The sequence below is a fragment of the Hemitrygon akajei genome, chromosome 12, assembly GCF_048418815.1.
Source record: "Hemitrygon akajei chromosome 12, sHemAka1.3, whole genome shotgun sequence".
Classification (NCBI taxonomy): domain Eukaryota; kingdom Metazoa; phylum Chordata; class Chondrichthyes; order Myliobatiformes; family Dasyatidae; genus Hemitrygon; species Hemitrygon akajei.
Genome location: NC_133135.1, coordinates 2,663,438 through 2,807,616, shown reverse-complemented (window position 1 = coordinate 2,807,616; position 144,179 = coordinate 2,663,438). Strand labels below are relative to the sequence as shown.

The 144,179-nt window shown below is 47.1% G+C and overlaps 1 protein-coding gene across 1 annotated transcript; it reads left to right on the top strand.

The window, feature by feature from the left end:
* Positions 1–31,851: 31,851 nt before the first annotated feature.
* On the top strand, positions 31,852–140,472 carry LOC140737420 (uncharacterized). Its single transcript, XM_073063907.1, has 10 exons — positions 31,852–32,001; positions 43,866–44,141; positions 46,789–47,109; positions 58,669–58,805; positions 62,889–62,896; positions 72,397–72,479; positions 87,698–87,781; positions 103,899–104,037; positions 129,939–130,653; positions 139,879–140,472. The coding sequence occupies exons 1-10, from the start codon at positions 31,852–31,854 to the stop codon at positions 140,087–140,089; spliced, it is 2,124 nt and encodes a 707-aa protein (XP_072920008.1). The 3' UTR covers positions 140,090–140,472.
* The last annotated feature ends 3,707 nt before the right edge of the window (positions 140,473–144,179 follow it).

The window sequence follows — 144,179 nt, the reverse complement described above, 5'->3', positions numbered from 1 at the left end:
GCACATTGTGCATAGGGTCACACTCGGTTGGGTCATGTTTAGGGTACGTTGTGTGTAGGGTCACACTCGGTTGGGTCATGTTTGGAGCACATTGTGCTCAGGGTCACACTCGGTTGGGTCATGTTTAGGGTAAGTTGTGTGTAGGGTCACACTCGGTTGGGTCATGTTTGGGGGCACATTGTGCGTAGGGTCACACTGTCGGTTGGGTCATGTTTGGTGGCACAATGTGTGTAGGGTCACACTGTCGGTTGGGTCATGTTTGGGAGCACATTGTGCGTAGGGTCACACTCGGTTGGGTCATGTTTAGGGTACGTTGTGTGTAGGGTCACACTGTCGGTTGGGTCATGTTTGGGAGCACATTGTGCGTAGGGTCACACTCGGTTGGGTCATGTTTAGGGTATGTTGTGTGTAGGGTCATACTGTCGGTTGGGTCATGTTTAGGGTATGTTGTGTGTAGGGTCACACTGTCGGTTGGGTCATGTTTGGGAGTACATTGTGTGTAGGGTCACACTGTCGGTTGGGTCATGTTTGGGAGCACATTGTGTGTAGGGTCGCACTGTCGGTTGGGTCATGTTTGGGGGCACATTGTGTGTAGGGTCACACTGTCGGTTGGGTCATGTTTGGGAGCACATTGTGCGGAGGGTCACACTGTTGGTTGGGTCATGTTTGGGGGCACATTGTGTGTAGGGTCGCACTGTCGGTTGGGTCATGTTTGGGGGCACATTGTGCGCAGGGTCGCACTGTCGGTTGGGTCATGTTTGGGGGCATATTGTGTGTAGGGTCACACTGTCGGTTGGGTCATGTTTAGGGCACATTGTGCGTAGGGTCACACTCGGTTGGGTCATCTTTAGGGTACATTGTGCGTAGTGTCGCACTGTCGGTTGGGTCATGTTTGGGGGCACATTGTGCATAGGGCACACTCGGTTTAGGGTCATGTTTGGGTGCACATTGTGCGTAGGGTCACACAGTCGGTTGGGTCATGTTTGGGGCACATTGTGTGTAGGGTCGCACTGTCGGTTGGGTCATGTTTGGGGGCACATTGTGCGTAGGGTCGCACTGTCGGTTGGGTCATGTTTGGGCGCACATTGTGCGTAGGGTCGCACTGTAGGTTGGGTCATGTTTGGGGGCACATTGTGCATAGGGTCACACTGTTGGTTGGGTCATGTTTGGGGGCACATTGTGCGTAGGGTCACACTGTTGGTTGGGTCATGTTTGGGGGCACATTGTGTATAGGGTCACACTGTTGGTTGGGTCATGTTTGGGGGCACATTGTGCATAGGGTCACACTGTTGGTTGGGTCATGTTTGGGGGCACATTGTGCATAGGGTCACACTGTTGGTTGGGTCATGTTTGGGGGCACATTGTGCATAGGGTCACACTGTTGGTTGGGTCATGTTTGGGGCACATCGTGCGCAGGGTCACACTGTCGGTTGGGTCATGTTTGGGGGCACATTGTGCGCAGGGTCGCACTGTCGGTTGGGTCATGTTTGGGGGCACATTGTGCATAGGGTCACACTGTCGGTTGGGTTATGTTTGGGGGCACATTGTGCGTAGGGTCACACTGTTGGTTGGGTCATGTTTGGGGGCACATTGTGCGTAGGGTCACACTGTTGGTTGGGTCATGTTTGGGGGCACATTGTGCATAGGGTCACACTGTTGGTTGGGTCATGTTTGGGGGCACATTGTGCGTAGGGTCACACTGTCGGTTGGGTCATGTTTGGGGGCACATTGTGCGTAGGGTCACACTGTCGGTTGGGTCATGTTTGGGGGCACATTGTGCGTAGGGTCACACTGTCGGTTGGGTCATGTTTGGGGGCACATTGTGCGTAGGGTCACACTGTTGGTTGGGTCATGTTTGGGGGCACATTGTGCATAGGGTCACACTGTCGGTTGGGTCATGTTTGGGGGCACATTGTGCATAGGGTCACACTGTCGGTTGGGTCATGTTTGGGGGCACATTGTGCGTAGGGTCACACTGTTGGTTGGGTCATGTTTGGGGGCACATTGTGCATAGGGTCACACTGTTGGTTGGGTCATGTTTGGGGGCACATTGTGCATAGGGTCGCACTGTTGGTTGGGTCATGTTTGGGGGCACATTGTGCGTAGGGTCACACTGTTGGTTGGGTCATGTTTGGGGGCACATTGTGCGTAGGGTCGCACTGTAGGTTGGGTCATGTTTGGGGGCACATCGTGCGCAGGGTCACACTGTCGGTTGGGTTATGTTTGGGGCACATTGTGTGTAGGGTCACACTCGGTTGGATCATGTTTGGGAGCACATTGTGTGTAGGGTCACACTCGGTTGGGTCATGTTTAGGGTACGTTGTGTGTAGGGTCACACTCGGTTGTGTCATGTTTGGTGGCACAATGTGTGTAGGGTCACACTCGGTTGGATCATGTTTGGGAGCACATTGTGTGTAGGGTCACACTCGGTTGGGTCATGTTTAGGGTACGTTGTGTGTAGGGTCACACTCGGTTGGGTCATGTTTGGAGCACATTGTGCTCAGGGTCACACTCGGTTGGGTCATGTTTAGGGTACGTTGTGTGTAGGGTCACACTCGGTTGGGTCATGTTTGGGGGCACATTGTGCGTAGGGTCACACTGTCGGTTGGGTCATGTTTGGTGGCACAATGTGTGTAGGGTCACACTGTCGGTTGGGTCATGTTTGGGAGCACATTGTGCGTAGGGTCACACTCGGTTGGGTCATGTTTAGGGTACGTTGTGTGTAGGGTCACACTGTCGGTTGGGTCATGTTTGGGAGAACATTGTGCGTAGGGTCACACTCGGTTGGGTCATGTTTAGGGTATGTTGTGTGTAGGGTCATACTGTCGGTTGGGTCATGTTTAGGGTATGTTGTGTGTAGGGTCACACTGTCGGTTGGGTCATGTTTGGGAGTACATTGTGTGTAGGGTCACACTGTCGGTTGGGTCATGTTTGGGAGCACATTGTGTGTAGGGTCGCACTGTCGGTTGGGTCATGTTTGGGGGCACATTGTGTGTAGGGTCACACTGTCGGTTGGGTCATGTTTGGGAGCACATTGTGCGTAGGGTCACACTGTTGGTTGGGTCATGTTTGGGGGCACATTGTGTGTAATGTCGCACTGTCGGTTGGGTCATGTTTGGGGGCACATTGTGCGCAGGGTCGCACTGTCGGTTGGGTCATGTTTGGGGGCATATTGTGTGTAGGGTCACACTGTCGGTTGGGTCATGTTTAGGGCACATTGTGCGTAGGGTCACACTCGGTTGGGTCATCTTTAGGGTACATTGTGCGTAGTGTCGCACTGTCGGTTGGGTCATGTTTGGGGGCACATTGTGCATAGGGCACACTCGGTTTAGGGTCATGTTTGGGTGCACATTGTGCGTAGGGTCACACAGTCGGTTGGGTCATGTTTGGGGCACATTGTGTGTAGGGTCGCACTGTCGGTTGGGTCATGTTTGGGGGCACATTGTGCGTAGGGTCGCACTGTCGGTTGGGTCATGTTTGGGCGCACATTGTGCGTAGGGTCGCACTGTAGGTTGGGTCATGTTTGGGGGCACATTGTGCATAGGGTCACACTGTTGGTTGGGTCATGTTTGGGGGCACATTGTGCGTAGGGTCACACTGTTGGTTGGGTCATGTTTGGGGGCACATTGTGTATAGGGTCACACTGTTGGTTGGGTCATGTTTGGGGGCACATTGTGCATAGGGTCACACTGTTGGTTGGGTCATGTTTGGGGGCACATTGTGCATAGGGTCACACTGTTGGTTGGGTCATGTTTGGGGCACATCGTGCGCAGGGTCACACTGTCGGTTGGGTCATGTTTGGGGGCACATTGTGCGCAGGGTCGCACTGTCGGTTGGGTCATGTTTGGGGGCACATTGTGCATAGGGTCACACTGTCGGTTGGGTCATGTTTGGGGGCACATTGTGCGTAGGGTCACACTGTCGGTTGGGTCATGTTTGGGGGCACATTGTGCGTAGGGTCACACTGTTGGTTGGGTCATGTTTGGGGGCACATTGTGCATAGGGTCACACTGTTGGTTGGGTCATGTTTGGGGGCACATTGTGCGTAGGGTCACACTGTCGGTTGGGTCATGTTTGGGGGCACATTGTGCATAGGGTCACACTGTCGGTTGGGTCATGTTTGGGGGCACATTGTGCGTAGGGTCACACTGTCGGTTGGGTCATGTTTGGGGGCACATTGTGCGTAGGGTCACACTGTCGGTTGGGTCATGTTTGGGGGCACATTGTGCATAGGGTCACACTGTCGGTTGGGTCATGTTTGGGGGCACATTGTGCATAGGGTCACACTGTCGGTTGGGTCATGTTTGGGGGCACATTGTGCATAGGGTCACACTGTCGGTTGGGTCATGTTTGGGGGCACATTGTGCGTAGGGTCACACTGTCGGTTGGGTCATGTTTGGGGGCACATTGTGCATAGGGTCACACTGTCGGTTGGGTCATGTTTGGGGGCACATTGTGCGTAGGGTCACACTGTTGGTTGGGTCATGTTTGGGGGCACATTGTGCGTAGGGTCGCACTGTAGGTTGGGTCATGTTTGGGGGCACATTGTGCGTAGGGTCGCACTGTAGGTTGGGTCATGTTTGGGGGCACATCGTGCGCAGGGTCACACTGTCGGTTGGGTTATGTTTGGGGGCACATTGTGCGTAGGGTCACACTGTTGGTTGGGTCATGTTTGGGGGCACATCGTGCGCAGGGTCACACTGTCGGTTGGGTTATGTTTGGGGGCACATTGTGCGTAGGGTCACACTGTCGGTTGGGTCATGTTTGGGGCACATTGTGCGTAGGGTCACACTGTTGGTTGGGTCATGTTTGGGGCACATTGTGTGTAGGGTCACACTCGGTTGGGTCATGTTTAGGGTACATTGTGCGTAGGGTCGCACTGTCGGTTGGGTCATGTTTGGGGGCACATTGTGCGTAGGGTCGCACTGTTGGTTGGGTCATGTTTGGGGGCACATTGTGCGCAGGGTCGCACTGTCGGTTGGGTCATGTTTGGGGGCACATTGTGCGCAGGGTCGCACTGTTGGTTGGGTCATGTTTGGGGGCACATTGTGCGTAGGGTCACACTCGGTTGGGTAATGTTTAGGGTATGTTGTGTGTAGGGTCACACTGTCGGTTGGGTCATGTTTGGGGGCACATTGTGCGCAGGGTCGCACTGTCGGTTGGGTCATGTTTGGGGGCATATTGTGTGTAGGGTCACACTGTCGGTTGGGTCATGTTTAGGGCACATTGTGCGTAGGGTCACACTCGGTTGGGTCATGTTTAGGGTACATTGTGCGTAGGGTCGCACTGTCGGTTGGGTCATGTTTGGGGCACATTGTGTGTAGGGTCACACTCGGTTGGGTCATGTTTGGGGCACATTGTGTGTAGGGACACACTCGGTTGGGTCATGTTTGGGAGCACATTGTGTGTAGGGTCACACTCGGTTGTGTCATGTTTGGGGGCACAATGTGCGTAGGGTCACACTCGGTTGGGTCATGTTTAGGGTATGTTGTGTGTAGGGTCACACTGTCGGTTGGGTCATGTTTGGGAGCACATTGTGCGTAGGGTCACACTCGGTTGGGTCATGTTTAGGGTACGTTGTGTGTAGGGTCTCACTGTCGGTTGGGTCATGTTTGGGAGCACATTGTGCGTAGGGTCACACTCGGTTGGGTCATGTTTGAGGCACATTGTGTGTAGGGTCGCACTCGGTTGGGTCATGTTTGAGGCACATTGTGTGTAGGGTCACACTCGGTTGGGTCATGTTTGAGGCACATTGTGTGTAGGGTCACACTCGGTTGGGTCATGTTTGGGGGCACATTGTGTATAGGGTCACACTCGGTTGGGTCATGTTTGGGAGCACATTGTGTGTAGGGTCACACTCGGTTGGGTCATGTTTGGGAGCACATTGTGTGTAGGGTCACACTCGGTTGTGTCATGTTTGGGGGCACAATGTGCGTAGGGTCACACTCGGTTGGGTCATGTTTGAGGCACATTGTGTGTAGGGTCACACTCGGTTGGGTCATGTTTGGGAGCACATTGTGTGTAGGGTCACACTCGGTTGGGTCATGTTTGGGGCACATTGTGTGTAGGGTCACACTCGGTTGGGTCATGTTTGGGAGCACATTGTGCGTAGGGTCACATTCGGTTGGGTCATGTTTGGGGCACTTTGTGCGTAGGGTCACACTCGGTTGGGTCATGTTTGAGGCACATTGTGCGTAGGGTCACACTCGGTTGTGTCATGTTTGGGGGCACAATGTGCGTAGGGTCACACTCGGTTGGGTCATGTTTGGGGCACATTGTGTGTAGGGTCACACTCGGTTGGATCATGTTTGGGAGCACATTGTGTGTAGGGTCACACTCGGTTGTGTCATGTTTGGGGGCACAATGTGCGTAGGGTCACACTCGGTTTGGTCATGTTTAGGGTATGTTGTGTGTAGGGTCACACTGTCGGTTGGGTCATGTTTGGGAGCACATTGTGCGTAGGGTCACACTCGGTTGGGTCATGTTTAGGGTATGTTGTGTGTAGGGTCACACTGTCGGTTGGGTCATGTTTGGGAGCACATTGTGTGTAGGGTCACACTCGGTTGGGTCATGTTTAGGGTACGTTGTGTGTAGGGTCACACTGTCGGTTGGGTCATGTTTGGGGGCACATTGTGTGTAGGGTCACACTCGGTTGGGTCATGTTTAGGGTACGTTGTGTGTAGGGTCACACTGTCGGTTGGGTCATGTTTGGGAGCACATTGTGTGTAGGGTCACACTCGGTTGGGTCATGTTTGGGGCACATTGTGTGTAGGGTCACACTCGGTTGGGTCATGTTTGGGAGCACATTGTGCGTAGGGTCACATTCGGTTGGGTCATGTTTGGGGCACTTTGTGCGTAGGGTCACACTCGGTTGGGTCATGTTTGAGGCACATTGTGCGTAGGGTCACACTCGGTTGTGTCATGTTTGGGGGCACAATGTGCGTAGGGTCACACTCGGTTGGGTCATGTTTGGGGCACATTGTGTGTAGGGTCACACTCGGTTGGATCATGTTTGGGAGCACATTGTGTGTAGGGTCACACTCGGTTGTGTCATGTTTGGGGGCACAATGTGCGTAGGGTCACACTCGGTTTGGTCATGTTTAGGGTATGTTGTGTGTAGGGTCACACTGTCGGTTGGGTCATGTTTGGGAGCACATTGTGCGTAGGGTCACACTCGGTTGGGTCATGTTTAGGGTATGTTGTGTGTAGGGTCACACTGTCGGTTGGGTCATGTTTGGGAGCACATTGTGTGTAGGGTCACACTTGGTTGGGTCATGTTTAGGGTACGTTGTGTGTAGGGTCACACTGTCGGTTGGGTCATGTTTGGGGGCACATTGTGTGTAGGGTCACACTCGGTTGGGTCATGTTTAGGGTACGTTGTGTGTAGGGTCACACTGTCGGTTGGGTCATGTTTGGGAGCACATTGTGTGTAGGGTCACACTGTCGGTTGGGTCATGTTTGGGAGCACATTGTGCGTAGGGTCACTCTCGGTTGGGTCATGTTTAGGGTATGTTGTGTGTAGGGTCATACTGTCGGTTGGGTCATGTTTAGGGTATGTTGTGTGTAGGGTCACACTGTCGGTTGGGTCATGTTTGGGAGCACATTGTGTGTAGGGTCGCACTGTAGGTTGGGTCATGTTTGGGGGCACATTGTGCGTAGGGTCGCACTGTAGGTTGGGTCATGTTTGGGGGCACATCGTGCGCAGGGTCACACTGTCGGTTGGGTTATGTTTGGGGGCACATTGTGCGTAGGGTCACACTGTTGGTTGGGTCATGTTTGGGGGCACATCGTGCGCAGGGTCACACTGTCGGTTGGGTTATGTTTGGGGGCACATTGTGCGTAGGGTCACACTGTCGGTTGGGTCATGTTTGGGGCACATTGTGCGTAGGGTCACACTGTTGGTTGGGTCATGTTTGGGGCACATTGTGTGTAGGGTCACACTCGGTTGGGTCATGTTTAGGGTACATTGTGCGTAGGGTCGCACTGTCGGTTGGGTCATGTTTGGGGGCACATTGTGCGTAGGGTCGCACTGTTGGTTGGGTCATGTTTGGGGGCACATTGTGCGCAGGGTCGCACTGTCGGTTGGGTCATGTTTGGGGGCACATTGTGCGCAGGGTCGCACTGTTGGTTGGGTCATGTTTGGGGGCACATTGTGCGTAGGGTCACACTCGGTTGGGTAATGTTTAGGGTATGTTGTGTGTAGGGTCACACTGTCGGTTGGGTCATGTTTGGGGGCACATTGTGCGCAGGGTCGCACTGTCGGTTGGGTCATGTTTGGGGGCATATTGTGTGTAGGGTCACACTGTCGGTTGGGTCATGTTTAGGGCACATTGTGCGTAGGGTCACACTCGGTTGGGTCATGTTTAGGGTACATTGTGCGTAGGGTCGCACTGTCGGTTGGGTCATGTTTGGGGCACATTGTGTGTAGGGTCACACTCGGTTGGGTCATGTTTGGGGCACATTGTGTGTAGGGACACACTCGGTTGGGTCATGTTTGGGAGCACATTGTGTGTAGGGTCACACTCGGTTGTGTCATGTTTGGGGGCACAATGTGCGTAGGGTCACACTCGGTTGGGTCATGTTTAGGGTATGTTGTGTGTAGGGTCACACTGTCGGTTGGGTCATGTTTGGGAGCACATTGTGCGTAGGGTCACACTGTTGGTTGGGTCATGTTTGGGGCACATCGTGCGCAGGGTCACACTGTCGGTTGGGTCATGTTTGGGGGCACATTGTGCGCAGGGTCGCACTGTCGGTTGGGTCATGTTTGGGGGCACATTGTGCATAGGGTCACACTGTCGGTTGGGTCATGTTTGGGGGCACATTGTGCGTAGGGTCACACTGTCGGTTGGGTCATGTTTGGGGGCACATTGTGCGTAGGGTCACACTGTTGGTTGGGTCATGTTTGGGGGCACATTGTGCATAGGGTCACACTGTTGGTTGGGTCATGTTTGGGGGCACATTGTGCGTAGGGTCACACTGTCGGTTGGGTCATGTTTGGGGGCACATTGTGCATAGGGTCACACTGTCGGTTGGGTCATGTTTGGGGGCACATTGTGCGTAGGGTCACACTGTCGGTTGGGTCATGTTTGGGGGCACATTGTGCGTAGGGTCACACTGTCGGTTGGGTCATGTTTGGGGGCACATTGTGCATAGGGTCACACTGTCGGTTGGGTCATGTTTGGGGGCACATTGTGCATAGGGTCACACTGTCGGTTGGGTCATGTTTGGGGGCACATTGTGCATAGGGTCACACTGTCGGTTGGGTCATGTTTGGGGGCACATTGTGCGTAGGGTCACACTGTCGGTTGGGTCATGTTTGGGGGCACATTGTGCATAGGGTCACACTGTCGGTTGGGTCATGTTTGGGGGCACATTGTGCGTAGGGTCACACTGTTGGTTGGGTCATGTTTGGGGGCACATTGTGCGTAGGGTCGCACTGTAGGTTGGGTCATGTTTGGGGGCACATTGTGCGTAGGGTCGCACTGTAGGTTGGGTCATGTTTGGGGGCACATCGTGCGCAGGGTCACACTGTCGGTTGGGTTATGTTTGGGGGCACATTGTGCGTAGGGTCACACTGTTGGTTGGGTCATGTTTGGGGGCACATCGTGCGCAGGGTCACACTGTCGGTTGGGTTATGTTTGGGGGCACATTGTGCGTAGGGTCACACTGTCGGTTGGGTCATGTTTGGGGCACATTGTGCGTAGGGTCACACTGTTGGTTGGGTCATGTTTGGGGCACATTGTGTGTAGGGTCACACTCGGTTGGGTCATGTTTAGGGTACATTGTGCGTAGGGTCGCACTGTCGGTTGGGTCATGTTTGGGGGCACATTGTGCGTAGGGTCGCACTGTTGGTTGGGTCATGTTTGGGGGCACATTGTGCGCAGGGTCGCACTGTCGGTTGGGTCATGTTTGGGGGCACATTGTGCGCAGGGTCGCACTGTTGGTTGGGTCATGTTTGGGGGCACATTGTGCGTAGGGTCACACTCGGTTGGGTAATGTTTAGGGTATGTTGTGTGTAGGGTCACACTGTCGGTTGGGTCATGTTTGGGGGCACATTGTGCGCAGGGTCGCACTGTCGGTTGGGTCATGTTTGGGGGCATATTGTGTGTAGGGTCACACTGTCGGTTGGGTCATGTTTAGGGCACATTGTGCGTAGGGTCACACTCGGTTGGGTCATGTTTAGGGTACATTGTGCGTAGGGTCGCACTGTCGGTTGGGTCATGTTTGGGGCACATTGTGTGTAGGGTCACACTCGGTTGGGTCATGTTTGGGGCACATTGTGTGTAGGGACACACTCGGTTGGGTCATGTTTGGGAGCACATTGTGTGTAGGGTCACACTCGGTTGTGTCATGTTTGGGGGCACAATGTGCGTAGGGTCACACTCGGTTGGGTCATGTTTAGGGTATGTTGTGTGTAGGGTCACACTGTCGGTTGGGTCATGTTTGGGAGCACATTGTGCGTAGGGTCACACTCGGTTGGGTCATGTTTAGGGTACGTTGTGTGTAGGGTCTCACTGTCGGTTGGGTCATGTTTGGGAGCACATTGTGCGTAGGGTCACACTCGGTTGGGTCATGTTTGAGGCACATTGTGTGTAGGGTCACACTCGGTTGGGTCATGTTTGAGGCACATTGTGTGTAGGGTCACACTCGGTTGGGTCATGTTTGAGGCACATTGTGTGTAGGGTCACACTCGGTTGGGTCATGTTTGGGGGCACATTGTGTATAGGGTCACACTCGGTTGGGTCATGTTTGGGAGCACATTGTGTGTAGGGTCACACTCGGTTGGGTCATGTTTGGGAGCACATTGTGTGTAGGGTCACACTCGGTTGTGTCATGTTTGGGGGCACAATGTGCGTAGGGTCACACTCGGTTGGGTCATGTTTGAGGCACATTGTGTGTAGGGTCACACTCGGTTGGGTCATGTTTGGGAGCACATTGTGTGTAGGGTCACACTCGGTTGGGTCATGTTTGGGGCACATTGTGTGTAGGGTCACACTCGGTTGGGTCATGTTTGGGAGCACATTGTGCGTAGGGTCACATTCGGTTGGGTCATGTTTGGGGCACTTTGTGCGTAGGGTCACACTCGGTTGGGTCATGTTTGAGGCACATTGTGCGTAGGGTCACACTCGGTTGTGTCATGTTTGGGGGCACAATGTGCGTAGGGTCACACTCGGTTGGGTCATGTTTGGGGCACATTGTGTGTAGGGTCACACTCGGTTGGATCATGTTTGGGAGCACATTGTGTGTAGGGTCACACTCGGTTGTGTCATGTTTGGGGGCACAATGTGCGTAGGGTCACACTCGGTTTGGTCATGTTTAGGGTATGTTGTGTGTAGGGTCACACTGTCGGTTGGGTCATGTTTGGGAGCACATTGTGCGTAGGGTCACACTCGGTTGGGTCATGTTTAGGGTATGTTGTGTGTAGGGTCACACTGTCGGTTGGGTCATGTTTGGGAGCACATTGTGTGTAGGGTCACACTCGGTTGGGTCATGTTTAGGGTACGTTGTGTGTAGGGTCACACTGTCGGTTGGGTCATGTTTGGGGGCACATTGTGTGTAGGGTCACACTCGGTTGGGTCATGTTTAGGGTACGTTGTGTGTAGGGTCACACTGTCGGTTGGGTCATGTTTGGGAGCACATTGTGTGTAGGGTCACACTCGGTTGGGTCATGTTTGGGGCACATTGTGTGTAGGGTCACACTCGGTTGGGTCATGTTTGGGAGCACATTGTGCGTAGGGTCACATTCGGTTGGGTCATGTTTGGGGCACTTTGTGCGTAGGGTCACACTCGGTTGGGTCATGTTTGAGGCACATTGTGCGTAGGGTCACACTCGGTTGTGTCATGTTTGGGGGCACAATGTGCGTAGGGTCACACTCGGTTGGGTCATGTTTGGGGCACATTGTGTGTAGGGTCACACTCGGTTGGATCATGTTTGGGAGCACATTGTGTGTAGGGTCACACTCGGTTGTGTCATGTTTGGGGGCACAATGTGCGTAGGGTCACACTCGGTTTGGTCATGTTTAGGGTATGTTGTGTGTAGGGTCACACTGTCGGTTGGGTCATGTTTGGGAGCACATTGTGCGTAGGGTCACACTCGGTTGGGTCATGTTTAGGGTATGTTGTGTGTAGGGTCACACTGTCGGTTGGGTCATGTTTGGGAGCACATTGTGTGTAGGGTCACACTTGGTTGGGTCATGTTTAGGGTACGTTGTGTGTAGGGTCACACTGTCGGTTGGGTCATGTTTGGGGGCACATTGTGTGTAGGGTCACACTCGGTTGGGTCATGTTTAGGGTACGTTGTGTGTAGGGTCACACTGTCGGTTGGGTCATGTTTGGGAGCACATTGTGTGTAGGGTCACACTGTCGGTTGGGTCATGTTTGGGAGCACATTGTGCGTAGGGTCACTCTCGGTTGGGTCATGTTTAGGGTATGTTGTGTGTAGGGTCATACTGTCGGTTGGGTCATGTTTAGGGTATGTTGTGTGTAGGGTCACACTGTCGGTTGGGTCATGTTTGGGAGCACATTGTGTGTAGGGTCGCACTGTAGGTTGGGTCATGTTTGGGGGCACATTGTGCGTAGGGTCGCACTGTAGGTTGGGTCATGTTTGGGGGCACATCGTGCGCAGGGTCACACTGTCGGTTGGGTTATGTTTGGGGGCACATTGTGCGTAGGGTCACACTGTTGGTTGGGTCATGTTTGGGGGCACATCGTGCGCAGGGTCACACTGTCGGTTGGGTTATGTTTGGGGGCACATTGTGCGTAGGGTCACACTGTCGGTTGGGTCATGTTTGGGGCACATTGTGCGTAGGGTCACACTGTTGGTTGGGTCATGTTTGGGGCACATTGTGTGTAGGGTCACACTCGGTTGGGTCATGTTTAGGGTACATTGTGCGTAGGGTCGCACTGTCGGTTGGGTCATGTTTGGGGGCACATTGTGCGTAGGGTCGCACTGTTGGTTGGGTCATGTTTGGGGGCACATTGTGCGCAGGGTCGCACTGTCGGTTGGGTCATGTTTGGGGGCACATTGTGCGCAGGGTCGCACTGTTGGTTGGGTCATGTTTGGGGGCACATTGTGCGTAGGGTCACACTCGGTTGGGTAATGTTTAGGGTATGTTGTGTGTAGGGTCACACTGTCGGTTGGGTCATGTTTGGGGGCACATTGTGCGCAGGGTCGCACTGTCGGTTGGGTCATGTTTGGGGGCATATTGTGTGTAGGGTCACACTGTCGGTTGGGTCATGTTTAGGGCACATTGTGCGTAGGGTCACACTCGGTTGGGTCATGTTTAGGGTACATTGTGCGTAGGGTCGCACTGTCGGTTGGGTCATGTTTGGGGCACATTGTGTGTAGGGTCACACTCGGTTGGGTCATGTTTGGGGCACATTGTGTGTAGGGACACACTCGGTTGGGTCATGTTTGGGAGCACATTGTGTGTAGGGTCACACTCGGTTGTGTCATGTTTGGGGGCACAATGTGCGTAGGGTCACACTCGGTTGGGTCATGTTTAGGGTATGTTGTGTGTAGGGTCACACTGTCGGTTGGGTCATGTTTGGGAGCACATTGTGCGTAGGGTCACACTCGGTTGGGTCATGTTTAGGGTACGTTGTGTGTAGGGTCTCACTGTCGGTTGGGTCATGTTTGGGAGCACATTGTGCGTAGGGTCACACTCGGTTGGGTCATGTTTGAGGCACATTGTGTGTAGGGTCACACTCGGTTGGGTCATGTTTGAGGCACATTGTGTGTAGGGTCACACTCGGTTGGGTCATGTTTGAGGCACATTGTGTGTAGGGTCACACTCGGTTGGGTCATGTTTGGGGGCACATTGTGTATAGGGTCACACTCGGTTGGGTCATGTTTGGGAGCACATTGTGTGTAGGGTCACACTCGGTTGGGTCATGTTTGGGAGCACATTGTGTGTAGGGTCACACTCGGTTGTGTCATGTTTGGGGGCACAATGTGCGTAGGGTCACACTCGGTTGGGTCATGTTTGAGGCACATTGTGTGTAGGGTCACACTCGGTTGGGTCATGTTTGGGAGCACATTGTGTGTAGGGTCACACTCGGTTGGGTCATGTTTGGGGCACATTGTGTGTAGGGTCACACTCGGTTGGGTCATGTTTGGGAGCACATTGTGCGTAGGGTCACATTCGGTTGGGTCATGTTTGGGGCACTTTGTGCGTAGGGTCACACTCGGTTGGGTCATGTTTGAGGCACATTGTGCGTAGGGTCACACTCGGTTGTGTCATGTTTGGGGGCACAATGTGCGTAGGGTCACACTCGGTTGGGTCATGTTTGGGGCACATTGTGTGTAGGGTCACACTCGGTTGGATCATGTTTGGGAGCACATTGTGTGTAGGGTCACACTCGGTTGTGTCATGTTTGGGGGCACAATGTGCGTAGGGTCACACTCGGTTTGGTCATGTTTAGGGTATGTTGTGCGTAGGGTCACACTCGGTTGGGTCATGTTTAGGGTATGTTGTGTGTAGGGTCACACTGTCGGTTGGGTCATGTTTGGGAGCACATTGTGTGTAGGGTCACACTCGGTTGGGTCATGTTTAGGGTACGTTGTGTGTAGGGTCACACTGTCGGTTGGGTCATGTTTGGGGGCACATTGTGTGTAGGGTCACACTCGGTTGGGTCATGTTTAGGGTACGTTGTGTGTAGGGTCACACTGTCGGTTGGGTCATGTTTGGGAGCACATTGTGTGTAGGGTCACACTGTCGGTTGGGTCATGTTTGGGAGCACATTGTGCGTAGGGTCACTCTCGGTTGGGTCATGTTTAGGGTATGTTGTGTGTAGGGTCATACTGTCGGTTGGGTCATGTTTAGGGTATGTTGTGTGTAGGGTCACACTGTCGGTTGGGTCATGTTTGGGAGCACATTGTGTGTAGGGTCACACTGTCGGTTGGGTCATGTTTGGGGCACATCGTGCGTAGGGTCGCACTGTTGGTTGGGTCATGTTTGGGGCACATTGTGCGCAGGGTCGCACTGTTGGTTGGGTCATTTTTGGGGCACATTGTGCGCAGGGTCACACTGTCGGTTGGGTCATGTTTGGGGCACATTGTGCGTAGGGTCACACTGTTGGTTGGGTCATGTTTGGGGGCACATTGTGTGTAGGGTCACACTCGGTTGGGTCATGTTTAGGGTACGTTGTGTGTAGGGTCACACTGTCGGTTGGGTCATGTTTGGGAGCACATTGTGTGTAGGGTCACACTGTCGGTTGGGTCATGTTTGGGAGCACATTGTGCGTAGGGTCACTCTCGGTTGGGTCATGTTTAGGGTATGTTGTGTGTAGGGTCATACTGTCGGTTGGGTCATGTTTAGGGTATGTTGTGTGTAGGGTCACACTGTCGGTTGGGTCATGTTTGGGAGCACATTGTGTGTAGGGTCGCACTGTAGGTTGGGTCATGTTTGGGGGCACATTGTGCGTAGGGTCGCACTGTAGGTTGGGTCATGTTTGGGGGCACATCGTGCGCAGGGTCACACTGTCGGTTGGGTTATGTTTGGGGGCACATTGTGCGTAGGGTCACACTGTTGGTTGGGTCATGTTTGGGGGCACATCGTGCGCAGGGTCACACTGTCGGTTGGGTTATGTTTGGGGGCACATTGTGCGTAGGGTCACACTGTCGGTTGGGTCATGTTTGGGGCACATTGTGCGTAGGGTCACACTGTTGGTTGGGTCATGTTTGGGGCACATTGTGTGTAGGGTCACACTCGGTTGGGTCATGTTTAGGGTACATTGTGCGTAGGGTCGCACTGTCGGTTGGGTCATGTTTGGGGGCACATTGTGCGTAGGGTCGCACTGTTGGTTGGGTCATGTTTGGGGGCACATTGTGCGCAGGGTCGCACTGTCGGTTGGGTCATGTTTGGGGGCACATTGTGCGCAGGGTCGCACTGTTGGTTGGGTCATGTTTGGGGGCACATTGTGCGTAGGGTCACACTCGGTTGGGTAATGTTTAGGGTATGTTGTGTGTAGGGTCACACTGTCGGTTGGGTCATGTTTGGGGGCACATTGTGCGCAGGGTCGCACTGTCGGTTGGGTCATGTTTGGGGGCATATTGTGTGTAGGGTCACACTGTCGGTTGGGTCATGTTTAGGGCACATTGTGCGTAGGGTCACACTCGGTTGGGTCATGTTTAGGGTACATTGTGCGTAGGGTCGCACTGTCGGTTGGGTCATGTTTGGGGCACATTGTGTGTAGGGTCACACTCGGTTGGGTCATGTTTGGGGCACATTGTGTGTAGGGACACACTCGGTTGGGTCATGTTTGGGAGCACATTGTGTGTAGGGTCACACTCGGTTGTGTCATGTTTGGGGGCACAATGTGCGTAGGGTCACACTCGGTTGGGTCATGTTTAGGGTATGTTGTGTGTAGGGTCACACTGTCGGTTGGGTCATGTTTGGGAGCACATTGTGCGTAGGGTCACACTCGGTTGGGTCATGTTTAGGGTACGTTGTGTGTAGGGTCTCACTGTCGGTTGGGTCATGTTTGGGAGCACATTGTGCGTAGGGTCACACTCGGTTGGGTCATGTTTGAGGCACATTGTGTGTAGGGTCACACTCGGTTGGGTCATGTTTGAGGCACATTGTGTGTAGGGTCACACTCGGTTGGGTCATGTTTGAGGCACATTGTGTGTAGGGTCACACTCGGTTGGGTCATGTTTGGGGGCACATTGTGTATAGGGTCACACTCGGTTGGGTCATGTTTGGGAGCACATTGTGTGTAGGGTCACACTCGGTTGGGTCATGTTTGGGAGCACATTGTGTGTAGGGTCACACTCGGTTGTGTCATGTTTGGGGGCACAATGTGCGTAGGGTCACACTCGGTTGGGTCATGTTTGAGGCACATTGTGTGTAGGGTCACACTCGGTTGGGTCATGTTTGGGAGCACATTGTGTGTAGGGTCACACTCGGTTGGGTCATGTTTGGGGCACATTGTGTGTAGGGTCACACTCGGTTGGGTCATGTTTGGGAGCACATTGTGCGTAGGGTCACATTCGGTTGGGTCATGTTTGGGGCACTTTGTGCGTAGGGTCACACTCGGTTGGGTCATGTTTGAGGCACATTGTGCGTAGGGTCACACTCGGTTGTGTCATGTTTGGGGGCACAATGTGCGTAGGGTCACACTCGGTTGGGTCATGTTTGGGGCACATTGTGTGTAGGGTCACACTCGGTTGGATCATGTTTGGGAGCACATTGTGTGTAGGGTCACACTCGGTTGTGTCATGTTTGGGGGCACAATGTGCGTAGGGTCACACTCGGTTTGGTCATGTTTAGGGTATGTTGTGCGTAGGGTCACACTCGGTTGGGTCATGTTTAGGGTATGTTGTGTGTAGGGTCACACTGTCGGTTGGGTCATGTTTGGGAGCACATTGTGTGTAGGGTCACACTCGGTTGGGTCATGTTTAGGGTACGTTGTGTGTAGGGTCACACTGTCGGTTGGGTCATGTTTGGGGGCACATTGTGTGTAGGGTCACACTCGGTTGGGTCATGTTTAGGGTACGTTGTGTGTAGGGTCACACTGTCGGTTGGGTCATGTTTGGGAGCACATTGTGTGTAGGGTCACACTGTCGGTTGGGTCATGTTTGGGAGCACATTGTGCGTAGGGTCACTCTCGGTTGGGTCATGTTTAGGGTATGTTGTGTGTAGGGTCATACTGTCGGTTGGGTCATGTTTAGGGTATGTTGTGTGTAGGGTCACACTGTCGGTTGGGTCATGTTTGGGAGCACATTGTGTGTAGGGTCACACTGTCGGTTGGGTCATGTTTGGGGCACATCGTGCGTAGGGTCGCACTGTTGGTTGGGTCATGTTTGGGGCACATTGTGCGCAGGGTCGCACTGTTGGTTGGGTCATTCTTGGGGCACATTGTGCGCAGGGTCACACTGTCGGTTGGGTCATGTTTGGGGCACATTGTGCGTAGGGTCACACTGTTGGTTGGGTCATGTTTGGGGCACATTGTGTGTAGGGTCACACTCGGTTGGGTCATGTTTGGGAGCACATTGTGTGTAGGGACACACTCGGTTGGGTCATGTTTGTGAGCACATTGTGTGTAGGGTCACACTCGGTTGTGTCATGTTTGGGGGCACAATGTGCGTAGGGTCACACTCGGTTGGGTCATGTTTAGGGTATGTTGTGTGTAGGGTCACACTGTCGGTTGGGTCATGTTTGGGAGCACATTGTGCGTAGGGTCACACTCGGTTGGGTCATGTTTAGGGTACGTTGTGTGTAGGGTCTCACTGTCGGTTGGGTCATGTTTGGGAGCACATTGTGCGTAGGGTCACACTCGGTTGGGTCATGTTTGAGGCACATTGTGTGTAGGGTCACACTCGGTTGGGTCATGTTTGAGGCACATTGTGTGTAGGGTCACACTCGGTTGGGTCATGTTTGAGGCACATTGTGTGTAGGGTCACACTCGGTTGGGTCATGTTTGGGGGCACATTGTGTATAGGGTCACACTCGGTTGGGTCATGTTTGGGAGCACATTGTGTGTAGGGTCACACTCGGTTGGGTCATGTTTGGGAGCACATTGTGTGTAGGGTCACACTCGGTTGTGTCATGTTTGGGGGCACAATGTGCGTAGGGTCACACTCGGTTGGGTCATGTTTGAGGCACATTGTGTGTAGGGTCACACTCGGTTGGGTCATGTTTGGGAGCACATTGTGTGTAGGGTCACACTCGGTTGGGTCATGTTTGGGGCACATTGTGTGTAGGGTCACACTCGGTTGGGTCATGTTTGGGAGCACATTGTGCGTAGGGTCACATTCGGTTGGGTCATGTTTGGGGCACTTTGTGCGTAGGGTCACACTCGGTTGGGTCATGTTTGAGGCACATTGTGCGTAGGGTCACACTCGGTTGTGTCATGTTTGGGGGCACAATGTGCGTAGGGTCACACTCGGTTGGGTCATGTTTGGGGCACATTGTGTGTAGGGTCACACTCGGTTGGATCATGTTTGGGAGCACATTGTGTGTAGGGTCACACTCGGTTGTGTCATGTTTGGGGGCACAATGTGCGTAGGGTCACACTCGGTTTGGTCATGTTTAGGGTATGTTGTGTGTAGGGTCACACTGTCGGTTGGGTCATGTTTGGGAGCACATTGTGCGTAGGGTCACACTCGGTTGGGTCATGTTTAGGGTATGTTGTGTGTAGGGTCACACTGTCGGTTGGGTCATGTTTGGGAGCACATTGTGTGTAGGGTCACACTTGGTTGGGTCATGTTTAGGGTACGTTGTGTGTAGGGTCACACTGTCGGTTGGGTCATGTTTGGGGGCACATTGTGTGTAGGGTCACACTCGGTTGGGTCATGTTTAGGGTACGTTGTGTGTAGGGTCACACTGTCGGTTGGGTCATGTTTGGGAGCACATTGTGTGTAGGGTCACACTGTCGGTTGGGTCATGTTTGGGAGCACATTGTGCGTAGGGTCACTCTCGGTTGGGTCATGTTTAGGGTATGTTGTGTGTAGGGTCATACTGTCGGTTGGGTCATGTTTAGGGTATGTTGTGTGTAGGGTCACACTGTCGGTTGGGTCATGTTTGGGAGCACATTGTGTGTAGGGTCGCACTGTAGGTTGGGTCATGTTTGGGGGCACATTGTGCGTAGGGTCGCACTGTAGGTTGGGTCATGTTTGGGGGCACATCGTGCGCAGGGTCACACTGTCGGTTGGGTTATGTTTGGGGGCACATTGTGCGTAGGGTCACACTGTTGGTTGGGTCATGTTTGGGGGCACATCGTGCGCAGGGTCACACTGTCGGTTGGGTTATGTTTGGGGGCACATTGTGCGTAGGGTCACACTGTCGGTTGGGTCATGTTTGGGGCACATTGTGCGTAGGGTCACACTGTTGGTTGGGTCATGTTTGGGGCACATTGTGTGTAGGGTCACACTCGGTTGGGTCATGTTTAGGGTACATTGTGCGTAGGGTCGCACTGTCGGTTGGGTCATGTTTGGGGGCACATTGTGCGTAGGGTCGCACTGTTGGTTGGGTCATGTTTGGGGGCACATTGTGCGCAGGGTCGCACTGTCGGTTGGGTCATGTTTGGGGGCACATTGTGCGCAGGGTCGCACTGTTGGTTGGGTCATGTTTGGGGGCACATTGTGCGTAGGGTCACACTCGGTTGGGTAATGTTTAGGGTATGTTGTGTGTAGGGTCACACTGTCGGTTGGGTCATGTTTGGGGGCACATTGTGCGCAGGGTCGCACTGTCGGTTGGGTCATGTTTGGGGGCATATTGTGTGTAGGGTCACACTGTCGGTTGGGTCATGTTTAGGGCACATTGTGCGTAGGGTCACACTCGGTTGGGTCATGTTTAGGGTACATTGTGCGTAGGGTCGCACTGTCGGTTGGGTCATGTTTGGGGCACATTGTGTGTAGGGTCACACTCGGTTGGGTCATGTTTGGGGCACATTGTGTGTAGGGACACACTCGGTTGGGTCATGTTTGGGAGCACATTGTGTGTAGGGTCACACTCGGTTGTGTCATGTTTGGGGGCACAATGTGCGTAGGGTCACACTCGGTTGGGTCATGTTTAGGGTATGTTGTGTGTAGGGTCACACTGTCGGTTGGGTCATGTTTGGGAGCACATTGTGCGTAGGGTCACACTCGGTTGGGTCATGTTTAGGGTACGTTGTGTGTAGGGTCTCACTGTCGGTTGGGTCATGTTTGGGAGCACATTGTGCGTAGGGTCACACTCGGTTGGGTCATGTTTGAGGCACATTGTGTGTAGGGTCACACTCGGTTGGGTCATGTTTGAGGCACATTGTGTGTAGGGTCACACTCGGTTGGGTCATGTTTGAGGCACATTGTGTGTAGGGTCACACTCGGTTGGGTCATGTTTGGGGGCACATTGTGTATAGGGTCACACTCGGTTGGGTCATGTTTGGGAGCACATTGTGTGTAGGGTCACACTCGGTTGGGTCATGTTTGGGAGCACATTGTGTGTAGGGTCACACTCGGTTGTGTCATGTTTGGGGGCACAATGTGCGTAGGGTCACACTCGGTTGGGTCATGTTTGAGGCACATTGTGTGTAGGGTCACACTCGGTTGGGTCATGTTTGGGAGCACATTGTGTGTAGGGTCACACTCGGTTGGGTCATGTTTGGGGCACATTGTGTGTAGGGTCACACTCGGTTGGGTCATGTTTGGGAGCACATTGTGCGTAGGGTCACATTCGGTTGGGTCATGTTTGGGGCACTTTGTGCGTAGGGTCACACTCGGTTGGGTCATGTTTGAGGCACATTGTGCGTAGGGTCACACTCGGTTGTGTCATGTTTGGGGGCACAATGTGCGTAGGGTCACACTCGGTTGGGTCATGTTTGGGGCACATTGTGTGTAGGGTCACACTCGGTTGGATCATGTTTGGGAGCACATTGTGTGTAGGGTCACACTCGGTTGTGTCATGTTTGGGGGCACAATGTGCGTAGGGTCACACTCGGTTTGGTCATGTTTAGGGTATGTTGTGTGTAGGGTCACACTGTCGGTTGGGTCATGTTTGGGAGCACATTGTGCGTAGGGTCACACTCGGTTGGGTCATGTTTAGGGTATGTTGTGTGTAGGGTCACACTGTCGGTTGGGTCATGTTTGGGAGCACATTGTGTGTAGGGTCACACTCGGTTGGGTCATGTTTAGGGTACGTTGTGTGTAGGGTCACACTGTCGGTTGGGTCATGTTTGGGGGCACATTGTGTGTAGGGTCACACTCGGTTGGGTCATGTTTAGGGTACGTTGTGTGTAGGGTCACACTGTCGGTTGGGTCATGTTTGGGAGCACATTGTGTGTAGGGTCACACTGTCGGTTGGGTCATGTTTGGGAGCACATTGTGCGTAGGGTCACTCTCGGTTGGGTCATGTTTAGGGTATGTTGTGTGTAGGGTCATACTGTCGGTTGGGTCATGTTTAGGGTATGTTGTGTGTAGGGTCACACTGTCGGTTGGGTCATGTTTGGGAGCACATTGTGTGTAGGGTCACACTGTCGGTTGGGTCATGTTTGGGGCACATCGTGCGTAGGGTCGCACTGTTGGTTGGGTCATGTTTGGGGCACATTGTGCGCAGGGTCGCACTGTTGGTTGGGTCATTTTTGGGGCACATTGTGCGCAGGGTCACACTGTCGGTTGGGTCATGTTTGGGGCACATTGTGCGTAGGGTCACACTGTTGGTTGGGTCATGTTTGGGGCACATTGTGTGTAGGGTCACACTCGGTTGGGTCATGTTTGGGAGCACATTGTGTGTAGGGACACACTCGGTTGGGTCATGTTTGTGAGCACATTGTGTGTAGGGTCACACTCGGTTGTGTCATGTTTGGGGGCACAATGTGCGTAGGGTCACACTCGGTTGGGTCATGTTTAGGGTATGTTGTGTGTAGGGTCACACTGTCGGTTGGGTCATGTTTGGGAGCACATTGTGCGTAGGGTCACACTCGGTTGGGTCATGTTTAGGGTACGTTGTGTGTAGGGTCTCACTGTCGGTTGGGTCATGTTTGGGAGCACATTGTGCGTAGGGTCACACTCGGTTGGGTCATGTTTGAGGCACATTGTGTGTAGGGTCACACTCGGTTGGGTCATGTTTGAGGCACATTGTGTGTAGGGTCACACTCGGTTGGGTCATGTTTGAGGCACATTGTGTGTAGGGTCACACTCGGTTGGGTCATGTTTGGGGGCACATTGTGTATAGGGTCACACTCGGTTGGGTCATGTTTGGGAGCACATTGTGTGTAGGGTCACACTCGGTTGGGTCATGTTTGGGAGCACATTGTGTGTAGGGTCACACTCGGTTGTGTCATGTTTGGGGGCACAATGTGCGTAGGGTCACACTCGGTTGGGTCATGTTTGAGGCACATTGTGTGTAGGGTCACACTCGGTTGGGTCATGTTTGGGGCACTTTGTGCGTAGGGTCACACTCGGTTGGGTCATGTTTGAGGCACATTGTGCGTAGGGTCACACTCGGTTGTGTCATGTTTGGGGGCACAATGTGCGTAGGGTCACACTCGGTTGGGTCATGTTTGGGGCACATTGTGTGTAGGGTCACACTCGGTTGGATCATGTTTGGGAGCACATTGTGTGTAGGGTCACACTCGGTTGTGTCATGTTTGGGGGCACAATGTGCGTAGGGTCACACTCGGTTTGGTCATGTTTAGGGTATGTTGTGTGTAGGGTCACACTGTCGGTTGGGTCATGTTTGGGAGCACATTGTGCGTAGGGTCACACTCGGTTGGGTCATGTTTAGGGTATGTTGTGTGTAGGGTCACACTGTCGGTTGGGTCATGTTTGGGAGCACATTGTGTGTAGGGTCACACTTGGTTGGGTCATGTTTAGGGTACGTTGTGTGTAGGGTCACACTGTCGGTTGGGTCATGTTTGGGGGCACATTGTGTGTAGGGTCACACTCGGTTGGGTCATGTTTAGGGTACGTTGTGTGTAGGGTCACACTGTCGGTTGGGTCATGTTTGGGAGCACATTGTGTGTAGGGTCACACTGTCGGTTGGGTCATGTTTGGGAGCACATTGTGCGTAGGGTCACTCTCGGTTGGGTCATGTTTAGGGTATGTTGTGTGTAGGGTCATACTGTCGGTTGGGTCATGTTTAGGGTATGTTGTGTGTAGGGTCACACTGTCGGTTGGGTCATGTTTGGGAGCACATTGTGTGTAGGGTCACACTGTCGGTTGGGTCATGTTTGGGAGCACATTGTGTGTAGGGTTGCACTGTCGGTTGGGTCATGTTTGGGGGCACATTGTGCGCAGTGTCGCACTGTCGGTTGGGTCATGTTTGGGGGCATATTGTGTGTAGGGTCACACTGTCGGTTGGGTCATGTTTAGGGCACATTGTGCGTAGGGTCACACTCGGTTGGGTCATCTTTAGGGTACATTGTGCGTAGGGTCGCACTGTCGGTTGGGTCATGTTTGGGGGCACATTGTGCGTAGGGTCACACAGTCGGTTGGGTCATGTTTGGGGCACATTGTGTGTAGGGTCGCACTGTCGGTTGGGTCATGTTTGGGGGCACATTGTGCGTAGGGTCGCACTGTCGGTTGGGTCATGTTTGGGGGCACATTGTGCATAGGGTCAGACTGTTGGTTGGGTCATGTTTGGGGGCACATTGTTCGTAGGGTCACACTGTAGGTTGGGTCATGTTTGGGGGCACATTGTGTGTAGGGTCGCACTGTCGGTTGGGTCATGTTTGGGGGCACATTGTGCGTAGGGTCGCACTGTAGGTTGGGTCATGTTTGGGGGCACATCGTGCGCAGGGTCGCACTGTCAGTTGGGTCATGTTTGGGGGCACATCGTGCGCAGGGTCACACTGTCGGTTGGGTTATGTTTGGGGGCACATTGTGCGTAGGGTCACACTCGGTTGGGTCATGTTTAGGGTACATTGTGCGTAGGGTCGCACTGTCGGTTGGGTCATGTTTGGGGGCACATTGTGCATAGGGCACACTCGGTTTAGGGTCATGTTTGGGGGCACATTGTGCGCAGGGTCACCCTGTCGGTTGGGTCATGTTTGGGGCACATTGTGTGTAGGGTCGCACTGTCGGTTGGGTCATGTTTGGGCGCACATTGTGCGTAGGGTCGCACTGTAGGTTGGGTCATGTTTGGGGGCACATTGTGCATAGGGTCACACTGTCGGTTGGGTCATGTTTGGGGGCACATTGTGCGTAGGGTCGCACTGTTGGTTGGGTCATGTTTGGGGCACATTGTGCGCAGGGTCACACTGTCGGTTGGGTCATGTTTGGGGCACATTGTGCGTAGGGTCACACTGTTGGTTGGGTCATGTTTGGGGCACATTGTGTGTAGGGTCACACTCGGTTGGGTCATGTTTGGGAGCACATTGTGTGTAGGGACACACTCGGTTGGGTCATGTTTGGGAGCACATTGTGTGTAGGGTCACACTCGGTTGTGTCATGTTTGGGGGCACAATGTGCGTAGGGTCACACTCGGTTGGGTCATGTTTAGGGTATGTTGTGTGTAGGGTCACACTGTCGGTTGGGTCATGTTTGGGAGCACATTGTGCGTAGGGTCACACTCGGTTGGGTCATGTTTAGGGTACGTTGTGTGTAGGGTCTCACTGTCGGTTGGGTCATGTTTGGGAGCACATTGTGCGTAGGGTCACACTCGGTTGGGTCATGTTTGAGGCACATTGTGTGTAGGGTCACACTCGGTTGGGTCATGTTTGAGGCACATTGTGTGTAGGGTCACACTCGGTTGGGTCATGTTTGGGGCACTTTGTGCGTAGGGTCACACTCGGTTGGGTCATGTTTGAGGCACATTGTGCGTAGGGTCACACTCGGTTGTGTCATGTTTAGGGTATGTTGTGTGTAGGGTCACACTGTCGGTTGGGTCATGTTTGGGAGCACATTGTGCGTAGGGTCACACTCGGTTGGGTCATGTTTAGGGTATGTTGTGTGTAGGGTCACACTGTCGGTTGGGTCATGTTTGGGAGCACATTGTGTGTAGGGTCACACTCGGTTTGGTCATGTTTAGGGTATGTTGTGTGTAGGGTCACACTGTCGGTTGGGTCATGTTTGGGAGCACATTGTGCGTAGGGTCACACTCGGTTGGGTCATGTTTAGGGTATGTTGTGTGTAGGGTCACACTGTCGGTTGGGTCATGTTTGGGAGCACATTGTGTGTAGGGTCACACTTGGTTGGGTCATGTTTAGGGTACGTTGTGTGTAGGGTCACACTGTCGGTTGGGTCATGTTTGGGGGCACATTGTGTGTAGGGTCACACTCGGTTGGGTCATGTTTAGGGTACGTTGTGTGTAGGGTCACACTGTCGGTTGGGTCATGTTTGGGAGCACATTGTGTGTAGGGTCACACTGTCGGTTGGGTCATGTTTGGGAGCACATTGTGCGTAGGGTCACTCTCGGTTGGGTCATGTTTAGGGTATGTTGTGTGTAGGGTCATACTGTCGGTTGGGTCATGTTTAGGGTATGTTGTGTGTAGGGTCACACTGTCGGTTGGGTCATGTTTGGGAGCACATTGTGTGTAGGGTCACACTGTCGGTTGGGTCATGTTTGGGAGCACATTGTGCGCAGGGTCGCACTGTCGGTTGGGTCATGTTTGGGGGCATATTGTGTGTAGGGTCACACTGTCGGTTGGGTCATGTTTAGGGCACATTGTGCGTAGGGTCACACTCGGTTGGGTCATCTTTAGGGTACATTGTGCGTAGGGTCGCACTGTCGGTTGGGTCATGTTTGGGGGCACATTGTGCGTAGGGTCACACAGTCGGTTGGGTCATGTTTGGGGCACATTGTGTGTAGGGTCGCACTGTCGGTTGGGTCATGTTTGGGGGCACATTGTGCGTAGGGTCGCACTGTCGGTTGGGTCATGTTTGGGGGCACATTGTGCATAGGGTCAGACTGTTGGTTGGGTCATGTTTGGGGGCACATTGTTCGTAGGGTCACACTGTAGGTTGGGTCATGTTTGGGGGCACATTGTGTGTAGGGTCGCACTGTCGGTTGGGTCATGTTTGGGGGCACATTGTGCGTAGGGTCGCACTGTAGGTTGGGTCATGTTTGGGGGCACATTGTGTGTAGGGTCACACTCGGTTGTGTCATGTTTGGGGGCACAATGTGCGTAGGGTCACACTCGGTTGGGTCATGTTTGAGGCACATTGTGTGTAGGGTCACACTCGGTTGGGTCATGTTTGGGAGCACATTGTGTGTAGGGTCACACTCGGTTGGGTCATGTTTGGGGCACATTGTGTGTAGGGTCACACTCGGTTGGGTCATGTTTGGGAGCACATTGTGCGTAGGGTCACATTCGGTTGGGTCATGTTTGGGGCACTTTGTGCGTAGGGTCACACTCGGTTGGGTCATGTTTGAGGCACATTGTGCGTAGGGTCACACTCGGTTGTGTCATGTTTGGGGGCACAATGTGCGTAGGGTCACACTCGGTTGGGTCATGTTTGGGGCACATTGTGTGTAGGGTCACACTCGGTTGGGTCATGTTTGGGAGCACATTGTGTGTAGGGTCACACTCGGTTGGGTCATGTTTGGGGCACATTGTGTGTAGGGTCACACTCGGTTGGGTCATGTTTGGGAGCACATTGTGCGTAGGGTCACATTCGGTTGGGTCATGTTTGGGGCACTTTGTGCGTAGGGTCACACTCGGTTGGGTCATGTTTGAGGCACATTGTGCGTAGGGTCACACTCGGTTGGGTCATGTTTGGGGCACATTGTGTGTAGGGTCACACTCGGTTGGGTCATGTTTGGGAGCACATTGTGCGTAGGGTCACATTCGGTTGGGTCATGTTTGGGGCACTTTGTGCGTAGGGTCACACTCGGTTGGGTCATGTTTGAGGCACATTGTGCGTAGGGTCACACTCGGTTGTGTCATGTTTGGGGGCACAATGTGCGTAGGGTCACACTCGGTTGGGTCATGTTTGGGGCACATTGTGTGTAGGGTCACACTCGGTTGGATCATGTTTGGGAGCACATTGTGTGTAGGGTCACACTCGGTTGTGTCATGTTTGGGGGCACAATGTGCGTAGGGTCACACTCGGTTTGGTCATGTTTAGGGTATGTTGTGTGTAGGGTCACACTGTCGGTTGGGTCATGTTTGGGAGCACATTGTGCGTAGGGTCACATTCGGTTGGGTCATGTTTGGGGCACTTTGTGCGTAGGGTCACACTCGGTTGGGTCATGTTTGAGGCACATTGTGCGTAGGGTCACACTCGGTTGTGTCATGTTTGGGGGCACAATGTGCGTAGGGTCACACTCGGTTGGGTCATGTTTGGGGCACATTGTGTGTAGGGTCACACTCGGTTGGATCATGTTTGGGAGCACATTGTGTGTAGGGTCACACTCGGTTGTGTCATGTTTGGGGGCACAATGTGCGTAGGGTCACACTCGGTTTGGTCATGTTTAGGGTATGTTGTGTGTAGGGTCACACTGTCGGTTGGGTCATGTTTGGGAGCACATTGTGCGTAGGGTCACACTCGGTTGGGTCATGTTTAGGGTATGTTGTGTGTAGGGTCACACTGTCGGTTGGGTCATGTTTGGGAGCACATTGTGTGTAGGGTCACACTTGGTTGGGTCATGTTTAGGGTACGTTGTGTGTAGGGTCACACTGTCGGTTGGGTCATGTTTGGGGGCACATTGTGTGTAGGGTCACACTCGGTTGGGTCATGTTTAGGGTACGTTGTGTGTAGGGTCACACTGTCGGTTGGGTCATGTTTGGGAGCACATTGTGTGTAGGGTCACACTGTCGGTTGGGTCATGTTTGGGAGCACATTGTGCGTAGGGTCACTCTCGGTTGGGTCATGTTTAGGGTATGTTGTGTGTAGGGTCATACTGTCGGTTGGGTCATGTTTAGGGTATGTTGTGTGTAGGGTCACACTGTCGGTTGGGTCATGTTTGGGAGCACATTGTGTGTAGGGTCACACTGTCGGTTGGGTCATGTTTGGGAGCACATTGTGTGTAGGGTTGCACTGTCGGTTGGGTCATGTTTGGGGGCACATTGTGCGCAGGGTCGCACTGTCGGTTGGGTCATGTTTGGGGGCATATTGTGTGTAGGGTCACCCTGTCGGTTGGGTCATGTTTAGGGCACATTGTGCGTAGGGTCACACTCGGTTGGGTCATCTTTAGGGTACATTGTGCGTAGGGTCGCACTGTCGGTTGGGTCATGTTTGGGGGCACATTGTGCGTAGGGTCACACAGTCGGTTGGGTCATGTTTGGGGCACATTGTGTGTAGGGTCGCACTGTCGGTTGGGTCATGTTTGGGGGCACATTGTGCGTAGGGTCGCACTGTCGGTTGGGTCATGTTTGGGGGCACATTGTGCATAGGGTCAGACTGTTGGTTGGGTCATGTTTGGGGGCACATTGTTCGTAGGGTCACACTGTAGGTTGGGTCATGTTTGGGGGCACATTGTGTGTAGGGTCGCACTGTCGGTTGGGTCATGTTTGGGGGCACATTGTGCGTAGGGTCGCACTGTAGGTTGGGTCATGTTTGGGGGCACATCGTGCGCAGGGTCGCACTGTCAGTTGGGTCATGTTTGGGGGCACATCGTGCGCAGGGTCACACTGTCGGTTGGGTTATGTTTGGGGGCACATTGTGCGTAGGGTCACACTCGGTTGGGTCATGTTTAGGGTACATTGTGCGTAGGGTCGCACTGTCGGTTGGGTCATGTTTGGGGGCACATTGTGCATAGGGCACACTCGGTTTAGGGTCATGTTTGGGGGCACATTGTGCGCAGGGTCACCCTGTCGGTTGGGTCATGTTTGGGGCACATTGTGTGTAGGGTCGCACTGTCGGTTGGGTCATGTTTGGGCGCACATTGTGCGTAGGGTCGCACTGTAGGTTGGGTCATGTTTGGGGGCACATTGTGCATAGCGTCACACTGTCGGTTGGGTCATGTTTGGGGGCACATTGTGCGTAGGGTCACACTGTTGGTTGGGTCATGTTTGGGGGCACATTGTGCATAGGGTCACACTGTTGGTTGGTTCATGTTTGGGGGCACATTGTGCATAGGGTCGCACTGTCGGTTGGGTCATGTTTGGGGGCACATTGTGCGTAGGGTCGCACTGTAGGTTGGGTCATGTTTGGGGGCACATCGTGCGCAGGGTCGCACTGTCAGTTGGGTCATGTTTGGGGGCACATCGTGCGCAGGGTCACACTGTCGGTTGGGTTATGTTTGGGGGCACATTGTGCGTAGGGTCACACTCGGTTGGGTCATGTTTAGGGTACATTGTGCGTAGGGTCGCACTGTCGGTTGGGTCATGTTTGGGGGCACATTGTGCATAGGGCACACTCGGTTTAGGGTCATGTTTGGGGGCACATTGTGCGCAGGGTCACCCTGTCGGTTGGGTCATGTTTGGGGCACATTGTGTGTAGGGTCGCACTGTCGGTTGGGTCATGTTTGGGCGCACATTGTGCGTAGGGTCGCACTGTAGGTTGGGTCATGTTTGGGGGCACATTGTGCATAGGGTCACACTGTCGGTTGGGTCATGTTTGGGGGCACATTGTGCGTAGGGTCACACTGTTGGTTGGGTCATGTTTGGGGGCACATTGTGCATAGGGTCACACTGTTGGTTGGTTCATGTTTGGGGGCACATTGTGCATAGGGTCACACTGTCGGTTGGGTCATGTTTGGGGGCACATCGTGCGCAGGGTCACACTGTCGGTTGGGTTATGTTTGGGGGCACATTGTGCGTAGGGTCACACTGTCGGTTGGGTCATGTTTGGGGCACATCGTGCGTAGGGTCGCACTGTTGGTTGGGTCATGTTTGGGGCACATTGTGCGCAGGGTCGCACTGTTGGTTGGGTCATGTTTGGGGCACATTGTGCGCAGGGTCACACTGTCGGTTGGGTCATGTTTGGGGCACATTGTGCGTAGGGTCACACTGTTGGTTGGGTCATGTTTGGGGCACATTGTGTGTAGGGTCACACTCGGTTGGGTCATGTTTAGGGTACATTGTGTGTAGGGTCACACTCGGTTGGGTCATGTTTAGGGTACATTGTGCGTAGGGTCGCACTGTCGGTTGGGTCATGTTTGGGGGCACATTGTGCGTAGGGTCGCACTGTTGGTTGGGTCATGTTTGGGGGCACATTGTGCGCAGGGTCGCACTGTCGGTTGGGTCATGTTTGGGGGCACATTGTGCGCAGGGTCGCACTGTTGGTTGGTTCATGTTTGGGGGCACATTGTGCACAGGGTCGCACTGTCGGTTATGTCATGTTTGGGATGGCGGGGGGGGGGCCACAGTACACATGGTGTCACATATCGATGGACACTATAGACGGTGTTAGAGAAGAGTCACAGAACATTATAGTTCAGAATCGGGCTCTTTGGCTCATCTAGTCAGTGCTGAACCCTTAATCCACCTGGTCCCATCAAGCCGCACCTAGAACATAGCCTTCCCATCTGTGTACCTATCCAAATTTCTCTTGTATTTTGAAATGGAACCACAACTGGTACTTCAGCAGCAGCTTCTCCATTGGTGCACCACCCTCTGATTGAACTGGTGGAATTTCTAGGATGCCAAACAGGTGGCTTTTGAGAGTAGCTTGTGCCTGAGCACATCAGGGGTCTAGCTATTCTGGAGAGTGTGTTGTGCAATGAACCGGAATTGATTAGAGAGCTTAAGATAAAAGAACGGTTAGAGGCAAATGATCATAATATGATTGAATTTGCCCTGAAATTTGAGAAGGAGAAGCTAAAGTCAATTATATCAGTGTTATAGCATTCTTTAGCCAGAGAGTGATGAAACTGTGGAATTCTTTCCCAAAAACAGCTGTGGAGGCCAAGTCTTTATGCATATTTATGGCAGAGGTTGATAGATTCTTGATTGGTCAGGGCATGAAGGGAAACTAGGGAGAAGGCAGGAGATTGGGGATGAGAAGATATTTGGATCAGCCATGATGAAATGGCAGAGCAGACTCAGTGGTCAAAATGGCCTAAATCTGCTCCTGTACCTTATGGTCTGACAGTGGAATAAAGGGAATTACAGAGACGTGAGAGGAGTTGGCCAGAATCAATTGGAAAAGACCACTGGCAGGGATGACAGCAGTTCAGCAATGGTGGGAATTTCTGAAAGCAATTCGGAAGGCACAGGATATGTATATCCCAAAGAGAAAAAGTATTCTAAGGGAAAGATGACACAACTATGGCTAACAAGAGAAGTCAAGGCCAACATAAAAGCCAAAGGGAGGGCATATGATAGAGCAAAATTAGTGGGAAGTTAGAGGATTGAGAAGCTGGCCATTGGGAAGGGAACTGAAAGGTCATTAGGTGGTAAAGATGGAATACGAAAGCAAGCTGGCCAGTAATATTGAAGAGAATACCAGAAGTTTCTTCAGCTATATAAAGAATAAAAGAGGTGAGGGTAGATATTGGAGCACTAGCACATGATGCTGGAGAGCTAGTAAAAGGGGACAAGGACATGGCAAAGAAACTGAATAAATATTTTGCTCTCGTCTTCACTGTGGTGGGCCCGAACCATATGGTGGAAGCTCCGAGTGTCAGAGGGCCTAAAGTGTGTGAAGTTACCAGTACAAGGGAGAAGTTTATTGGAAAACTGAGAAGTCTGAAGGTAGGTAAGTCACCAGGGCCATGTACATACACCTCAGAGTTCTGAAAGAGGTGGCTGAAGAGGTTGAGGCGGCATTAGTAATGATCTGTCTAGAATCATTTGATTTTGGAATGGTTCTGGAAGACTGAACAAGTGCAAATGTCACTCCACTCTTCAAGAAGGGAGAGAGGCAGAATAAAAGAAATTTTAGCCCAGTTTAGTCTGACTTCAGTGGTTGTGAAGATGCCTGAATTGATGTGGTTTCAGGGTACCTGGAGGCACATGATAAAATAGGACATAGTCAGTATGGTTTACTCAAGGGAAAATCTTGCCTGGTAAATCTGTTGGAAATCTTTGAAGAAATAACAAGCAGAATAGACAAAGGAGAATCAGTTGATGTTGTGTACTTGGATTTTCAGAAGGCCTTTTGACAAGGTGCCACACATGAGGCTGCTGAACAAGTTAAGAGACCATGGTAATCCAGGAAAGATACTAGTGTGAATAAAGCAGTGGCTGATTGGCTGGAGGCAAAGAGTGGGAATGCTGGGAGCCTTTTCCAGTTGGCTGCCAGTGACTAGTGGTGTTCCACAGGGGTCTGTGTTGGAACCACTTTTTATGTTATATGTCAATGACTTGGATGATGGAATTGATGGCTTTGTTACAAAGTTTGAGGATGATACAAACATAGGTGGAGGGACAGGTAGTTTTGAGGAAGTAGAGAGGCTACAGAAGGACTTGGACAAACTAGGTGAATGGGCAAAGAAGTGGCAGATGGAATACAGTGTTGGAAAGTGTATGGTCTTGCGCTTCAGTAGAAGAAATAAAAGGGTAGACCGTTTTATAAACGGAGAGACAATTGAAAAATTTGAGGTGCAAAGAGACTTGGGAGTCCTTGTGCAGGATTCCCTAAAGATTAATTTTCAGGTTGTGGTGAGGAAAGCAAATGTGACGTTAGCCATCATTTCAAGAGAACTAGAATATAAAAGTAAAGATGTAATTTCGAGGCCAGATCTTTATGTATATTTAAGGAAGAGTTTGTTAGATCCTTGATTTGTCAGGGCTTAAAGGGATATGGGGAGAAGGCAGGAGATTGGGTCTGAGTGGAATAGTGGATCAACCATGATGAAATGGTGGAGCAGACTAGATGAGCCAAATGGCCTAATTCTGCTCTTATCACTTGTGGTCTTTATAAGAAGGGGTAAGCCTTTTGTTAGTATAGAGTAGTCAGGATGAAATGCTCCTCTTGTCAGATGTGGGAATTCAGGATACCTGATGGTTTCTCTGATGACTACATCTGCAGGAAGTGAACCCAATTTCAACACCTCAGTGACTGGATCAAGGAGTTGGAGTTAGCAGGTTTGATGGGTCAGATAATTTGAAGTGTGTATATTTTAATGCTCTGAGTATTATAGGTAAAGGTGATGAACTTCAACCATGGATCAGAACGTGGAACTACAATGTTCTGGTCATTACTTAAACATGGTTGAGAGAGGGGCAGGACTAGATTATTAATGTATCAGGTTTTCAATGTTTTAGAAAAGATAGAGGAGGAGGTAAAAGGAGGAGTGGAATTGCACCACTAATCAGGGACAATATCACAGCTGCACTTGGAAGACATAATGGAGGAGTCAGACATAGAGTCCATTTGGGTAAAACTCATGAATAAGAAATTAAATCAGTGTTGGGATTGTACTATAGAGCCCCTCTTTCTCCCACCCCCATAGCCACTGGGACATCAAGGAACAGATATGTAATCAGATTAATGGAAAGTGTGTGGGTGTGTATGTATGAATGAATAAATAAAAGTTGTTGTAATAGGGGATTTCAACTTTCCTAATATAATCAGAATCAGGTTTATTATCACCGGCATGTGATGTGAAATTTGTTAACTTAGCAGCAGCAGTTCAATGTGATACATAATCTAGCAGAGAGAGAAATAATAATAATAATCATAATAAATAAACTGTGACCTCCTTACTGCAAGGGGTTTAGATGGAGCAGATTTTGTAAGTGTATCCAGGAAGGTTTCTTAAATCAATATGTGGACAGTCCAAAGAGAGGAGGGGTCGTACTGAACCTGGTGGGGATATTGAGCCTGACCAGGTGACTTACTTTTCAGTAGGTTAACAGTAAGGGAACCATGACCACAACTCCTTAACTTTCAGAATACAGTGCCAATAAAAAGTATTCACCCCCTTGGAAGTTTTACAACATTGAATTACTTTGGACTTAATTTGGTTCTTTTGATGCTGGATGTCGCTAATTATTGGAGTTCTTCAGGGATCTGTGCTGGGACCTCTGCTGTTCGTGATGTATATATGACCTGGAGGAATATGTAGATGGATGGGTTAGTAAGTTTGCAGGTGATACCAAAATTGGTGAAGTTATGGATAAAAAAGACTGGCAAAGAATACAACAACATGATGTAGATCAGCTGCAGGTAATGGCTGAGAAATGGCAGATGGAGTTTAACCTAGATAAATGTGAGATGTTGCACTCAAGGAGACAGTGCACTGTTAAAGGCAAGATCCTTAACAGTGTTGCAGAGAGATCTTGGGATCCAGGTTCATAGCTCCTTGAAAATGGCTACACAGGGTTAAGAAGGCTTATGGAATGCTTGCTTTTATTAGTCAAGGCATTGGGTTCAAAGTCACGAGGTTATGTTACAACTTTATACAACTCTGATTAAGGAGTCATATGGAGTATTGCGTACAGTTCTGGTTGCTCCTCTGTAGGAGGGATGTTGAGGCTTTAGAGATGGTGCAGAAGAGGTTTATCAGGATGCTGCCTGATTTAGAGGGGATGTGCTATCACAAGAGGTTGGATAAACTTGGATTGATAGAAGTTTACAAGATTATGAGAGGTAGCGATAGAGTGGACAGAGAGTATGTTTCCCATGGTTGAAATGTCTAATACCAGAGGGCTTGCATTGATGGTGAGTGGAGGTAGGTTCAAAGAGGATGTGAGGAGTAAGTTTATTTACTCAGCACGGTGGATGCCTGGAATACACCGTCTGGTATTGTGGTACGCGCAAATACATTAGAGGCTTTTAAGAGGCGTTTAGATAGGCACATGGATGTGAGGAAGATGGATATGGATGTGGTTGTAGGTAGGAGGGATTAGTGTTTGTTGTTTATTGATTTGCTTTTTCGCTGGTTCTGTGCAACATTGTGGTCCTAAGAGCTTATTCCTGTGCTGTTATGTTCTCTATTCTCCCTCGTGCCTCTGTAGGTGGGGTCATATTTAGTACTGACCTGTGGGGGGATCACTGTGGGTTCTATGTTCAGAGCTATATTGTGTGTGCAGTCACATTGAGGATGGGGTCACACTGTGTGTGGGATTGTACTGGGGGTGAGGTTACTGTGTGGGTTACACTGTGGATGGGGTTACATTAGTGCTAGGATCACATTTGAGCGTGCTCTGTGGGTCTTGTCGTACCATGGGTGTAGTCACGATCGGGGGTGCTCTGTGGGTCTTGCCACACTGAGTGGGATCTTATTTGGGGATGCTCTGGTTGTTACACTGTGGGTGGGGTCATGTTTGGGGGTGCTCTGTGGGTGGGCTTGGCTTTGGGAAGAGCCCATGTGAGAGGCTCTTTCTGTTGGGCAGGGATTTGCGCGGATATGCTTTCACATTCTGGACAGGTCTTTACTGTGAGTATTTCAGTGGATGAATCTTCACTGCCAGGCATCAGTATGGCTGTGCTGTGATGTGGGATGAGGTTGGATTGAACCTTCTGTGTGGAACCACAGAGTCATGCAGAAATAGGCCTTTCAGCCCACTTCATTCATGCCCATCCCCACTAATCCAGTCTTCCTGCTTTTGGTTCTATCTGATTCCACCACCTCCTCTGGGAGTGTGTTCCAGATTACCACCCTGTTTGTGACTGTTTGCCTCACTCTCATCAATGAGGAGCATCTGCACCAGGACCACCAGACTCAAAAACAGTTACTTTCCCCAAGTGCAAGGCTGATCAAGACCACCATCCACTATACCACCTCTCCACACCCCCAACCACTACTATTTTATCACTTCCTGTCAGTTTCCTTATGTATACACACTCCTCTGCCTGGTGTCACTTTATAGATATACATTCAATCAATTTATATAAGCTATCTTGTGTATTTATATTTATTGTTTTAAAAAAATTATTATAGTGTTCTTTATCTTACTGTTTTTTTTTTGTGTTGCATCTGATCCAGAGTAACAATTAGTTTGTTCTTCTTTACACTGGAGATGACATTAAACAATATTGAATCTTGAATCAACTACTCTGTAAAATTTAAAAACTTTCCACTCAGATATACTTTAATGTTCTCTCCTCTCACCTTAATCCCATGCTCTTTTGCTTTTGATAACTTCTATTATAGGAGAATATTCAAACTATCTACGCCTCTTAAAATTGTTCTTCATTCCTCATTCTCATATCAAGCATGGCAACAGCGTAAGACGTATACTGTGTGGGGGTGGAAAGGTGAATGTGGGAGGAGTTTGTGTGGAAATGTATTCATTAACACTGAACCATGGTTACTCCTTGTAAACACCGATTCCCTGTAACTGACGTTAATACTCTGATCTTTAGTTACTAATCCACATTATTAAATCATTCGCGATAAATATACGGTCTGCAGAACATTTCATCTCACCATGTGCATACACCCCCTCAAAGACAGAATTTCATATTTTTCCAAGTGTCCACAAACAGGTGACTCACTTAAAACAAACAATTAAATTGGTTTATTATTCTCCAATGTATAAACGTTCAGAGACAAAGTCTTGCATGTCTTCAAGATGGATCATTCCATACACAAGTATATTGTGGTAGTACACAAAACTATAAGACATAGAAGCAGAATTAGGCCATTTGGCCCATTGAGTCTGCTCTGCCATTCCATCATGGCTGATTTACTACTCCTCTTAACTCTAGTATCCTGTCTTCTTTCCATAAGCTTTGATACCCTGATTAACCAAGAACCTATCAACCTCTGCTTTAAGTATACCCTAAATAGTACAAAAGGAAAAACACTAACAATGCAGAATAAAAACACAAAATGCTGGCAGAACTCAGCAGGCCAGACAGCATCTATGGGTCAAAGTCAACACATAGTTGCTGTCTGGCCTGCTGAGTTCTGCCAGCATTTTGTGTTTTTATTTATTTCCAGCATCTGCAGATTCACTCGTGTTAACAATGCAGAATAGTGTTACAGTGACAGAGAATGTGCAGGTAGACCATAAGAATCTGGTTTAATATTACAGTACATTTCAATACATAATAAAAATACATTTCCCATTATTTTATATATTAAATTAGTGATTCAAAGAGGGAAATAACAGTGATGTAGTGTTCATGGGTTCATTTTCCGTTCAGAAATCTGATGGCGGAGGGGAAGAAGCTGTTTTTGAAATGGCGAGTGTGTGTCTTCCTGTTCCTGTGCCACCTCCTGATGGTAGAACTGAAAAGGCACATCCTGAGTAATGCTGTCCTTAAAGAAGGATGCCGCTGCCTTCGGGCATCATGTTTTGAAGGTGTCCTGGATGCTGGGGAGACAAGTGCCCATGATGGAGCTGGCTGAGTTTACAACTTTCTGCAGAAGGTGCAAGGCCATAATGAGGCAGATTTAATTTTGCAGCCAATAGTTCTTGTTTTCTGCTAACTCCAACAACAAGTTCCTAAACAGTCCATTTCTCATCGACCATCATCCCAACTGTCATTCAACCTCTTTTCCCTGTCACACATCTCCCTTTTATTTCTGCTGCTCAGCTGTTTTCTTGCAGCAGAATCTGCTTAATATTCTAATTATTCCCAGTTCTGGAGAGAAATCAAACTTCAAGCGTTAACTTTGGAAATATAACCAGAAAATGCTGGAAAGCCTCGGCAGGTCCAGCAGAATAATTTGATTTGATTTTTGATTTTAAACTTTGGATTTTTGTTTACAGATGTTATCTGTCTTGTTGAGGATTTCCAGCTTTTTATTTCAGATATGCATCATGTACAGAACAGTAAAATGCTGACAATCTGCTCTGTGATTTTTCTTGGAGAGTCAGATGATCCAGGATTTAGCTCACCCCATGTCTACTCCCTTTAAACTGGGACTCTGTCCCCTGCTCCCTTTAAATCCATTGGGACCCTGTCTCCTGTTCCTTTTAACCCCACCAAGACTCCCTTTGCTGCACTCTTTAAATTCACCGGGACTCCTTTTTGAATTACCGGGAGCCCTTTTCTGTTTCCTTTAGACTCATTGACACCCATTTCCCACTCCCTTTAAACTTACCGGCCCAGTCTTCTGCTCCTTTAAACTCACTGGGGCCCCAGCTTACGCTCCCTTTAGACCTACTGGAGATCCCGTCTCCAACTTCCTTTTGAACCCACTGGAACTCCGTCTCCTGCTCCCTTTAAACCCACCGGACTCCATCTCCCACTTCTCTTAAACCTATTGGGCCTCATCTCACATTCCCCTTAAACCTGAAGAAACCCTGTCTCCCTCTCCCTTTAAACCCAATGAGATCTGATTTCTGGCTCCTGTGAAACCCACCGGGACCCCCCCCCCCCCCCCCCCCCGTCTCTTGCTCCCTGTAATCTCATGGCAGTACTGTGTCCCATAATCCTTTACTGTCACTGGACTCATGGTTCCTGTGTTCCCTTTAAACTCACTAGGACCCCATTTCAAACATTTCTTCCCATCCTCTTTAAACCCCACATTTATTTCTACCCCCCGCAAGTCATCCAGTCTTCATACCCTCTGGAGTGGAGAATTCCAGAGATTCTCCTCCCTCTAAGAAATCCCTACACATCTCATTTTTAAATGTGCACTGTAATCTTGGAACTGTGTCCCCTAGATTGAGATGTGTCCACTGGTAGAATATCGACATCTGTCACTCTCAGGAACTTGCATAGTATGGTACAACATCAGACCCTTCAGCTCAGCACATCCCTGCCAATCATAAGATTAGCTTATATTCCTTATTGAAGGAATGGTATCCTACAGGAAAGATGTGGAAGTTTTGGGGAGGATGTGACCTGGATTGAAGTCTATTAGCTATAAGAAGAGAACGTGGAGTGTAGTACAGTACAGGGCTTTAGGCCCACAATGTTGTGCCTACACTTTAACCTACTTCCCTCCCACAGAGGCCTCCTGTTTTCTATCATCTATGTACCTATCTAAGATACTCTTAAATGTCCCTAATGTATCTACCTCTCCCTGGCAGCACATTCCACACATGTACCACTACCTGTGTGAAAAACCTACCTATAACATCCCACCTATACTTTCTTCCAATCACTTTAAAATTAACCCACTCCGTTAACCATTTCTACACTGGGAAAAGTCCCTGGCTGTCCCCCTTAAATTGGCAAAGGATTCCATTCTCTGGATTGTTGGTGGCTGAGAGGAGACCTGATAAGGATCTGTAAAACTAAGAGAGGCATAGATAGTGTATGCAGTCTTTTCCCCAGGGTGGAAATGTCAGATATTGCAGAGTATAGGATAAAGTGAGAGAGGTAATTGTGTGGTAGTGTGGAGCAGATTTCATTCCCCTAAAGACGACAGCCAAACTCGACAGTGACTTGCACATTATCTTTTATAGGATTGTTTTTATGTTTATATTTTTGTTTTGTTTTACTTATCGAGTTTTTTATGCTGCATCACATCCAGAGTAACAAACATTCCTGTACTGAAGAATGGCAATAAGCAATCTTGAATAAGGGACCAAATCTGTACATTCTAGTTCTGGTGTAACCTCAGTGCAACTATTGCAAATTTTTCCAAATTCTAACCCTCTTCACATCTGGACTATAGAATCCCATTATAGGAAGGATGTCAAGCTTTCGACAGGGTGCAGAAGAGATTAATCAAGATATTGCCTGGATTAGAGGGCATGCTATAACAAGAGATTGGACAAACTGGTGTTGTTTTCTCTGGAGCAACGGAGGCTGAAAGGAGATCTGATGGAGGTTTATAAGATTCTGAGAGGCATAGATAGAGGAGAAAGACAGTATCTTTTTCCCAATGTTGAAATATCTAATACTAGAGGATGTGCATTTAAAGTGAGAGGGGGTAATTCTGAAGGAGATGTGAGGGGCAAGTTTTTTTTAACAGAGTGGTGGCTGCCTGGAATACTTTGCCTGGGATAGTGGTAGAGGCAGAAACATTAGAGACTTCTGTAGACGTTTAGATAGACATATGAATGAGGAAAATGGAAGGATATGGACCTTGTGTAGATAGAAGGGATTGGTTTAGTTGGCCATTTGATTTCTAATCTGATTGGTTCAGCACAACATTGTGGGCTGAAGGGCCTGTTCCTGTGCTATACTATGTTATAATAAAGGTTACTGCTCCATTTACCTTTCTAGCCTCGTGGTTGCACCTTGGCCTGCTTGTTTTTGCGACTTGTGGGCGGGAGCAGTGAGGTCCCTCTGTTCACCCACAGGGTTTCTCCATTTTGATAACAATCAGACTTTACATTCTTTTTTTCCCTGTCAGAAATTCCTTTCATCCTCCCTCTTCAACCAAATGTTTGGTTGTGTTGATTTCCCCTCTCTCTTCAGCTCCATGTGTGCGGATAAGAGCCCTTAAGTGTCTGGGGAGTGTTTGATGGTGCCAGGGTAGTGTTTATGAATATTCTGTTGTGATGCTGATGCAGTGAGGAGTCGCACGCTAGGTGGCAGTCAGTCACTGGCGTGGCCAAGTTCTCCTGAGGCTCTCCAGTGTAACAACGAGCAGTGATTAAAAATACCTATTAAAAAGTGATTTGCTACATTGTGGGATCAGAAGGTCATACGATGAAGATTGAATGAAATGGGCCTGTACTCTTTAGGGGAATGAAAACTGATCTCATTGAAATGTATGAGACCTTGGAGGGATTGACAGAGCCGATCTTGAGAGGCAGTTTCCTTTGGCCGCACAGTCCTGAACTGGGGGTTAGATGAGGAATTTGTCTTTCAGAGGTTTGTGAATCAGAATATCTCTCTGCCCCGTGGGTGTGCAGGTACAATGCTAAAATACACTCAGTGGCCTCTTTATTCTGTACCTACTTTACGAAATAAAGTTGCCACTGAGTGTTTGTCATGGCTTTTGCTGCTGTAGCCCATGCACTTCAAGTTTCAACGTGTTGTGCATTCAGAGATGCTCTTCTGCAAACACCACTGTTGAGTTACTGTCACCTTCCTGTCAGCTTGAACCAGCCTGGCCATTTTCCTCTGCCTCCCTTGTTAACAAGTCATTTTTGCCCCCACAGAATTGCCACTCACTGGATGTTCTTTGTTTCTCGCACCAGTCTTTGTAAACTCTAGAGATTGCTGTGCATGAAAATCCCAAGAGATCAATAGTTTTTGAGATACTCAAACAGCTCTGTTTGGCATCAGAAGTCATTCTATGATCAAAGTCACTTAGAGCACATTTCTTCCCCATTCTGATGTTTGGTCTGAATGATAACTGAACTTCTTGACCATGTCTGCATTGAGTTGCTGTCACACGATTGACTGATTAGATATTTGTATTAATGAGCAGGTGCACAGATGTACCTAATAAAGTGGCCACCTAGTGCATGTAGAATTATAGATATTGAGGCAGCATCGAGGGACAGGAGACCGGACGGGTAAATGTAGTCGAGGCAGATTATCGCACTGGGGATACGAAAACAGACAGATAAATGTAGTTGAATCAAATTATTCCACTGAGGGAAGAAGTGGGGATACGAGACTGGATGGATAAATGTAGTTGAGGCAGATTATCCTACTGGGGAAGAATCAGGGATTTGAGACCGGATGGGTAAATGTCGTCGAATCACATTATCCCACTGAGGAAGAAGTGGGGATACGAAACCAGAGAGTTAAATGTAGTCGAATCAGATTATCCCACTGAGTGACAGTGCGGACAAGTAATCTTATTATTATTAATGCCCGAAGAAAAGTGCACAGTTCTTTTATGTTGACCTGGAGAATTAACAGGATCTGTGATGAAAGGGTTCGAAAGGTGGCGTCAGTTGTCAATGTGGAGCTTTGTCTGTGACGCTCTGGTGTCAGATCTGATTATGCATTTTTTTAAAAAGAGAAAGCAGATGATATTTTCATGGAGGATACAATGAGAGTCACCTTGCTTTGGTCATTCATGTCCTGTTCCATGGGACTGGTGTCCCTGGAGTGAAGGGTGACCTGGTAGCATAATATTCCTCCCACATTCCAAAGACGTAAGGGTCAGTAGCTTGCTTGTTTACATGGGTGACATAGAACCATTGGGTTGGATGGGGCTGTCACTGTGCAGTATCTCAAAATACATCAAAAGTAAAATCAGAAGGGGCACAGGGTGAAAGGTCACAGTATTTTCAGCATATTGAAAATCTGGCTGAGTGGAGCCACAACAACAGCCTCTCACTCAATGTCAGCAAGACCAAGGAGCTGATTATTGACTTCAGGAGGAGGGAAATGGATGTACATGAACCAGTCCTCATGAGGGAATCAGTGTTAAACTTGGTGTTATCATTTCAGAGAACCTCTTCTGGGCCCAGCACGCAAGTGCCATAACGAAGAAAGTATGGCAGCATCTCTACTTAAAGTTTGCCGAGATTCAGCATGACATCTTAAACTTTGACAAAATTAATATAGATGTGTGGTGGAGAGAACATTGACCGGTTGCATCATGGCCTGGTATGGAAACACCAATGCCCTTGAATGGAGAATCCTACAAAAAGTAGTGGATACAGCACAGTCCATCATGGGTTAAGCCCTTCCCACCATTGAGCACATCTACACAGGGTGTTGTTGCAGGAAAGCAGCATCCATCATCAGGAAATCCCACCACACAGATCATGTACTCTTCTCACTGCTGCCATCAGGAATGAGGTACAGGAGCTTCGGGACTCACCACCAGGTTCAGGAACAGTTATTACTTCTTAACCATCAGGCTCTTGAACCAAAGGGAGTAACTTCAACAACTTCACTCATTCACTCACCCCAACACCGAACTGTTCCCACAACCTGTGGACTCACTTTCAAAGACTCTTCATCTCATTGTCTGGATCTTTATTTGTTATTTATATATTTTTTTCCTTTTGTATTTGCACAGTTTGTCATCTTCCACACATTGGTTGTTTGTCTGTCCATTGGGTGTGTTTTTCATTGATTCTATTGTGTTTCTTGGATTAATTGTGAATGCATACAAGAAATATGGTGACATATTTGTGCTTTGATAATAAGTTTACTTTGAACTTTCTCAGCGTTGGGGAGTCTAAAAGTAGAAGGCATAGCTTTAAAGTGAGGGGAGAGATTTAAAAGCAGACTTGAGGGGCAGCCTTTTTACCCAGAGAGTAGTGGACGAGCTGTCGGAGGAGATATGATTATAATGCTTTAAAGGCATTTTGACACGTACATGGATAGGAAAGGTTTAGAAGAATATGGGCCCAAGACATTGCTGAGGATCCCTACCACCCATTCTACAATCTCTTTGATCTACTACCATCAGGAAGGAGGTACAGGAGCATCACTGCTATGACTGCCAGACTGGGTAACAGCTTCTTTTCTCAGGCTGTGAAACTAATGAATACCCTGCCAGCACCAAGGTCTCGTCATTAGGACAGTGAGCTGTTTATGCCTGTGCTGCACACTACATGTTTTTCAAACTAATTTTTATTCATTTGTTTATGGTAATATTTTGGTTTATGTGCTGTGTGTGATGTATGTTTTGTAAGTGCACCGTGGTCTGGAGGAAAGTTGTTTCATTTGGTTGTATATATGTACAGTCAAATGATAACAAACCTGAACTTGAAATGCAGGCAAATGGGACGAGCTCAACCAGGCAACTTGGTCGTCATGGACTATTTGGGCTGAAGAGCCCATTTCCATGTTGTGTGGCTCTGCATGATGCTCTTTAACACTTTTGTGTTTCCCACAGATGCCTGCAGACATGAGATGCCTGGTGGACAGCACTCACCTTGTGTCCCCCACAGAGTCATTGATCCTGTCGTGTGGAGGGATGGACCACACATGCAAGAAGAAACTGGAGGAGATTGTCGTGGTGAACATGTCTGGATGTTACCTGATGAACTTGGGTGACCTGACCCGCTGCCGGGCTCTGATGATCTGCATTCTGCCCGGGAATTATATCACCAAAATCGATGCTCTCTCATACTGTCCAAATTTAATCAAGTTGGATCTCCATGGCAACCACGTAAGTGAAGAAGGATGTGTGAGCTAAGTGTAACCGAGTGGTCTAGTTGGAGCGCTGAATGCTGACAATCAGAGTGCTGAATGTTTGATGTTCACATCAACAATCCAGCAGCCACCAATCTACAGAGAGACGGAGTCTCGATGCATTCCATGTAAACCGGGGCTGTCGGGCCTCATTACGTTCTCTCCTCGTCCCAAAGTGCTTGATCAGCAGTGTACTGCTCTGCAGGCTGTCACTCTGGAGCGACCAGGAGGGAGAGTCTGTCCCAGACATTCTGCAGTATCCACAGGCTGGAAGACCACAGGCTTTAAACCCAGGGATCCTTCTGCCCAGCCATACCTGCGATGTGCTAAATAGAGATGATTGTCTGAAAAGCCCTGCTGGGCAACACAATCAATAAATCCAGCAGTTCAAAGTAAATTTATAATCAAAGTACACATGTCATCATATATAATCCTGAGATGTGTTTTCTTGTGGGCATTTACAGTAAATACAAAGAAACACAATGGAATCAATGAAAGACGGACAAACAACCAGTGTACAAACAATAACAAACTGAAAATACAAAAGGAGAAAATAATAAATGAATAAGCAATAAATATTGAGAATGGGAGATGAAGAGTCCTTGAAAGTGAGTCCATAGATTGTGGGAATAGTTTAGTGTTGAGGTGAATGAAGGTATCCCCTCTGGTTCAGGAGCTAATAACTGTTACTGAACCTGGTGGTGTGGGCCAGTTCCTGCATTCATTTAGATTGCTGTGTATCTTTTATCCAAGCACCACTTTGTGGTAATAACCCCACTTCATCTGATTTGGATAATGTTTAAAAATCTTTAAAACTTTGCCTTAGGAGGTGCGATCACTTGACTCAAGTGTGATATTCTCCTTAGAGATTGTCCATTAGTGGGTTCTGACGTGGTTGTAGAAGCTAATCCAGGATGATAAGTTGGATTCCCTTAATGGAGAACACCAGTGTGTGACTTTGTTTAACTTGGGGAGTCTGGTGCACAGGCAGCCACCACACTGTCTTTGACAGATCAGGGTCAGGGTCCAGTGGCATAGAATATAAGGCAACTAGGGACCCTTTACTACTGCAGCCTTCCTCCACCTTCTCTGCTGTTGTGATGTGTCATCATCTTTCACCAGCTCCGCCGTTGAGGTTTTGGTTGGATCTCTCTGTCTGGAACCTCTCCCTTGACCTTACTGTGATGGGTGAGCCTACCAGGAGCTAAGCTCCAGACAGAATCACTCTTGGGATCTCAGGCACTTATTCTGGCACCACTTTGTGGCCATAATCTTACTTCCCCTGCTATGGCAAAAATCTTTGAAGCTTTGCCTTTTTATGACAATGATTTGGATGATGTTAATTGATGGCTTTGTGGTCAGGTTTGTGGGTGACATGAACATGGGTGGAAGGGAAAGTAGTGTTGATGAACCAGCTGCTTGTCAGAGGTTCAGTGTGCAGCATGTCTTGTGGAGTGATACTTATGGTTGTGAGGGGTTCAGTGAGCTGGTGGGTCTGTTTATGTGTTGTATCATACTATGCTTCTCTGAGGATCGTCATCTTGTGGTGGAGAGCCTTATGAAATCCCGAGATTGAAGCTTAGCTCCTGGTAGCGGCATCCATGGGGGTAAGGTCAAGAGGGAGGTTGAAGACAGAGTAATCCAAACCAAGACCTCAACAGTGGAGCTGATGGAAGATGATGATGCATCACAATGGCAGTGAAGGATCCCCAGTTGTCTTCCATTCCATGCCACGAGACCTGACCCTGATCTGTCAAGTACCATGTGGTAGCTCCCTGTGCATCAGCCTCCCCATGTTAAACAATGCCACGCACAGGTGTTCTACATTAAGGGAATAACCCCTTTGGAGAGCATCATATTTGACTCGAATGACCACACTCTACGACTACTTTGTGGCAACTTGCTCTCAGCTGAGTTCCTGTCTCTGCAGTGCTGCATGTGGTTAAAATAAAATCTTGCATCACATTGGAGTTAATGCCTTTACAGCCCTTTGGAGGCTCTCTCCAACCGGTCCCAGTCCTCTACCTTTCCCCAAAGAATAGCTACTAACAATCTGAAAAATCTCCTATGTTTAGACCACAAGACATATGAGCAGATTTAGGCCATTTGACCCATCAAATCTGCACCGCTATTGTATCATGGCTGACTTATTATCCCTCCCTGTAACCTTTGACACCCTGATTAACCAAGAATCTATGAATTTCCACTTTAAATATACCCTATGACTTGGCTTCTACAGTCGTCTGTGGCAAAGAATTCCACAGATTCACTACCCTCTGGCTGTAGAAATACCTCCTCATTTCTATTCTAAAGAAGCCCTCTGGTCCTAGACTCCCCCACTATAGGAAATATCCTCTCCACATGTACTCTGTCTAAGCCATTCAATATTTGATAGGTTTCAATGAGATCCCTCCTTCACTAGTTTCTAAACTCCAGTGAATGTAGGACAAGAGCCATCAAACACTCCTCATATGTTAACCATTTTATTCCCAGCATCATTCTTGTGAACCTCCTCTGGACCCTCTCCAATGCTACCAATAAGGGGCCCATAATTGCTCACAGTACTCTGAGTTCGGTCTGAACAATTTGTTACACTAAACAGTCGTTTCTGTTTCTGTTGTTAGATCACTGAGCTTCCAGGTGAGAGCTTTTGGTCAGACATGAAGTGTCTGCAAATTCTCTACCTGCACAACAACATCATTGGTGACATGAGCAACATTGAAGCCCTGTGTGCCTGCCCGCGGCTTACCATTCTGACCTTGTCCGACACCCCCGTGAGCCTCTTGCCAAAGTATCGACACTTCATCGTCAACAACATCTGGTCTCTCAAAGCTCTGGACAACTTTGTCATTGCCGATGAGGAAGTCATGGAGGACTGGCCAAGAAATGAGAGATTCAAAGCTTTAAATCCTGAGTTTCTTCTTGAAGTTCCTGCTGTTTCCCAGGTTGGTACCATTGTCTGGCATTGAGAGGAAAAAGTGCTTCAGTTTCCCCTGAGATCAGACAGAAGAGCAGAAATAAATTGCTGGAAATAGGCTGAGAATCCATCAGGATTGAAAGGGGAAGGATAGATTGCAGTTTCCAACGGGAAACTCTTTGTTATAATTATTCATTCACAGGCTATGTGAAATATTACTGCAGTCCTTCTGTTGAAGGTGCACGCATACTGCTGTCGGATTTGTAGATGGATCAAATTAAACTCAAACTCCAGTTTATTGTCATCTACACAGGTCCACATCTGTACCGATGCAATGAAAAACTTATTTGCAGCAGTATCACAGGCACAGAGTATCAGATACACAGCATTCACAAGAAAAACATCTACATAAATTACATACAATTATTGCTAAGAGTAATAAAGATATAATGATAATAAATACAATTAGAATAAAAATAGTGTTGGCACGGTAGCATTGTGGTTAGTGTAACACTTTACAATGCCAGTGATTGGAAGATTGGGGGTTCATTTCTTGCCATGGTCTGTAAGAAGTTTGTACGTTCTACCACAAACATTGGGAAAGTGTACAATGGGTTCTCTTTCTCTTCCCCCCCCCCCCCCCCCATATTCCAAAGACATATAGGTTAGGGTTAGTAAGTTTAAAAACGTCTTGGTGCTGGAAGCATGGTGACGCTTGTGGGCTGCCGTCAGCATAGCCCTTGGACCGTGTTGGTCAGTAACCCAAACAATGCATTTCACTGTGTTGTGATGGATCATAGTTTCTATGGTGTTACGACAAATAAAGTTAATCTTTAACTAAGTTCGTTTTGGTGCAAAGTGGGAGTAGGCAGAATTGGCTGAAAACCAGACCCTTTGACCTACTGAATCCAAGCCGACCTATTTACACTAATAGGTTGTGCATGGCCTCTCTTTTGCCACGATGAAGCCACTCTCAGGGTGGAGTACCAATTCCATCTAGGTAGCCTCCTACATAATGGCATGAACATCAGTTGCTCCGTCCAGTAACTTTTTTCCCTCCCCTTCTCTCTTTTACTCCCTACTTTGGCCTGTTACCTCTTTTCATTTGCCTGTCACTTCCCCTGGTGCCCTCCTCAATTCCTTTATCCCAAGGTCAGCTCTCCTCTCCTATCAGATTCCTTCTTCTCCAACCCTTTACTTGGGTCACACTCGTGTTGGAAGAGCATCACCTTATATTCTGTCTGGGTAGTCTCCAAGCTGATGGTGCGAACATCGATTTCTCAAACTTCTGGTAATTGCTCCCCCCTCTCCTTCACCATTCCCCATTCCTGTTTTCTTCCTTCATCTTACTCTTTACCTGCCCATCACTTCCCTCTGGTGCTCCTCCACCTTCCCTTTCTTCCATGGTCTTTGGTCCTCTCATAGCAGATTCTCCTTTCTCCAGCCCTTTATCTCTTTCTCCAATCAACTTCCCAGCTCTTTATTTCACCCCTCCCCCAGTTTCACCTACCACCTTGTATTTCTTCCTTCCCACCTTCTTACTCTGACTTCTCTTCCATTCCAGTCCTGCTGAAGTGTCTCGGCCCAAAACATCGACTGTTTACTCTTTTCCATAGATGCTGCCTGGCCTGCTGAGTTCCTCCGACATCTCCAGATTTTCTTGTTTGTGCCTTTACTTTTTCCACCTATCACCTCCCAGCTCTTACTGCATCTCCCCACCCACCTGGCTTTGCTTATTATTTTTCAGCTTGTGCTCTTTTCTCTCCCCCACCACCATATTCTGGCATCTTCTCCCCCCCCCCCTTCCTTTTTGTCCTAATGGAGGGTCTCGGTCTAAAACATCACCTGTTTGTTAATTTCTATAGATGCTGCCTGATCAGCTGAATCCCTCCAGCATTCTGTGTGTGGTGCTCTGGACTTCCAGCACCTGCAAAATCTCTTGTGATTGCTATTTACACTAATCCTACCCTATTCTCCTCGCATCCCCATGCACTTTCCCCAGGATCACCACTCACCCACACTCGGGGGCAATTTACAGTGACCAATTAACTGTCTTGCCCTGAGTGTTTGTTTTAATAAAATTCTGCTCTGCCTTCATCCTGGGGCCAGATGAAGCCACAGCTCGTGAGAAGCTGGCCATCGGTAGCTTACACCATAGACGACAGGTTGCCGCAGCTACTGTGCTGTACAAAATGCACACCAGCCACAGCCCTCAGACCTTTGTGCCATGCTGCCTTCATCTTATGAGAGACAGCGCACCGCACGTTCAAGTTTATCTATGCCTGCTCATCACCGTTTCTATGCCTGATGCGAGAACCTACACACTTCCTTCTCTGTGCTGTCAGAATTTGGAACAGCTTCCAGACGCTGTGGTTGGAAACATCTGTGATGATGGGGTCCAAGCTTTCAAGAGTCAAGTGCACAAACACCTCTCATCTCTGGGAGGGAAGTCACATGCTTCTTCATAAGCTATCATGAAGGGGACCAGGATGGCAATGCTTGGTTGTTGGCAGGTAGGGTTATACCTGACTTTCAAGAGCACTTGTGAGTTATGTTCCGGCTGGACTTAGTCCGTAAACTGCTGGAGAACAGTGCGGAAAGATCAAGTGCTGTTTTCTTCCAGTAGGGATTAGTTTTTAGTTCCAAGTGCTCCTGCCACGTTTTGTCACCCTGTAACCTTATCCTTCAATCTGAGTTATGGAGGACAGCATGTGTATAAATGTCTCTCTCCAGCAGACTTCATCATGACTCCAGTATTTCTACTATTTTTTAATTTTCTTAATTGTACATATGATTTTTTTAAATGTTCTATTGCTGAACAGCAGTGAACCATCTGATTGGCCTATCAGAGTTCTCTTTGGGAACTAGTTGACTTGATCAGCATTTCTGATCTGGCTATTGTTCACGAATGCACTTAATAAAAAAAAAGATGCAAGTCAAGTTTCTCAAGAAGAACTGAGCATTCAGACCCAGACAGTTGTCTCTAGCCTTCCATCTCAATGTGTTTAATACACATCTCAGTGAGCTGCAGTCTCGCCTCTGAGGTGTAAACTTCCCAGAATTCACTGCACTGGAGGACTGCATCAATTTAAAGACGTGAAATTGGAACAAAAGAACAGTTCAGTGCAGACAGGCCCTTTGGCCCATCAGGACTGTACTGACTATGATGCTAGATTTATTTATGTCCCTCCCTGCATATGCATATGCCCATCTGAAAGGTTCTTAAATGCCACTTTTGTACCTGTGTCCACCATCTCCACTTGCAGCCTCTTCTACCACTTGTCACTGTCGGAAAAAAAAAATTAACCCCAGATATCTCCCTTAAACTTCGTCCACTTACACTTTAGATCAAAAAATTTTAGGAACAGCTTCTGCCCCTCCACTTGGGCACCCTTTCTAAAGTTTCTGTTTCCTTCTGGTAATGAAGCTGCCTGAAGTGCACACAGTATTCCAGATGTGACCTGACCAAAGTTTTATACAGTGTCCCGGTAGCGCAATGCTATTACAATCAGGGTGTCTGAGTTCAGAGTTCAATTCTGGTGTCCTCTGTAAAGAGTCTAGGGAGTTACCCTGTGGAATGCATGGGTATCTCCAGGCACTCTTGTTTCCTCCCACAGTCCAAAGACGTAGTGATTACTAGGTTAATTGGTCATTATAAATTGTCCCGTGAATAGGCTATAGTTAAATCAGGGGTTGCTGGGGTGACATGCTCATTGTGTCAGAAGGGCCTGTCCTGTGCCGTATCTCTAAATAAATAACTCAGTGCCTCTTAAATAACTCTTATACTCAGTGCCTGACCGATGAAGGCAAAATATTGCAGGACATCTTTGCAGTACACCACCTTTCACACTTATGTTGACACTTTCAGGGAGCTATGGATTTTCACCCCCCCCCCCCCCCCCCCAGATCTCTCTGTACATCAGAATGTGGATAGTTGCCATGTAAAACAAGGGAAATTCTTTAAGTGGCGTGGCAGGCAATGGCCACTCTAACTGTCCGTCCTGTGAGAGTGGTGATGAGGCCCCTTCTGGAACCACTTCACATATACTGCTTTACAGATGACCCATTTCCCCATAGAAACCCACCCATTAGTGCTTTCCTTAAAGCCACCTCAACCTGCTATTGGATTAGTCTGGATGATTATTGTTATTGTCTTTGCAGTTTAACAATGAATTGCCTGCTTGTAACTGACTGTATGCATGTAACTATTTAGTATGTTTCCTAGTGGCCACGGTGTGTATATTGAATTGATGTGTGTCCCCTACTGGTCACAGTGTGTAAATGCAGTTGTTCAGTGTGTCCCCTAGTGGTCATAGTATGTAAATGCAGTTGTTCAGTGTGTCCCCTAGTGGTCACAGTATGTAAATGCAGTTGTTCAGTGTGTCCCCTAGTGGTCATAGTATGTAAATGCAGTTGTTCAGTGTGTCCCCTAGTGGTCATAGTATGTAAATGCAGTTGTTCAGTGTGTCCCCTAGTGGTCACAGTATGTAAATGCAGTTGTTCAGTGTGTTCCCCTAGTGGTCATAGTATGTAAATGCAGTTGTTCAGTGTGTCCCCTAGTGGTCACAGTGTGTAAATGCAGTTGTTCAGTGTGCCCCCTAGTTCTTCGTATCATTCTGGAAGCTTCTTGGTATTACATTTTTACTGTGTACTGTACCAGCAGTTATGGTCGAAATGACAATAAAAGTGAGTTGACTGATTTGAATATGGGCTATCTGATTGGTTAACTCTTGTGAATTTGACAAATACTTCTCAAGCTCTGAACAGATCATCAGTGATGTCATCTCTTGGTAACCTTGTCTTGCTTTCGTCAGGTGGGGTGTCGTGTTTAAAAGTTAGCAAGTCATGTTGAGCTGTGTCAAACTGAGCTTCTGGCACATTAGAGTACTGTGTATAATTCTCATTGCCCCATTACAGAAAGGATGTTGGCACTTTAGAGAAGGTGCAAAAGTGGCTTACTGGGATGTTGCCTGGATTATAGAGCATTAGCTGCAAAGGGAGATTGGACAACTTGGTTTGTTTCCTCTGGAGCACTGGAGGCAGAGAGGAGGTCTGTTTGGTTATGAGGGACATAAACAGAATAGAGAGCCAGAGGTGGAAATGTCAAATACTGAAGGGTGTAGAGGGTGAAATTTAATGATTTATGAGGCAAGTTTTCTTTACACAGAGATTGGTGGGGGTCTGACTTGTGCTGCCAGGGGAGATGGTGGAGATAGATATGACAACAATATTTAGAGGCATTTGGGCAGACAAATCAACATGGAGGGATGTGGACCCCATACAGGCAAATGATATTCATTTAAATTGCCACCAATTTTTGACACAGATTTCATGGATCGAAGGGCCAATTTCTTTGTTGCGTTGTTATATGTTCTATGTTAAAGGCTGGTGCATTTTGTGGCTGTCTTCCCAGCCTTTACCCATTAACCTGCTTCAGTTCCATCTCATCCAATCATTCCTGTACAGAAGTTTAAGCTTATTGTCATCTGGCTGTAGGCATATATAACCAAATGACATAAAGTTCCTCTGGACCATGGTGCACCCACACAACATGTATCACACACAGCTCATAAAACAAAATTCTGAGGCATCTATCGATTAAGGTCAACCATGGATGTTGTGGCCTAGCTGTCATACGCCAGCCTGGGCAGTTCAATATGGAGAGCAAGCTGTTGCCCATATAGCAGGCTCCCCTCTCCACACATCCAGTGAACGGCCGAGACCGATGCAGTCTGGCACCAACAGCATCACATGAGTAGCCAGTCAGTGTTGAACTCAACGTAGCACTGCCTTAGGGACTACAGATCCACGGTTGACAAGCCCCATTTGCCCGTAGCAACTGGATTTAAGGCGCCAGTAGGGCGCCTTTGCCCCTTCCGTTGTCAGTAGAAATAGTTCCATTGGGCTTAGTAGCTAAACTGCATGTGAAGGCTGGGAGCTGGACTTGACTGCCAGAGGCTATTTGAGTTGCACACCATTGGGAGCATTTAATAGGTAGTGGGAGCTTGTCCCCATGACCATGCCCGGCTATGACGACCTTAAGGAAACATAAAACAAAATATTACCATAATTAAGTAAACAATATTATGCACGCGGTGCACAGCACAGGTAAACGGTTTGCTGTCCTATATGTGAACCTGGTGTCAGGGCCTGAGTCTCACAGCCTGAGGGAAGAATCTGTTACCCAGTCTTGCAGTCCTAGTCCTGATGCTCCTCTACCACCTCCCTGATGGTAGTGGGTCAGAGAGATAGTGGATGGGTGGTAGAGCTCTTCAACAGTGCTTTTGGCCCTTTGTATACAATGCTCCTTGTAAATGTTATAAATGGAAGAGGGAAACCCCAGTGATCTTCTTGGTGGTTTGTACTATCACTTAGCCTCTTGACTGCAGAGCATTCTCATTAGTCTTATTCACTGAATGTTTGCTTGTACACTGTAAATCATTTCCCTCTGATTTCCCATCCATTTGCTTTTGCATGTACTTCACTGAGTGTTTGACAAACCTCACTGGCAGGCAGTTCTGCATCACCATTGCTTACACATTTTCATTCTCATCCCTAGTTGTCTTTGAGAATGTGGTGGTAAATTAACATTCTAATAACAAAGTGGCTTGGTAGGACCGCAGGACATGGGCACAGATTTGGGCTATTTAGCCCATAGAGTCTGCTCCACCATTCTATCTTGGCCCATAACATGAACTAATTTTTATTTCCATCGATCCCTCCAGACCTGCTAAATTACTCCAGCATTTTGTTTGTGTGTTCTGGATTTCCAGCATCTGCAGAATTTTTTGTGTTTATGGAATTAAGCCACTGAGTTTCTCCAGCTCCTTTGTGTGTCTATAACTGGTTGGTCAATGGATTTTAATTCATATTTATGTAGTTAATTGAATTTAAATGCTCCTTTTGCTGGGTGGGAATCAGATTCATGAGTTGAGGTTATTAGTTGAGGGTCTAACTCAGTGGTTCCCAACCTTTTTTTGGCCATGCCCCACCTAATCACCTCTAAAATCCTGATGCCCCCTGTGGTGATATATAATTCTTATTATTCAAAAAGTGAACTCCTATTCACCTGGAGGAAGCCTAAAAGACCATTAACTTGGTTTAAACAAGCTTCAAATTACCCCCCTGTGGGGCGTACGCCCCATGTTGGGAACCACTGGTCTAACTACTACAGCACATTGAAACATTGCGATGTGGTGTGATCAAATTCACAAGTTGAGGCTGTTGGTCCACGGTCTGACTACAGCAGTACTAGAACCATTAAGATGTAGTGTGAAAGGCTGTTTATCTTTCTGACACTTCGCTACAATACACTTCCATAAAGCAAAATTATGACTAGTTATATTGGTTTTATTCTTTTCCTGACTGTTATTTGTTCCTTTAAATTTCTTTTGCTGTTTACAACCTCATTTGTGTTGCACCTTTCAATGTATTTATTGTATAAGGAAGTTGTCACAGTGGTGTGAGGTTGAGGGGCTGTTGGGGAGAGTCTCTGCATCACAACTCCAGAGTCCAGGGTTCAGTCATAAGAACTTGGAGCAGGAGCAGGCCACATGACATATCGAGCCTGCTCTGCCATTCAGTGAAATCGTAGCTGATCTGGCCATCTCCAATCCCTGCCTTTTTCCCCATAACCTTAATTCCCCTACTATGCAAAAATCTGTCCAACCTCTTAAATATATTTACTGAAGTGGCCTCCTTCACTGGGCAGAGAATTCCACATAGTCACCACTCTCTGAGAAAAGCAGTTCCTCCTCATCTCCATCCTAAATCTACTCCCCCAAACCTTAAAGCTACGTCCCCCTAGTTCCAGTCTCACCTACCAGTAGAAACAACTTTCCTGCCTCTATCTTATTTTCATAATTTTATATGTTACTATAAGATCTCCTCTCATTATTCTGAATTCCAGCGAGTATAGTCCCAGGCGACTCAATCTCTCCTCATAGTCTAGCCCCCTCATCTCTGGAATCAATCTGGTGAACCTCCTCTGCACCACCTCCAAAGCCAGTATATCCCTCCTCAAGTAAGGAGACCAGAACTCCACACAGTACTCCAGGTGTAGCCTCACCAGTACCCTGTACAGTTGCAGCATAACCTCCCTGCTCTTAAATTCAATCCCTCTAGCAATGAAGACCAACATTCCATTTGCCTTCTTGATAGCCTGTTGCATCTGCAAACCACTCTTTTGTGATTCATGCACGGGCACTCCCAAGTCCCTCTGCAAAGGGCATACTGCAATTTTTTTACCATTTAAATAATTGCTTTCATTTTTCCTTCCAAAGTGGATGACCTCGCATTACCAACATTGTACTCCATCTGCGAGATCTTTGCCCACTCACTTAACCTATCTATATCTCTCTGCAAACTCTCCATATCTTCTGCACAATTTGCTTTTCCAGTCAATTTAGTGCCATCAGCAAATTCAGATACATTACACTCAATCCCTTCTTCCTAGCCTTGGCCACTGTGGCTCCCCCCCACCAACCCTTGCTCCCTCACATATCCCATGTTGGTTGATTAATTGATCACTGAAAATTTCACCTAATGTGTCGGTGAGTTATATAATCTGGAAATACACAGTAAAATAAAATTGGGATTAGGATAAATTGTGGTTGTTAGAATCAGGATCCAGTTTATTATCAGTGACAGAGGCTCTTGAACTAGTGGGGATAACTTCACTCACCCAACACTGAACTGTTCCCACAAACTATAGAATCACTTTCAAGGACCCTTCATCTCATGATCTCAATATTTATTTCTTATTTCTTTTTTTTTGTATTTGCACAATTTGTTGTCTTTAGCAGATTGGTATTTTCCCATCTTGTTTTATGCAGTCTTTTATTGACATTTCATTGCAATGTTTCTTTGAAATTACTGTGAATGCCTGCAAGAAAATGTATCTCAGGGTTGTATATAATGACATGTAGGTACTTTGATAATATTATTTTGAACTTTGATATATTGTGAATATTTTGTACCACAACAACAACTTCTCATTCAATGTCAACAAGATCAAGGAGCTGATTATTGACTACAGGAGCAGGAAACTGGACATCCGTGAGCCAGTCCTCATTGGGGATCAGAGGTGAAGAGGCCTAGTAACTTTAAATTACCTATCCTTTCAGAGGATTTGTCCTGGGCCCAGCACACAAGTGCAATTATGACGAAAGCATGGAAACACATCTACTTCCTTCGACATTTGTGAAGGTTCGGCATGACATCTAAAATTCTGACAAACTTCTATAGATGCGTGGTGGAGAGTATATTGTTTGGCTGCATCACAGCTTGGTATGGAAACACCAATGTCCTTGAATGGAAATTCCTACAAAAAGTAGTGGGTACAACTCAGTTCATCACAGGTAAAGCATGAACACTGAGCTGTGTTGCAGGAAAGCAGAATCCATTATTGGGGCCCACCCGCTAGATCTTCCCCTCTTCTCACTGCTGCTATCAGGAAGAAGGTACAGGATTCTCCGTATCCACACAACCAGATTCAGAAACAGTTATTAGTCCTTAACTACCTGGCTCTTAAACCACAGGGGATAACTTCACTCACCACTACACTGAACTGTTCCCACTGCTTTCACTTTCAAGGCAACACACACAAAATGGTGAAGGAACTCAACAGGTCAGGCAGCATCTATGGAAATGTAGAAACTGTCGATGTTTCAAGCCCAGATCCTTTTTAAGGACTTCACTTTTAAGGACTCTTCTTTACATGTTCTCGATATTTATTGTTTTTTTTCTTTTTGTATTTGCACAGTTTGTTGACTTTTGCACACTGATTGTATGTCCTGTTGGTGTGATCTTTCATTGATTCTATTATGGTTATTGGATTTACAAGAAAATGAATCTCTGGGTCGTGTATGGTGACGTGCTGAAGAAGAAGGGATCTGGAGAGGAGAGTGGACCATTTGAAGAAAGGGAACGAGGAGGGGAGCCAGAGGGAGGTGATAGGCAGGTGAGGAGAAGAGGGGGTGAGAGGGGAACCAGAATGGGAAAAGGGAAAAGAGCTGAAGGAGGAAGGAATTACTGGAAGTTTGAGAAGTCGATATTCACGCTATCAGACTGGAGACTACCCGGATGGAATATGAGGCATTGCTCCTCCAAACTGAGAGTGGCATCATCTTGGCAGTAGTGGAGGCCATGGACAGATCTTTTAAAGGTATGTAACATCGATTACTGTAAACTTTAGCAGCTCCCTTTCTCCCATGTCCACTTTCTTCTCCTATCAGCATCTGCAAAATCTATTCTGTTTACATTGTTCATGATGGTTGGAAGAGCTATGACAGGCTGAATGGCCTATTTTCATCTTGGATGATGCTGTGGCTCTGACCGTTTCTCTGACGTGTTGAGTCCTGGCCTTTGCTCCTTGCTAATTTTAATTGCGACATGGTTGTCAGCTGTGCCGTCAGATGTTTAGGCTGCGGGATCTGGAATTCCCTCCCTGAAGCCCTGTCTCCTCCTCTGAGACCGTCCTTGACAAAGGTTTAGTCTCCTGCCTGCCAACTGTGTTTAGGGCTCAGTGTCAAATTTTGCTAAACAGCACTTCTCTGAGGTGGTTTGCAAGATGTGACTGAGCTGAAGGTGGTATGTAAATGAGTCTCTGCTGCATTAGGATAAAATCTCTGTGGTTAGCCATTACAATCAGCACAGACTGTTATTTCCTAATTGGATAATATTAAGTAGAATGTTTGAAAATTATCAGAATTATCAGATTGAGTTCAAGAACCGCAAGGTAATATTGCAGCTCTATAAAAACCCTGGTTAGACCACACTTGCAATGTTATAATCACAAGAGATTCTGCAGATGCTGTAAATCCAGAACAATTCACAGAAAATGCTGGAGGAGCTCAAGTCAGGCAGCTTTTATGGAAATGAATAATGGGTCAACATTCCAGGCCGAGACTCTTCATCAGGACCTGACTGAAACATCAACTGTTTAATCCTTTCCATAGATGCTGCCTGACCTGCTGAGTTCCTCCAGCATTTTGTGTGTCTTACTTGGAGTATTGTTTTCAGTTCTGGTCACCTCATTATAGAAAGGATGTGAATACTTCAGAGATTGTGCAGAGGAGATTTACCAGGATGCTGCCTGGATTACAGAACATGTTTTATGAGGATAGGTTGAGCGAGCTTGTGCTTTTCTGTATGGAGTGAAGCAGATATGAGGTGTACAAGACAAAAAGAGGCATAGATTGAAACAACAGTCGGAGACATTTTCCCAGGGCAGAAATGGCTAATACTAGGGACTTAACTTTAAGGAAAGTTTGGAGGAAAGTATGGAACGGGGTGTCAGAGGTAAGTTCTTTACCTCTGGGAGTGATGGGTGCATGGAATGCCCTGCCAGGGGTTGTGGTAGAGGTAAATACATTAGGGGTATCTAAACGACTTTTAGATAGGTGCATGGATGATAGAAAAATGGAGAGCTATTTGGGAGGGAAGGGTTAGGTTGATCTTAGAGCAGGGTGGCATAAAATAGTGGGCTGAAGGGCCTGTACTGAATTGTACTGATGTGTGTTCAATGTAAGCCTTGGATTGCTGGCTGAGTCACAGACTGTCGTTAATACTGTCGCCTCTCTCACAGACATCGACCTGGTGCAATGAGATGGAGAATATCCGAAAACTGATGGCCACTGTAAACACCATCCTGGCCCATCACTCTCCAGTTCACATCATCCAGCGATGGATCCGTGGGCACTTCGCCAGGAAGAAGCTCAGCAGGTATTACCCCTGCCCCGGCACTCTGACCCCCACGTTACACCTGCTGAATCAGATTTCAGCAGGTATTATCCCCGCCCCGGCACTCTGACCCCCACGTTACACCTGCTGAGATAGATTTCAGCAGGTATTACCCCTGCCCCGGCGCTCCGACCCCCACGTTACATCTGCTGAGTTAGATTTCAGCAGGTATTACCCCCCCCCTGGCACTCTGACCCCCACGTTACACCTGCTGAATCAGATTTCAGCAGGTGTTACCCCTGCACTGGCATTCTGACCCCCACGTTACACCTGCTGAATCAGATTTCAGCAGGTATTACCCCCGCCCCGGCGCTCCGACCCCCACGTTACACCCACTGAATCAGATTTCAGCAGGTATTACCCCTGCCCCGGCACTCTGACCCCCACGTTACACCTGCTGTCAGATTTCAGCAGGTATTACCCCTGCCCCGGTGCTCCGACCCCCACGTTACACCTGCTGAGATAGATTTCAGCAGGTATTACCCCCGCCCCAGCGCTCCGACCCCCACGTTACACCTGCTGAGATAGATTTCAGCAGGTATTACCCCTGCCCGGCGCTCCGACCCCCACGTTACACCTGCTGAGATAGATTTCAGCAGGTATTACCCCCGCCCCGGCGCTCCGACCCCCACGTTACACCTGCTGAGATAGATTTCAGCAGGTATTACCCCTGCCCGGCGCTCCGACCCCCACGTTACACCTGCTGAGATAGATTTCAGCAGGTATTACCCCCCGCCCAGCGCTCCGACCCCCACGTTACACCTGCTGAATCAGAGTCTCATTGATGCCAGGCAAGTTTGGTGGTGCCAGTGCTTTCATTTGGTGGCAGACAGTCAATGGCTCCGGTTACTGCACCTTTCCTATTTATTTGGGATACAGTACATAACAGGTCCTTGTGGCCCTTTGAGCCACATCACCCAGCCTAATTACAAAGACCAACTAACCTACTAACCAGTATGTTTTTGTGTGTGGGAGGAAACTGGAGCATCCAGAGGAAACTTGTGTGGTCATGGGAAGGAACATAAAGTCATAAATGTGAGAGATTCTGCAGATGCTGGAAATCCAGAGCAACTCACGCAAAATGCTGGAGGAGTTCAGCAGGTCAGGCAGCATCTATGGAGATGAACAAGTAGTCAACGTTTCGGGCTGAGACCCTTCATCACGACTGGAAGGGCGGGGGGGTGGGGGGAAGATACCAAAATAAAAAGGTAGGGGGAGAGGAAGGAGGATAGCTAGAAAGTGATAGCAGATGCCAGATGGGTGGGAAAGGTAAAGGGCTGGAGAGGAAGAAATCTGATAGGAAAGGAGAGTGGACCATCTGAGAAAGGGAAGGAGGAAGAGAGGAGGAGGTGATAAGCAGTTGAGAAGACGTAAGAGGGAAGGGAACATAAGAACATAAGAGATAGGAGCAGGAGTAGGCCAATCGGCCCCTCAAGCCTGCTCCGCCATTCAACAAGATCATGGCTGATCCAATCTTAACTCTAGTTTTCACCGAATCCCACAAGGCAACAGTGCCAACCAACAGTGCACCATGCCGCCCATTTTATTTTATTATTCATCCCGCCCAAACCCATGTGATCACCCGGGGGAAAAAAAACCGAGTTGCCAATTGAGGAGAAAAAATCTGGAAAATTCCTCTCCGACCCATCCAGGCTATCGAAAACTGGTCCAGGAGATCACATGGCTGATCTAAACCTAGCCTCATGTCCACTTACCTGCTCGCTCACCGTATCCCCTAATGCCATTTTTATCCAGGAAAATGTCTTTCTCCGTTTTGAATTTATTGAGTGTAGTAGCTTCCACAGCCCTACTACCCTCTGAGTGAAGAAATTTCTCCGCATCTCAGTCCTGGAACGGCATCCCCTTATTTTAAGATTATGCCCCCTAGTCCTAGTTTCACCCATCATTGGGAACATTCTCACCGCATCCACCCGATCAAGCCCCTTCACAATCTTATATGTTTCAATAAGATCGTCTCTCATTCTTCGGAACTCCAATGAGTAGAGTCCCAATCTACTCAACCTCTCATCATACATCAACCCACCCATCCCCGGAATTAACCTTGTGAACCTTCTCTGCACTGCCTCGAGAGCCAGTATGTCCTTTCTTAAATATGGACACCAGAACTGCACGCAGTACTCCAGGTGTGGTCTCACCAATACCTGGTACAACTGCAGTAAGACCTCCCTGTTCTTATACTCCATCCCCCTAGCAATAAAAGCCAGCATTCCATTGGCCTTCTTGACCACCTGCTGCACTTGCATACTAACTTTTTGTGTTTCCTGCACCAGGACCCCCAGATCCCTTTGCACAGAAGCACTTTCCAGTTTCTCTCCATTTAGATAATAACTTGCTCTATTATTTTTCCTGCCAAAGTGCAAGACCTCACACTTGTCAGTATTATATTTCATCTGCCAAATGTCTGCCCAATCACTCAGCCTATCTATGTCCCCCTGCAGGGTTTCACTGTCCTCTGCACTCATTACACTCCCTCCCATCTTTGTGTCATCAGCAAACTTCGATACGTTGCACTTAGTCCCTTTCTCCAAATCATTAATATAGATTGTAAAGAGTTGGGGTCCCAACACCAACCCCTGCGGAACACCACTAGTCACCAACTGCCAGTCTGAGAATAAACCATTTATCCCAACTCTCTGTTTTCTGTTAGAAAGCCAATCCTCCACCCATGCCAGAATATTATCCCCAATCCCATGATTTTTTACTTTAAGTAATAATCTTTGGTGTGGCACCTTGTCAAATGCCTTTTGGAAGTCCAAATACACCACATCCACTGGTTCCCCTTTATCTACCCTATATGTTATGTCCTCAAAGAACTCCAACACATTTGTCAAACATGACTTCCCTTTTGTAAAGCCATGCTGACTTTGTCCTGTTAAGTTATGTTTATCCAAATGCCCTGTTACTGCTTCCTTAATTATCGATTCCAACATTTTGCCAACCACAGATGTTAGGCTAACTGGCTTATAATTCCCAGCCTTCTGTCTATTGCCCTTTTTAAATAAAGGAGTTACATTAGCATTTTTCCAATCTGCCGGGACCATTGCCGAGTCCAGCGAGTTTTGAAAAATTATCACTAATGCATCCACAATCCCGACCGCCATTTCCCTTAAGACCCTAGGATGCAAGCCATCCGGTCACCTCAATGTCAATGTGGGATTTTTTTTTTAACTGGAAGGAGAAATCGATATTCATGCCATCAGGTTGAAGGAAAGTACAAGTTTCGGGCCGAGACGTTGGCTACTCTTTTCTCACGGATGCTGCCTGACCTGCTGAGTTCTTCCAGCGTTGTGTACGTATTCTTTGATCCACAGCATCTGCAGTTGTATTTTTGTGTTTTGAAGGAAAGTTTAAACTTGCTTACAGAGGATGCTGAAATTGAATTCCAAACTCGGATGCCCTGAGCTGTAATAGCAGCACTCTAAACTCTGTGCTACCGTGGTGCCTTTGATAGCAGTAATAGTGTGAGTGGGTGGGAGGGAGGAAAGGGGTTGGTTCTGGCCTTGTTGTTTGGTTCCATGTTTTGTTCTCAACATGGTAGACATGCTATGATGGCAGCAGATTGCATGGTGACACTTACAAGCTGTCCCCAGCACATTCTAAGGTGAGTCGGTTGATATTGCAAATGATATGATTATCGGTATGTTTCTATGTACCATGTGATGAATAAGTGAATCTGAATCTGGTCTCCCCGACAATGAATGGTTAGGCAGGCTCCTTTACAGGGATGGCTTGATAGAGGCATGTACAATGATAAGAGGCATAAATCGAGTGGACAGCCAGAGACTTTTTTCCACCAGGGCTGAAATGACTAATATTAGGGGTCATAGTTTTAAGGTGATTAGAGGAAAGTATGGGGGGGGTGGAATTTCAGAGGTAGTTTTTTCTTTACACAGAGTGGTGGGTGGGTGGAATGCCCTGCCAGGGGTGTTGGTAGAGGCAGATATATTAGGGGCATTTAAGAGACTCTTAGAGAAGCACATGGATGACAGAAAACTGTCAGGTTATGTGGAAAGGAGCACACAGTAGTACTGTAATGCTTTACAGTACTAGCAGTGTTCAATTCCCGCCACTGTTTGTATGTTCTCCCTGTGACCAACTGGTTTTCCAATGGGTGCTCTAGTTTTTTCCCACATCTCAAAAACATCCAGTTTAGAGTTAGTAAGTTGTGTGCATGCTGTGTTGAGGCCAGAAGCATGGTGACATTTGCGGTTAGTCTCTCGCGCATCTTGGACTGTGTTGATCGTTGACTCAAAACAACCTGTTGCCATGTTTCAATGTCTGTGTGACAAATAAAGATGATCTTTAAAAGCTGTACCTTCAGGGAAGGGCTACATTGATGATAGAGTAGATTAAAGGTTGGCACAACATTGTAGGCTGAAAGGTCTACACTGTGTTGTAATGTTTTATGAGAATAGAGAGGGCCTTTTCTGGTTGGCTGTCAGTGATTAGTAGTATTCCACAGGTGTCACTGTTAGGACCTCTTCTTTTCATGTTACAATGATTTGGATGATGGAATTGATGGTTTTGTGCTCATGTTAGCAGATGATACAAAGGTTTTAAAGAAGAGGTTGATAGGTTCTTGATCAGCCATTAGAATAGAGATGAGGAGAAATTTCTTTAGCCAGAGCGTGGTGAATCTGTGGAATTCATTGCTACAGACGGCAGTGGAGGCCAAGTAATTGTGTGTATTTAAAACAGGTTGATGGGTTCTTCATTTGTCAGGGCATCAAAGGTTATGGGTAGATGGCAGGAGAATGCAGTTAAGAGGGATAATAAACTAACCATGATGGAATGCTGGAGAAGACTTGATGGGCTGAACAGCCTAATTATGCTCCTATATATTGTCTTATGATCTTAAATGCTACAGTGGGAATCAAAACCATTGTTGTTGATAATTAGTCTTGGGCTCTGACCACTGCAATAGCATAACATTAAGATGCTGTACCATCATCGGCTTCTGCCCACCACACAGTTTCACAGAACAAAGTAAGGACATGTTTTTAATGGTTTCATTGTTTGTAACTCAAATACTTTAAATTCCTTTTGCCATTTCCAATCTCATTTGTTGTTGCACATTTAGATACAGATGCAGGACAGAAATCTTTCCCTGTTTATCCTTTAAGTCTCTTACTATTGATATTTTCTCAGCATTTTCTTTGGTACTTGTCAGCACTGCGTGATCCCAGTGGACATTAGTTACCAGGACTGCCAGTGAGACTTACTCAGCCTATTTCTTCTTTTGTATGTCAATTGAAATCAGATTCTGTTGTCCTGTTTTTAAGTGCAAAAGAATTGAAAATCCGGTTTTTATTTGTAGATGTAGAAAATGTGGCGAGAATTGTGTACAATGTGAAATTTGACTTGGCACCTCAGGGGATGGTCGACACCGGCACGTGTCAAATTTTTGGTTTGTAGGACATGTTAAGCATGCCAGCTGAAATTGAATAGTTTTTTTCTACTGTGGACAAATGTGCTTTGAAACCAGCTTAGTCTCACAGCACAGAACCAGGCCCTTCAGCCCCTTGCATTCATCCTAGCCATCAAACACCCATTAACACCCCTCCCAACCACCACTACTTCATCATTTCCTTTCAGGGTAACTTGTGTACAAACACTCCTGTGTCCAGCATCTCTTTATGGACATCAAATCAATCTATGTGTATAAGTTATCTTATGTATTTATATTTGTGATTTTTAAAAAATTGTTTTCTTTATCATATTGTGTTTTTTTTTGGTGCTGCATCAGATCTGGAGTAACAATTATTTTGAGCAAGACAAAGTCTGCAGATGCTGGAAATCTGAGCTCGACAAAGCAGTCTCCCAATCTATGTAGGGTCTTATTGATATACAAGAGGCCACACCGGCAGCACCGAACACAATATATGATCCCAACAGACTCACAGGTGAAGTGTCGCCTCACCTGGAAGGACTGGGGCCCTGAATGGTAGTGAGGGAGGAGGTGTAGGGACAGGTGTAGCACTTGTTCTGCTTGCAAGGATAAGTGCCTGGAGGAGATCAGTGAGAAGGACAAATAGACAAGGGAATAGCATAGGATCAGGCTTTTCATTTGAGAAAAAAGATGTCTTTCTTTTTCAAAGAGAGGGGCTTCCCTTCCTCCACCATCAACGTTGCCCTCAACCACATCTCTTCCATTTCATGCACGTCTTCTCTCACCCCATCCTCCCGCCACCTTACCAGAGATAGGGTTCCTCTTGTCCTCACCCACCACCCCATCAGCCTCTGTGTGCAGCACATAATTCTCCGAAACTTCTGCTACCTCCATCTGGATCCCACCACCAAGCACATCTTTCCCTCCCCCCCCCCCCCCCCCTGCTTTCCACAGAGATCGCTCCCTACGCAACTCCTTTGTCCATTCAATCCCTCCCCACTGATCACCCTCCTGGCAGGCACTTATCCTTGCAAGTGGAACCTGCCCCTACACCTCCTCCCTCACTACCATCCAGGGCCCTAAACAGTCCTTCCAGGTGAGGTGAAAATTCACCTGTGAGTCTGTTGGGGTCACTTACTGTGTCCAGTGCTCCCGGTGTGGCCTGTACATTGGTGAGACCTGATGTAGATGGGGAGACCATTTCGCTAAGCATCTACACTCCCTCTGCCAGAACAAGTGGGATCTCCCAGTGGCCATCCATTTTAATTCCACTTCCTGTTCCCATTTTGATATGTCCATCCATGGCTTCCTCCACTATCAGGATAAGGCCACACTTAGGCTGGAGAAACAACACCTTGTATTCCGTTTGGATAGCCTCCAACCTGATGCCATGAACATTGATTTCTCAAACTTACAGTAATGCCTCCACCTCCCCCCCTCCCATCCCCTTCCATCCCCTTCACCATTTCCCATCCCTTTCTCTTTCTCATGTTATCTTCTTACCTGCCCATCACCTCCTCTGGTGCTCCTCTACCCGTTTTTTCTCTTTCTTCCATAGCCTTTTGTCTTTTTCACTGATCAACTTCCAACCTCTTTACTTAATCCCTCCCCCTCCAAGTTTCACCTATCGCCTGGTGTTTCTCTCTCCCCTCCCCTGACCTTTCAAATCTATTCCTCCAGCTTTTTTTCCCCAGTCCTGCTGAAGTGTTTTGGCCCAAAATGTCGACTGTACTCTTTTCCATAGATGCTGCCTGGCCTGCTGAGTTCCTCCAGCATTTTGTGTGTGTAACAATTAATTCATTACATTTGTGCCCTGGAAATGATATTCATCAATCTTGAAGTTTTGAAGTGTTGAATCCTACCCTGATCCCATTTCATTCTCCCCACATTCCCATCAACTCCCCCCAGATTCCAACTCCCACACAAACACTAGGAATAATTTATATTGGCCAATTAACCCACCGACCTGCACGTCTTTGAGATGTGGGAGGGAACTGGAAACCCATCGAGTCACAAGGAGAACGTGCAAACCCCACACAGAAAGCAGCGGAGGTCAGGATTGAATCTGAGACTCTGTGCTACAAGGTTAGAGCTCAGCCATCATGCCACTGAGCAGTAATCTGGGTGATTAAATTGTAGCTGACAAGATGCTAAGAGAGGGCTTGAATATCCCTGCCACAGATAATAGAACATTACAGGCCCTTCGGCCCATGATGTGCTGACCTTTTAACCTATTTTAAAATCAATGTAACTCTTCCCTCCCACATAGCCTTCTATTTTTCTATCATCCATGTGCTTATTTAGAAGTCTCAACTGTTCCAGTGTATCTGCCTCTACCTCCAACCAGACAGTGCATTTCATGCACCCACCACTCTCTGTGTAAAGAACTTAACTCTGACATCGCCTCTGTACTTCCTCTCATTAGTTTAAAGTTATGCCCCCTTGCCATTTTCTCCCTGGAGAAAAAAGGCTGTCTGCTCTATCTACGCCTCTTATCTTGTACACCTCTATCAAGTCACCTCTCATCCTCCTTCGCTCCAAGGAGAAAATCCCCAGCTGGCTTAACCTATCCTCAGAAGACATGCGCTGCTGTTTTCTGCCAACATTCTCTTCCTCTGTTGCCTCATTCTCTCCTCCTCTCCTTCGGGGCCTCCGACAGCGGCTAGGCCTTCATTGTGGTGTGTGGTGGTGGGTGTGGCTGTAGATCAATAATACCTCAAAGCACTTCCCTGTGTTGAGAATCTCCACAGGACTGCAGCTAATCCTGTCAGCATTTAATTATTTGGAATCGGGTTTAATATGTTGTGAAATTTGTTGCCTTTGCAGCAGCAGTACAATGCAATACATCACAAATATAGGTAAAAAATTGAATGACAGTAAGTTACCGTATGTTAAATACTGAAGCTAAATAAGTCATGTAAAAACAGAAATAGAAAAAATAGTGAGGTAGTGTTCAATGTTTGTTTAGAAATTGGATGGCAGATGAGAAGAAGTTGTTCCTAAATAACTGAACGTATGTCTTCAGACATGGTACCTCCTTCCTGATGGTAACAGAGAGAAGGGGGCATGCCCTGAGTGCTAGGGATCCTTAATAATGGACACTGCCTTTCTGAGGCACTGCTCCTTGACAACATTTTTCTAACCACTGGTCAGGCTAACTAGCTTTCTCCTGTCTGCCTCCCTTCTTAAAGAATGGAATGACATATACAGTTTTCTAGTCCTTAGGAACTATTCCGTAATCTAGTGATTCTTGAAGGATCATTACTAATGCCTCCACAATCTCTTCAGCTACCTCTTTCAGAACACTGGGGGGGGGGGGGGGGGGGGGGGGGGGGGGGGTAGTCCATCTGGTCCAGTTAACCTATCTACCTTCAGACTCTTCAGTTTCCCAAGTACAAGGGATGATTGATAAGTTTGTGGCCTAAGGTAGAAGAAGTCAATTTTAGAAAACCTAGCACATTTATTTTTCAACATAGTCCCCTGCTACATGTACACACTTAGTCCTGCGGTCCTTGGAGCATATGGATCCTTTTTTGTAGAAGTGGTCCATGACAGGGGTGATTGATAAGTTTGTGGCCTAAGGTTGAAGGAGATGAGTTATTAACTTCAAACTTTCTGCATTTTCAAACAGTTGACCTTCACGTGCATGTAACGAGAGTGTCTTAGACCTCCAGGTGGTCCACAGCAGGGATGATCGATAAGTTCATGGCCTAAGGTGGAAGGAGATGAGTTGTACAGCTCTCGTTACATACATGTGCAGTTCAACTCTTTGAGTGAAAATGCAGAGAGTTTGAATAACTCATCTCCTTTGACCTTAGGCCACAAACTTATCAATCACCCCTGCTGTGGACTGCTTTTGGGGATCCAAGATGCCAACTTCTGCAGAGAAGGGATCTGTATGCTCCACGACCATTGGACTAAGTGTGTAAATGTAGGAAAAATAAATGTGCTAGGTTTTCTAAAATTGACTCCTTCTACCTTAGGCCACAAACTTATCAATTACCCCTCGTACTTTCTCCTTAGTAACAGCGTGCACTCACTTTTTGCCCCTTGACACTTGCAATCTGGCATTCTCCTAGTGTCTTACACGGTGATGGCTGATGCAAAATACTTAAGTTGCTCCACCATTTCTTTTTCTGTTGTTACTACCTTTCCAATGTCATTTTCCTGCAGTCTGTTATCCACTTTCATTTCTCGTTTATTCTTTATACTGTATGTATAACTGAAAAAACTTTGGGCATAATCTTTTATATTGTTAGTGAGCTTACCTTCATATTTCATCCTCTCTCGCTTTATGGCTTTTTTTAGTTACCTTCTGCTGGTTTTTAAAAGATTCGCAATCCTGCACCTTCCTACTAATTTCTGCTTTTATGTTGTCTTTGATTTCCCTTGTCATCCATGGTTGCTTCATCCTCCCTTTAGAATACTGCTTCATCTTTGGGATGTATCTTTCCTGCGCCTTCCGAATATCCCACAGAAACACCAGCCATTGCTGTTCTGTCATCATCCCTGCTAGTGTTATTACCCTTCAACCATCAAGCTTCTGTACCAGTGTGGATGACTTCACTCACCCCAACACTGAATTAATTCCAAAAACTATGGACTCACTTTCAAGGACTCTGCAACTCGTGTTCTTGGTATTATCTATCTATCTATCTATCCATCTGTTTATCTGCCTAGCTATCTATCTGTCTATCTCTTTTTATTTACAGTTTGTCTTTTGTGATTAGTTGTTTGTCATTTTTCATTGTATTGTATTTCTTTGTGTTCCAGCAAATGCCTGCCAGAAAATAAATATGGTGACACGTATGTATTTTGATAATACATTTATGTTGAACTTTGTACCCCACACAAACACCAGGAAAAGCATCGCTAGCCCCATTCTGCCCTTGTGGACATTGTTGGTAATCCTCCAATTGCAGTGACACAGATCAGCTGTATCTGCCAGTAATAAGTCTGAGCCATGGCATTCAGAGTGAGAGAGCGACTGCCCCTTCTGAGGGCCAAACAGCCCAGCCGCTGATGGATATTTAGAGTTAAGTGCCCATCCTTCCTCAGTCCTTGAACGCTGTCTGTGCTCCAGACAAGACAAGAATTCCATCAGGATTTAGAAATCCTTCACCTCCAGATATACAGCCCTGTGGGAGCTGGAGCTAGGAAGGTGGCTACTGAGCACTTTTGGGAGTAAGTGCCTACACGAGGGCACTGTGGTTGTATATAGTTTGTGTGACTCATTGCAGCTTGAGGCATCAGCGTTCGGAATTCAGTTCTGGTGTCCTCTGTAAGCAACCTGTATCTTCCTTCCCTGAGAGCTTGTGTTTCCTCTGACAGTCCAAAGAATTGAACTGACTTTATTTCTTACATCCTTCACATACACGAGGAGTAAAAATCTTTACATTTCGTCTCTGTCTAAATGTGCAATGTGGAATCACAGTAATTTATAATAAATGGAACAGTCAATGTAACATGGAAATACGCTCAAATCAGCGTGAGTTAATCAGTCTGATGGACTGATGGAAGATGCTGTCCCAGAGCCTGTGGTTGGGGTGACTCGGGCCCACAATGATCCTTCGGGCACTTTTTTCATACCTGTCTTTGTAAATGTCCTGAATAGTGGGAAGTTCACAACTACAGATGTGCTGGGCTGTCCGCACCACTCTCTGCAGAGTCCTGTGATTGAGGGAGGTACAGTTCCCATACCAGGCAGTGATGCAGCCAGTCAGGTTGCTCTCAATTGTGCCCCTGTAGAAATTTCTTAGGATTTGGAGGGGACCAAACTTCCTCAACCGCCTGAGATGAAATGGGCGCTGTTGTGCCTTTTCACCACACAGCTGGTGTGTACAGACCACGTGAGGTCCTTGGTGATGTGGGTGCTTTTTACCCTCTCAACCCCAGGTTCATTGATGTCAATAGGGGTTAGCCCATCTCCATTCCTCCTGTAATCCACAACCAGCTCCTAAAATGTACAGGTTAGTAGGTTAATTAGTCATTGTAAATTGTCCTGTGATTAGGCTAGGATTAAATCGGTGGTTGTCAGGGGTAGCTGGGTGGTGTGGCTTGTTGGACTTGAAGGGTTTATCTGCGGTGTTTCTCTAAATAAATAAAATGCGAGTATGACCAGTGTGAGTGTTGGAGAAGATGACTAGTGTAAAGGTTGGTCAAGATAACCAGTGCGAGGGTTGGGATGGATGACTAGTGACGGAGTTAGAGAGGATGAGTCGTGTGAGGATGATATGTGTGAGAGTTGGGTGGGGGTGGGGAAAACTGGTGTGAAGGTTGGATGGAGAAGGGCGGGGAACCGGTGTGAGGGTTGGACGGGGGGGGGGGTGGGGACACCAGTGTGAGGGTTGGGGGGAACTGGTGTGAGGGTCAGATGGTGGGGGGGACCGATGCGAGGGGAGGGTGGGGGGAACCAGCGCGAGGGTGGGATGGGGGTTGGGGGAGGGAGGCCGGCATGAAGGTTGGACAGGGGACTGAGAAGGAAAGGAGCAGAAGCCAGAATAAAAGTGAGAGGGTGGGAGATTACTGGAACAATCCCAATATCTCTGCTCTCATGCACCCTCCCAGTCTTATACACTTGAATAAAACCATTCAACTCCAAGCAAATCTGACCCAAATTTTGCTGCCTCTCTTGGTATGATTATTCTTTCATGCCAGGAATTAGCCTGCTGAATCTGCTTCGTTCTGCCTCCAAGGTCAGTGGGCCTTTTTCTTAGGTGAGACCTAAAAATCTACACAAGGAAATTAAGGGTGGCACCATGACATAGAATCAGTGAAAGAGACCCAGGGTCAATCCTTCACCAATAGTATTGACTGTAAATTGCCCCCAATGTGTGCAGGAGGGGTGGAATCTGGAATTTTAGGAAAGATACCATCATGAATAGAGCATTGGCTGATTGGCAATGGGCAGGGTGTGGGAATAAAAGGAGCAATGCACATAAAATGCTGGTGGAACTCAGCAACAGCATCTAGGAAAAGAGTACAGTGATGTTTCTGGCTGAGACCGTTCAGCAGGATGCCTAAAGGGAGCCTTTTCTGATTGGCTGATGGTGACTAGTGGTGTTCCACAATGGTCTGTGTTGGGACTGATTCTTTTTATGTTGTATGTCTATGATTTGGATGATGGAATTGATAGCTTTGTGCCAAGTTTGTGGTCGGGTATGTAGATAGATTGAGGGAAGGTAGTGTTTGGAAAGCAGGGAGGTTGTAGAAGGACTTGGATAGATTGGGAGAAAGGGCAAAGTGGCCATGAAATGGCACTTGAAATACAGTGGCAGATGAAAGTGTATGGTCTTGCATTCTGGTAGAAAGAATAAAAGCATAGTCTATTTTATTCAGAGCAGAAATTCAAAAATCCAAGGTGCAAAGGGACTTGGGAGTTCTTGTGCAGGATTCCCTAAAGGTTAATTTGCAGGTTGAGTTGGTGGCAAGGAAGGCAAATTCAATGTTTGCATTCTTTTTGAGAAGACTAGGATATAAAAGCAAGGATGTATGCTGAGGCTTTTCAGGCACTAGTGAGGACTGACTTGGAGTATTGTGAGTAGCTTTGGGGTTTTTATCTAATAAAGGATGTGTTAACATTGGAGATGATCCTGAAGAGGTACATGAGAATGATCCTGGAGGAGCGCTTCAGGCTCAGGACCTGTACTCAGTGGAATTTAGAAGAATGAGGATGATCTTATTTAAATCTGTTGAAGATTGAAAGGCCTAGACTGAGTGGACGTGGAGTGGATGTTTCCTATAGTGAGGGAATCTAGGCCCAGAGGACACAACCAACATTTAGAACAGATGAGAAGGAATTTTTTTAGCCAGAGGTTGGATGAAGCTGTGCAATTAATTGCCACAGCAGCTGTGGAGGTCAGGTTATCAGGAGTGTTTGAAGCGGAGGTTGATAGGTTCTTGATCAGTCAGGAAGTGCAAGGTAACAAGGAGAAGGCAGGAGAGTGGGTTTGAGAGTGAAATGGATCAGCCATTATGGAATGGTAGGGCTGACTCAATGGGCCAAATAGCCTAATTCTGCTCCTGTGCCCTATGAAATGGGAACAACATCCGAACAGTTTCGGTAGGTAGTTGTTATGGCCTCAAGGGGCCATCTCCATGCCATTGGTATTTCAGTGGTAACCAGTACTAAACTTCCATTTTCTGTTTTGTTTTACAGTTTAGACCCAGGCCAACGGTGTGAGCCATGTGGGGAAGTGAACATGTGTGGACGGGGTATTCATAGACTGGAGGACGGTAGCCTATGGGTGAGTCAGCATGGTGAGGACTGCGTATCCCCTGTAGAATAGGAACATAGTGCCAGGAGGAGCAGGAAGCCAGGTGGGTGGGGGCGTGGGGATGAGGAAAGGGGCTGGGAGGCAAAAGGCCAAGAACTGATATAGAACATAGAAATCTACATCACATTACAGGCCTTTCGCCCACAATGTTGTGCTGACATGTAACCTGCTCTAGAATCTGCCTAGAGTTACCCTACTGCGTAGTCCTCTATTTTTTTTCTAAGCTCCATGTACCTATCTGTGAGTCTCTTAAAATACCCTATTGTATCCGCCTCCACCACCATCATCAGCAGTGTATTCCACACACCCACCACTCTTTGTGTGGAAAAACTTACCCCTGATATCCCCTCTTTACCTGCTTCCAAGCACATTAACACTGTGCCCCCACGTGTTAGCCATTTCAGCCCTGGGAAAAAGCCTCTGGTCATCCACACGATCAATGCCTCTCATCATTTTATGCACTTTTACCAGGTCACCTCTCATCCTCCGTTGCTCCAAGGTGAAAAGGCCAAGTTCACTCAACCCATTCTCATAAGGCACACTCTCCAATCCAGGCAACATCCTTGTAAATCTCCTCTGCACTCTCTGTAGTATCCACATTCTTCCTGTAGTGATGTGACCAGAACTGAACACAGTACTCCAAGTGGGGTGTGACCAAGGTCTTGTATAGCTGTAACATTACCTCAGGGCTCTTGAACTCAATCCCATGATTGATGAAGGCCAACACACCATATGCCTTCTTAACAACACTGTCAACCTGCACAACAGCTTTGGGTAGCTTTGAGACACAGACCCCAAGATCTCACTGATCCTCCATACTGCCAAGAGTCTTACCACTAATACTATATTCTGTCTTCAAATGTTACTTACCAAAATGAACTACTTCACACTTGTCTGGGTTGAACTCCATCTGCCACTTCTCAGCCCAGTTTTTCATCCTATCAATGTCCCACTGTAATCTCTGACAGCCCTCCACACGATCCACAATACCCCCAACCTTTGTGTCATCAGCAAGCTTACTAACCCACCCTACTACTTCCTCATCCGTCATTTATAAAAATGACCCTCTCCACGCCACTGATGTTGTCCAAGGGAAGGGCATTAGGACCCATACAGCTTGGCACCAGTGTCATCGCAGAGCAATGTGTGGTTTAAGTGTCTTGCTCAAAGACACACATGCAGCCTCAGCCAAGGTTCGAACTAGCAACCTTCAGATCACTAGACGAACGCCTTAACCACTTGGCCATGCGCCAACGTAGCCTGGGGTATATCTCGTCCAGTCCCATTGATTTATCTAATTTAATGCTTTTCAAAAGCCCCAGCACATCTTCTTTATTAATATCTGTATGCTTAAACATTTCAGTCTGCCGTAAGTCATCCCCTCCATTGTCAGGATCCTTTTCACTGTTGAATACTAAAGCAAAGTATTCATTAAGTACCTCTACTACCCACCTCTGACTCCATGCACACGTTTCCACTATTGCACGTGATTGGTCTGATTCTCACACGGCCCATCCTCTTGTTCTTCACATTCTTGTGGAATGCCTTGGGGTTTTCCTTAGTCCTGCTCACCAAGGCCTTCACGTGGCCCCTTCTAGTTCTCCTAATTTCATTCTTGAGCTCAAACAAAAGAAAATCTGTAGGTGCTGGAAATGCAAGCAGCACACGCAAAGTGTTGGAGGAACTCAGCAGGCCTGGCAGCTTCTTTGGAAAAGAGTATCGTTGCTGTTTCGGGCCAAAACCCTTCGGCAGAACTGGAGAAAAAAAACTGAGGAGTAGATTTGAAAGGTGGGAGGGGTGGGGAGAGGAGAGAGAAACACCAGATGATAGGTGAAACCTGGAGGGGAAGGGATGAAGTAAAGAGCTGGGAAGTTGATAGGTGAAAGAGACAGAAGGCCGTGGAAAAAAGAAAAAGGGGAGGAGCACCAGAGGGAGATGAGGTGAGAGAGGGGAATGGGGGGGTGGGAAATGGTGAAGCGGGGGGGAGGGGATGGGAGGGAGGCGTGGGAAGCATTACCAAAAGTTCAAGAAATTGATGTTCATGCCAACAAGCTGGAGGCTACTCAAACATAAAATAAGGTGTTATTCCTCCAACTTAAGTGTGGTCTGATCACGACAATCGAAGAGCTCATGGATAGACATGTTGGAATGGGACTGGGAAGTGGAATTAAAATGGGTGGCCAATGAGAGATCCTGCTTTTTCTGGCAGACCGGAGAGTAGGTGCTTGGCGAAGTAGTCTCCCAATCTATGTTGGGTCTCACCGATCTACAGGTCATAGCGCCAGACACAGTAAATGACCCCAACAGCATCATCGGTGAAGTGTCGCCTCAACTGGAAGGACTTTTTAGGGCCATGAATGGTAGTGAGGGAGGAGGTGTAAGGGCATCCTTAAGCAATCTTCCTGGCAATCTTGTAATTTTCTCAAACTCTATCAGTACCTAGTCTCTTGAATCTTTTGTAAGCTTTTCATCTTAACTAGATTTTCTACATCCTTTGTACACCATGGTTCTTTGACCCTACCATCCTTTCCTTGCCTCAATGGAACACACTTATGCAGAACACCATGCACATGCTCCCTGAACATTTGCCACATTTCTGCCATGCATTTCCCTGAGAACAACTGCTCCGAATTTATGCTCCCATGTTCCTGCCTAAGAGCATCATGTTTCCCCCCACCCCAATTAAATATTTTCCCAAATTGTCTGCTCCTATCCCTCTCCAGCACTATGGTAAAGGAGATAGAGTTGTGATCAAAATGCTCTCCCACTGAGAGATCTGACACCTGACCAGGTTCATTTCTGCCTCTCTATCAGCTCCTCAATGTCCTTGTTGCTATTAGGGGTCCATTTAAAAAAAAACACTCTTGAATTCAAGTGCAACCTGTCCTTTTTGTACAGGTCACTCCTGCCCCAGAAGAGGTCCCATTGATTCAGAAGTCTGAATCCCTGCCCTCTGCTCCGATCCTTCAGCCATGCAATTATCTGTTACCTCATTCTCTTCTTATCCTCACTTTTGCGTGGTACAGACAGCAATCCCGAGGTTACTACTCTTGAGGTCCTGCTTCTCAATTTCCTTCCTAACTCCCTGTATTCTGCTTTCAGGACCTCCTCCCTTTTTTTCAACCTGTGTCACTGGTACCAATATGTACCACGACTTCTGGCTGTTCACCCTCTCATTTCAGGATATTGTGGTCGCGTTCAGAAATATCATGAACCCTCGCACCTGGGAGGCAAACTACCATCTCTGTTTCTTCTTCGCACCCACAGAATCACCTATCTGTCCCCCTGACTAGAGAGTCCCCTATTACTGCTGCCATGCTCTTCTGTTCCCTATCCTTCTGAGCCATAAGGTCAGACTCAGTGCCAGAGGCACAGCCACTGTTACTTCCCAGGTATGTTGATTTTTCCCCCCAACACTACTTATTGTTGAGGTGGACGGCCATAAGGGTGCTCTCCACTACCTGATGCTCTCTCTTCCCTCTCCTGACAGTCACCCATTTATCTCTCTCCTGCAGAGATGGTAGACTGCAGACAATGATCTTTACTGCTGATCTGACAGGTAGTTTTTGTATATTGTGAGAGGATACGGCATCAAACCAGACAGTAATGGCTGATGTGAGGATGCTCTCTATGATAGCATGCAGAATTGCATTTATGCTCATTATATTCCATATGTATACTTTAACCTCCAGCTTTACTTTTATATAGTTCTTTCTGCTTTATAATTGTTAATGTTTTGTTTTTGTTGTTGCAAGTCACACCCTGACCAACACACCGCAGCAAATTCCTAATGCATGTAAATGCAAAAGTGAATAAAGTTGATCCTTAATCCTTGAGGTAATGAGCTAAAGGCATGAACACAAAAGATGATATGGTTGCACCAATAGGTAGAGCCGCTACTTCCCAGCTCCACAAACCCAGGCTCGATCCTGACCTCCACCCCTGTCTGCAAGGAGATGTGGGTTCCCTCCCACATCCCAAACACATGGTGGGTGAATTGTCTGCTGTAAATTATCCCCTGTGTGTGGGGTGACAGGAAATCCATACACACCAGGACAAGGGTCCTCGCACTCTGCAGGTGAGACAACGGAGCAGCCCTCACGGGCACCATCTTCCTCCACAAGCAACGAGTGCACGACTGACAGTACTCTTTGACCCCCGGCTTCATTTGGGGTCAGTAAAATCGGTCTCTGAGCAATCCATAGGTCTGTTCAGCCCCCAAGTGTCCAGAATCATCATGAAGAGGCTTCAACCTAATCCTCTGAACCTTCTCAGGCAGAGCCAGCTGGCAACGCCACGGCCTGTCCAGAGGTGACGTGACCCAATATAGGATCTAGTTCCTCAAATCCAGTCTGGGCCATTCTCTCAGTAATGGAGGAACTTCAGTGCATTTTGTCTTCTCCGCTTGAACCATGTCTCCCTTTTTGACTGCTGACCAAGTGGTACCGATGCCCAGATCATCTCGCTGAGCTGCTGACAATTCCCCAGAACTCAATTCTGGTAACTGATTTGTCTTCAGAGCATTCAGGTTACAGTAAACTTGTAGAATGGCACCATCAGAAGCTCCCAATTGATCTACCACTCGATCCTTCCCTTGCCTTCTGTCTGCCTTCACCATGATGGCAAACTGCCACTTGACTTTCACCCCCGGGGCATGAACACTCTCCCACTCTTCGTCCCTGTCCAGCCCTTCATGCGCGTGTCGGGACAAAGCATCAGCATCAATGTTCCGGCACCCCGGCCGGTACTTCAGGCTGAAATCATAGGCAGACAACACCACCAACCACCGATGGCCTGTGGCATCCAGTTTCGCCAAGGTCAGGATGTAAGTTAGGGGATTGTTGTCTGTCCTCACCTCAAACTTGGCACCACAGAGATAGTCACTCAGCTTATCCACCACAGCCCATTTCAACGCCAGAAACTCCAACTTGTGCATGAGATAGCTTTCTCAGAAGGTGACAGACTCGGGCTGACAAATGCAACAGGTCTCAACCCTGTGCTCTGATCCTGATACAAGACACCCCTAAGCCCTGTCTGCTGGCATCTGTATGTACTGCATATGGCAATTGGGGATCTGCTAAAGCCAGCACAGGCGCCTGGGTCAGCAGCTCCTTCAGTGACTGAAAGGCCCCTTCACATTTCGCATCTCACTTTGGTCCAAAAGGCTCCAAAGGGCTAAGGTACACTTTACCCTCCTCTTCTTTTGTCCTTTCTTTCTTCCCCAAGGGAGGGTAACCAAACAGAAGCTGATTTAAAGAGTGACTCACTTTTGCGTAGCCCTTTACGAACCTCCAAAAGTACCCACAGACCCAAGGAACGAGCGCAAAGCACTCTCAGTCTGGGGCCTTGGCCATGTGGTCACTGCCTCTATCTTAGACGGATCTGTTACTGCTCCTTCCTGTGGGACTATGTACCCAACCTAGCTGACAGGCATCTTGCAGAACTGGCACTTGTCCAGGGAAAGCTTTAACCCTTCAGCTTTCAGGCAGCCCAGCACTTTCAATAGCCTCGCTTCATGTTCCTCCAAGGTGGACTCAAACACTGAGGTCAGCCAGATACACCAATACTTCAAGCAAGTACATTTCCCCCACTTTTTCTCCAAGACATCTGGAAGGTCATAGGGGCTCCTGATGTGCTCTGGGGCATCCTTTCGAACTGAAAGAATCCCAGTGGACTTATAAATGCTGTCTTTTCTTTGTTGGCCTCACTCATGGGGATCTGTTAATATCTACTCATGAAGTCCAGCACACTGACCCATTTCGTACCACTCAGGGAGACCAGTGTGTCCTCGATCCTCGGTACACCTGTTCAGAGTCCTATAGACCACACACACCCGTACCTTCCCATTCTTCTTCCAAGCCACCACTATTGGAGATGCATAGGAGCTTCTGGACTCAGTGATGGCCCCAACTTCCTTCAATTTACACAAATGCTGCTGAACGTCTTCCACCTCTGCAGGGGCCAGTCGCCGCAATCTTTCTCTGAATGGGGTGTCCTTGTCACTCGGATAGTGTGGCGAGTGCTCTTAGAGCAACCCACATCAAACTTGTCAATGGAAAAGATACCTTCCAGCTTCAACATCTTCTCTACCAATCTCCTCTTCCAATCTGCAGGAACTGGGAAGTCCCTAAAATTGAATGACCTGGCGGTCAACTTCCCCCTTTTTCAGTTCGTTTCTCCCCAGCTTGTCTCACAGGGACACTAGACATCACTGTCACCGGGAAAAGATGCACCGGGGCATCCCCTGCTTGAAGGTGACCTCCCTCTTCACAGTGTTCCTGACAATCACTGCCGTCCTGTTTGCCTGTACAACTTGAGGGCTTCTGCAGTTCAGGCCTCACCGGTACCCCAGCAGGTACGCCTGATTCCTCTTCATCATCTTCCAGAGCATCCATCAAGAGAGCCTTGGCCTCAGGCGTTCCGGGGATTTTGGGGTTTCCCATCACTCTCGCTACTTCCCCAGGCCATAACACGTGGCTTTAACTAGGTGAACCACACAGTCCCTCATCTAAGCTCATTATCTGGCCCAGTGTGCCCATGCACTTCCTCAAAAGCAGCTCAGGACACTGAATGGACAATGTCTTCAGAAAACTCTTTCCAGCTTTCTCCTTGCAGGCTGCCATCAGCCTTCTCACAACAGGAGTATTTGTCCCCACAAGAACTGAATCCGCCCTTTTCAACGGGGTCCTGGAAAACCAGCACTAATGTATCCAGGACCTCAGCCACTCCCACATCGGCCTTTGAAAGCTCCAGCTTCACTGACAAATAACCGTCATATGGATAATTACTCGCACTAAGATGGCAGTTGTCATGGGGGATTTTAACTTCCACATAGGGTGAATCAGGTTGGTCAAGGAAGTCTTGAGGAGGACTTCATAGAACGCATCCATGATGGCTTTCTTGAGCAGCATGTTAGTGAATCTACAAGGGAAAATACTATCTTAGATCTAGTTCTGTGCAATGAGACAGGTAAGATTAATGATCTTGTATTTGGAGATCCTCTTGGAAAGAGTGATCATGGTATGATTGAATTTTGCATACAGATGGAGGACAAAATAGATCTAAAACTAGTGTATTATGCTTGAACAAGGGAGACTACAGTGGGATGAGGGAGGAGTTGGCTAATGTGGATTGGAAGCACAGGCTATTTGGTACGACAGCTGAGGAACAGTGGAATACTTTCGAAGATATTTTTCACAGTGCTTAACAGAAGAATATTCCAGTCAAAAGTAAGGACAGTAAGCGTGAGGAGAGACAGCCTTGGATAACTAAGGAAATAAAAGATAGTATCAAATTAAAAGCTCATGTGTACAAAGTCGCAAAGAGTAGTGGGAGACTGGAGGATTGGGAAAACTTTTAAAAGCAACGAAGAACAACTAAGCAAGAAATGAGGAAAAGGAAGATGGAGTATGAAAGTAAATTAGCACAAAATATAAAAACAGATAGCAAAAGTTTTTATAAATATATAAAGCGGAAGAGGGTGGCTAAAGTCAACATAGGTCCCTTGGAAGACAAGAAGGGGAAATTGATATTGGGTGATAAGGAAATGGCTGAGGCATTGAACGACTATTTAGTGTCGGTCTTCACAGTGGAGAACACGTCTAATATGCCAAAGAAGGATGTTATGGGCGAAATGGGAGGTGAGGACCTTGATAAAGTCACTGTCACTATAGAGATGGTGATGAGCAAGCTAGAGGGCCTGATGGTAGATAAGTCCCCTGGTCCTGATGGGATGCATCCCAGGGTGCTGAAGGAATTGGTGGAGGTTATAGTAGGTGCGTTAGTAATCATTTATCAAAACTCTCTAGACTCTGGGCAGGTCCCGGTGGATTGGAAGACAGCAAATGTCACACTACTTTTTAAAAAGGGATGTAGGCTAAAGCTGGGCAACTATAGGCCAGTTAGATTAACATCTGTAGTTGGGAAAATGCTCGAAGCTGTCATTAAGGAAGAAATAATGAAACATTTAGAAAGGAGTGGTTCCATTAGACAGATGCAGCATGGATTCAGAAAGGGCAGGTCCTGTTTGACAAACTTACTGGAGTTTTTTGAGGATTTATTGAATGCAGTGGACAGAGGGGAACAGGTGGATGTCGTATACTTGTATTTCCAGAAGGCGTTCAATAAGGTGCTGCATAAGAGACTTATAAATATAATACAGATGCATGGAGTCAGAGGAAGTGTATTGGCATGGATAGTGGATAGGTTAACCAATAGAAGGCATAGAGTTGGTATAAATGGGTGTTTCTCCAGTTGGCAGTCAGTGGTGAGTGGGGTGCCACAGGGGTCGGTGCTGGGCCCATTTACCAATGTTTACCATTTACATTGATGATTTGGAAGAGGAGACTGAGTGTAGCATAGCAAAATTTGCTGATGACACTAAACTGAGTGGAAAAGCAAATTGTACAGGGGATGTGGAGAGTCTGCAGAGGGATATAGATAGGTTAAGTGAGTGGGCCAAGGTCTGGTAGATGGAATACAATGTTGGTAAATGCGAGATCATCCACTTTGGAAGGAATAATAGTAGAACAGATTATTATTTAAATGGTGAAAGATTGCAGCATGCTGTTGTGCAAAGGGACTTGGGAGTGCTTGTACACGAATCGCAAAAAGTTGGCTTGCAGGTACAACAGGTTATTAAGAAGACAAACAGAATGTTGGCCTTCATTGCTAGAGGGATTGAATTCAAGATCAGAGCGGTCATGCTGCAACTATACAGGGTACTGGTGAGGCTGCACCTGGAGTACTGTGGGCAGTTCTGGTGTCCATACTGGAGGAAGGATATACTGGCTTTGGAAGCTGTGTAGAGGAGGTTCACTAGGTTGATTTCAGGGATGAAGGGGTTAACCTATGAGGAGAGATTGAGTTGCCTGGGACTATATTCTCTGGAATTCAGAAGAATGAGAGGGGATCTTATAGAAACATACAAAATTTTGAAAGGGGTAGATAAGATAGAAGTAAGAAAGTTGTTTCCATTGGTAGGTGAGACTAGAACTAGGGGACATTGCCTCAAGATTCAGGGGAGAAGATGTAGGGCAGAGATGAGGAGAAACTGTTTTTCCCAGAGAGTGGTGAATCTGTGGAATTCTCTGTCCAGGGAAGCAGTTGAGGCTTCTTCACTAAATATATTTAAGATACAGTTACATAGATTTTTACATAGTATGGGAATTAAGGGTTATGGGGGAAAGTCAGGTCACTTTTTTTGTCATTTTGACCATAACTGCTGGTACAGTACACAGTAAGAATGAGAATGTTTTTCAGGACCATGGTGCTACATGAAACAATACAAAAACTACACTGAAACTATGTAAAACAACACAAAAACTACACTAGACTACAGGCCTACACAGGACTTCATAAAGTGCACAAAACAGTGCAGGCAGTACAATAAATAATAGGCAGTACAATAAAGACAATAGGCACAGTAGAGAGCAGTAGGTTGGTGTCAGTCTAGGCTCTGGATATTGAGTCTGATGGGGCTTGGAGGAAGAAAGGCAGGTAGATGGAGCTGAGTTTACGGACAGATCAGCCATGATCTTACTGAATGGTGGGGCAGGCTCGATGGCCGGTTGGCCTACTCCTGCTTCCATTTCTTATGTTCTTACGTTCAGATCTCTAGTGCACTGAGTGGCGTCAATAGTAAATGCATCAAATACTGGTTGTAAAACAAATGGTACAGCAAAGTGACCAGTGACCCTGTGTCAAGTATGGCTCTAGCATAAATACCCTCTATCCGTAGCGATACACTGGAGCTTGGCCCCACTAAGCCTTCAGGAATAGGGTTTTTTTGCTTCTGGGGTGTTCCTTGATATATTGCTGGGAATGTGTTTTTCCCCCCCCCCCCCAAGATGCCAGGCTGTCCCCTCACTGGGTCTCTTAAGTTTTCCTGACGTCTCTCTCTGCTTAGGTACCTGAGGGCTTGCTCTCCAAGGTGTTTCCATCATTCATACTCCCACCTGAAGTGTCCCTCTTCATTCATAGCAGACAATACCGGCCGCTCCACTTCTTGCAGGAAACTGGCTGCTAGCAGCCCTCTGAATAGTGTGCCCCCTATCAGCTCCATTGCATGGGGGGGAGGGGGAAGCTACACCTGTTGGAAAAACAACCAGGAGACCTCAGTTCTCAACTTTGCCATGATCTCATTTACCACTCCCTGGGTTGAGCTATCTGTGGTCACTTCAACCCAAGGGGCTACTACCAAGGACTGTACCCTGCTGATGGAGCCCTCCCGCACTTCTGATGCATTCTCCTTCTCTCATACTTTTCTGATCAGCTCAACAAATGAGGGAGGGGGGCACATCTTACAAGACAGTTGGAGATGCCAAGTGATCAGGTTCTGGGACTGGGCGCCTTTCGCTATTTGATTCATTCTTCACTGATTCACCTCAGCCTTCTGAGTGGCCCCTCTACGCCTCAAGCAATTTAACTGCCTCACTAGCTGAAAGATGTAGGCAGAAAGCTTCTCCCTCCCCCCAATTCTCCTGACACATATTCAGAAATCCTGTCATGAGCTCCGCTGGGCTTCCAATCGCACCAAACACCTTTTCTAGTGCTTGTATGGTGGCAAAGGGGTTCTGCACCTTTACTGCTCTCACTACATCAGTAGCCCACCCCCTCAAACTCTCAACCAATCACTGTCGTTTTACGAGAGCATTGCCACTCATCTAACAACTGAGAGGTCTGCTCTGCCCAAGTCTCATACTCCTCTTCCCCTTTAGGGGTGGGCTTTGTTCCTGAGAACAGGCAGAGCCTATGATAGCTGTGGCTTTGAACATGGGCATTTTTCCATTTATTCACTAGGGAGCTAAGGGCTGATACTAATGCAGAAGTCCCACTCTTCAGTGGGGGACAGGGACTCCTTAGACATTCCAAATCAGACCGCTCCTTCCCCTCAATCCACAGAATTGAGAGCACCCCGTCTTTGAAGTCTCTGCCCCCAGCTAGGGGAGTCTTGAGTTGCAATTCAGCCCGTTCCCCTACACTCTCCTCCTCCCAGAAAGTATGGACAGTACACAGCCCCCTCCCCTCCTGGGGCCCCACTAGTACCAGGCAGTTCCACTGCCATTACGTCAGCGCTAGCCTGAACTAAAACAAGATCTTTGCCCGCCATTTTATCAAACCTTTGCTCCACAGTCATAACTTTTCCTGCAGCTTTAACAGTACTTAAAAGTCAAATTAACAATTCATCAGGAGTATGAACATCTAGCCCACTCAACACGCGCACATTCATTGCCAGTAACCACGTGGATTCACACCACTGCTCAATCCTGGCAGCATCCATACACATATCGTTATTACTTTACCGGCCAATAGTTTAGCACAGACTTAAGCCCCACTGGGTCGATGATCATGGCAATCACACAGCGTCCAACGAAATTGATCCTGGATGAGCCCCCACAATTGAAACATTCAGGTTCTGTCGACGTTTTATGGCTCTGGGCCTGTACTCACTGGAGTTTAGAAGAATGAGGGTAATCTCATTGAAACCTATCGAATACTGAAGGCCTAGATAGAATGGATATGGAGAGGATATTTACTACAGTGGGTGAGCCTAAGACCAGAGGGCACAGCCTTAGAATAGAAGGACATCCGTTTAGAACAGAGTTGAGGAGGAATTTCTTTAGCGAGAGGATGATGAATCTGTGGAATTCATTATCACAGATGGCTGTGGAGGCCAAGTCAATGGGTTTCAATAGGTACGTTTAATGTCAGAGAAATGTATACAATCTACATCCTGAAATTCTTTTTCGTTGCAGACAAAAAAGCATCAGCACCCTTCACCGAGTACTCAAGTGTGCAGTAAAGCATCAATAAGGACGCAGACTTGCAGTACCCCAAAAACTATACGTTCACCTGGTAATTCGACATACCACAGGTTCTCTGTCTCTCCCCAATAAGGGGAAAAAAGGTGTCTCTGTCACATAGTGAGAGGGGAGACATAACAAACAGCTTGATGATTTAAAAAGTACGTTAAGTCGCTTTTTCCAAACTCCGTGCCCGATATCAAAAAGCAACCAGTCGTGAGGCCCTGAGAGTGGGTCCCATTCCTGCAAAGTACTGAAGACAGATTATAACTCCAGGTCAGGGTCTTCAAAAGAACTCCCTATACCCTGAAAAGGAAGAAAAGAGATATCAAAGTTAGAAATGGAGTTGTTTGAGAAGATGCAAGCAAAGGAATCACTGTTTAGCACCATCTTAACTTTTCCTAGCCTCCAGTTGACAATGAGTATATTTCAAGTGGAGGTTGATAGGTTCTTGATTAATCAGGGCCTCAATGGTTATGGACAGAAGGCAGGAGCATGGGGTTAAAAAGGATGATAAACCAGCCAGGATGGAATGGTGGAGCAGACACGATGGTCTGAGAGGCTTAATTCTGCTCCTATGTCTTATGGTTTGATAGTCCATCAACTCCATTTTCCCCGTAAACCTTGATTCTCCCACTATTAGAAACATCCTCAGCCTTTCAATATTTGAAATGTTTCAATGTGATTTCCCCCTCATTCTTCTAATTTCCAGTGAGTACTGGCCCACAGCCATCAAACACTCCTCATACGTTAGCCCTTTCATTCCAGGCATCATTCTTGTGAACCTTGTCTGCAGTCTCTTGAATGCCAACTTATCCTTAGAGGTAGGGCTTGAAATGAAGCTCAAGTTGCTATACCATAATATATAAAATTTACTTTGAATTTTGAAGCTGTTAACTTCCCCCATTAAGCTACTTACACTGTGCCTTACATGGATATTTGTTTTTGTCTCATCTCTCTGCTCCTTTCTCACTGATAACTAACATTATCGTTCTCTCTTCTACTTCTGATGAAGCGTCACATTCAAAATGATGATGGTTTCTCTCTCCACAGACACTGCCTGACCAGTATTTTGTGTATGTTTTATATTTCCAGCGTCAGGTGTAATTACTTTATGTAGCTGTATCGGTGCTTCACATGCTGGTACTTAGTTTAATAAATTGACTTGGCTCCAAGATCTTTAGGATTATTTACAAACCAGAAGAAATTTCTGTGGAAAAGTTCTATCTTTCAAAACCTGAAGAGTAATTGCACACTTGGAATAATTGTACATAATCTAGCCAATCCTCCTTCCCCTCCCCAACCTTTTTATTCTGGCATCTGCCCCTTACTTTCCAGTCCTGATGAAGGGTCTTGGCATGAAATGTTGACTCTTTACTCTTTTCCATAGCTGCTCCTCCAGCATTTTGTGTGTGTGTTGTTCTGGACTTCCAGCATCTGCTGAATTTTTTGTGTATATAATTAATGTGCACATGTTTGTGAGAGTGTGAATGTGTATGAGAGTTTATGTGTGGTGAGGGTGTCTGAGGGTTTGTGTGTGCGTGTCGGTAATGGTTTATGTGTGGTATGTACATATGTGTCTGCGTGTGTGAATGTGTGTGTCTGTGTGAGGGTTCGTGGGGTGTGTGCCTGTGTGTGAGTGTCTGAGGGTTTGTGTGCACGTGTGCGTGAGTGTCTGTGTGAGGATTTGTGTGGTGTGCACGTGAGTGTCTGTGAGGGTTTGTGGTGTGCACGTGTGTGTGAGTGTGTCTCAGGGTTTGTGTGGTGTGCACGTGTGTGAGTGAGGGTTTGTGTGGTGTGCATGTGTGAGTGTGTCTGTGTGAGGGTTTGTGTGGTGTGCACGTGTGTGAGTGCGTCTGTGTGAGGGTTCGTGGGGTGTGTTCGTGTGTGTGAGTGTGAGGGTTCGTGGGGTGTGTGTGTGTGTCTGTGTGAGGGTTCGTGGGGTGTGTGTGTGTGAGTGTGTCTGAGGGTTTGTGTGGTGTGCACGTGTGTGTGCGTCTGTGTGAGGGTTCGTGGGGTGTGCGTGTGTCTGTGTGAGGGTTCGTGGGGTGTGTGCGTGTGTGTGTGTCTCTGTGTGAGGGTTCGTGGGTTGTGTGTGTGTGAGTGTGTCTGTGAGGGTTCGTGGGGTGTGTGAGTGTGTCTGAGGGTTCGTGGGTTGTGTGTGCGTGAGTGTGTCTGTGTGAGGGTTCGTGGGGTGTGTGAGTGTGTCTGAGGGTTCGTGGGGTGTGTGTGTGAGTGTGTCTGTGAGGGTTCGTGGGTTGTGTGTGTGTGAGTGTCTGTGGGGTGTGTGAGTGTGTCTGAGGGTTCGTGGGGTGTGTGCGTGAGTGTGTCTGTGTGAGGGTTCGTGGGGTGCGTGTGTGTGTCTGAGGGTTCGTGGGGTGCGTGCGTGTGTCTGTGTGAGGGTTCGTGGGGTGTGTGCGTGTGTGTGAGGGTTTGTGGGGTGTGTGCGTGTGCGTGAGTGCGTCTGTGTGAGGGTTCATGGGGTGTGTGCGTGTGTGTGAGTGTGTCTGAGGGTTCGTGGGGTGTGTGCGTGTGTGTGAGTGCGTCTGAGGGTTTGTGGGGTGTGTGTGAGTGTGTCTGTGTGAGTTTGTGGGGTGTGTGCTTGTGTGTGAGTGTGTCTGTGTGAGGGTTCGTGGGGTGTGTGCATGTGTGTGAGTGTGTCTGTGAGGATTTGTGGGATGTGTACGTGTGTATGTGTGAGGATTTGTGGTATGTGTACGTGTGTGTGAGTGTGTATGTGAGTGTTTGTGGGGTGTGTGCGTGTGTCTGAGGGTTTGTGGGGTGTGCACGTGTGTGTGTCTGTGAGGGTTTGTGGGGTGTGCACGTGTGTGTGAGTGTGTCTGTGAGGGTTTGTGGGGTGTGCACGTGTGTGTGAGTGTGTGAGGGTTTGTGGGGTGTGCACGTGTGTATGAGTGTGTGTGAGGGTTTGCAGGATGTGTACGTGTGTGAGTGTGTATGTGTGAGGGTTTGAGGGATGTGTACATGTGTGTGTATGTGCGAAGATTTATGTCGTGTGTACGTGTGTTTGTGTGAGGGTTTATGTGTGGTGTGTACATGTGTGAAAGAGTGTGTATGTGTGTGTTTATGTCTGATGTGTGTGGTGAGGCTACATTGGTGCTGAGTTGGAGGATGTTGTTAATTACAGTTTTCTGGATTTACTCCTATTACCTCGACAGATCTCCCCTCCCACTGCGCTCTGCGCCTCAGTGAACAGTGCAGGTGCAGAGTGGAACCTCCTGGCAATAGATTTCATTAGCAGAACCGCTGTGGATACATAGCTGACAGTTATTTACTCAGTTTAATGTAGCCAGGATGTTTCTAATCTGCACACTTGCCTTCAGTGTATTTGTAATCTGCTGATGAATTCTCTAATTGCCTATCCAGGTGGAAAATGGCAGCAGCAGGCACAACGGCCAGTGCCGTGCTGTACATCTACGAGTAAACGAGCTGCAAGTTAAGATGTTAGAGGTACGTCTTTCTTCTGGAGCTATGCCTTGGTTAGTGCTGTTAACTACATGGAATTACATCAGGTATTCGGCCCATATGTGGGCCATTCAGCCCATCTAGAGCAAAGAACAGTACAGTGCAGGAACAAACCCATGTTGTGCTAAACTAATTAAACTGATTTCGCTTAGTTTCATTGATCCTTTTTGTCAGCACATATTCAATGTCCCTCCCTTCACCGCACAATCATATGTCTAACTAAGAGCCTCTGAAACACCACCACCTTGTAAAATATAACTTGCCCTGCACATCAACTTTAAACTTTCTGCCTCTTTTGTATTAGAATCAGATTCAGGTTTAATATCACTGGCATATGTCGTGAAATTTTTTAACTTTGCGGCAGCAGTACAATTCAATACATGATAACCAGAAAAAAATAAATTACAGTAAATATAGAAACATAGAAAACCTACAGCACAATACAGGCCATTCGGCCCACAAAGTTGTGCCGAACATGTCCCTAACAGAAATTACTAGGGTTACCTATAGCCCTCTTTTTTTAAGCTCCATCTACCAATCCAAAAGTCTCTTGAAAGAACCTATCGTATCCGCCTCCACCACCGTTGCTGGCAGCCCATTCCACGCACTCACCACTCTGTGTATTTAAAAAAAAAAAATTAACTTACCCCTGACATCTCCTCTGTACCTACTTCCCAGCACCTTAAACCTGTGTCCTCTTGTGGCAATCATTTCAGCCCAGGAAAAAGCCTTTGATTATCCACACCATCAATGCTTCTCATCATCTTATACACCTCTATCAAGTCACCTCTCATCCTCCATCGCTCCAAGGAGAAAAGGCCAAGTTCACTCAGCCTGCTTTCATAAGGAATGCTCCCCAATCCAGGCAACATCCTTATAAATCTCCACTGCACCCTTTCTGTGGTTTCCACATCCTTCCTGTTGTGAAGCGACCAGAACTGAACACAATACTCCAAGTGGGGTCTGACCAGGGTCCTATATAGCTGCAACATTACCTCTCGGCTACTAAACTCAATTCCATGATCGATGAAGGCCAATACACCGTATGCCTTCTTAACCACAGAGTCAACCTGCACAGCTGATTTGAGATTCCTATGGACTCGGACCCCAAGATCCCTCTGATTCTCAACGCTGCCAAGACTCTTACCATTAATACTATATTCTGCCATCATATTTGACCTACCAAAATGAACCACTTCACACTTAACTGGGTTGAACTCCATCTGCCACTTCTCAGCCCAGTTTTGTATCCTATCAATGTCCTGCTGTAAACTCTGACAGCCCTCCACACTATCCACAACACCTCCAAACTTTGTGTCATCAGCAAACTTACTAACCCATCCTTCCACTTCATCATCCAGGTCATTTATAAAAATCACGAAGAGTAAGTAATCCCAGAACAGATCCCTGAGGCACACCACTGGTCACCGACCTCCATGCAGAATATGACCCATCTACAACCACTCTTTGCCTTCTGTGGGCAAGCCAGTTCTGGATCCACAAAACAATGTCCCCTTGGTTCCCATGCCTCCTTACTTAATATCTACATGCTCAAGCTTTTCAGTCCGCTGCAAGTCATCCCTACAGTCACCAAGATCCTTTTCCATAGTGAATACTGAAGTAAAGTATTCATTAAGTACCTCTGCTATTTCCTGCGGTTCCATACACACTTTCCCACTGTCACACTTCATAGGTCCTATTTTTTCACGTCTTATCCTCTTGCTCTTCATATACTTGTAGAATGCCTTAGGGTTTTCCTTAATCCTGTGCCTGCCAAGACCTTCTCATGGTCCCTACTGGCTCTCCTAATTTCCTTTTTAAGCTCCTTCTTGTTAGCCTTATAATCTTCTAGATCTCTAACATTACCTAGCTCTCTGAGCCTTTTGTAAGCTTTTCTTCTTGACTAGATTTATTACAGCCTTTGTACACCATGGTTCCTGTACCCTACCATAACTTCCCTGTCTCATTGGAACGTACCTAGAGAAAGAAGAGAGAGAAGGCAAAGTCATTCTTTGAGAACTCTCACCAGTTCACAAAGAAATTGTTTGAACAAAGTAAGAGCGGGCAGCTTAACATCTCTCGACAAGAACGTGAGGATCACCTGGCAAGCCCTTACTCTAATGAACAGTGGGAGGCTCCTCTGCCCGACATCTCTGGGCTTGTGAAGCCTACCAAGCCAGGAGTGAAGTTCGATCTGTCAGAACCCAAACTGGCAGAAGTCCAGCGGTTCATCAGAAAGGCAAGGTCACGTTCAGTGCCAGGACCTAATGGAGTGCCGTATAGGGTGTTTAAGAAGTGTGAAGAGCTGAGGAAATTCTTGTGGAGGTTGTTAAAGGTGTTGTTTCTTTGTCATGGAGTGAGGTTGAAGGAGTATACATCCTGAAGGAAGTGAATTCTACTACTTTGAATCAGTTCCAATCAATTTCACTCCTGAATGTAGAGGGGAAGATTATGTTTGGCGTTAGCAGAAAGAATATCTTCATTTGTGATAGAGAATGGATTGGTAAATACATCTGTGCAGAAGGCAGGAATACCAGGATTTCCGGGATGCCTTGAACTTACTAGTATAATATGGCATACCATCCAGGAGTCGAAAAGGTTGAGAAGAAATCTGGCTGTAGTTTGGCTTGATCTTGCAAATGTGTATGGTTCCGTTCCGTTCCCCATGTCCTGATTGAGTTTGCGATGGAATTCCTATGGATTCCTGCTAAAGTGAGGAACTTCGTTATGCAGTACCTCAACGATTTCCAGATGAGGTTTTCCATGCAGCAGTTTACAACTAGATGGCAGAGCTTGGACATTGGTATCCCAATGGGATGTGCGATTTCACCCATCCTCTTTGTGTTAGCCATGGAGGTCATGGTGAGGGCTACAGAATCAGTGGGACCAAGCGTCGCACTTGATGGCGGAGGGGAGTTGCCAACAAAATGAGCGTTCATGGACGATCTCATCCTTTTGGGTCCTGGCACGGAGTAAAGTGTACTATCTAGATTCAGACCTCTAATGGATTGGGGAAGAATGAAGTTCAAGACCAAGAAGTCAAGGAGCCTAGCTCTTAGGAGAGGAAAGTTGGTTGACTTTCATTTCACTCTTTGTGGAGAGGAGATTCCATTCATTCAGGACCAACCAGTTAAGAGCCTCGGGCGATGGTACACAGAGGAGCTAAGAGACACCAAGAGGGTTCAAGAGACAGGAGAACAGATCAGCAGAGGTCTGATGTCTGTTGACAAGTGTGGCTTGCCTGGCAAGTTGAAGTTGTGGTGCTTGCAGTATGGACTGATGCCACGGATAATGTGGCCACTGTCTGTCTATGAAGTGGCAATGTCCCATGTTGAGGCAATGGAACGGAAGATCAACAAGTATGTGAAGAAGTGGTTTGAAGTACGGAGCAGCCTCACCAAAGTTGTAATCCATAGTAGCTAGACAAAGCTTACCATCTGATGCACCATCAATAACTCTCGGAGACGGGAGGCAAACGATAGGCTTTCATTAGCAGCAAAAGTGACCACAGCATCTTGGAGACTGAGGGAGGAGCAGTGCCTCCAATCGCCTTTATACAGGGGTCTGTGGGAGGAGCCACAGGAGTAGTCAACAGAGGGGCGTGTCCAGACAGGTATACACATAGTTTACCACATTCACCCCCCCCTTTGTTTTAAAAGAGAGTCCCCACGGGGTGAAGTTTCTTACAAGTATATTTACAGGTTAAGTCTATCAGGTGGTCGAGTCTGTCGCTGCGATCTACGTAGCACCGGTGACAGTGGTTGTGCTGGCTCCGGCCTGACTTGAGGTGCCAGCCAGTTAGGCGTCAGTAATCCCTCGTGTGTGCGTGGCGCCCAGTATGGGAGTGTCGTGAGGAGTCTGTGTAGGGCTTGGTGTGCGCGGTGTCTCGTGGGTATATACATTGGTGGGTACGGGGTTCATAGTCACCGTGGAGTGTTTGGGGTAGGGATCTGGTGCTCCCGCAGGCGCCAGGTCGCGGACGGAGACCGTGTCCTCCCGCCCATCAGATAAGACCACGTAGGCATACTGGGGGTTCGCATAAAGTAGGTGAACCCTCTCGACCATCGGGGAGTATTTATTGCTCCTCGCATGTTTCCGGAGCAGCACTGGCCCTGGGGACGTCAGCCAAACCGGTAGGGTGGTCCCAATGACAGACTTCCTAGGAAAAGAAAAGAGTCGCTCATGAGGGGTGGCATTGGTGGACGTACATAACAGAGAGCGGATGGAGTGGAGTGCCTCGGGGAGGACCTCCTGCCAGCGAGAGACTGACAGTCCCTTTGACCTAAGGGCTAAGAGTGTGGCCTTCCACACAGTGGCATTCTCCCTCTCCACCTGTCCATTCCCCCGGGGATTATAGCTCGTGATCCTACTAGTAGCAATACCCCTAGCCAGCAGGTACTGGTGCAGCTCGTCACTCATAAAGGAGGACCCTCTATCACTGTGGATATAGCAGGGATATCTGAACAGAGTGAAGAGCTGGCGCAGGGCTTTTATGACGGACGTGGCAGTGGTATCGGGGCAGGGGATGGCAAAGGGGAACCGCGAGTACTCGTAGATTATGTTGAGAAAGTAGACATTGCGGTCAGTGGAGGGAAGGGGGCCCTTAAAGTAGACACTCAGTCGCTCAAAGGGGCGGGTGGCCTTGATAAGTTGTGCCTGTTCAGGACGGTAGAAGTGCGGTTTGCACTCAGCGTAGACTTGACAGTCCCCGGTCATCGTCCTGATTTCCTCAAGGGAGTAAGGCAGGTTCCAGGATTTCACGAAATGGTAAAGTCGGGTGACCCCCGGGTGGCAAAGATCTGCATGGAGGGTGTATAGCCGGTTGAGCTGCGCGCTAGCACACACTGCCCGTGATAGGGCATCAGGGGGCTCATTGAGCCTTCCAGGCCGGTACAGGATGTCATAGTTATAGGTGGAGAGTTCTATTCTCCACCTCAAAATTTTATCATTTTTGATTTTGCCCCGCTGTTGGTTGCTGAACATGAACGCAACTGAGCGCTGGTCGGTCAGCAAGGTGAACCTTTTGCTGGCGAGATAGTGCCTCCAGTGCCTAATAGCTTCCACTATGGCCTGGGCTTCTTTCTCCACCGCGGAGTGCCGAATTTCAGGGCCCTGAAGGGTACGAGAGAAGAATACTACCGGCCTTCCTGCCTGATTGAGGGTAGCAGCCAGCGCAAAGTCGGAGGCGTCACTCTCTACTTGGAAGGGAATGGTCTCGTCCACCGCATGCATCGTTGCTTTGGCAATGTCCCCTTTAATGCGGCTGAAGGTCGCGTGGGTCTCGGCTGAGAGGGGAAATGCGGTGGACTTGACCGGGGGCGGGCCTTGTCTGCGTAGTGAGGGACCCATTGGGCGTAATAGGAAAAGAAGCCCAGGCACCGTTTGAGGGCTCTGAGGGTGGAGGGAAGATGGAGTTCCAACAGGGGGCGCATACGGTCAGGGTCAGGGCCAATGACCCCATTCTCCACGACATACCCAAGGATAGCAAGTCAGGTGGTTCCGAACACACACTTGTCCCTGTTATAGGTGAGGTTAAGAGCTTTGGCCACTTGGAAAAATCGTTGGAGGTTGGGTCGTGATCCTGCCAGTCGTGACCGCAGATGGTGATGTTATCCAGATATGGGAACGTGGCCTTCAGTTGGCACTGGTCCACCATCCGGTCCATTTCCCTCTGGAAGACAGATACACCATTCGTGAGACCGAAGGGGACGCGCAGGAAGTGATAGAGCCTGCCGCCCGCCTTGAAGGTGATGTAGGGGCGGTCCTTCGGGCGGATGGGGAACTGATGGTAAGCGGATTTTAGGTCTATGGTCGAGTACACCTTGTACTGAGCTGTCTGATTGACCCCATCCGCGATGCGGGGTAAGGGGTACGCGTCAAGCTGCGTGAACCTATTGATGGTCTGGCTATAGTCCACGACCATCCTATTTTTCTGCCCAGTCTGAACAACAACCACCTGGGCCCTCCAAGGGCTTGTGCTTGGCTCAATGATCCCCTCCCTGAGCAGCCGCTGCACCTCCGACTTAATGAAGGCCCTGTCCCCCGCGCGGTACCTCCTGGTTTTAGTTGCCACAGGTTTACAGTCGGGGGTCAGGTTGGCGAACAGCGGTGGGGGAGGGATCTTGAGGGTGGAGAGGCTACAAGTGGTGTCAGTAGCGCGGCTGTTGGCATGGTGTTGGGTGGGATGTGCGGGTCGGGTGTGTGTGGTCAGTAGCGAGGTATATGACGAAGTCCCACAAAACTGAGGATTTCTGACAGTGATTGGTGGGAGGGGCCCGTCATACTCCATTGTCACACTTTTCAGGTGGCTCTGGAAGTCGAGCCCCAATAGCACAGGGGCACACAGTTGAGGCATGACCAGTAACACAAAGTTCCGATATTCTGTGCCCTGCACCACAATGTCGCTACACAACCCACCCGGATGTCTGTGGAATGCGATCCAGAAGCCATGGTGACCTTCTGGCTTACCGGCTGTGTCACGAGTCCGCAGTGTTGCACCATGTCCGGGTGAATAAAACTCTCAGTTCTGCCTGTCCACAGGCAGCTAGTCCTGTGCCCCTCCACCAGGATGTCCATCATTGGCCTTGCAAGCTGGTGTGGAGCGCTTTGGTCGAGGGTCATGGAGGCCAGATTTGCATTGCCGTCTTGGTGCCCGGTAAGCACCCGTGGGTTGGGGGCGGGGCGAGGTGGCGCCGACAAAGATGGCCGCCCCATGCCTCGCACGAGGCGTGCAGGCAAGATGGCGACCCCCATACTTCGCACGCGGCGCTGCTCGACCCTGCTCGTGGTTTGGACTTACAGGCCTTGGCGAAGTGGCCCTTCTTCCCGCAGCTGAAGCAGATAGCTTCTCGGGCCGGGCAGCGTTTTCGGGGGTGCTTCTCGAGTCCGCAGAAGTAACACTGCACGGACTCGTGACTGGCAGCAGCCGAGGTCAATTCACCAGCGGGTTGCGGGGACTTCATGGACTCGCGACTGACAGCAGCCGAGGTCGATTCGCCGGCGGGTTGCAGAGTCTGCAGCGTCCACGGGGCTGGCGGGAGATCGCGCGCCTGGAGAGCGTCAGCATTGTGCAGAGTGGCCTCCAGCATGTCGGCCAGCTCGATCGCCGAATGTAATGTAAGATCGGTGTGTTCCAGCAGCCGCTGGCACACATACACTGACCTGATCCCCGTAACGAAGGCGTCTCTTACTAGCAGCTCCACATGCTGCTCCGCCATCAGTCCCCTGCAGTCGCAGACCTGCACGAGTGTCTGTAGGGCCTGGACAAACTCAGTGTTCGACTCTCCGGCCCACTGCCGCCGTGTCGCTAAGCGTTGTCTTGCGTAGACGGTGTTCACCGGCCGCAGGTATTGTCTTTTGAGGGCGTCCAGTGCCCCTTGGTAGGTCGGCAGGTCCCTGATCAGGGAATAGACCTGCGGACTGACCCTGGAGAGGAGAATTTTGTGCATCGTTGCCGGCTCGGTTGCACGAATCTCTTCCAGGTACGATTGGAAGTATGCAAGCCAGAGTTCCAAAGCGATACTGGCTTCCGGAGATTGAGGGTCAATATCCAATCTGTCGGGTCGTAAAATGCTCTCCATGTTTTAAAATTGCTGCTAATAAAATTGATGCACCATCAATAACTCTCGGAGATGGGAGGCGAACAATAGGCTTTTATTAACAGCAAAAGTGACCACAACATCTTGGAGACTGAGGGAGGAGCAGTGCCTCCAATCGCCTTTATACAGGGGTCTGTGGGAGGAGCCACAGGAGCAGTCAGCAGAGGGGCATGTCCAGACAGGTATACACATAGTTTACCACACCATCCCAGTGCAATCCCTTGTTGAAGAGGTCAAGGTAGCCAAAGTAAGATCATTCTTGAGACTTCAAGACTCAAAAGACCCTGTCATCAAGAACATCCAGCTGGATGTGAGATCAGGCAGGAAGTGGTCAGCCAAGGTAGCAGTTGATGAGGCAGAGTCTATATTGAAGCACTAGGAGATGGTTGGGGCTACCCAGCTAGGTCACCAGGGACTTGGATGGGAAACCCATAAGTGGTGGTCATCTTCTACAGGTAAGGAGCTTGTAACGCAAGAAATACAAGAGGTAGAAGAAGAGAAGAGGTTAGCTAAAACTGCTGGCCTGGCCAAATAAGGTGCTTGGACCTGGTGGGAAAGTGTTGAACAACGACATCTATCTTGGAATGTTCTGTGGCAGATGGAACCGCTCCGCATTTCTTTTCTATGCAAAGCGGCGTATGACCTGCTGCCAACACCTGCCAACCTCAGCAGGTTGAAGATAAGACAGACAGGTGTGCTGCTTGTGGCGAGAAGGGAACACTTCAACATATTTTGAGTGCATGCAGAGTCAGTCTTTTCAATGGCATGTACACTTGGAGACATACCAATATTCTCAAAGTTGTAACAGAAGCAGCTGAGCAGAGAGTACTGCAGCACAACTTATCTCATGCCCCATGCTGCACAGAACATCGCGTATCATTTGAGAAAGAAGGCTCCAAGTCAAGGGTGTACAGCAAAAGCCCACGATCAAGCATACTTTCTTCAACCAGTGATTGGTGTGTCAAGGCTGATCTGGATGGGAAAGGCAGAGCAAATAGCTTTCACCACATTGCGTCCAGATATAATCGTATGGTTTGACACCAGTAGGGAAGTGGTTATTGGTGAACTCAGTCCCTGGGAAAGACAACATCGATGAAGCCCATGAACGCAAGTTAACCAAGTATGCAGAATTAAGACCAGAGGGTGGAAGGTCTCATACTATCCATTTGAAGTAGGTTGCCGTGGCTTTATTGCATTCATTTTCCAGAAGTGGCTGCGTGACCTTGGCTTCACTAGAAGAGAGATCAAGTCAACCAGCAGAGCTGTAGCTGAGGCAGCAGAGACAGGATCATCATGGGTGTGGACCAAGTACGTCCAGAGAGGCAGATAGTCGGACAGTGTATCCATCTTCTGCAAACCCTTTAGTAGTTGTATAGATACCTGAAGAGTAGACTATCTGTTGGATGCAAGCAACCAATGACTCTGATAGAGGCAGATGCCAAGTTTTTAAGCTCACCAGTGGGAGGTGGTACTTTAGCACTGCTGGCCCACCACCTCCAGAGACACTTGATCGTAAGCGAGCTGAAACTCCTGAAGACAGGTGGCAGATCAACAGATGATCCCATTGATGATAGCACAGAACAGTTAACATCTTAGTCCAAGTATATTTTCAATTCTTTGCAGAACTCCACACAAATATCCCCTGAATATTTGCCACATTTCTTCCGTACTTTTCCCTGAGAACATCTGCTCCCAACTTAAGCTTCCAATTTCCTGCCTGATAGCCTCATAACTCCCCTTACTCCAATTAAATGTTTTTCTAACTTGTCTGTTCCTATCTCTCTCCAATGCTATTGAAAAGGAGATGAAATTATGACCACTATCTCCAAAATACTCTCCCACTGAGAGATCTGATGCCTGACCAGGTTCATTTCCCAGTACCAAATCAAGTACAGTCTCTCCTTTTGTAGACTTAGCTACATATTGTGTCAAGAAACCTTCTTGGACACACCAAACAAACTCCACCCATCTGAACCCCTTGCTCTAGGGAGATGCCAATCGATATTTGGGAAATTAAAATCTCCCGCCACAACAACCTTGTTGTTATTACACCTTTTCAGGATCTGTTTCCCTATCTGCTCCTCAATATCCCTGTTACAATTGAGCGGCCTATAAAAAGCACCCAGTAAAGTTATTGACCCCCTCCTGTTTCTAACTTCCACCCACAGAAACTCCGTAGAGAATCCCTCCATGACTTCCTCCTTTTCTGCAGCCGTGACACTATCTTTTGCCTACCTACATATATTAAATAGTTAAATTTGAAAAACAGTGCAAAAACAGAGAAAATCTGAAGTAGGTTCATCTTTCCTGTGAAAAATGTACCATCTGTCTGTATTTTGAGATTGAGGGCACCACTGTAGTGTATTGTTTAGTGTGAGGCTGTTATAACTCGGAATCAGAATTTGGAGTTCAATTCCAGCCTCTTCGCTAAGGAGTTTGTACATACTCGCCATGACCACATGCGCTTCCTCCAGGTGCACTGATTTCCTCTCACAGTCCAAAGACAGGCCAGTTAGTGGGTTAACTGGTCATTGTAAATGTCCTGTGATTAGGTTAGGGTTAAATCAGTGTATTGCTGGGTGGTGTGGCTCATTGGCCAAAAGGGCCTGTTTCACACTGTATCGCTAAATGAATAAAATAAATAAGCTTAGATCAGGTTAACCCTCAGCCTTTGACGTTCTGAAGAAAGCAACTCAGGTTTTTCCACCAAATCTAGTCTGTGTCCTGATGAAATATCAACTCTTTATTCATTTCCACTGATGTTGCCTGACCTGCTGAGTTCCTCCAGTATTTTGTGTGCAACTGTTCCACTGAGCCTCTATCCATTTTGCCTGCCTCATTCAATCTTTGATCATTTCATACATTTTTTTGTTTTGCTCAGACGCTACCCATATTATTCACTGCGCAGCTTGCTTCTCCCATTTTCTGTAGGAATCCCACATTTTCACTGATATCCGAAGAAAGAAACTTTCTTCCTTTCCCCAGGGGATTTGTGAGCCATCACCTGAGCCACATCCAGCAAGGGATGATAGAAAAATGGAAGGCAATGTATGAGGGAAGGGTTAGATTAATTTGTGGAGCAGGTTAAAAGATGATTTCTAATGCCACCACAATCTCTAATGCTACCTCTTACAGAACCTTGGGGTGTAGTTTCACTGGTCCGGGTGACTTGCATACCTTTAAGTCTTTCAGCTTTTTGAGCACCTTCTCGCTTGTAACAGTAACTGCACCCACTTCTCTTCCTTCACACACTACAATATTAGACACACTGCCAGTGTCTTCCACAGTGAAGACTGATGCAAAATACTCATTTAGTTCATCAACCATCTCCTTGTCCCCCATTATTATTTCTCCTGCCTCATTTTCTAGCGGTCCTATATCCACGCTCATTCCATTTTGATCTTTAACATAATTGAAAAAACTTTTACTATGCACTTTGATATTACTTGCTAGCTTACTTTCATATTTCACCTTTTTTCCCCTTCTAATGATTTTATTTTTAGTTGCTCTCTGTAGGTTTAAAAAAACCTTCCCTTTCCTCAATCTCCCCACTAATTTTTGCTTTGTTGTATGCTCTTTCTTTTGCTGTTACAATAGCTTTGACTTCCCTTGTCAGCCACAGTTGTACCATTTGAGTGTTTCTTTATTTTTGGAATACACATGTCCTGCACCTTCCTCATTTTCTTCCGAAAATCAAGCAATTGCTGCTCGGCTATCATCCCTGCCAGCATCTCCTTCCAATTTACTTTGGCCAACTCCTCTCTTATACCACTGTAATTCCACTGAAATACTGCTATATCAGGCTTTACTTTCTCCCTGTCAAATTTAAAGTTGAACTCAATCCTATTGTTATCACTCAGAGACACACACTTAATCATTTTGGAAAATTGTGTGTGTGTATATTCCCATGCGTATATTACTGTGTGTAATCCTCTGTGTATACATCTGTCTGTGTGTATGTGCGTGCGAGTGTATGTTTATTCCTGTGTGTGTGTGTATGAGAGAGAGAGTCTATTCCTGTGGGTGGGTATATGTGCTCCTTTGTGTGTTAGTGTGTGGGTATTCCTGTGTGGGTGTGAGTGCCTGTGCATTCCTCTGTGTGTCTTACTGTGTCTGTGTAACTGTATGCTTTGTATTCCTTTGAGTGTGCGTATTCCCACGTGTGTGTGTGTGTGTGTGTGTGTGTGTGTGTGTGTATTCCTGTGTGCTTATATTCGTGTGTGTGAGAGAGAGAGAAAGAAATACTGTGGGATGGGTATATTCTTCTCTGTGTGTGTGTGTGTGTGCGCGGGTATTCCTGCACTTTGTGCATGTGTGCGCGCATTCCTCTGTGTGTACTCCCGTGTCTGGGCACGTGTGTTTGAGCATTTCATATTCCTGTGAGTCTGTGTATTCTCATGTGTGTACTCCTGCACCTATGTGTATTCCCAGGTGTGTGTGTGTATATTTTGGCATTTGTGTGTGTGTATTCCTGTGTGTGTGCGTGTTCCCTCATGTGTTTTTATTCCTCTGTGTGTGTGTGTGTGTATATTCCCATGTACGTGTGTTTGTGTGTGAGTATATTTCTGTGCATTTATGTGTGCTTGTATTCATGTATGTGTGTATTACTGTGTGCGTGTATTACCACGTGTGCATATTACTGGGTGTGCGCGAATGCGTATTACTGCGTGTGTGTATTCCCGTGTGTGTGTACTTTTATTCCCATGTGTATGTGTGTGTATTCCCATGTGTTTGTGCATGTGTTCATGTGTTTGTGTAAGTGTGTGTATTCCCATGTGTTTGTATGTGCTCCCGTGTGTCCGTGTGCGCATGTGTTCCCAGGCATGTGTGAGTGTGTATTCCCGTTGCGTGTGTGCAAGTGTGTATTCCTGTGTGAGTGTGTGCCTTTGTGTATTCCCATGTGTTTATTCCCATGTGTTTTTGTGTGTGTGTATTCCGGTGTATTCCCATGTGTTTGTGCATGTATTCACGTGTTTGTGTAATTGTGTGTATTCCCGTGCATGTGTATGTATATTCCTGTGTGTTTATGTGTGTGTATTCCCATGTTGGCGTGTGCTTCCCTGTGTGTCCGTGTGCTACTTTGCGCCCTTGTGTGCGTGTGTGCTTCCATGTGTGTGCTTCCCAGTGTGTACATGCGCATGTGTTCCCAGGCTTGTGTGCATGCACATATTCCCATGTGCGTGCGTGTCCCCCTGCCTGTGTGTATTCACGTGCGCGTGTTCCCGTGTACGTGTGTGTATTCCTGTACTTGTGTATTCCCATGCATATATTGCTGTGGTTATTCCTCTGTGTATACATCTGTCTGTCTGTCTGTGTGAACCAGAGAGAGAATGAGAAAATTATTGTGGGGGGGTGTGTGTGTGTGTGTATTCTTCTGTGTGTGCGCACGTGGGTATTCCTGCACTTTTTGTGTGTGTGTGTGTGTGTGTGTGTGCACGCATTCCTCTATATGTACTCCTGTCTGGCTGTGGGAAATGAATGTACAAGGGTATACATGCTATCGTAGGGACAGAAATGTGGGCAGAGGGGGTGGGGTGGCCCTGTTGGTGAGGAATGAGATTCAGTCCTTTGCAAGGGGGGACATAGGGTCAGGAGAAGTAGAGTCTGTGTGGATAGAACTGAGGAACAGTAAAGGCAAAAGCACCCAAATGGGTGTTGTCTACAGGCCACCAAACAGTAGCATGGATATTGGGTGCAAGTTGAATAGGGAGTTAACATTGGCATGTGGCAAAGGTAATGTCGCAGTAGTTATGGGGGATTTCAACATGCAGGTGAACTGGGAGAATCAGGTTGGTGCTGTACCACAGGATAGGGAGTTTGTAGAGTGCCTACGGGATGCATTCTTGGAACAGCTTGTACGAGAGCCGACCAGGGACAAAACTATTCTGGATTTAGTGTTATGTAATGAACAGGATTTGATAAGCGATCTCGCAGTAAAGGAGCCATTAGGAGGTAGTGATCACAATATGATAAGCTTTTATCTGCAATTTGAGAAGGATAAGGGCAGCTCGGAGGTGTCAGTGTTGCAGATGAACAGGGGAAACTATGGAGCCATGAGGGAGGAGCTGGCCAAAGTTGACTGGGCGGATAGCCTAGCAGAAAAGACAGTGGAACAGCAATGGCAGGTATTCTTGGGAATAATGCACAAGGTGCAAAATCAGTTCATCCCCCAGAGAAGGAAGGATTCAAAGGGGGGAAAGGGGCCACAGTGGTTGACAAAGGAAGTCAGAGATTGCATAGCATTAAAAAGAAAGGAAATATGACAGAGCTAAGGTGAGTGGGAGGACAGATGATTGGGAAGTGTTTAAGGAACAACAGAACTTAACTAAAAAGACAATACGGGGAGAAAAAATGAGGTACGAACGCAAGCTAGCCAGGAATATAAAGGAAGATAGCAAAAGCCTTTTTAGGTATGTGAAGAGAAAGAAGATAGTTAAGAACAACTTTGGGCCCTTGAAGAATGAATTGGGTGAAATTGTTATGGGAAACAGAGAAATGGCAGAAGAATTTAATAAGTACTTTAGATCTGTTTTCACTAAGGAAGACACAAGCAATCTCCCAGATGTATGGATGGGCCAAGGACATAGGGTAACAGAGGAAATGAAACAGATTGACATTCGGAAGGAAACGGTGATGAGAAGACTGATGGGACTGAAGGCTGACAAATCCCCAGGTCCAGATGGTCTGCACCCTAGGGTACTAAAGGAGGTGGCCCTAGAAATTGCGGATGCATTGGTAATCATTTTCCAATGTTCCTTAGATTCAGGATCAGTCCCTGAGGATTGGAGAATGGCTAATGTTATCCCACTTTTTAAGAAAGGAGGGAGGGAGAAAACAGAGAACTATTGACCTGTCAGCTTGACATCGGTGGTGGGAAAGATGCTAGAGTCCATTATTAAGGATGAAATAGTGGCATATCTAGATAGCAGTGATAGGATTGGGCTGAGCCAGCATGGATCTACCAAGGGTAAATCATGCTTGATTAATCTGTTGGAGTTTTTCGAGGATGTAACCAGGAAGTTAGACAGGGGAGATCCAGTGGATGTAGTGTACCTCGATTTTCAGAAGGCATTTGATAAGGTCCCACATAGAAGATTGGTGGGTAAAATCAAAGCTCAGGGCATCGGGGGAAGGCATTGACATGGATAGAAAACTGGTTGGCAGATAGAAAGCAAAGGGTAGCGGTGAATGGGTGTTTCTTGGAATGGCAGGTGGTGACTAGTGGGGTGCCACAGGGCTCGGTATTGGGACCACAGCTGTTTACCATTTACGTTAACGATTTGGATGAAGGCATAGAAAATAACATCAGCAAATTTGCTGATGATACTAAGCTGGGTGGCAGTGTGACGTGATGAGGATGTTAGGAGAATTCAGGGTGACTTGGATAGGCTGGGTGAGTGGGCAGATACTTGGCAGATGGCGTTTAATGTGAATAAGTGTGAGGTTATCCACTTTGGGAGTAAGAACAGGAAGGCAGATTATTATCTGAACGGTGTAGAGTTGGGTAAGGGAGAAATACAAAGAGATCTCGGAGTCCTTGTTCATCAGTCACTGAAGGTGAATGAGCAAGTGCAGCAGGCAGTGAAGAAGGCTAATGGAATGTTGGCCTTTATTACAAAGGGAATTGAGTACAAGAGCAAGGAAATCCTCTTGCATTTGTACAGAGCCCTGGTGAGACCACACCTGGAGTATTGTGTACAGTTTTGGTCTCCAGGGTTAAGGAAGGACATCCTGGCTGTAGAGGAAGTGCAGCGTAGATTCACGAGGTTAATTCCTGGGATGTCTGGACTGTCTTACGCAGAGAGGTTAGAGAGACTGGGCTTGTACACGCTGGAATTAAGGAGATTGAGAGGGGATCTGATTGAAACATATAAGATTATTAAGGGATTGGACAAGATAGAGGCAGGAAATATGTTCCAGATGCTGGGAGAGTCCAGTACCAGAGGGCATGGTTTGAGAATAAGGGGTAGGTCATTTAGGACAGAGCTAAGGAAAAATTTCCTCTCCCAGAGAGTTGTGGGGGTCTGGAATGCACTGCCTCGGAAGGTAGTGGAGGCCAATTCTCTGGATGCTTTCAAGAAGGAGCTAGATAGGTATCTTATGGATAGGGGAATCAAGGGATATGGGGACAAGGCAGGAACCGGGTATTGATAGTAATTGATCAGCCATGATCTCAAAATGGCGGTGCAGACTCGAAGGGCCGAATGGTCTACTTCTGCACCTATTGTCTATTGTGTGTTTGAGTGTTTCATATTCCTGTGAGTATGTGTATTCCTCTGGGTATTCGTGTGTGTGTGTGTATTCCAATGTGTTGTGTATATATATCTGTGTGTGTGTGTGTGTGTGTCTGTGAGTGTAGGCCGTGTAATTGCACTACAGCTTTATAAGATTGGCAGCATCTGTAATTTTGTTCTTGTCTCTTTATTTAGCTGCTTACATCACTGTCAGCAGCCAGGCATGTACTGAAATGGTTCAGTTATTTGTGTGACACTGTGTTCGTTTAGGCCCGGTACAAAGCCAAAGAAATATCGTCTGGCATTTACCCACACATCTTGCAGAGGAAGAGGTGGAACACGAAGCTTCAAGGTGGCAGTCCTGTCAACCTCCAAGCAATGGGTCGGCCAAACGTCACCCCACAGGGTGGTAAGTGAATGAACAATCCTTTTCAATGTATTTACCCCTCTCCCTCAGCCTTTCCCCTCTAGTTTTAGTTGCCTCTACTCTACCATGGGGAAAAGTCACTCACCATTTGCCCAATCTCTGCCTCTCATAAAGTGGGTGGTAGAGGAGTGGTTAGCACAATGCTTTAGAGTGCCAGTGATCAATTCCCACTGCTGTCTGTAAGGAGCTTGTATGTTCACTCTGTGACCGTGTGTGTTTCCTCCAGGTGCTCCAGTTTCCTCTCGATTCCAAAGACATATGGTTTAAGATTAGTAGGTTGTGGGCATGTTACATTGACACCAGAAGTGTGGTGACACTTGCGGGGGCCCCCAGCACATCCTCTGTGTTAGTCATTGACATTAGTGATGCATTTCACTGAATGTTTCAACGTATGTGCGACAAATGAAGCTAATCTGTAAATCTTATCAAGTCTCCCTTCAGCCTCCTTTGCTTAAGAAAAGCAAATGCAGTTTGTCCAATCCCTCCCGATAACTGCGTATCCTCTGCACCCTCTCCAACATAACCATTTCCTGTAGAGTGATGATCCTGACTCCCTATGAGGACAGACTGTAGAGGTTTGCTTTGCTTTCCATGGAGGTGGGACCTGGTAGAAGTGTACAGGTTTCTGAGGGCCATATGTAGGTGGAGAGTATGAAACTTCTCTCAATGGCAGAGATGCCGAGAACAACAGAACGAAGAAGAAATGGAGATTGGGGTCCACGTCAATCGATCCCTCGACATTGCTGAGCAAGTTGATTGGGTGGTTAAGAAGGAGTACAGTGTGTCAGCCTTCGTTAGTCAGGGGATTGAGTTCAAGAGCCACAAGGTAATGTTACCCCTCTGGTTACTCCTCTTGGATTAGCATTTTCAGTTCTGGTCACCTTATTATAGGAAGGATGTGGAAGCTTTAGAAAGGGCGCAGAGGACATTTACCAGGATGCTGCCTGGATATCTTATGAGGATCAGTTGATAGAGATGGGGATTTGCTCCTTGAAGTGAAGGAGGATGAAAGATTACTTGATAGCAGTATACAAGGTGCTGATAGACACAGATAGAGTGGACAGCCATGGTTTTTTTTCTGAGGGCATGAATGGCTCATACAAGGGGGCAGAATTTTAAAGTGTTTGTAAGGAAGTGTAGGGGGGGTGTCAGAGGTATATTTCTTTTTAGACAAAGTGGTGGATGTATGGAGTGTACTGCCAGGGGTAATAAGGGACAATGAACAAATACAATCAATAAAAGAAAAAATGGAGGGTTATAAGACCATAAGACATAGGAGTAGAATGAGGCCATTCAGGCCATCGAGTCCACTCCACCATTTCATCATAGCTGAACCCGGATCTTATTCAACCCCATACACCTGACCTCTCACCATATCCCTTGATGCCCCAAGCAATCAGGAATCTATATCAAATTCTGCTTCGAATATACCCATGGACTTCATCGCAGTCTGTAGCAGAGTAGTCCACAGATTCGCTACTCTCTGACTAAAAAAATTACTCCTTACCTCTGGTCTAAAAGGTCGCCCCTCAATTTTGAGGCTGTACCGTCTAGTTCTGGATACCCCCACCATAGGAAACATCATCTCCACATTTACGCCATCTAGTCCTTTCAATATTCGGTAGGTTTCAATGAGATCCCCACTCATTCTTCTAAATTCCAGTGTGAGCAGGCCGAAAACTGCCAAACTCTCCTCATGTTAACCCCTTCATTCCCAGAATAATCTACGTGAACCTCCTCTGGACTCTCTGCAATGACAACACATTTTTTCTGACACAATGGGCCCAAAATTATTGACTATACTCAAAGTGCAGCCTGACTAGTGTCTTATAAAGGCTCAGCATTATCTCCTTGTTTTTATATTCTATTCTCCTTGAAATAAATGCCAACATTGCATTTGCCTTCTTTACCACAGACTCACCCTGTAAATTAAACTTCTGGGAGTCTTGCACAAGGGCTTCTAAGTCTCTTTGCTCTTCTGATGTTTGAATTATGTAGAAGGGAAGAGTTATATTGATCTTAAAGTATGTTAAAATGTCAGCACAACATCATGGCTGAAGGGCCTGTACTGTTTATGTTCAAAGACTTAGGGTAAAGGGTAGATGGATTGGAAAGTATCTATGGAACAACTTCCTTCCCCAAGAGGGTTTTGAACCTGGGATTAACTAAGGGGACAGTGAAGACCGAGATCATCACAACATTTATGAAGTGTCTGGAGAAGCAGTTGAATCAGCAAGACTGAAAGGGAACAAGTGCTGATAAATGGGATTGGTGTAGATAGGCACCTGATGGTCATGAACGTCACATGATGAGCCCAAGGGCCTGTTTGTGTATTATTTGACTCTATGATCCCTGAAAGCAAGAATTGCACAGTTAATTAATTGCAAACAAGAGAAAATCTGCAGATACTGGAACTCTAAGCAACACACACAAAATAGTGGAGGAACTCAGCAAGCCAGGAAAAAAGGGTGCTGAACACTGAGGCTGGTGGACGTATGTGCACATCTGGTCTTACCCCATCCTCCTGCCACCCTATCAAGGATAAACCTCCTCTTGTTTTCACCTACCAGCCCACCAGCCTCCGCGTCCAGCACATAATTCTCTGAAACTTCAGCCATCTCCAATGAGATCCCACCATCAAACAAATCTCCCCCTCCCCCACCAACTTGCTGTTTTCTGTAGAGATCGCACCCTACGTGGACTCTCTTGTCCATTCGTCCCTCCCCACTGATCTCCTTCCTGGCACTTAAGCAGAACAAGTGCTACACCTGCCCCTACACCACCTCCCTTTCTACCATCCAGGGCCCTAAACAGACTTTCCAGGTGAGGCGATACTTCACCTGTGAGTCTATTGGGGTCATATACTGTGTTTGGTCCTCCCGGTGTGGTCTTCTGTATGTCAGTGAGACCCAATGTAGATTGGGAGATAGATCTGCTGAGCACTTACACTCCATCCACCAGAATAAGTGGGATATCCCAGTCGCCAGCCATTTTAATTCCACTTCCAACTTCCATTCTGATATGTCAATCCGTTACCTCTTCTACCGTTGAGATGAGGCTACACTCAGATTGGAGGAACAACACCTTGTATTCCGCCTGGGTAGCATTCAACCTGATAATATGAATATCGATTTCTCGAACTTCCGGTAATTCACTGTCCCGCTCCTTCACTATTCACCATCCACTTTTCCCCCTCTCACCTTAGCTCCTTGCCTGTCCATCACCTCCCTCTGGTGCTCCTCCCCCTTTTCTTTCTTCCATGTCTTCTCCTATTAGATTTCTCCCTTCTCCAGGCCTGTATCCCTTTCAGCAATCAACTTACCAGCACTTTACCTCATCTGTCCCCCTTCCAGTTTCACCTATCACCTGCCGTTTCTGTCCCTCGCCCCATCTTTTAAATCCACTCCTCAGCTTTTTTCTCCGGTTCTGCCAAAATATCGACTGTACTTTTTTTCTGTAGATGCTGCCTGGTCTGCTGAGTTCCTCCAGTATTCTGTGTATGTCATTTACCATAAAATATAGGAGCAGAATTAGGTCATTCAGCCCATCAAATCTGCTCTGTCATTCCATCGTGGTTGATCCTGGATCCCACTCAAACCCATACATCTGCTGTCCCGCCATATCCTTTGATGCCCTGACCAAACAGGAAACCATCAACTTCCACCTTAAATATACACATGGATTTAGACTCCACCATAATCTGTAGTAGAGCATTCCACAGATTTACTGCTCTCTGGCTAAAAAAAAATAGTCTCCTTACATCTGTTCTAAAGGGTTGCCACTCAATTCTGAGGCTATGCCATCTAGTTCTGGATACCTCCACCTTAGGAAACATTGTCTCCACATCGACCCTTTCAACATTCGGTAGGTATCAATGAGATCCTCCCACATTCTTCTAAATTCCAGTGAGTACAGGCCCAAAGCTGCCAAACGCTCCTCATGTGTTAACCCCTTCATTCCCAGAATAAACCTCATGAACTTCCACTGCGTTCTCTCCAATGGCAACACATCCTTTCTGAGATAAGGGGCCCAAAACTATTGACAATACTCCCAAGTGCGGTCTAACTAGTGTCTTATAAAGACTCAGCATTATCTCCTTGTTTTAATATTCTATTCCCCTTGAAATGAGTGCCAGCACTGTATTTACCTTCTTTACCTCAGACTCAACCTGTAAATTAACCTGCTGGGAGTCTTACACGAGGACCTCTAAGTTCCTCTGCAGTTCTGATGTTTGAACCTTCTCTCCACTTAGATAACAGTCTGCACTATTGTTCCTTTTACCAAAATGTATTTTCATACATTTCCCAACACAATATTCCATCTGCCACTTTTTGCTCATTCTTCCAATTTGTTAAAGTTCTGCTGCAATCGCATTGCTTCCTCAGCACTACCTACCCCCCCCATCTATCTTTGTATTATCTGAAAATTTTGCCACGAAGTCATCAATTCCATTATCCAAATCATTGACAAACAATGTGAAAAGCAGCAGCCCCAATACTGACCCCCGAGGAACACCACTAGTCAACATCAGCTAACCAGAAAAGGCCCCTTTTATTCCCACTCGCTGGCCTGTCAGCCATTCCTCTATCCATACCAGTATCTTTCCTGTAACACCATAGGATTTTATCTTGTTAAGCAGCCTCATGTGTGGCACTTGATCAAAGACCTTTTGAAAATCCAAGTAACTGACATCCACTGCCTCTCCTTTGTCCACCCTGCTTCTTACTTCCTTGAAGAATTCTAACAGATTTGTCAGGCAAGATTTCCCTGTACAGAAACCATACAAGTACTACATTTTGGTAGGACTAATCAAAATAGGACATACATGGTAAATGGTAGAGCACTGAGGAATGCAGTAGAACAGAGTGATCTAGGAATATTATTGAGATTCCTGAAGGTGGAATCTCATGTGGATAGGGTGGTGAAGAAAACTTTTGGTATGCTGGCCTTTATAAATCAGAGCATTGAGTATAGGAGTTGGGATGTAATGTTAAAATTGTACAAGGCATTGGTGAGGCCAAATTTGGAGTATTGTGTACAGTTCTGGTCACTGAATTCTAGGAAAGATGTCAACAAAATAGAGAGAGTACAGAGAAGATTTACTGGAATGTTATTTGGGTTTCAGCACCTAAGTTACAGAGAAAGGTTGAACAAGTTAGGTCTTTATTCTTTGGAGCATAGAAGGTTGAGGGGGGACTTGATAGAGGTATTTAAAATTATGAGGGGGATAGATAGAGTTGGCATGGATAGCTTTTTCCATTGAGAGTAGGGCAGATTCAAACAAGAAGACATGAGTTGAGAGTTAGGGGGCAAAAGTTTAAGGGAAACACGAGGGGGTATTTCTTTACTCAGAGAGTGATAGCTGTGTGGAACAAGCTTCCAGTAGAAGTGGTAGAGGCAGGTTCAATATTGTTATTTAAAAAAAAATAATTGGATAGGTATATGGACAGGAAAGGAATGGAGGGTTATGGGCTGAGTGCAGGTAGGTAGGACTAGATGAGAGTAAGCATTCAGCATGGACTAGAAGGGCCGAGATGGCTTGTTTCCATGCTGTAATTGTTATATGGTTATAAGTATCTCAAAACTTCATCCATAATAATACTTATAAATTATTACAGATTATTATAGTAAGATGCTTTATATTATTGGCTAGTCTTCCCTCATGTTTTATCTTCTCCCTTCTTATAGTTTTTTAGTTGCCTTTTGTTGGATTTTAAAAACTTGTCCATCATCCAACTTCCCATTCACTTTAGCTACCTTATATGCCCTTTCCTTGGCTTTTATGCAGTCCTTAGCTTCCTTTGTCAGCCATGGTTGCCTACCTCAGCCATTTGAGAGCTTCTTCCTCTGTGGGACATATCTATCCTGCGCTTTGTGAACTAAGTAGAGCAGCATCTCTATTTTCTGCGAAGGCTGAGGAAAGTCCATCTCCCACCCCTCATCCTCATCACATTCTACAGGGGTTGTATTGAGAGCATCCTGAGCAGCTGCATCACTGCCTGGTTTGGAAATTGCACCATCTCGGATCGCAAGACCCTGCAGCGGATAGTGAGGTCAGCTGAGAAGATCATCGGGGTCTCTCTTCCTGCCATCACGGACATTTGCACTATATGCTGCATCCGCAAAGGAAACAGCATTATGAAGGACCCCATGCACCCCTCATACAATCTCTTCCCCCTCCTGCTGTCTGGGAAAAGGCTCCGAAGCATTCGGGCTCTCACGGCCAGACTATGTAACAGTTTCTTTCCCCAAGCTATCAGACTCCTCAATACCCGAAGCCTGGACTGACACCTTGCCCTACTGTCCTGTTTATTATTTATTGTAATGTCTGCACTGTTTTTGTGTACTTTCTGCAGTCTTGTGTAGGTCTGTAGTCTAGTGTAGCTTTCTCCGTGTTGTTTTTTTTACATAGTTCAGTCTAGTTTTTGTACTGTCATGTAACACCATGGTCCTGAAAAACACTGTCTCATTTTATTATGTGCTGTACCAGCAGTTATGGTTGAAATGACAAAAAAAGTGACTTGACTTGACCAATCCCCGAAACTTCAGCCATCTCTGCTTTTCCATCATCCCCGCCAGTATCCGCCTCCATTCCAGTTGGGCAAACTTCTCTCTCGTGCCTCTATAATTCCCTTTATTCCATTGTGATACTGATACATGTGAGTTATGCTTCTCCCTCTCAAATTGCAGTATGAATTCAATTATATTATGATCACTGCTTCCTCTGGATTCCTTTACGTTAAGCTCCTTTATAAGATCGGGGTTATTGTACAACACCCAATCTAAAATGGCCTTTCCCTGTGTAGGTCAAACACAAGCTGCTCTAAAGAGCCATCTTGAAGGCACTCAACAAATTCCCTCTCTTGCGATCTGACACCAACCTGATTTTCCCAATCCCCTTGCATATTGATGTCTCCCATTGCAATTGTGTCATTAAGGTGGAAGTGGATTGTAGAAAAGCAGAACATTGAAAGCCTTGTAGCTCAGGTACAAAGAAACACAGAGGGATGGAAGGAAAGTGATAAAGAATGCAGAAAGAGAATATGAGAGAGTATGAGCGGGACATCAAGAACAGAACTGCAAATCTTCAGAGCAAAAGCTTTGTGGCTGCTTGTTGACTGACAGCTCAGATAGCTTCATTGGAAATCTGAAGATGGATCCTTACTAAATAGTTAATCTCGCCGTCAGTGAAACAGGAACACTAGAAATAAATTGAGGAATCTGTTAGATTCAGTGTCAGTCTAAAAATGGTGATGGGAGAATTAATGAGATTAGGCATGGGCTAATCTTCAGGAGCCAATGGTTTCTATCACACAACTACTACAGGGAGTACAGAAGGAAATTATTAATGTGTTGGCCGAGATATTCTCAATTGAGAAATTGCCTCACTGTCCTGGAAAAGTGCCAAGGCATCTCTGTGTTAAGATGAGTGGCCAGGATAAGATGGGGATGGATCTGTTAAAATGCTGTTTCTGGAATTTGTTAACTTTGGGCAGAGTATCTGAGTTCTTGCAGAAGCACTTCTTGATCAGAGAGAGAGTCAGCGTGGGGTGAAAGGGTGACTCGTGTCTAATAAAGCCAGTTAGTTTTTCTTTTAGGATGTAATGAACAGGTAAGTGAGGATATGTCTCTGAAAAAAGTGAATTTTCCCAGTTCCCAACCATTTTAATACCTATTCCTAATCTTGTTCCAGCATGGCAGTTCATGGCCTCCCTTTCTTTTTTTTACCATGATGAGAGGCAGCACCTCATATCCCATCTAGGTCGGCTCCAACCTGATGGCACGAATATCGATTTCTCATTCCATTATTTTTTTCCCTCCAACTTCTGTCTTCTTCCATTCCTGTGGTAAACTATGTATACCTGTCTGGACATGCCCCTCTGCTGACTGCTCCTGTGGCTCCTCCCACAGACCCCTGTATAAAGGCGATTGGAGGCACTGCTCCTCCCTCAGTCTCCAAGATGTTGTGGTCACGTTTGCAGCTAATAAAAGCCCATCTTTTGCCTCCCGTCTCTGAGAGTTATTGATGGTGCATCAATTTCCCCACTCTGGCTTCTTGGCTCTTCTCACCTGCCTATCACCTCCACTGGTGTCCCTCCTCCTTCCCTTTCTCCTATGGTCCACTCTCCTCTCTTATCAGATTGCTTCCTCTCCTGCCATTTACCTTTCTCACTCATCTGGTTTCACCTATCATCTTCTAGCTATCCTCCTTCCCCTATTCCTTCCTTTCTGGCCTGGCTCTTCCCCTTCCTTTCTGGCCTGGCTCTTCCCCTATTCCTACCTTTCCGGCCTGGCTCTTCCCCTATTCCTACCTTTCCGGCCTGGCTCTTCCCCTATTCCTACCTTTCCGGCCTGGCTCTTCCCCTATTCCTACCTTTCCGGCCTGGCTCTTCCCCTTCCTTTCCGGCCTGGCTCTTCCCCTTCCTTTCCAGCCTGGCTCTTCCCCTATTCCTACCTTTCCAGCCTGGCTCTTCCCCTTCCTTTCCAGTCCTGAAGAAGGGTTTTCTGATGACTCTGCTGTAGTTGGATGCATCAGCAAGGGAGATGAGGCTGAGTACAGGGCTACGGTGGGAAACTTTGTCACATGGTGTGAGCAGAATCATCTGCAGCTTAATGTGAAAAAGACTAAGGAGCTGGTGGTGGACCTGAGGAGGGCTAAGGCACCAGTGACCCCTGTTTCCATCCAAGACATGGTGGAGGATTACAAATACCTGGGGATACGAATTGACAATAAACTGGACTGGTCAAAGAACACTGAGGCTGTCTACAAGAAGGGTCAGAGCGGTCTCTATTTCCTGAGGAGACTGAGGTCCTTTAACCAGTACATTATGGAGTGGATGAGAGTCATTGTACAAGATGGCAATTTTGTAATTTTGTCCTATAATCTGCCTGCCCTTCCTGACAGTCTCACTACATACTGGTCAAAGAACACTGAGGCTGACTACAAGAAGGGTCAAAGCCGTCTCTATTTCCTGAGGAGACTGAGGTTCTTTAACATCTGCTGGACGATGCTGAGGATATTCTACGAGGCTGTGGTGGCCATGTTTGCTGTTGTGTGCTGGGGCAGCAGGCTGAGGGTAGCAGACACCAACAGAATCAACAAACTCATTCGTAAGGCCAGTGATGTTGTGGGGGTGGAAATGGACTCTCTGACGGTGGTGTCTGAAAAGAGAATGCTGTCCAAGTTGCATGCCATCTTGGACAATGACTCCCATCCACTCCATAATGTACTGGTTAGGCACAGGAGTACATTCAGCCAGAGACTCATTCCACCGAGATATAACACTGAGCTTCATAGAAAGTCATTCCTGCCTGTGGCCATCAAACTTTACAACTCCTCCCTCGGAGTGTCAAACACCCTGAGCCAATAGGCTGGTCCTGGACTTAATTCCACTTGGCATGATTAACTTATTATTATTTAATTATTTATGGTTTTATATTGCTATATTTCTACACCATTCTTGGTTGGTGCTGCTGTAACGAAACCCAATTTCCCTTGGGATCAATTAAGTATGTCTGTCTGGTTTTGGTCTGAATCATCGGCTGTTTATTCATTTCCATAGTACTGCCTGATCTGCTGAGTTCTTCCACCATTTTGTGTGTTTTGCTTTGGATTTCCAACATCTACAGAATCTCTTGTGTTTATTTATGTGGGTCGTATACCTGTGAACTTCCAAATGGCTTCTGATGAAGTTCCACAGAAAAGATAATTACTAAGCATTAAAACACATTGGCTTGAATGGGGAATTAGTCAGGGGGAGAAAGGCAAGGATTCATGATGTTAATTGTGTCTAAAAATTATCAGATTAGAGGATAAGGATTGTAAAGAGAGTTGTTGACACATTCATCTTTGTAAATCAGAGTACCGAGTACAGAAGCTAGGATGTTATGTTGAAGTTTTATAAGATGTTAGTAAGGCCAAATTCAGAGTACTGTGTACATTTCTGGTCACCTATTATAGGAAAGATCTCAATAAGATTGAAAGAATACAGAGAAAATTTACAAGGATGTTGTCAGGATTTGAGGACCTGAGTCATAGGGAAAGGTTGAATAGGTTAGGAGTTTATTCCCTGGACCATAGGAAAATGATGGGAGATTTAATGGTGATTAAAAAATTAATGCAAGCAAGTATTTCCCACTAAGATTGGGTAAGACTAGAACTGGAGGTCGCAGGTTCAGGGTGAAGTGTGAAATATTTAAGGAAACCTGCAAGGGAACTTCTTCACTCAGAGGGTGATACAAGTGTGGAATGAGATGCCAGTGCATGTGGTGGATAAGGGATCAATTGCAACATTTAAGAGAATTTTAGATAGGTACATAGATGGAAGGGGTATGGAAGGCTATGGGGGCATATGCAAAGTAACTTCAGTATAGATTAGATGGGCCAAAAGGCCTAACTGTGTGCTGAGGCACTCTATGATTCTCTAAGGATTGTCACCTTATGGTCGAGAAGCAAGATCCTGAAAGCGATGCCATCTGGAGTTTAGCCATCTGGTGGTTAGCCCCCAGTAGAGTCACCCATGGTGCTAAGGTTAAGGCAGAGATTCCAGACAGAGCAATCCAACCAAGTCCTCAATGGTGGAACTGGTGGAAGATGCTGACACATCACAAGGGCATTGAAGATGGAGGCAGGCTGCAGCAGTGAAAGGTTTCCAGTTGTCTTGCATTCCTTGCTGATGGACCCTGACCCCAATCTGTTTAGGACCATGTGGTGGCTGCCCGTGCATCAACATCCCCATGTTAAGCTAAGTTATGCACAGGCATTCTCCATTAAGGGAATAACCCCTTAGCTTAGGAGAACATGATACTTGACTCATTACTATGGTTCCATAACTCTATAAATTGTCATGAACACTAGAAATAGGGACCTCTCGGCCCTATGATCCTCCCAGCTGTTTTCACCGTCCTTTGTAGGGACTTCTGGTCGATGCTTGACTGTTTCCATACCAGATGGAGATGCAACTTATCAGGACGCAATTAATGGTGCTCCTATAATTGGGGTGTGGTGGGTGGAGATGAATGTGCTCTACATAGCACCATCCAGAGACAGAGAAGCAGTTTCAGCGACAGGTTACTATCGATGCAATGCTCCTCAGACAGGATGAAGAGGTCAATACTCCCCAATGCCATTAGGCTTTACAATTCTACCGCCAGGACTTAAGAACTTTTTAAAAGCTATTATTAATGCTTTTTGAGATAGTGATTTAGATGCATATCATATTTTTTTACTGAGTTAAGTATTGTATGTAATTAGTTTTGCTACAACAAGTGTATGGGACATTGGAAAAAAAGTTGAATTTCCCCATGGGGATGAATAAAGTATCTATCTATCTATCTATCTAATGAACCTTGCTTGCCTCAGTCTTCTTAGGAAGTGGAGGCACTGCTGTGCCTTCTTCAGGGAGGTGATATTAAGGGACTAGGTGAGGTCATCCGTGATGTGAACTCCCAGGAACTTGGTGCACTAAACTCTCTCCTTGGGGAAGTCATGTATTCGCAGAGGGAGATTTCCACAACAATTTCCTGTAGTCAACTCTATAGGAGCAGGGGTGTCTGAAGCCGAAGTAGCTCTCAGCCCTTTGGAACTCCTATCAATACGATCAAAGCTCATCTCTTCATTAACATCAACTCTGCTTTCCTGCTGTCATCCATAACGTCGATTATTCCTATGGTTCCAAATCTGTTTTTCTTGAATATACTTAATGACTCAGTTTTCGCAAGTGCCTGAGGTTGAGAATGTCAAATATTCACAGATCTCTAATGGAAGAAATTCCTCACCTTCAACTTGAATAGGGAACTATTCATCTCCACAAACAACGTGCTGGAGGAAGTCAGCAGGTCGAAAAGGAACCATCAATGAAATCCTGCATCAGGACACTCCCCCAGCATTGTTGTTTAACGTTTTATGTAATTTCCTCTGCCACATTAACGACTACATTGGTGCTGCTTCCTACACCGGTGCTGAACTCGTTGACTTCATCAACTTAGCCTCCAATTTCCACCCTGCCCTCAAATTTACCTGGTCCATTTCTGACACTTCCCTTCTCTTTCTTGATCTCACTGTCTCTATCTCCGGAGACAGCTTATCCACCAATGTCTATTACAAACCCATGGACTCTCACAGCTACCTGGACTATACCTCATCCCATCCTTTTTGTAAAAGCGCCATCCCCTTCTCTCAATTCCTCTGTCTCTGCCACATCTGCTCACACCTGAGGCTTTTCATTCTAGAATGAAGGAGATGAACTCCTTTTTCAAAGAAAGGGATTTCCCTTATTCCATCATCAACACTGTCCTCAACAGCATCTTTTCAAATTCACACGTTTGCTCTTACCCCATCTTCCTGCCACCCTACCAGGGATAGGATTCCTCTTGTCCTCACCTACCACCCTACCAGCCTCTGCATCCAGCACTTAATTCTCCGCAACTTCCGCCATCTCTAAAGGGATCCCACTGCCAAGAACCTCTTTCTCTCTCCCCCCTCCCACTTTATGCTTTTCGCAGGGATCGCTCCCTCCATGTCTCTCTTGTCCATTCGTCCCTCCCCCCCCCCCCCCGATCTCCCTCCTAGCACTTATCCTTGCAAGTGGAACAAGTGCTACACATGCCCCTACACCTCCTCCCTCACTACCATCCAGGGCCCTAAACAGTCTTTCCAGGTGAGACGACACTTCACCTGTGAGTCTGTTGGGGTCATTTACTGTGTTTGATGCTCCTCTACATCGGTGAGACCTAATCTAGATTGGGAGGCCACTTCACCGAGCATCTGCGCTCCGTCTGCCAGAACAAGTGGGATTTCCCAGGGGCCACAAATTTTAATACCACTTTCCATTCCCATTCCGATGTGTCCATCCATGGCCTCCTCCACTATCATGATGAGGCCACACTTAGGCTGGAAGAATAACACCTTATGTTCTATGTGGGTAGCCTCTAACCTGATGGCATGAACATTGATTTTTCTAACTTCCGGTAATGCTCCCCCACTTTCTCCATCCTCTTTTCCCTCTCTCACCTTATCTCCTTGCCCACCCATCACTATCCACTGGTGCTCCTTTTTCTTTCTTCCATGGCCTTCTGTTTCTTTCACCAATCAACTTCCCAGCTCTTTATTTCGTTCAATCCCTCCAGGTTTCACCTGTCACCTGGTGGTTCTCTCCCCTCCCCCCACCTTTTAAATCTACATGGAAACATAGCAAACCTTCAGCACAATACAAGCCCTTCACCCCACAAAGTTGTGCCGAACATGTCCCTATCTTAGAAATTACTAGGGTTACCAATAGCCCTCTATTTTACTAAGCTCCTTGTACCTATCCAAAAGTCTCTTAAAAGACCCTATTGTAACCGCCTCCACCACTGTTCTGGCAGCCCATTCCATGCACTCACCACTCTCTGCATTTTTTAAAAAAAACTTACCCCTGACATCTCCTCTGTACCTAGTCCAAGCACCTTAAACCTGTGCCCTCTTGTGGCAGCCATTTCAGCCCTGGGGGAAAAGCCTCTGACTATCCACACAATCAATGCCTCTCATCATCTTATACACCTCTATCAAGTCACCTCTCATTCTCTGTTGCTCCAAGGAGAAAAGGCCGAGTTCACTCAACCTGTTTTCATAAGGCATGCTCCCCAATCCAGGCAGCATCTTTGTAAATCTCCTCTGCACCCTTTCTGTGGTTTCCACATCCTTCCTGTAGTGAGGCGACCAGAACTGAGCACAATACTCCAAGTGGGGTCTGACCAGGGTCCTATATAGCTGCAACATTACCTCTCGGCTCCTAAATTCAATTCCACGATTGATGAAGGCCAGTACACCGTATTTCTTCTTAACCATAGAGTTGACCTGCGCAGCTGCTTTGAGCGTCCTATGGACTCGGACCCCAAGATTCCTCTGATCCTCCACACTGCCAAGAGTCTTGCCATTAATACCATATTCTGCCATCATATTTGACATACCAAAATGAACCACTTCACACTTATTTGGGTTGAACTCCATCTGCCTCTTCTCAGCCCAGTTTTGCATCCTATCAATGTCCCACTGTAACCTCTGACAGCCCTCCGCACTATCCACAATACCCCCAACCTTTGTGTCATCAGCAAAGTTACTAACTCATCCCTCCACTTCCTCATCCAGGTCATTTATAAAAATCACGAAGAGTAAGGGTACCAGAAGAGATCCCTGAGGCACCCCACTGGTCACCGACCTCTCATCTTCTTCTCATTTTTTTTTTCTCTCCAGTTCTGCCGAAGAGTTTCAGCCCGAAACGTCGACTGTATTTTTTTCCATAGATGCTGCTTGGCCTGCTGACTTCCTCCAGCATTTTGTGTGTGTTGCTCAGATTTCCAGCATCTGCAGACTTTCTCTTGTCTACAGTATCCTCAGTGTCTTGTGTCTCTATCTTGAGTCTAGTTTTAGGTACCCCCACTCCTCCTTCCTCAGGACTGCTTTTTTCTGTGGTCTGATTTTGCAAGGATGTTGAATATAGTTAAAACGATTGCTGTATCAGTGCATTAGAAATACAATGTTGCTGATTCAGGTTGCTGGGGCCTCAGCTTCTTACCGTGTTTTATAAATAACTGTTTTGATGATGACACTAATTTAGATGATACAGTAAACAGGTTAACAGTATTATATAATCTTACATAGCTGAGCGGTCTGTTTTGTAACATGTCAATGAACACTTACCCAGCATCCTCTATCTCACCTGTCACCAGACTTCCTCTCCTTGTGTTGATCCAGTCTCCCCTTAAATCTCTCTCTGCTTACTGTGCTTCTCCTTGGATTGATCTGTTATTTGTGTTTGTGGCCTCTAGTCTGGGGTTTCTGCAAAAGGAATGTCTTCACAGCTCCTGAATGTTTTTGACTGGTGAAATGTTCTGCCCTTATTTCACAATAACTGTACTTTCTAACTCTGAAAGTTTAAAGTAAATTTACTATTAAAGTACATACACTGTATGTCACCATATAGAATAGAGGTTCATTATCTTGCGAGCATTCCCGGTAAATGGAAAGAAATACCATAGAAATGATGAAAGACCACACACAAGATGGACAAACAACTAATGGCAAAGTTATTTCCCATGGTAGGGGAGTCTAGGACAAGAGGGCATGACTTCAGGATTGAAGGACGTCCATTTAGAACTGAGATGCGGAAAAATTACTTTAGACAGAGGGTGGTAAATCTGTGGAATTTGTTGCCATGTGTGGCTGTGGAGGCCAAGTCATTGGGTGCATTTAAGGCAGAGATAGATCAGTTCTTGATTAGCCAGGGCATCAAAGGGTATGGGGTGAAAGCAGGGGAGTGGGGATGACTAGAAGAATTGGATCAGCCTATGATTGAATGGCAGAGCAGATTCGATGGGCCGAATGGCCTACTTCTGCTCCTATATCTTATGGTCTTGTAGTCTTACGTGCAAAAGACAGCAAACTGTGGAAGTACAAAAAGAGAAGAAAATAAGCAATGAATATTCAGAACATGAGATGGAGATTCCTGAAAATGTATCCATTGGTTGTGGGAACTATTTAGTGATGGGACAAGTGAAGATGAGTAAAGTTATCCCTTCTGTTCAAGAATCTGATGGTTGAGGGGTAATAACTGTTCATGAACCTGAATGTGAGTCCTGAGGCTCCTGTAGCTCTTTACTGATGGCTGCAGCAAGAAGAGAGCATGGCCTGGATGGTTGTGTCCTATGCTGTTTTCCTGCGACAATGATCCTTGTAGATGTGCTTAATAGTGGGGAGGGCTTTACCCATGATGGACTGGGCCATATCCACTACCTTTTGTGGGATTTTCCATTGAAGGGCATTGGTGTTTCTATACCAGGCTATGATATAACCAGCCAATATACTCTCCACTGCACATCTGTAGAAATTTGTCACAGTTTTAGATGACGTAGTGAAGGTGTAAACTCTGCACTGATCCCAGAGAAACAACATTCCCCCCCCCACCCCCCCCCCATTTGTTAATCTGACCAGTGATGTTCAGCTCTGACTGTGTGATATGTTCATTGCAGTCAGCTCGCTGTACCTGACACTGCTCATGTTTACTACTGGGACCTCCTTAAATTTCCTTACCTTGTGTAACTGGTCCTCAACTCCAGCTTCTGACACTGATCATGTCTACTATTGGGACCTCCTTAAAATTCTGTGTAGTTTACATTTAGAGTGATGGAGATAAGGTTATACAGCATGGAACTTCCTTAAAATTCCATATAGTTTGCATGTACAATGATAGAATGATAGAGATATACAGCCTAGAAACAGGCACTTAGCCCAACTTGTTCATGCCGACTAGTTTCCCACCTGAGATTAATTACATTTTCCCAACCATTTTAGTAACTTCTTCAAACTAAAAGCAGTTAGTCAAGTGTGACCTGTGCTGACTACTCTTTATTCAATTTTAAATTCCCAGTGTTTTCTCTCTGAGTCCAGATTTCTTTCTCTCTTCTACCACTGACATTAAACTAATTGGTCTCTTGTTGTCCTGAATTGTTCCAACTTGCTTGCACATTGGCATCGCATTAATTTTCTAATATAATATTCTTTTGTTGTATTATATCAGTAAAAAGGCATTTACAGTATCTTCCAGAACTTTATTAGTATTCCTCGATACAGTTCATCTGGAGCTGGAGTTTGATTCTCTCCAGGTTTGGTTAGTTTAACATTTACTATTGGTCAGGAACACAGGAATACATGAATGTAGGAGCACAGGAACAAGTTACTCACCCCTCAGCCAACCCCACTATTCCACAGAATTGTGGTTGTTCTATGTTGGCCTTGGCCCCTTCTCTGAGTCAGGTCCCCATGAACCTCAAATTCTTGATTTTTCAAATATTTATCTATCTCCACCTTAAATATATCTTGGGAATTGAAAATATAAATAAATCTGTGATCATTATTCTGAATCACGTTTAGTATCACTGGCATATGTCATGAAATTTGTTGCTTTGCAGCAGCAGTATAGTGTAATACATACTATTAACAATTATAAATAAAAATATATACTGTGTATATAAATATTTAGTGCAAAAAAGAGCAAAATAAGAAAAGTATTGAGGTAGTGTTCATGGGATAAGAAATCTGATGGCATAGGAGAAGAAGCTGTTCCTGAAACACTGAGTGTGTGTCTTCAGGCTCCTGTACCTCCTCCCTGATAATAGCAATGAGAAGAGGGTGATGGGGTCCTTAATGATGGATGATGCCTTTTTACGTATATGCTCCCTTATTTTTTGCGCCTTACATTCACTCAATTTCCCTAGCTTGTCGTCTTCAGATCTGACAGTCTACCTCTCTTGTTGGGATTTCCACACCCTGGGGAGGACGTTACTGCTGTCTACATTGTGAAAACCAGCATTCTGTCATCTTCTCTTGGTCTAGGTGTGGTTGAAACCTCTGGTGTGTTTGTTGTTGCATCTCCTCTCACTTCATAGATTCTACACTTTTCCCCTTTGTGTCTTTTGTGGCCCATGTGTAACCCTCAGGTTTGGCTGGCGGAGTTAGTCTAGGGAAGACTAACCTGCCAAACGTGTGAAATCTGAGGTGCAAACCCTCTTTTTTGTGTGAATGCTGTGTGATCTGTTTCCCTGTTACAAATCAATACCATGAAATAACAGACTAATATGCAATTAAACGATTTAGCTTTATAATTCTTAATTTGACTAAAGGGTTAGTAAAGAAAACAAAAAGAAAAAGGCCCATTTTAATGGAACAGTCAACGTGCACAAGTTGGAGCTCACGGTTTCCCTTCTGTTGGTCCTCCATCGATATCCCCGGGCTTCATCGACTCCTGGCCCCACTCCAAGTCCACTCCGTCCTGTGGTCTACGACCTCTCCTTTCTGGTACCTTCTCTCTTCATTTCTTGCAGAACAAAAGACCCAGATCACCTCGTTCTCAGGCACATAACAACAAAAAACACTCCCTTAATTGGACCGCGCACATTCCAAAGACCCCATTATCTTTAGCCATAACCCAAACACTGCTGCTACAGAAAAACCATTACATTAGCAGTGCTTCCACACAAAAACCATTATATTAGCAGTGAAACCTTTCCCAGGGTGTTACACTCTCCCCCACGAAATTTCGTCATGTCTTCATGAATTGAGATAATTTGCCAACCTACCTGCAAAGCAGAAAATCCAACCCAGGTGTAAAAGACAGTGACATAGCTCCCCAAAGTGGTAGGGGCTACACTCTGTTCCCCCGGTGCTACATAAACCAGCCTATCCAGTGGTCTGCTGATTGTTTGAGACCTCCATGCCCCCTCATCTACCTCTTCATGTTCCGACACTACTGGGGATACTTCTGGTCTACCTGTTGAGGCCTCCCCCGTCTATCACTCGTGCCCTCCTGCAACTCGGACTCCTCTGTCCCCTAGCCGAGCCCCGATTCATCTCTTTCAATGTCCCACTGAAACCCAGGCGATCCACAGATAGCACCCCCCCCCCCCCCACCAGTTTCACCTGACTCACCATGAGAAGGTTTGAGAATCTCTTCCTCAATCAGTGGGGAGTTAGCAAAAGCATATACCACACCCCCACATCCTCATCCTCCAAATCAGTATCCCACTCAGGGGTGGGGGCCTGTCTAGTCTCTTCTGCTGTTAGTTCTTCAATCACCCTGCATCGCTGCAGAGTCCTCTTACTAGGTGTAGGCTCCAGGTCGGGCTTTGGGTCTACCTGCACCTCTTGTCCCAGAGGCAGAAAGTGGTTCCGATGGAGAACCTTGACAGGCCCATTCCCAGCCTCTGGTTTCACTCGAAAAACTGGTACGTTTGGCATCTGACTCTCCACCACATAGGGTGTAGCTGCCCAGTGCTCAGCCAACTTATTCTTTCCAGGTAGACCCAAATTCCTTATGAGGACTCGGTCTCCTGGTATGAGTTGAAAGAACCTAACCTTTTGATCATACCTCCTGTTATTTCCTTGATTCTGCTCGGCAGCTGCGACCCCAGCTAATTCATAAGCCTTTTTCAGCTCTCTTCTCATGTCAGACAAATACTTCAGCTAAGTCTTCGGTGGTAGGTCTTCCTTGTCAGTCCCAAAACAAAGGTTGATGGGCAACCTCGCCTCGCACCCAAACATCAGATAATATGGCAAGTATGCAGTAGCTTCATTTCGGGTACATTTGTAACAGTGGACCAGATGTCCAATATGTTGACTCCACCTGCTCTTCTTGCTGATCTCCAAGGTTCCAAGCATGTCTAGCAAGGTCTATTTAAACCTCTCGGGATGGGGATCATCCTGCGGGTGATAGGGAGTAGTCCTCGACTTCTCGACTCCAAGCATGCTCTGTAACTTGAGTGAGCCTACTCGCGAAATCCCATCCCTGATCACCATGTATCCGCTTGGGGATACTTCTCCCATAATACCTTGGCCACTGTGTACGCTCCCTAATCCTTGGTAGGGAAAGCCTACGTATGACTGGTGCAGTGATCCGTGATGACAAAGACATTCGCTGTGTTGCTGGCATCTGGCTCTATTGACAGGAAATCCATGTTTACCTGGTCAAGGGGTCCCACACTGCAAGTGGGACAAGGGGAGCTGCCCTCATAGGCAACATCTTCCTCCATATGCATCAAATGCATGACTTGCAATATTCTTCGACCTCTGGCTTCATTTGGGCCCAGTAAAACTGGTCTCTGAGCAATCCATAGGTCTTGTCAACCCCCAAATGTCCAGGATCATCATGAAGTGACTTCAACATAATCCTCCGATACTTCTCAGGCAGAACCAGCTGGGAATGCTGAGATTGGTCCAGAGGTGACGTGACCCAGTGTAGGATCTGGTTCCTCAACTCCAATCTGGGCCATTCTCTCAGTAATGGAGGCACCACAGCATGTTTCTCCTTCTCCACTTGAGCCATGTCCCCCTTTTCAACTGCTGACAAAATGATACCGATGTCCGGGTCATCTCATTGAGCAACTGCCATTTCCCAAGGACTCAATTCTGGTAACTGGTTTATCTTCAGAGCATTCAGGTTACAGTAAACTTGTAGAATGGCACCATCAGAAGCTCCCAATTGATCTACCACTCTATCCTTCCCTTGCCTTCTGTCTGCCTTCACTGTGATGGCAAACTGCCACATGACTTTCACCCCCGGGGCATGAACACTCTCCCACTCTTCGTCCCTGTCCAGCCCTTCATGCGCGTGTTGGGACAAAGCATCAGCATCAATGTTCCGGCACCCCGGCCGGTACTTCAGGCTGAAATCATAGGCAGACAACACCACCAACCACCGATGGCCTGTGGCATCCAGTTTCGCCGAGGTCAGGATGTAAGTTAGGGGATTGTTGTTTGTCCTTACCTCAAACTTGGCACCACAGAGGTAGTCACTCAACTTATCCACCACAGCCCACTTCAACACCAGCAATTCCAACTTGTGCGTGGGATAGCTTTTCTAAGAGAGTGACAGACTCTGGCTGACAAATGCAACAGATCTCAATCCAGTGCCCTGATCCTGATACAGGACACCCCCTAAACCATCTCTGCTGGCATCTGTATGCAGAACTACACAGCAATCGGGGGTCTGCAAAAGGCAGCACAGGCACCTGGGTCAGCAGCTCCTTCAGTGACTGAAAGGCTTCTTCACATTTTGCATCCCACCTCGGTCTAACAGGCTGCAAAGGGCTAAGGTACTCTTTACCCTCCTCTCCTTTTGTCCCCTTCCCTTTCTTCCTCAAGGGAGGGTAACCACACAGAAGCTGATTTAAAAGGATGACTTACTTTTGTGTAGCCCTTCACCAACCTCAGAAGCACAGGAACGAGTGCAAAGCATTCATAGTCTGGGGCCTTGGCCATGTGGTCACCTCCTCTATCTTAGACGGATCAGTCACTCCTCCATCCCATGAGACTATGTGCCCAACGTAGCTAACAGACATCTTGCAGAACTGGTACTTGTCTAGGGAAGGTTTTAACCCTTCAGCTTAAAGGCGGCCCAACACCTTCTATACTCTTGCTTCATGTTCCTCCAAGGTGGACCCAAACACTGAGGTCATCCAGACACACCAATACCTCAAGTAAGTTCATATGCCTCACCGTTTTCTCCATGACCTGCTGGAAGGTTGCAGGGGCCCCTGATATGCCCTGTAGCTTCCTTTCAAACTGGAAGAATTGTAATGAACATATAAATGCCATCTTCTCTTTGTCAGCCTTACTCCTGGGGATCTGATAATATCCATTCCTCAGGTACAGCACACTGAACCACTTCGCACCATTCAGACAGGCCAGTACGTCTTCAACCCTCAGGACCATATACTGGTTGGGGACGGTACGCCTGTTCAGCATCCCGTAGACCACACACATCCGTACTTTCCCATTCTTCTTTGGCCATTACTATTGGGGACGCATATGGGCTTCTGGACTCAGTGATGATCCCAGCTTCCTTCAGCTTCCACAAATGCTGCCAAACATCTTCCATCCCTGCAGGATCCAGTGGCCACAACCTTTCTCTGAATGGAGTGTCCTCGGTCACCCGGATAGTGTGATGAGTGCTCTTGGAACAACCCACAGGAAATTCATCAGTGGAAAAGACACTTTACAGTTTCAACATCTTCTCTACCAACCTCCTCTTCCAACCTGCAGGTGCCAGGGAGTCCTCGAAGTTGAATGACCCAGCGGTCAGCTTTCGCCCCTTTGCAGAGAATTTCTCCCCAGCTTGTCTCAGCTGGACACTAGACATCAGTGTCACTGGAAAAAGATGCACCAAGGCATTCCCCGCTTGAAGGAGACCTCCCTCTTTACAGTGTTCCTGACAATCACTGGCATCCTGTTTGCCTGTACAACCGAGGGCTTCTGCTGTTCGGGCCTCACCAGTACCCCAGCAGGTTCTTCCACATACCTTAGTGCCTTACCACTCAGTGTGCAAGTCCTACCTTAGTTTGTCCTCTCAAAGTGCAACACTTCAAACTTGCTTGGATTAAATTCCATCTGCCATTTTTGTGCACATCTCTAAATGATCTGTAGTCCACAGTATCCTTTGACACTCACCACAACTCCACCAGTCTTTGTTATCTGCAAACCTGGTAACCCAGCCGTCTACAGTACATTGTCATCCAATTCATTTACATCACAACAGAGGTGCCAGCACTGATCCCCGTGGAGCAACACTAACGTCCGCTCAGATGATAAACACTCCTCCACCATTCACTACTGTATATATCTTTAAATCCAAGCTATCAGGTCACTGTGAATCAGAATCAGGTTTATTATCACGGGCATGTGGAATTTGTTAAGTTAGATTGCATGCATCTTAATTCTTTGGTTGGTTAATTCAGCCAGTATCAGAAAGAAATTGTTTTTCTTTAATGTTCTGCTTTCATTGAGATGTTCATTAGAAAACAGAACACTGCTGCTTTTTGGCCCATCTAGTCCATGCTGAACAATTAATTTGCCAAGTTCTATCGACCTGCACCCAGAAAATAGCCCCCCATACCCCTGCCATCCATTACCTATCCAAATTTTTCTTAAATGTTGAAATCAAGCCCATATCCACCACTTGCACTGGCATCTTGTTCCATACTCTCACCACCCTCTGAGTGAAGGCGTTTCCAGATCATATCCCTCTTAAGCATTTTATCTTTCACCCTTAATCCATGATCTCTAGTTCTAATCTGACCCAACCTCAGTGGAAAAAGCCTGCTTACATTTACCCTATCTGTATCCCTCATAATTACAAATCTCCCCTCATTTTTCTACCCTCTAGGGAATAAAGTCCTAACCTATTCAATCATTCCCTAGAACTCAGGTCCTCGAGTCCTAACAACATCCTTGTAAATTTTCTTTGTATTCTTTCAACCTTATTTACATCTTTCCTGTAGGTAGGTGACCAAAACCACACACGATACTCCAAATTAGGCCTTACCAGCGTCTTATGCTACTTCAACATAATATTCCCATCATCTGTACTCGATGTATTGATTTATGAAGACCAATGTGCTGAACTGATAATTAAATGCCCAACTAAACTAATGTTTTTGCCTACACAATGTCCATATCTCACTTTCCTGCATATTTGTCTGTCTTTCCAGGAGCCTCATAGATGTGATTATCATAACTGTTTCTACCACCCCTCGAGGCAAAATTCTACATCCAATGTAGGATTTTGTGAATAAAACATGCGAGAGTTTTTTATGTGCTTAACTAATGCCACAGCTCTTTACTTCCATTACGAACAAACTAAAAGCTGTTGCCTTACACTGACGTCATTACAACAGACACCGTCTCTTAAAGTGAATGCAACCCAGTGACGGTATTTGCGTATTATGTAGAACAGTTTCTGTTGTGGACAATATTAAATTACATATAAGAAGGTGTATGGTGTGTTGGCATTCATCAACCATGGGATTGAGTTCAAGTGCCGTGCGGTAATGTTACAGCTATACAAGACAACACACAAAATGCTGGTGGAACACAGCAGGCCAGGCAGCATCTATAGGGAGAAGCACTGTCAACTTTTCGGGCTGAGACCCTTCGTCAGGTCCTGTAATGAGGTGACCAAAACTGAAATGCTATAATCCAGATGCAGTCTGACCCAAAACATAAACAAGAAATTCTGCAAATGCTGGAAATCCAGAATAACACACACAAAATGATAGATAGATAGATAGATAGATACTTTATTCATCCCCATGGGGAAATTCAACTTTTTTTTTCCAATGTCCCATACACTTGTTGTAGCAAAACTAATTACATACAATACTTAACTCAGTAAAAAATATGATATGCATCTAAATCACTATCTCAAAAAGCATCAATAATAGCTTTTAAAAAGTTCTTAAGTCCTGGCGGTTGAATTGTAAAGCCTAATGGCATTGGGGAGTATTGACCTCTTCATCCTGTCTGAGGAGCATTGCATCGATAGTAACCTGTCGCTGAAACTGCTTCTCTGTCTCTGGATGGTGCTATGTAGAGGATGTTCAGAGTTTTCCATAATTGACCGTAGCCTACTCAGCGCCCTTCGCTCAGCTACCGATGTTAAACTCTCCAGTACTTTGCCCACGACAGAGCCCGCCTTCCTTACCAGCTTATTAAGACGTGAGGCGTCCCTCTTCTTAATGCTTCCTCCCCAACACGCCACCACAAAGAAGAGGGCGCTCTCCACAACTGACCTATAGAACATCTTCAGCATCTCACTACAGACATTGAATGACGCCAACCTTCTAAGGAAGTACAGTCGACTCTGTGCCTTCCTGCACAAGGCATCTGTGTTGGCAGTCCAGTCTAGCTTCTCGTCTAACTGTACTCCCAGATACTTGTAGGTCTTAACCTGCTCCACACATTCTCCATTAATGATCACTGGCTCCATATGAGGCCTAGATCTCCTAAAGTCCACCACCATCTCCTTGGTCTTGGTGATATTGAGACGCAGGTAGTTTGAGTTGCACCATATCACAAAGTCCTGTATCAGTTTCCTATACTCCTCCTCCTGTCCATTCCTGACACACCCCACTATGGCCGTGTCATCAGCGAACTTCTGCACATGGCAGGACTCCGAGTTATATTGGAAGTCTGATGTGTACAGGGTGAACAGGACCGGAGAGAGTACGGTTCCCTGCGGCGCTCCTGTGCTGCTGACCACCGTGTCAGACCTACAGTCTCCCAACCGCACATACTGAGGTCTATCTGTCAAGTAGTCCACCATCCAATCCACCATGTGAGAGTCTACTCCCATCTCCGTTAGTTTGTGCCTTAAGATCTTGGGCTTGGGAGGAACTCAGCAGATCAGGAAGGGTGTTGGCCTGAAACGTCTCCATATATACAACCTGACCTGCTGAGTTTAGTGTGTAGCAGTCACTCAAATTTTATTATATATTTACTTCAAGATAAAACACAGTAACAGATCCTTCCAGCTTGATGAGCCTCACCACCCAATTACACCCATTTCACCAATTAACCTACTAACCTGTAGTTGTTGAAGTGTGGGAAGAAACCCATGTTGTCACAGGGAGAATGTACAAACTCCTTACAGACAGCAGCAGAATTAAACCCAGTTGCTGGCCCTATAACATTGTCCTTACATAATAAAGCTGCAACTTAACTTCCCAACTCTTGAACTCATTTCCTTGACTAAAAGACAAATATACCATACACCTTCCTTACTACTCTGTTAACCTGTGCAGCCACTTTCAGGGAGTTAAATCGTTTAGAACATTCCCTGGAGTGTAGGAAAATGAGGGGAGATTTGATAGGGGTATACAAAATTATGAGGGCTATAGATAAGGTAAATGTAAGTAGGCCTTTTCCAGTGAGGTTGGGTGAGACTACAACCAGAGGTCATGGATTAAGGGTGAAAGGTGAAATGTTTAAAAGGAACATGGAGGGGGGGTAATCTTCTTCACCCACAGGGTGGTGAGAGTGTGGAATGAGCTGTCAGCAGAAGTGGTGGACGTGGGTTCAATTTTAATAGATAAGAAAAGTTTAGATAAGTACTTGGACGAGAGGGATTTGGAGCACTGTGGTCCAGATGACGATTGATGGGATGAGCAGAGTAAGAATTCTGCGTGGAATAGATGGGTTGAAGGGCTTATATCTGCTGCAGTGCTCTATGACTCTGGACTTGGATTCCAAGTCCTCTCTGTACAACACTGATGTTGTATCTTGTCATTAACTGTGTAATGGGCACCAAATAGTGCAGTGGTTAGCACAACGCTATTACAGCTTGGGGTGTTGAACTTCAGAGTTCAATCCTGACATCACCTGTAAGGAGTTTGTACGTTCTCCCTATGAACACGGGTTTCCTCTGCTCTGATTTCCTCCCACACTCCAAAGATTAATTGGTTAATTGGTCATTGTAAATTGTCCCATGATCAGGCTATGCAGGGCGGAGCGTCTCGGTGGGCCAGAAGAGGCTATCCGTGCTGTATCTCAATAAATAAATGTTGTCCCATAACAGAATCGGAGTCCTGGATGGAGGAGGATGAAGATAGCAAGGAGGTGCTGAGGTTAGGCCCGATCCTGCACCAGCCAGCCCGTGCCCGTGAGGTGCTGCTGTCCAAGTGGGCAGCTGGAGAGGACGTCCGGCTGGGTGTACATCAGCTTCATGAGATGGTCCAGAAGAAGCTGCAGCCGAGGTTCACCTACCAACCACCCATTAGCCTGGGAAAGAGGCTCTTTGCCAAATCTTTTGGCTGCGTGACCTTGGCGCCCTTTGTCGCTATCCAGAAAGCCTACAGCGACAGAGAGAAGGGGGCGATGCAGCGAATCCGTGCGGACTGGACACACAGCCTGAGGGTGACTGAGGGACAGGCGAGGGCCAGTCTCAACGGGATGGCAGTCAGGAAGAACTTGGAAACAGTGCGTCGGCACAAAGAGGATCAGGCGCATGGCGATTGGGTCCGGCAGCAGCGTGAAGCAGAGCGCATGGAGTCACTGAGGCTCGCCCGGCAGAACAATGCCCTGTTCCTCGAGGAGAAGAGGCAGCGAGCGCTGGAGCAGGAGTCCACCAGGGAGTTTAACGCCCACTACACAATGATGGCAGAAGCTTTACTCAGGAAGCAGATCAAGGAGAAAGAGGAAGACCTCCATCAGCAGAATGCTAACCGGGCCAGGAGCATCAAGATGCAAGCAAGCCAGATGAAGGGAGAGATCAGGAACTTCATGGTGTTCAGGTGAGTTATCAGTTTGCCTCCTCACCGACAAGAATCCTGCTAGAATATGATGGTGATACAACGGCTAGAGTGCTACTACCTCACAACTCCAGAGATTCAGGTTTGATCCTGACCTCACGAGCTGTCATAGGGTCATACAGAACAGAAAATAAGCCCTTCAACCCCGCTGTCTGCGGAGTTTGCCGCGTTCTCCGTGTGACCGTATGAATTCCCAGTTTTCTCCCACATCCTGCATTCCCTGTCAGTGTGCCTGTCTAAATGCCACTTAGACAGCACAATCATATCTGCTTCTGCCACCTCACCTGGTGGCGCATTCCCGACACCCATTATTCCCTGCGTAAAAACACAAACCTTGTTCATACGTCTCCTTTAAACTCTCAAAGTTCAAAGTAAAAGTTATTATCAGAGTACATACATGTCACCATGTGCAACCTTGAGGTTCTTTTCCTATGGGTATACTTAGCAAATCTATACAACAGTAACTGTAAACATCAGGTACTGTTAACTGTAAACAAACTGTGCTAATACAGATATAAATAGTAATAATGAACATGAAATAACAGTATAACAGTCCATAAATGAGTGTAGCTATCCCCTTTTCAGATTCAGATTCAGTTTATTGTCACTTAGAAACCACAAATGCAATGCAGTTAAAAAAATGAGACAACGTTCCTCCAGAATGATATCACAAAAGCATATGACAAAACTGACTACACCAGAAAATCCACATAACGTTTGGCAATCCCCAATCCAGAGTCTGGAGAGGCTGCTGCGTATTAATATCGCGCTACCATCTTAGCGCGTTCCCCGGAAAGGAGCTCCAACTCCACCAGACAAAACAAGACCAAAAGCTAAAGCTACAAGACCTGCACAAAACCACATAGTTACAACAGTGCAAACAATACCATAACTGATTAAAAAAAAACAGTCCATGGGCACAGTAAAAATAGTCCAAAGATGTTAAAAGACTATAAGTTCGAAAGAAACCACCACACAGTTTCCATAAGTCCTCAGGGTCCCAATAGACTTGTCATCCCATGCTGGCGGCAGAAGGGAATACCCCCGCTATGGACTTCCACGGCGCCGCCCGACTCAGCCTTGCAGACACAGCACACAATGAAAGCTCCGTCGAACCCAGCCTCGCAGACACAGCACACAGTGAAAGCGACCTGACCGCAGCGGACTCCGAGTCCGTCGAACCTCTGACCATCCCCTCTGGCACAGCTTCTCCGAGCACCATCCTCTGCTGAGCATATTAAGACGCCCCTGCCAACGGCCATTGGCAACGTGACCCCAAGGACTAGGGGCCTCTTCTTCACAGCAGAGACTCGGACCTCACAGCAGCAGCAGCAGCAGCAACGAAGAAGGTCTTCCTGGAGATTTCCAGATGTTCCTCTGTGCTCCCACGTCCATTTTCAATCGATTATGATTGCGCACGGTACCTTAACAGATAATTAGCTCCGGAGAGGCCGCTGCAAGCTGCGTCGTGCCGCCATCTTGGATCGATTTTGTTCAAAAGCCTGATGGTTGAGGGCTAGTAACTGTTTTTGAGCCTGGTGGTGTGAGTCCTGAGACTCCTGTATCTTCTGCCCAATAGCAGTTGCGAGAAAAGAGCATGGCTTGGGTGGTGGGGATCTTTGATGATGGACGCTGCTTTCGACAGCAACGTTTCACGTAGATGTGCTCAACAGTTGAGATGGTTTTACTTGTGATGTACTGGATTGAATCCACTACCTTTTGTAGGATTTTCCACACAAGGGCATTAGTGTTCTTATATTAGGCTGTAATGCAGCCAGTCAGCACACTTCCCACCACACATCTGGAGGTTTGCCAAGGTTCTCGATGAGATAGCGAATCTCCACAGACTCCTGAGAATTTAGAGGCTGTCGTGTGTTCTTTGCCATAATATTTATATGATGGGTCCGGGACAGGTTCTCTGGGATAATAACAGCCAGGAATTTAAAGTTACTGACCCTTTCCATCTTGGATCCTCTGATGATTACTGGCTCATGGACCTCTGGTTTTCCTCTCCTGAAGTCTACATGCAGGCCTTCCTGTATTTCACGTATCCACCCTAGGAAAATGATTATCCAGCTATGTTCCTCATAACTTTTTAATTTGTCTCTGGTCTTCCCTTAGCCTCTGACACCAGGGAAAACAATGGACATTTGTGCAACTTCTCCTTATTAACTCAAGTGTAAAAGACCCTGATGGGAGTTGTATACAGACCCAAACAGCAGTAAGGATATGGTTTACAAATTACAACGAAAGGTAGAAATTGCATGCCAAAAGGGCAATGTTACAATCAATATGGGGCACTTCAATATACAGGTAGACTGGGAAAATCAATATATACATGCTGGATTCCAGGAGGGGGAGTTTCTAGAGTGCCTGCGAGATGGCTTTTTAGAGCAGCTCGTGATTAAGCCCAGTAAAGGATCAGCTATTTTGGGCTGGGTGTTGTGCAATGAATCAGAATTGATTGGAGACCTTAAGGTAAAAGAACCCTAAGGTGAAAGTGATCATAACAATAGACAGTAGGTGCAGGAGTAGGCCATTCAGCCCTTCTAGCCAGCACCGCCATTCACTGTGATCATGGCTGATCATACACAATCAGTACCCCGTTCCTGCCCTCTCCCCATATCCCTTGACCCCACTATCTATAAGAGCTCTATCTAACTCCCTCTTGAATGCATCCAGAGACTTGGCCTCCACTGCCTTCTGGGGCAGAGCATTCCACATATCCACCACTCTCTGGGTGAAAAAGTTTTTCCGCATCTCAGTTCTAAATGGCCTACCCCTTATTCTTAAACTGTGGCCTCTAATTCTGGACTCACCCATCAGCGGGAACATGCTTCCTGCCTCCAGCGTGTCCAATCCCTTAATAATCTTATATGTCTCAATCAGATCCCCTCTCATCCTTCTAAATTCCAGTGTATACAAGCCCAGTCGCTCCAATCTTTCAACATATGACAATCCCGCCATCCCAGCAATTAACCTCGTGAACCGACGCTGCACTCCCTCAATAGCAAGAATGTCCTTCCTCAAATTTGGAGACCAAAACTGCACACACTACTCCAGGTGGGGTCTCACCAGGGCCCTGTACAGCTGCAGAAGGGCCTCTTTACTCCTATACTCAATTTCTGTTGTTATAAAGGCCAGCATGCCATTAGCTTTCTTCACTGCCTGCTGTACCTCCATGCTTGCTTTCATTGACTGATGTACAAGAACACCTAGATCTTGTTGTACTTCCCCTTTTCCTAACTTGACTCCATTTAGATAGTAATCTGCCTTCCTGTTCTTGCCACCAAAGTGGATAACCTCACATTTCTCCACATTAAACTGCATCTGCCATACATTTGCCCACTCATCCAACCTGTCCAAGTCACCCTGCATTCTCATAACATCCTCCTGACATTTCACACTGCCACCCAGCTTTGTGTCATCAGCAAATTTGCTAATGTTACTTTTAATCCCTTCATCTAAATCATTAATGTATATTGTAAACAGCTGTGGTCCCAGCACCGAACCTTGCGGTACCCCACTGGTCACAGCCTGCCATTCCGAAAGGGACCCGTTAATCACAACTCTTTGTTTCCTGTCAGCCAGCCAATTTTCAATCCATGTCAGTACTCTGCCCCCAATACCATGTGCCCTAATTTTGCCCACTAATCTCCTATGTGGGACTTTATCAAAAGCTTTCTGGAAGTCCAGGTACACTACATCCACTGGCTCTCCCTTGTCCATTTTCATAGTTACATCCTCAAAAAACTCCAGAAGGTTAGTCAAGCATGATTTTCCCTTCATAAATCCATGCTGACTCTGATCCTTCTACTGCTATCCAAATGTGTCGTAATTTCCTCTTTTATAATTGACTCCAGCATCTTTCCCACCACTGACGTCAGGCTAACCGGTCTATAATTCCCTGTTTTCTCTCTCCCTCCTTTCTTGAAAAGTGGGACAACATTCGCCACCCTCCAATCAGCAGGAACTGTTCCTGAATCTATAGAACATTGGAAAATGATTACCAATGCGTCCACGATTTCTAGAGCCACCTCTTTAAGTACCCTGGGATGCAGACCATCAGGTCCCGGGGACTTATCAGCCTTCAGACTCAACAGTCTATCCAACACCGTTTCTTGCCTAATATAAATTTCCTTCAGTTCATCCTTTACCCTAGTTCCTTTGGCCACTATTACATCTGGGAGATTGTTTGTGTCTTCCCTAGTGAAGACAGATCCAAAGTACCTGTTCAACTCATCTGCCATTTCCTTGTTCCCCATGATAAATTCACCCGTTTCTATCTTCAATGGCCCAATTTTGGTCTTAACTATTTTTTTGCTATTCACATACCTAAAGAAGCTTTTACTATCCTCCTTTATATTCTTGGCTAGTTTACCTTCATACCTAATTTTTTCTTGGCATATTGCCTGTTTTGTTATCTTCTGTTGCTCTTTAAAAGCTTCCCAGTCCTCCGGTTTCCCGCTCATCTTTGCTATGTTATACTTCTCTTTTATTTTTATACTGCCCTTTACTTCCCTCGTCAGCCAAGGCCGCCCCTTATTCCCCTTAGGATCTTTCTTCCTCTTTGGAATGAACTGATCCTGCACCTTCTGCATTATTCCCAGAAATAACTGCCATTTTTGTTCCACTGTCTTCCCTGCTAGGGTATTGTTCCATTGAACTTTGGCCAACTCCTCCCTCATAGCTCCATAGTTCCCTTTGTTCAACTGTAATACTGACACATCTGATTTTCCCTTCTCCTTCTCAAATTGTAGCTTAAAACATATCATATTATGGTCACTACCTCCTAATGGTTCCTTTACCTCGAGGTCCCTGATCAAATCCGGTTCATTGCACAACACTAAATCTAGAATTGCCTTCTCCCTGGTAGGCTCCAGTACCAGCTGTTCTAAGAATCCATCTCTGAGGCACTCCACAAACTCCCTTTCTTGGGGTCCAGTACCATTCTGATTCTCCCAGTCTACCTGCATGTTGAAATCCCCCATGACAACTGTATCATTACCTTTGCGACATGCCAATTTTAACTCTTCATTCAACTTACACCCTACATCCAGACTGCTGTTTGGGGGCCTGTAGATAACTCCCATTAGGGTCTTTCTATCCTTAGAATTTCTCAGTTCTATCCATACTGACTCTACATCCCCTGATTCTATGTCCCCCCCCCTTCCTTTTGATAAGATGTATATCCTTGAATATTCATTTCCCAGGCCCTGTTCACTTGAAGCCATGTCTCTTTTATTCCCACAACATCATACTTGCCAATTTCCAACTGAGTCTCAAGCTCATCTACTTTATTCCTTATACTTCGTGCATTCATATATAATACTTTTAATTTGTTACTCCCCTCTCCTTTCATATCAATTCCTATTTCACTTGGCCATACTGTATGATCTCTTCTTGAGTTTTCTACTCCATTGATTCTGTTGTGCTTTTTAACTTTTCTTATTTTCACTTTCCCTTTAACTCCACCCTTATATTTCCAGTTCATCCCCTCCCCCCTACTGCTTAGTTTAAACACATCCGTGTTGCAGTGGCAAACCTGTCTGCCAGAATGCTGGTCCCCCGTCTATTAAGGTGCAACCCGTCCCTTTTGTACAATTCATCCCTATCCTAAAACAGATCCCAGTGGTCCAAGAATGTTATTCCTTGCTTCCTGCACCAGTTCCTCAGCCACACATTCAGATCCATTATCCATTAACATAATTAAGTTCACCCTGAAATTTGAGAAGGAGAAGCTAAAGTCAGACATATTTGTATTACAGTGGAATAAAGGGAATAAGAGCCATGAGGGAGGAATTGCCAGAATTGATTGGAAAAGAACACTGGCAGGAATGACGGCAGAACAGCAATGGATGGAATTTCTGGAAGTAATTTGGAAGGCATGGGATACATATATCCCAAAGTGGAAGAAGTATTCTAGTGGAAAGATGACACATCCATGGCTAACAAGAGCAATCAAAGCCAACATAAATGGCAAAGAGAGGGCATACAACAGAGCAAAAGTTAGTGGGAAGTTAGACAATTAGGAAGCTTTTAAAAACCTCCAGAAGGCAAGTAAAAAAAAGTAATTAAGAAGGTAAAGTTGGAATATGAAAATAATCTGACCAGTAATATTAAAAAGGATAGCAGAAGTTCCTTCAGATACATAAAGTGTAAAAGAGAGGCATGGGTGGATATTGGACCACTGGAAAACAATGCTGGAGAGGTAGTAATGGGGAAAATGAAATGGCGGGTGAACTGCATAAATATTTTGTATCTGTCTTCACTGTGGAAAACTCTAGCAGTACGGTGGAAGTTCCAGGTCTCGGGGGTCATGAAGTGTGTGAAGTTACCATTACTAGAGAGAAGATTCTTGTGAAGCTGAAAGGGCTGAAGGTGGATAATTCACTTGGACCAGATAGTGTACACCCTCGAGTTCTGAAAGATGTGGCTGAAGAGATCCTGGAGGCATTAGTAATGGATCTTTCAAGAATCACTAGATTCTGGAATGGTTCTGGAAGACTGGAAATTGCAAATGTCACTCCACTCCTCAAGAAGGGAGAGTGGCAAAAGAAAGGAAACTATAGGCCAGTTTGTCTGACTTCAGTGGTTGGGAGGATATTGGAGTTGATTATTAAGGATGAGGTTTCAGGAAATTTGGAGGCACATGATAAAATAGGCCATAGTCAGCATGGTTTCAAGGAAAAATATCGCCTGACACATCTGTTGAAATTCTTTGAAGAAATAGCAAGCAAGATAGACAATAGAGAATTTGATGTTATGTTCTCGGGTTTTCAGAAGGCCTTTAACAAGGTGCCACATATGAGGCTGCTTAACGAGGTACAGATCTGTGGTGTTATGGGATAGATTCTAGCATGGATAAAGCAGTGGCTGATTAGCAGGGGGCAAAGAGTTGGAATAAAGGGGCCTTTTCTGATTGGCTGCCAGTGACTAGTGGTGTTCCACGGGGGTCTGTGTTGGGACCGATATTTTTTACGTTATATTGTCAGTGATTTCAATGATGGAATGGATGGCTTTGTAGCAAAGTTTGCAGGTGATATGAAGCTAGGTGGAGGAGCAGGTAGTTTTGAGAAAGTAGAGAGGCTGCAGAAGAATTTAGACAGATTAGGAGAATGGGTAAAGAAATGGCAGATGGGATGCAGTGTTGGGAGGTACAAGGTCATGCACTTTGGTAGAAGAAATAAAAGGGTTGATTATTTTCTAAGTGGAGAGAAATCAAAACACTGAGGTGCAAAGGGACTTGGGAGTCCTTGTGCAGGATTCCCTAAAGGTTAATTTGCAAATTGAGTCAATGGTGAGGAAGACAAATGCAATGTTAGCATTCATTTCAAGAGGAGTAGAATATAAAAGCAAGGATGTAATGCTGAAGCTTTATAAAGCACTGGTGAGGCTTCACTTGGAGTATTGTGAGTAGTTTTGTGCCCCTTATCTTAGAAAGGATGTGCTGAAACTGGAGAGGCTTCAGAGGAGGTTCACAAAAATGATTCCAGGATTGAATGGTTTATGAAGAGTGTCTGATGGTCCTGGGTGCATATTCACTTGGAATTCAGAAGAAGGGTGACCTCATTGAAATCTATTGAATGGTGAAAGGCCTTGAGAGAGTGGATGTGGAGAGGATGTTTCTGTGGTTGGAGAGTCTCATACCAGAGGACACAGACTGGAGGGGTGTCCTTTTAGAATGGAGATGAGGAACTGCTTTAGCCAGAGGGTGGTGAATCTGTGGAATTGGCAGCTGTGGAGGCTAAGTTTTTATGTATATTTAAGGCAGAGGTTGTTAGATTCTTGATTGATTGGAGTATGAAGGGACACAGGGAGAAGGCAGGAGATTGAGGCTGAGAGGAAAATTGGATCAGCCATAATGAAATAACCAAGCAGACATACTGGGCCAAATGGCCTAATCCTGCTCTTACAGTATATCTGATACCCTCTAATCTAGGCAGCATCCTGGTGAACTTCTCTAAAGCCTCCACATCCTTCCTGTAACAGAGCGACCAGAACTGCACACAATACTCCAAATGTGGCCTAACCAATGTTTTATACGGATATAACATGACATCCTGACTCTTGTACTCAATGTCCCGACAGATTATGCAATATTTCCATCTTTACTACCTATCACCTCCCAACCTCTTACTTCATTCCACCTTCCCCCTACCCACCCATCTTCCCCCTCACTTGGCTTCACATCACCTTCTAGCTTGACTTCCTTTCCCTCCCTTCCTTCCCCATACCTTCTTGTTCTGGTTTTGTCCCCTTCCTTTGCAGTCCGGATGAAGGGTCATGGCCCAAAACATTGTTTCCTATTCCCCTCCATAGATGCTGGCTGGCTGGCTGAGTTCCTCCAGCATTTTGTGTGTGTGGGTTATCTAATTATGTTCCCTGTTTCAGGGAGTTGTATGGACTCATATTCCCAGATCCCTCTGTACCTCAGTGCTCCAAAGGGTCCTGCAATTTAGATTGGGGCTCTTGTCCAAACAGCAGGTCTGCAGCTCTGGTCTGATGAAGATGCTGAAGGAATGTGATGGGGCAGAAGATGAGAAGATGTTGCCAACAGTGGAAGATCAGAACCAGAGAGTACTGTGCGACAACAGTGTTTAATGTGGAGCTCCAAGTGTGGATCAAATGTAGACTCACTCCACGAGGAACGGTTGAATGGTATAGTGCCATTCGATTAAAACGGAGCCAGGTGGTGATGAGAAGCGTAGTACTGTAATGGGAATGGAGCCAAATGTTAGTGTAGTGGTTAACGAAACACCGTATCGTGCCGGCTGTAAGATTGGGATTCAGTTTGTACATTCTCCCCATGACTGGTTCCTCCCACATCCCAAAGATGTATGGCTAATGGTTAGTGAGTTGTGGGTATGCTATGTTGACAGAAAAAGCATGGCAACACTTGTGGGCTGCCCAGTACAATCCTCACTGATTTGATTTGTGTGGTTCACTATATTTATTTTGATATGTGTATGAGAAATAAAGCTAATCTTTAATTTGAGGACCCTTAATCTCTATAAGTACCAGCATGGAGCAGTTGAGCTGAATGCCCTGTTTCTGTGCTATTCATTTTGATCACTGTCTTGCCTCAGTGATACAGATGAATCAAATGAAAACTCGACGGAGCAGAGGATGTGCCAAACTTCACATGTTCCTGCCGGGATCTTGATGAGGTTACCTGACTGACTGACCTCTTTCTCCCCTGTCCAGGAGGCTGGCCATGCAAGCAGAGAACAAGGCTGCCAGCACAGCTACCAACACTATTCTCTCACAGGCAACAAAGGACAGACTACAGTATGCCAGAGCCCGGGTGGCAGCTCAGAGGGGGCGAGCATTGATGGTAGAAGCCCCTGAGGAGCCTACAGACGGAGGGATTCCCCTGGACCACACCCATTCTGAGACACCTCCTTCAGAAACCTGAGGTCCAGCGATTACTGGCCTCTGCACATTAAGCAAGAGCTTGTTGCCCAAGGCCGTTCCAAATACTTTAAGATATTTTAACTCTCAGATGTCACTATATGTAAAATATTTGCCATTTGTTTAAGACGTCCTTGATTTGAACACAGAGGCTGACTGTGTATGAATGTCACTCAGGAGCCATGAAATTGGGAAGAGATGTACAAGTGATATTATCAAGTAGACAGCAAGAGACTTTTACCCAGGGTGGAAATGGCTAACACAAGGGAGTATAATTTTAAGGTGATTGGAGGAACATATAGTGGGAATATCAGAGGTAGGTTCTTTACACAGAGGGTGCTGGGTGTGTGGAGCATACTGCCAGGGATGATGGCACAAGCAGATACATTAGGGATGTTTAAGAAACTCTTAGATAGGCAAATGGATGATAGAAAAATGGAGGGTTATATGGAAGAGAAGGGTTAGATTGATCTTGGAGGGTCATATTGTGGGAGGAGTTGTACTGTGGGATGGTACCCTTTTGGATGGGTGTTACTGAGGGGGGTCACCTGTGGGAGGGGTGGTACTGAGGGAAAGTTACACTGGGAGGGGCAGTACTGAGGGAGCATCACTGTGGGAGGAGTGATACTGAGGGAGCATCATTGTAGGAGGGGTGGTAGTGAGGGAGGGTCACACTGTAGGAGGGGTGGTACTGTGGGAGGGTTGCTACTGAGGGAGGGTCACACTGTGGGAGGGGTGGTACTGAGGGAGGGTCACACTGGGAGGGGTGGTACTGAGGGAGGGTCACACTGTGGGAGGGGTGATACTGAGGGAGGGTCACACTGGGAGGGGTGGTAGTGAGGGAGGGTCACACTGTGGGAGGGGTGGTACTGAGGTCACTGTGGGAGGGGTGGTACTGAGGGAGGGTCACACTGGGAGGGGTGGTAGTGAGGGAGGGTCACTGTGGGAGGGGTGGTACTGAGGTCACTGTGGGAGGGATGGTACTGAGGGAGGGTCACACTGTGGGAGGGGTGGTACTGAGAGGTCACTGTGGGAGGGGTGGTAGTGAGGGAGGGTCACACTGTGGGAGGGGTGGTAGTGAGGGAGGGTCACACTGTGGGAGGGGTGGTACTGAGGTCACTGGGAGGGATGGTACTGAGGGAGGGTCACTGTGGGAGGGGTGGTACTGAGGGAGGGTCACACTGTGGGAGGGGTGGTACTGAGGTCACTGTGGGAGGGGTGGTACTGAGGGAGGGTCACACTGTGGGAGGGGTGGTACTGAGGGAAGGTCACTGTGGGAGGGGTGGTCACACTGTTGGGGGGGTGGTACTGAGGGAGGGTCACACTGTGGGAGGGGTGGTACTGAGGGAGGGTCACACTGTGGGAGAGGTGGTACTGAGGGAAGGTCGCACTGTGGGAGGGGTGGTCACACTGTGGGAGAGGAGGTACTGAGGTCACTGTGGGAGGGATGGTACTGAGGAAGGGTCACACTGTGGGAGAAGCGGGTACTGAGGAAGGGTCACACTGTGGGAGGGGTGGTACTGAGGGAGGGTCACACTGTGGGAGAGGAGGTACTGAGGTCACTGTTGGAGGGATGGTACTGAGGAAGGGTCACACTGTGGGAGGAGCGGTACTGAGGAAGGGTCACACTGTGGGAGGGGTGGTACTGAGGTCACTGTGGGAGGGATGGTACTGAGGGAGGGTCACACTGGGAGGGGTGGTACTGAGGTCACTGTGGGAGGGATGGTACTGAGGGAGGGTCACACTGTGGGAGGGGTGGTACTGAGGTCACTGTGGGAGGGATGGTACTGAGGGAGGGTCACACTGGGAGGGGAGGTACTGAGGTCACTGTGGGAGGGATGGTACTGAGGGAGGGTCACACTGTGGGAGGGGTGGTACTGAGGTCACTGTGGGAGGGATGGTACTGAGGGAGGGTCACACTGGGAGGGGAGGTACTGAGGTCACTGTGGGAGGGATGGTACTGAGGGAGGGTCACACTGTGGGAGGGGTGGTACTGAGGTCACTGTGGGAGGGATGGTACTGAGGGAGGGTCACACTGTGGGACGGGTGCCCACGCTGCTCTGCATATGTGTCCGGCCTGAGGAGCAGCTCTGACTCTCAGCTCCCAGTTCTGGATGCCCTGGTCAAGCACTTCTCACTCAAGCAGCGGAAGAAAGATGCCACAGTGGTCACCAAGGAGTCAGTTGTGCATCTTCGCATCCAGAAAGGTGTATATGAATTGAATTTACCTAACACCTATGAGATAGTTTTCCCACATCCTGACAACCTCCTCAGCTTCAAACATATTTTCTGCTCAGGTGAGGACTTCTTTCAAGGAGGCAAATTTGTGTTTAGTTTTGTTGAACAAGGGTATCCTCATGATTCTCCAAAAGTGAAATGTGAAGCCATGGTGTGTCATCCAAATATCGATCTAGAAGGCAATGTCTGTTTAAACATTCTCAGAGAGGACTGGAAACCTGTATTGATGATAAACTCTGTAATTTATGGGCTGCAGTACCTGTTTTTGGAACCTAACCCTGAGGAACCCCCGAACAAAGAAGCAGTAGGACAACAGAGCATACAGCAATCCATGTGGGGCAGTTACATTAGTTCCAGTTAGTGCGAGCGATGCATTAAATGGGGCCCAGGTCGCAGAAACTGAAGCCAAAGAGAGAGAATCTGACATAGTTAAAATATATAAACAAACATTAAAATACACTTAATCGAAACCAGGAGGATATAAAGCGGACGAGCGTCTGTCAGCATAATCTTACAGGAAGAAATGGAATTGGAATTTTTATTTTTAAAAAAGGGGACTGCTTGATTATTAACACATCTCTAGTGAATGCCAGGAAGTTTGAACTGGATTTTGGCTCCCGACCATTGCCTCCACACCCCCCCCCCCCCCCCACCTCCACAGTTAAACTAACTGTAAATGTATTTGACGTGGAGAGCAGGTGTCTTTATGTTAATAAAAAATTCTTAAATGGCTCTAGAAAACTTCTGGCCCATTGACCCTGTCAGCCAATGTTCCCCACCTGTGCCCACACTGCCCATCACCTCTGCTGACTTTTCCTGTACGTCAAAGCATGCAGGAAAAGATGAAGGTGCCAGATGGATCGAGAGAGAAAGAAACATATACTCTAATCCTGTCTCCTGCCTGTTTTGAATGTTTTGTCTGTTCATTAAGTTATATAGTTTTAAAAATGAAACATTCCCTCCCAAAATAACGGGAAGATACCGAGGGAAGATCACACCGTGGGAGGGATGGTACTGAGGCAGGGTCATACTGAGTGAGGTGTGTTACTGAGAGAAATATAGAAAACCTACAGCACAATACAGGCCCTTCAGCCCACAAAGTTGCGCTGAACATGTCTCTACCTCAGAAATTACTAGGCTTACCTATCACCCTTTAATTTACTAAGCTCCATGTACCTATCTAAAAGTCTCTTAAAAGACCCTATCATATCTGCCTCCACCACCGTTGCTGGCATCCCATTCCACGCACTCACCACTCTGAGTAAAAACCCTACCCCTGACATCTCCTCTGTACCTACTCCTCAGTACCTTAAACCTATGGCCTCTTGTGGCAACCATTTCAGCTCTGGGAAAAAACCTCTGACTATCCACAAAATCAATGCCTCTCATCATCTTATACACCTCTATCAGGTCACCTCTCATCCTCCGTTGTTCCAAGGGAAAAAGGCTGAGTTCACTCAACCTGTTTTCATAAGGCATGCTCCCCAATCCAGGCAGCATCTTTGTAAATCTCCTCTGCACCCTTTCTGTGGTTTCCACATCCTTCCTGTAGTGAGGCGACCAGAAGTGAGCACAGTACTCCCAACTGGGGTCTGACCAGGGTCCTATATAGCTGCAACATTACCTCTCAGCTCCTAAATTCAATTCCACGATTGATAAAGGCCAATACACAGTACGCCTTCTTAACCACAGAGTCAACCTGCGCAGTTGCTTTGAGTGTCCTGTGGACTCGGACCCCAAGATCCCTCTGATCCTCCACACTGCCAAGAGTCTTACCATTAATACTATATTCTGCTATCATATTTGACCTATCAAAATGAACCACTTCACACTTATCTGGGTTGAACTCCATCTGC

Coding starts and splice junctions, on each gene's coding strand:
- LOC140737420 (XM_073063907.1), top strand. CDS start 31,852: ATGGCAAAGAAACTGAATAAATATTTTGCTCTCGTCTTCACTGTGGTG. Junction 72,480..87,697: donor TGGAGGACGGTAGCCTATGG/GTGAGTCAGCAT, acceptor TTGCCTATCCAG/GTGGAAAATGGCAGCAGCAG. Junction 130,654..139,878: donor AGGAACTTCATGGTGTTCAG/GTGAGTTATCAG, acceptor TCCCCTGTCCAG/GAGGCTGGCCATGCAAGCAG.